This window comes from Pinus tabuliformis, chromosome 1_1 (genome assembly GCF_031772625.1).
Source record: "Pinus tabuliformis cultivar Carrire ecotype Pingquan chromosome 1_1, CPIR1, whole genome shotgun sequence".
In the NCBI taxonomy this organism is placed as follows: Eukaryota; Viridiplantae; Streptophyta; class Pinopsida; order Pinales; family Pinaceae; genus Pinus; species Pinus tabuliformis.
The window spans coordinates 875,199,161-875,343,339 of NC_142297.1; the positions used below are offsets into that span (position 1 = coordinate 875,199,161).

General features: G+C 37.4%; 1 pseudogene; it reads left to right on the forward strand.

The window, feature by feature from the left end:
• The first annotated feature begins 59,625 nt into the window (after positions 1 to 59,625).
• Positions 59,626 to 102,093, forward strand: LOC149217112 (uncharacterized; annotated as a pseudogene).
• Positions 102,094 to 144,179: the final 42,086 nt, after the last annotated feature.

Consider the following 144,179-nt stretch of genomic DNA (forward strand, 5'->3'; position numbering starts at 1 on the left):
ATGTAGAATTAACAGACACAACTGAAGCCAATTTTGCTAATTTTGATGTAAATGATTCTAGCCATGCAAGCCAGGTTATATAATGGAAAGTACCCGTTTCATTTAAAAAAAGGAGGAGAGGTAGTGATATGGACTTGTCCTTCATGGCCATTTAAATCCCAGAACAATTTGAGAGTTTAATTGAAAAAATCTATATAATTGCAATGATGCATGCATCTTTTACTTAGAAGCATGTATATGTGGTCTGTTATGTATTTTTAAAAATCGATTTTCTTTTGACATTTGTTAAAAACACATTGTGTATTCTCATTATCTTTGGGACTGCATGGCAAAGTTATTGTAATGCCTTCCCTAATCCTTGACTATGTTCACATAAATTTTTTGTTCAAGTACATTCTTCTGAACTCATGCAATTTCCCAGTGATCCCTGTACCCTTATAAAATTTCTTAGTCTTTAAATAATAACTCACAAGAAAGAAAGATGAAACTTGAAATGCAATTGCAACCTGAATCAATTATACTTTTGCGAAATCAAACAAATTTGTAAATAATTTAAAAACATAAGAAAACACCCTAATGAGAGAAAGTAGGTCAAATCTTCATCAATCAACGGGAGAAAAAACAAAGGTAAAATTGCAACAATTGATTGGAGGAGGCTGAGAAACATTTGTGACTAAAGATGAATGTTCTCCAAAAAGAATACTCTTTGTGAATATGAGAACAAAGATTTGTAGTTTTCTTTAAAAAAAATATAATCCCTTTTTTAAGCGGTAGTATTTTTTCATCCCCAAGTAGGGTTCTCTCCTCATCTATATATATATATATATATGAATTATTTATTTATTTGTTTTATTATATGCATGTTTGAAGCTCTGTTTATTGCTCGCTACAACATGGCATTTCTTTTATCTATATCAAAGAGAAGCAACCAACTCTAAAGGAATGGATACCAAGTCATAGAATCACATCATAGCATATTGCATAAGATACCTTGACATTCTATGAAAATGGGCAAAAAGGAACAAATTGATTTATGCAAGGTTTGAAGGAAATCCTACCATCTTCCATTTGGCTTACCTGTAGAAGGTATTTCCTCTGCTACACCTAATATTGCGAAAAACAAAAGATCAAAATCCTTTTTTTCTCTAGTAATATCACAAGATAGATTTTCAAAAAGCTACATTCCTTGTACCTTTTACCTTAGTGATGCAATGAAACTGCATAGAACACAAATCCCAAAAATTAAATTAATTAAACCCCTGTTTAATTAAATATCAAACCTCGAGCTCTTTTGTGGACCCCAAATTAAGTTATTCTGCTAAAATAGCAGAACTATTTAAATTTCCCGATATATGGCAAACCTTTACTTTTACCCACGGAACCGTAAGGAAATAAAATGCCAGTTCATAAATTTCTCGGGTCCGAATTCTAAATCAACCAGTGCACATCTTCCGAAGCGATATCCGCCGAATCTCGTCTATTCACAATAAATGATTATGATTGATCAGAAACTCAATGGATTAAACCACAGTTCATAACATATCACGTCCAAAATCTGGATTAAACTCTGTGCATTTTTTGACGCGATTACCGTATGATCTGAGATTTTAAAGCAGACGGTCATGATTAACTGAGTTATTAACTCAATTTTATAAATGATCGCGTCCGTGTTTGGAATTAGCCTCTGCGCTTATTGGCATGCGATGACTGTAGATCTGTTGGATTTGTCGATCAGACGATCTTGATCTTCTTCTGGATTTCTCCACGAATTTATCAATCAACTCGATCTTATAATGTTTCAGGTCTGCTTCTTGTGTTAAGGTGCGTGCGCATTCACCAGTGAACACCGTCGATCTTCAAACAAAGACTCTACTAAAGTTTTAATTTCACACACAATTTCCTAGATTTAACAGAGATTCAGCCTATGATTAAAGAATCAAATCAAATAATAAAAACCACGCAGAAACCACTTTTAAACACAAAAATCCTTTCTTCATTCATAACAGTATTTACATATATCTTCAGAACATTTCGTGCTTTGATCTATTCACTCCACTACTTAGCTCTCTCTAACTCTCTAACACTGTAACCTTTGTCTTTTCACACTCTCCTCGCAAGCTTACATTTATAACATAATTACATAATTATGGATTATAATAAATCCATGATATTTTCCATAATTAACTCAACTAATTCCTATTTGAGGATCTCGTAATCCCTAAGATCTCTACGAGATTAGCCATATCAATTATCCCTGATATTCCCACATAGTTGAGAATATTTCACAACTCAAAACCTCACACATAGATTTCTCACTCAATCTCTGCAAGATTCCTAAAATACATAAAAACATCACCCCCTAAATCAACCAAATGAGCAATAATACTCTGAGTAGGATGCTCCTGCATCAGACTCCCGATGTAGAAAAAAATAATAGACTCCTGTCTATGAGGTCTGTCACTTTTTTGTAGTAATGTGAGAGCTACAAGTCTAAATGACTTGCTACCTCCAGGATTCCAAACTCTATTTTGTTGATGGTCCTTCAATGGAATAACTTCATCATGTAGTCTGGCATTAAATTCGCAGAATAATATCTTCAGAGAATTACTAAACATGATTCTCGACTTTCCATACCTCATCATCCTCTGTTATGGAAATATAGACCTGTGAACTGCATGTGGAAACTTGAATACCCATTTTCCTAGTTTCCAAATTTTGAATGTCTCGAGCTGGTTCACCGTCTACACCTATAGCTTTTCCAGGTAACTTTGTCGTGCTGAAATTAATAAGAGCTAAATCTGAAAGTTCTCTATCATCATCACTCGAATTGTCAACCAAATTTTGTATATCTGTAAAGCAATTTTCTCCACCATGCTCTAGGAGTAATTCCTCTTTGTTAATCACATCAACACAGTTGATGTTCTCTATGGTGTCCTTTCCTTAGTTTGTTACAGTTTCTCTGGTTTCAACTTCTTCGGCCTCTGTCTCTTTAGCCACTGTTTCCTACTATAATAGCTTCAAACTCAAATTCATGGAATGAAAAACAATCATCCCAATTTCCTTCAGGTTCACAAAAGAATTCTTGATCATAATAATAGTCATTAGCTGTCTCTATAGCAACAAATTCCTTATTTAGTACCATACCTGCATTCACAGACAAACTATCAATTTTTAAAATATCAGACCTTTTGGTCTCTTTTGATGCTTCAAGCACCAAATTCCCACCATGGAATTTCTGGGTTTCAGCAAATCCTCTTTGTTGTGACTCAATTCCTATGAGTCTCTCCTTCTCCAACAAAGAAATATGTATTTTTTCAAGTTTGTTCATCAACATAGCATTCCATTTCTGTTGCAATAGATTCCACTTGACCCATTTCCTTATTATCCATCCATGTCTTCTGTCTTCATTCTCTTTATCTTGAAACCATTCCTGTAGTATATTCAACTCTGCTCTCATCACTGCAATACTTATCCTATGCTCTTCATGACTCATCTGACATTTATTTGAACCTTTCCTATGTTTCTCCATGTTCATTTCCACTAATTCTTCAAACTCAAACCAATATTCGAAATTCAATAAAAGAAAATATTTACCTCAATCAAATTCTAAAACCGACTCCTCTTCTTTTCCCTTTGCTTCCGCTACGCCTCTGATTTTTCTTGTCATATGCTTTCTTGTCTTTCTAACAGCTTTAACTTGTGAGCTGCAATCAACCTCTACAATAACAATTCTCCCTGCTACATGATACCTCACTAAGCTTTCCTCCTCTAAGCTTAGTCTTTTGGCATCTCTCTGGTTCTCTTCTCTAGAACCATATGAGCACTCCTTGCTCTAGGCCGTTGCAAATCTTCTCACCTTCCTCTGTTGTTACTCTACACAAAAATTATAAAGACTAACGCTGACAAGTCTACAATATAATCATACTTCACGCAGAATCTTCTTCTGCTCTGATACCACTTTGATGCAGCGAAACTGCATCGAACACAAATCCCAGAAATTAAATTAATTAAACCCCTGTTTAATTAACTATCAAACCCTGATCTCTTTTGTGGACTCCAAATTAAGCTATTCTGCTAAAATAGCAGAACTATTTAAATTTCCTGATATATGGCAAACTTTAACTTTTACCCACGGAACCAAAAGGAAATAAAATGCCAGTTCATAACTTTCTCAGGTCCGAATTCTAAATTAACCAGCGCACATCTTCCGGAGCGATATCCGTCGGATCTCGTCCATTCACAATGAACGGTTATGATCGATCTGAAACTCAATGGATTAAACCACAGTTCATAACATATCACGTTTGAAATCTGGATTAAACTCCGTGCATTTTTCGATGCGATTACCGTCCGATCTGAGCTTTTCAAGCAGACGATCATGATTAACAGAGTTATTAACTCAGTTTTATAAATGATTGTGTCCATTTTTGGAATCACCCTGTGCGCTTATTGGCACGCGATGACTGTAGATCTGTTGGATCTGTCGATCGGACGATCTTGGTCTTCTTCCGGGTTTCTTCACGAATGTATCAATCAACTCGATATTATAATATTTCGGGTTTGTTTCTTGTGTTAAGGTGCATGCGCATTCACCAGCGAACACCGTCGATCTTCAAACAAAGACTCCACTAAAGGTTTAATTTCACACACAATTTCCTGGATTTAACAAAGTTTCAGCCTACGATTAAAGAATCAAATCACATAATAAAAACCATGCAGAAACCACTTTTAAACACAAAACTCCTTTCTTCATTCATAACAATGTTTACATATATGTTCAGAACATCTCGTGCTCTGATCTATTCACTCCACTACTTGGCTCTCTCTAACTCTCTAACACCGTAACCTTTGTCTTTTCACACTCTCCTCACAGGCTTACATTTATAGCGTAATTACATAATTATGGATTATACTAAATCCATGATATTTTCCATAATTCACTCAACTAATTCCTATTCGAGGATCTCGTAATCCCTAAGATCTCTACGAGATTACCCATATAAATTATCCCTGATATTCCCACATAGTTGAGGATATTTCACAACTGAAAATCTCACACATAGATTTCTCACTCAATCTGTTCAAGATTCCTAAAATACATAAAAACATCACCCCCTAATCAACCAAATGAACAATAATACTTTGAGCAGGATGCGCGTGCATCACTTAGACAATTAATATCCGCAAACATGCAACAAAATAAAAATTATTGCTTAAAAACATTAACCACAATCTACTAAGGTTGTGAAGGTACAAGCCAACCACAGTCAAATAAGTTAATACCACTAAACTGGACTACACTCCCACATGGTTTTGTTATTGTTGTTGTGGTATTGAAGGGTGAAAACGATGGGGCAAGTTATGAGATTTGAGACAAATTCAACTCTATGGCTAGATCACTTGTTCCACATTTCTTATGGGCACTCTGATTTTGAGTGTGATTATTGCCTCAAGGTTGAAATCAACAATGTTTGGGATATTGTTATCGACTATTGTACTCCTTTTTTGTTTAATAGAAAAGGATGAATTTCTTGCCTCTGGAAAAAGTATTCATTATAAAATTCTAAGAAATGATCATGTCTAGACAAAAGTTTATTCATTAGACGTCAATGATATTGTCATTGATAAATAAATTTAAATAATTTGATTAAAGGGAGAGGTAGTGATGGGGGTGGCAGGAGAGAGGGAGGGGAGATTCTTTTCCCTATGGAATAAGAGAACATCATATTTGCATGGGGAATAGGAGAAGGCACCAATAATAAGTCAGAATTCCTTTCACTTTGGAAAGGATTGGATATTGCAATTAGTAAAGGCATAAGAAATCTCATCATCCTTGGAGACTCATTATTGGTACAAGAATGATTGTAAAAATGCAGTCTTCTTTCAACCAAGCGAGCCCCTTTATAGCAAATAGAATATTGATGCAAATGAAAAAATTGGAGGTTGTCACCTTTTACCATGTCATGTGACACCTCAACAGAGAGGTAGACAGGTTGGCGAATCGTGGATCAGAGTTGGAGGTTGGGACGTTAGAATTAAATGAAGTTGGCTTTGGTTTCACTCCTCTACTGTAAGTAGATGTGCATAACCATGAAAAGACGAGGAAACATTAATATTGCTAGCAAAAAGCCCAATCCAAGGCAAAGAATCCAAAGAATGCAGGACAAGTGGGCTAATCTGACAAGGAAGAGCCCAACTCCAGATATTAATTTAGAGCATGGCGACACATGGAGATTTATCTGGGCATCCAAGTGTGATGAGAACATAATGCCAGGTAATTGGAAGTTGTGCTTCATAAGCTCAGTGGTACATTTGAAACAAGTCAACATTCATATCCTCCATCGACATTTGGAAGCCCATATGTTGTAGATTTTTACTTGTAGATTCAAACTGCTTATATAACATGCTAAAACAAAAGACTTGAATCTACTCTACTCATCAGCGAAAACAAAAATTGATCGATGAAAACACTTTGTAGAAAAGGAAGAATTTCTATCGCACATAACACAATACTTTTCTGGGGAAAGCAACAGCTAAAAACCCTAATTATCTGTATATTTCATTAACCATAAGATCTAAGAAGAAAATAAAATGCTTGTTCAACTCAAACAATCCCTGCACAAGTACACTCTGTCTCACTGCTTCACAAATTAGCTCAAGCCAATACTTAGCCAAATCTACTGCTTGCTAAGCCCCTACTTCCTTGCACTCACAAGCTCCATGCACAAACATGTGCTTCCTATTTCTTGGTCTCACCAACTCGTGCTCATCAAAACAATAATTAAACTTGTGCCTTCGTTCCTCCTTTTAAAGGCCTTCTTCTGACTGCATGCACCACCTGCATAATTTGATGATTATACAACTGATAGTACACTTCCCTTTAACTCCAATCTCAACTGTGTCTTCCTCATAACTGACATGCAACAACTATTTGTAGCGAATTATCAGTTGTATGATTGATCACTGCATGTGAATTAAATCTAATATAATTCACTGGACCTCTCACTAGTTCCTCCATCACTTAGAACTAGTTAAATTAATTTTAACTCAAATAATTAAGTTAAATAATTACAACTCAAAATAAATTGCAATTGGACCCCCTAAAACTTAGGGAGATCTCTACATGCCTCTAGTTTGACCCTCAACTCGAATTAACTGAACTAACTAAGTCTTCCTGACTTAGTTAACTCGTACAATCTCTCATGAGATGTGGAATTACAATTTACTTCTAATTTAATTAAAGGAAAATTAAATTAGAAGTGCAATTTTCAATATTTCTTGTTGCAAATTTCGACATCTCCAAGGGGAATTAAAATTCCATCTTGGGAAGGAGAACAGAATGAAATGCAAAATCATCAGCGAGGAAGTGAATTTAATGGAGAAATGTGGGGGTAGATTGCGAGGTATGGCAAAATAAAATTTAATCGCCCTTCGTTGAGAAATTGAGCAAACCTTTTGTATTTCGGGTGAATTCATGCTCCCATTCCCTGTCAAAGTGTTTGGTAATGGCTCCACCAGGTGAACATACACAAAAATCAATGGAGGAAAATAATAGAGTTCCCGTTTAAATTACTCATAGGTATGCTCGACTTGTTGACATGCTGAATTGAGATGTTGGAGGAATACAAGGCAACAAATTCAGAGTGAATGGAGGCTCATCTAAAGAGTCTGGAAGCAAGGGTGGATAGGAAGATAATTAAAATGGAAGATGACTTCATGAAGATTGGCTTGGAATTGGTGATGTACGACAATTTGTTTGAGGGAATCAACGAAATATTGGTCAGGTTGTCAACCACCGGTCCCTGAGAGTAGCAAAGGAAGCTAGCCATAGGCGCAGAGGAAACAAAGGCAAGCAACGGGAAGTGAGCCTGCAATAAGGAAGTTAGACCATCCATCGCAACCTAAACATGTTATTCTATGTACTGCAAATATTTTTTTTTTTCTTGGGCAATTTTGTAAAGATTATGGGAAATTTCAATGTAGGATTATAGCCCATAGGAATAGTAGAGACAAGTAAGTTTTACTTTGGATATATTGGCATGTAGAATTAGCATACACAACTGAAGCCAATTTTTCTCATTGTGATGTAAATGATTCTAGCCATGCAAGCCAGGTTATATATGTAGATTTTTCTGTAGATTCAACAACTCATGTGATATACTAAAACATAAGACAAGAATTTACTCTACTCTTCTTAGTAGAAACCAAAAATGATCGACGAAAACAATAAGCAGAAAGAGGAAAAATATCAATCACACATAATACAATATTTCTCTGGGGAGGAAACTACTCAAAACCCTAACTATCTATATTGCATTAACTAGAAGATCTCAGAAGAAAATGCAATGCTTGTTCACACTAGAACAATTCCTGCACAAGTATAATCTCTCTCCTTCCTAGGCTGACTCTCACCAACACTTAGCCAATTTACTAGCCTTCCAAGCCCCTACTTCCTTGTGCAATTCCTGAGATAATTATCCCTTATTTAATTGGGAAATCCACTCTACATGACTGCGCAATCCAAACATAGGTCCTCAACTGATTGTATGCACCATCTGTACAACTCAGAAATTTATACAACCAATAGTACACTATCCCTACACTCTAATATCAACTGGGTCTTCATTTGAACTGACATGCATGAGTTATTTATGAGTGAATCTTTAGTTAGCTGGTGTGGTACTGGGAATGCACTAGTGCACTACTCCACTACTAGACCTTTACTAGTTCCTCCAACAATTGGAACTAGTTTAACTGACTATAACTCAGTTAGACTGACTTATCTAATTACAACTCCAAAGAACTCACTCTGGACCTTGTTGTGTTATTCAACAACCCCCATTTTTCTATTTTATAAATTTCTTATGAAATTTATTTGATTAAAATGGGGACCCTTTATAATTTTTAAAACATAAAAATTAAAGTTATTTTCTTTGTCTTAAATAAAACATTTTTGTTGTTGTTGTTGTTGTAGCCCCCTTTCATACCAAGAATCACCCCTTTTTAGGCCAAAATCGCAAAATCCATGAAAAAAGAATCATCCTCAAAGCCAAAACACAACCTCCGCAATCAGAAGTTAAAGTTTAAGGTCAAATCGGAGAAATACAAAGGAAATGGGTTGTAGTTCTAAATATTTTTAACAAAGGAATGATGCACAAAACACATGAATCCAAGGTTGTCGGGACCCACAAGGTCACGTCACTATATCACATCGCAAACTGCAAAAAGAACTAGCTCATAGCCCGCCGCACGACTCCTTTGTGATTGCGATTTGTAGAATCACACATATCGTTGATTGCCCCTCGCAAATTGCAAAGGTTTTAACTCCATCATCCCTCCACCGAGACGTCGATTGTGATATTGCGATATCGCTTCCCCGTTACCTTCGCCGATTTACGATTGTGATCAAGCTTGGACCCGATGGCATGATTAACTCCATCCTATAAAAATCTGCATTCACATCAATCACAATATTCATAAGGCTTAACCTGATCCCTTCACATCACTGATTGTGATCTGCAATCCAGTCCGGACCCGATGCCAGACTTAAATGGTTATTCATAACATTTCGTGTCCATGACAATCGCAATTCCATAATTCCTATGCCATACCATAACCTTTGCTGAAAGCGATTTGCGATTGCATTTAAGAGCCATCTCTACCACATCATCCGTGATGTCATACTCCACATAATGTGCCACGTCACCCACCACGTCACATCATCATGTCATTCGTGATGTCACTGCCATGTCACCCTTGGAATTCGCAATTGCAAGTTTCAAAAGGACACGACTTATAACAAATCCTTCACCCCAACCGATTTGCAATTGTGATTACCCTCATGACATCATCATGATGTCACCCCGCATATCACAATCACAAAAAATCAAAAGGCCCATTTCATAATGCTTCATAGAAAGTAGCAATTTGCGATTATTACACTTCTATATGTTGTTGCGATTGCGATTTAATTAAATAGCCACAGGACTGACACCGCTTTCCACTTCACGCCCGTTCCTTTGTCTCTGTTTTGATAGTCGATTGCGATATAACTCCACCATTTCCCTCTTCCATCTGCTCTGCCGCAATTGCGATATTTCAAGTAAAATTAAAGGCTTACTCTTGTTTCTCCTTCACAGTGTCTACAATTGCAATTGTTATGCTCCAAGTTTTAAGCCTGATTTTCTGCAAATGTCATTTGTTTCAAATGAAACTCGCTTATCAGTCTCATTTATTTTTAGCTTATCAATTCCTGTTTTCCGTGTTCAGATTCATGACAGAGGAGGACAACTATGTTGATAAGTGGCAGTTCAGTTTAGATAAACTGACAAACACCCATAGAATCCGATCAAGAAATAAGGCCGATTTGACAGAACAACAAAGTCAAGATATTATGATGAAAATTTTGTTTTTCAGATATGTGATTGAAAGGAATTGTTCAACTCCCTTAATGCTTGAAGCAAAAGAATTTGTTTTCAATAGCGACTATTTAAACAGATTGTTGGCATTGAACCAAAGGCTAGAATTCGAAAGAGAAAGCCTTGGAGGCTTGCACTATTGTACCTCTTAGTCTTTTTAATAGAATGATAGGTCTCGAATCTTGGGAGAGAAGCTTGTAATACTGTAACTATGGATTATATCTGTTGGTGGAGAAGATCTTGTTTATCATGCACTATTGCTGAAAGGAGGAGACATTTTCTGCAGGCAGAGATCAATTACAGACTCCAAAGGATTGTGCACTACTGTCGTTCTGTGAGGATATGTAATTTGATTTTATTTATTAATAAAGGATCATTTTAGTTAATGATGTTTAACACTATTGTTTACAGGATTTAACTGACAAAAAAATAAAAATTAGATAGGTCTCGAATCTTGGTAGAGAAGCTCTTGTTTATCATGCACTACTACTGAAATTGTGGATTATATCTATTGGTGGAGAAGCTCTTGTTTATCATGCACTATTGCTGAAAGGAGGAGACATTTTCTGCAAGCAGAGATTGATTACAGACTCCAAAGGATTGTGCACTACTGTCGTTCTGTGAGGATATGTAATTTGATTTTATTTATTAATAAAGGATCATTTTAGTTTAAAAAAAAAAAATAAAAAGTCTCAAATCTTGGGAGAGAAGCTCTTGTTTATCATGCACTACTGCTGAAAGGAGGAGACATTTTCTACAAGTAGAGATCGATTACAAACTCCAAAGGATTGTGCACTACTGTCGTTCTGTGAGGATATGTAATTTGATTTTATTTATTAATAAAGGATCATTTTAGTTAATGATGTTTAACACTATTGTTTAGAGGATTTAACTGATAAAAAAAAAAAACAAAAAAAACATAAACAAACAAACTGTTGGAAATAATACTGAGAGGGGGGGGGGGGGGTGAATCAGTATTATTAATTTCTTTTCAATAAATTATCCAGATTTATGCTTTAAATTATTCTTCTGAAATTGATAATTAACTTGTATGTTAGTACCATAAAATGATGAACAAGAACAGTTAAAAACAAATTGTCACACAACGGAACACCAGATATAAGGTGGAAACCCAATGTGGGTGAAAACCACCTGCTGCAATATGTCTCTATCTTCTTTCAAATAGAATTTCTTTTACAATGAATTTGTACTGGTGCAGACCTTTACCAATACGCATGCTGCAACCTGCAGAGGGCTACAACCCTCTCTCGTTTTCCAGTCTCTCCTGGAAGGGAGCTACAACCCCCCTACTTCGTTCAAGGACCACGTTTCATTAATTTTCAGACTGGATCCAAGAAGATCAAATGGTCATCAAGTATAAACAAATCTTCAGAATTACCCAGGCATCAGACCAATATATATTTTATTTATACAGCAGATCTTTCGAAATCACCCAAGCGCCAACCCAAGCACTAGATCAAAATATAAATAAATGCTCAATCTGGTCACCCATTAAAACAAAGGTTGTTTATGCCAAAATCAGAACACAATGCAGAAGATATACATATAACAGTGCACCCGGAGGCTAGGCACAAGACAAACCCAATATGCGCACCCAGAACCTGAACTGCAATACACCTGAAGCAATGCGATTTCTCTCGAAGAAATGTCTGAACTTCAAGCCTGCGATCCTTTGCTCTGTTCTACGCGCATTCTCCTTGATCAGTAATTGCTCCTTAACCGATCACAAGAATTCCAATCAATTCTCCCTTAAGATCTTCAATTCATAATCGATAACTTGCCAAAGGATCTCTTTTCTTCTTATATAGTCATGCTTTTGACAAAACCATGAGTCAAAACCAGAGGATCCGAAATCCTGAGGCTCGCTTGCTTTGACCGATGATAGCGGGAAAACAAGTCCAAACAAAAAAAGGCGGACTTTAAACATTATGCACCCATAACAATAATATATTGGGTTCACTCCTTCTTATCGCAATCGGAGGATTGGGGTGGGCGACCCTTTATGCATTGTGGATGCGATATTGTTATACACCAAGTTTTAATGCCACCATCGGGTCCGATCGCAATCAGAGGTTTCAACAGAGTCACATAGCCAAACCCCCGACGCGCATATGCCGAACTGCGGATGCGATATTATTATAAGCCAAATTTGATATGCCATCGGGTCCGCTCGCAATCGGAGGTTTCAACGGTGTTACATACCCAAACCCCCGATGCACATATATGCCGATATATATGTATTAACACATATAACTATGTTTATCCGCCGAAAGGGGGAAATGCTATTGTTTATTATATAATACATATATATATGGGTTTTAAGCGCCCAAACACCTCCCGATAATATTAATGCATGCATATATGGGTTTTAATAAGCCCGATACCTCCCGATAAGCATATATATGAGAAAGAGCCTCTATTGCTCCGATAAGCTCCCAATGGCTCAATGGTTCCGATAAACATATGTAAATGGCCCCTCTTCTCTCCTCTTGGCTCTTCTTGTCCCCATCAAGATGTATATAAGAGAAATGTCCGTCTGTGAGAGGGTTGCCATCAAGTTCAACACATGTCCATAATGCCATAATGCCAACAATCTCCCCCTTTGGACTTGATGGCAACAACACCGACCAAAAAGCACAAAAAGCACTCTCCCCCTTTGACATCAAGGGCAAAGGGCGGATATCTGCTTCTCCTGACTATGTCTCCCCCTGAGAGCTTTCTCCTCCTGATTTCTCCCCCTAAGGACCGGTTCCGCCTGATTATGAATCGAATTCTGAAAGTGACATCAACTTCAGAGTTTTCTAGAAACCATTTTATTCCACAGCAGTTGGCGACACCATGTTCTTTATGACAGAAAGTCGAGCTATTCTGGCTATGAATAAAACAGAGACCGCCCTGTTTTTCCCTTCAGCTGGTGCCGTTAATTGAACTTGGCACCTTTATTGCCATGGATATTGAGACAACGCCCTATTCGCTCCTACTGAAATCAAATATGGTGCACGCCTTATTTACAGTTCATCTACCAACATATTACTCCTTCTGTAATACTATAATGCCAACAATGAATTATGCTCCCCCTGAACCTTGTACGCGTATACCCCATAAGAACCTCGCATACAAGCACCAATCTGAGAATTAACAGCAGGATGATGTGTCGACAACCCCCAGCTTTTGCCTGAGGTATTCAAAAGTCTCCCTGGGCAATGGTTTGGTAAATATATCAGCCACTTGTTCCTTAGAAGAAACATATTCCAACTTGACCTTTTGTTCAAGCACTTGTTCCCTGAGAAAATGATACTTGATCGGTATGTGCTTGGTTTTTGAATGCATGACTGGGTTCTTTGAAATGCTGATTGCACTTGTATTATCACATAAGATGGAGATAGGTGGAGTACAAGTGATTTGGAAATCCTGTAAGGTCTGCATCATCCAAAGAAGTTGGGTGCAACAAGATGCAACAACTACATATTCTGCTTCAGCTGTAGATAAGGCAATTGAACTCTGTTTCTTGCTGAACCATGATACTAATCTGGAACCCATAAAGAAAGCACCACCACTTGTGCTTTTCCTGTCATCCACACTTCCAACCCAATCTGCATCTGTGTAAGCATGAAGTGTGAGATCTGTGTCTCTAGGATACCATAAGCCATAGTTTTGAGTTCCTTGAAGATATTTGAAGATTCTGTTTACTGCCTGAAGATGAGTTTCCTTTGGATTTGCCTGAAATCTTCCAACTATTCCAACTGCATGCATGATGTCTGGTCGGGTACCTGTCAAATAAAGTAGACTTCCAATCATAGATCTGTAGGTTGGTTGATGAACTGCTGCTAATTCATCATTCGCACTAAGACTGCATCCTGTAACCATGAGGGTACATACTGGTTTTGAATCTTCCATGCCATACTTCTTCAAAATCTGCTTGAGGTACTTTGTTTGAGACAAGAAGATACCGTCTTCATTTTGTTGGATTTGCAATCCAAGGAAGTATGTCAGTTCTGCTAGCAGGGACATTTTGAATTCTTTCTGCATTACCAAGGCAAAGCTTTGACTCATAGCTTCTTCATTGCTGCCAAAGATAATATCATCTACATACAGAAGAAGTATTAGCAACTTGTCATTTTCAATTTTTATATAAAGATTGCTATCTGTTGATCCTTTTGAAAAACCTTGTTGATGAAGATATTTGTCCAAACGGTAGTACCAAGCCCTTGGAGCCTGTTTAAGACCATAGAGAGCCTTTTTCAATCTGCATAAAAGATTTGGATCATTCCCAAGAATGAAACCATCTGGCTGCTCAATGTATACTTCTTCTTCTAAGTCTCCATTTAGAAAAGCTGATTTCACATCCGTTTGAAATACTTTGAACTTTTGAAAGCTTGAGAGAGCAAGGAACATTCAGATGGCCTCAAGTCTTGCAACAGGAGCAAAAGTTTCTTCAAAATCTATTCCTTCTTGTTGGGCATACCCTTTACACACCAATCTTGCCTTGTTTCTAATTACCTCCCCATTTTCGTTCAACTTATTTTTGAAAATCCATTTTGTTCCTATGACATTCTTATCCTTTGGTCTAGGAACCAATTCCCAAGTGTTGTTCTTTTCGATCTGTTCAAGTTCTTCATCCATTGCCTTGACCCAACATTCATCCTTGCATGCCTCTCTTACATTTTGCGGTTCAGTGGAGGAGAGTAATGCCAAATAGCTTGAAGCTTCTGCAGTTGATCTTCTTGTTTGTATGCCTGCCTCTTTTTGTCCCAAAATTTGAGATTCTGGATGATTCTTCTGTACATACCTGGATGGAGTCTTCTCTTCTATCATTATCTGTTCTTCGGGTGCCTCTTGAGGTTCTTTTTCTTCATCATTGGTCTGATTTGGAGGGTAGTCTTCATCTTCTTCGATATTTTCATACCTTACTTGCCTAGGAATGTATCCCTTTTCATCAACCACTACATCAATGCTGTCAACAATTCTTCCAAGTCTTTTATTGTAACACTTATATGCTTTGCTGTGAGGAGAATAACCAAGGAGAATGCCTTCGTCTGCTCTAGGCTCAAGTTTGCCAAGCTGTTCATCAGTATTCTTAATATAGCATTTGCTCCCAAAAATTTTGAAGTGCTTTACCGAAGGAGTTTCACCATACTAGAGCTCATGCGGAGTTTGAGTGCTGTTCACTCAGACATTTGTTTTGTTGAGAATAACAACCGCAGCAAATGCAACTTCACCCCAGAAGGTTGCGGGAGTTCCAGACTCATCAAGCATAGCACGAGCCATTTTTTGGATTGTTCTGTTCATCCTTTCCACAACTCCATTCTGTTGAGGAGTCCTAGCTGTAGAGAATTCCCTTCTTATTCTATGTTCTTCACAAAAATCGAAAAACTCATTTGAGGTAAATTCCCCTCCTCTGTCAGACCTGAGGCACTTAATTTTGTAATCTGATTCATTTTCAACCAAGGCTTTGAAAGACTTGAACTTTTCGAATGCTTCGTCTTTGTGCTTCATAAGTCCTAACCAAACCATCCTAGAGAAGTCATCAATGAATAATATAAAATATTCTTCTCCTCGAGGTGACCTTGTCCTAAATGGACCACATACATCTGTATGTACCAGCTCAAGAGGCCTGCTAGCTGATCCTTCCTTTTCAGGAAAGTTAGTTCTGGTTTGCTTACCAAACTGACATGATTTGCATATTGTGTTGTCTGGAATTTTGATGTCTGGAAGACCACGGACTGCCTGGTATTTGCATGCTTTCCTTATTTGTGAAAAGCTTAGGTGCCCCAACCTCCGGTGCCATAACCAATGTTCATCGTCCTTGCTCAAATAGCATTGTTGTTGTCCTTCTTCAAATATGTATAAATTATTTGGAGTTCTTCTGCCTTTGATCACTGTTTTTCCTGTATCGAGATCACGAACACTACATCCATTTGATCGAAATATTACCTCTGTTCCTTGATCACACATCTGACTGACACTTAGTAGATTATGCTTCAAGCCATCAACATACAAAACATTTCCATCCTTGACCTTTTCTTTCAACTGAGCAGTGCCTTTTCCTTTTATGACCGCAGGAGTATCATTTCCAAAAGAAACCTTCTTTCCCTTTTCTAGAGTAGTATATGATTCAAGTTTTTCTTTATCGCCTGTCATGTGCTTCGAACATCCGCTGTCGATAAACCATAAATTTTCCTGTCCTTCTGCATAAAAAACTATTCCACATCTTTCTGGTTGTGATTCCTTCATTCTCCAAGTTCTAGCATTCGGGCTTTGTTCCTTCTGAGTTGTCTTCCGAAACCTGCTCCTGCATTCAGATTCTTCATGACCAAAGTTATTACAAATAGAACATTCAATTTCACTTTCAAGGGTAGAAAACTTGTTATAGGTCCTTTTCTTGATTCTAGACATACTTCTTTGTTTATGAGCTTCTCTAGTCATGATTGTCTTATAGGCAACACATTGAGCTGCTTTGTGACCAAAGTTATGGCAAGAGAAACATTGCCCATTGAAGAAACTTCTACGATTATCAAATCTGTCATCCAACCGATTGTAGTTTCTACCAACATCCATTCTTGAGGCAAATTGGGAAGATTTTACCTGTGGCTGGTTGTAGCTTCTGTTTGTAGCTTGCCTCCGATCTTCTTGATAGTTTTTGTTCGTTCTTGAGATAAACTGTCCCTGATTTACTTGATGATTTCTATTAGGCCTTTGCTCGCTCCTTCTTGCTGCATCAAGATAACTTTTGGAGGTGGATGCTTGAGATGCTTCTCCATTATATCCCAAACCTGTCTTGATTAATGGAGAACGCTGCACATTGATGATCTCATCCAGAGTTTCAGATCCTTTAACAAATTTAAGATTAAGAGCTTTTGTCTTCTCAATCTCTTTTCTAAGGCCAACAATTTCACATTCCAATTTTTCAAGATGTTTTTCTCTTTCAGCTAGTTGACATTGCAGAGATTCAATAATCACATTTTTCTCTTCTAAGCAAATTTTGAGATTAGACCTTTCTTCATAAAAACCCTCTTCATCTATAGCATCCATGTAGTCATCATCATCAAAATCCATTAAGAGTTTATAGTCATTACCTCGTTCATCTTCGTCACTATTTGAGAGTCCATCACTATCTTCATGAGTGTAATAGCTTTTCCTGTTGGCATTCTGTTTCTTGTTCCATCTAACAGGTTCCTTTCCCTTGTCATTCTTTTCTTTATGAGGACATTTGGCAGCATAGTGACCCACTCTTCCACATGCAAAGCATTTGAAAGGTAACTTACCTCGGAATCATCCAGCGCCCCGTTGGAGATTTTTGACAAAATTTGGTTCTTCTTCTTCTTTTGACACGTGTCCTGATTCATAGTATTCTCTTTTGCCTGAAGCTTTGAAGGTGGCTTCTCTCCTGTCTGATGGACCTCCTTTCCTCATTTCATAAGCAGTAAGAATTCCGTGTAGCTGTGACATTTTAAGACTTTGTAGATTCTCCTTTTCTTCTATTGCAGAAACTTTAGATTCAAACCTAGGTGACAAAGATCTTAGAACTTTTTCAACCACAACAGCCTCTTTTATTTCTTCTCCCAAGTTTTTCATATAATTAACAATCTCATCTACACGAAGAAAATAGTTAGCCACACTTTCATCATTATACATCTTGAGATTTTCATACTGAATCCTGAGGGTTTGAAGTTTTGCTCGTTTTACCTGATCATCTCCTTCATAGCTTAGGACAATCTTGTCCCATATTTCTTTTGCTGATTTTAACTGCATAACTTTCACGAATTCTGATTGAGATAGACATCCTAGAAGAGTATTGACCGCCTTTGCATTTGTTTCATATTTCTTCTTCTCAGCTGGATCTGTAGGAGTAGCTGATGGAAAAGTATACCCTGTTTCTATGATGTCCCAGACTTCTGTACCCAGAGATTGAAGATAGGCTGTAACTCTTACCTTCCAATATACGAAGTTTGTCCCATCAAAAATAGGTGGCCTGATTGATGCTTCCCTCTCGTAGTTGCTCATGATGAACGATCTCCTTCAAGCGATCAAGCTTCTTCAGAAGGACCTGCTCTGATACCAATTGTTGGAAATAATACTGAGAGGGGGGGGGTGAATCAGTATTATTAATTTCTTTTCAATAAATTATCCAGATTTATGCTTTAAATTATTCTTCCGAAATTGATAATTAAGTTGTATGTCAGTATCATAAAATGATGAACAAGAACAGTTAAAAACAGATTGTCACACAATGGAACACCAGATATAAGGTGGAAACCCAATGTGGGTGAAAACCACCTGCTGCAATATGTCTCTATCTTCTTTCAAATAGAATTTCTTTTACAATGAATTTGTACTGGTGCAGACCTTTACCAGTACGCAGGCTGCAACCTGTAGAGGGCTACAACCCTCTCTCGTTTTCCAGTCTCTCCTAGAAGGGAGCTACAACCCCCCTACTTCGTTCAAGGACCACGTTTCATTAATTTTCAGACTGGATCCAAGAAGATCAAATGGTCATCAAGTATAAACAAATCTTTAGAATTACCCAGGCATCAGATCAATATATATTTTGTTTATACAACAGATCTTTCGAAATCACCCAAGCGCTAACCCAAGCACTAGATCAAAATATAAATAAATGCTCAATCTGGTCACCCATTAAAACAGAGGTTGTTTATGCCAAAATCAGAACACAATGCAGAAGATATACATATAACAGTGCACCTGGAGGCTAGGCACAAGACAAACCCAATATGCGCACCCAGAACCTGAACTGCAATACACCTGAAGCAATGCGATTTCTCTCGAAGAAATGTCTGAACTTCAAGCCTGTGATCCTTTGCTCTGTTCTACGCGCGTTCTCCTTGATCAATAATTTCTCCTTAACCGATCACAAGAATGCCAATCAATTCTCCCTTAAGATCTTCAATTCGTAATCGATAACTTGCCAAAGGATCTCTTTTCTTCTTATATAGTCATGCTTTTGACAAAACCATGAGTCAAAACCAGAGGATCCGAAATCCTGAGGCTCGCTTGCTTTGACCGATGATAGCAGGAAAACAAGTCCAAACAACAAAAGGCGGACTTTAAACATTATGCACCCATAACAATAATATATCGGGTCCGCACCTTCTTATCGCAATCGGAGGATTGGGGTGGGCGACCCTTTATGCATTGCGAATGCGATATTGTTATACACCAAGTTTTAATGCCACCATCGGGTCCGATCGCAATCGGAGGTTTCAGCAGAGTCACATAGCCAAACCCCCGACGCGCATATATGCCGAACTGCGGATGCGATATTATTATAAGCCAAATTTGATATGCCATCGGGTCCGCTCGCAATCGGAGGTTTCAACGGTGTTACATACCCGAACCCCAGATGTGCATATATGCCGATATATATGTATTAACACATATAACTATGTTTATCCGTCGAAAGGGGGAAATGCTATTGTTTATTATATAATACATATATATATATATATATATATATATATATATATATATATATAGATAGATATATAGATATGGGTTTTAATAAGCCCGATACCTCCCGATAAGCATATATATGAGAAAGAGCCTCTATTGCTCCGATAAGCTCCCAATGGCTCAATGGTTCCGATAAACATATGTAAATGGCCCCTCTTCTCTCCTCTTGGCTCTTCTTGTCCCCATCAAGATGTATATAAGAGAAATGTCCGTCTGTGAGAGGGTTGCCATCAAGTTCAACACATGTCCATAATGCCATAATGCCAACACAAACAAACAAACTTATTTCAGTATGTATGAGTTAATAATTGGATTCATGCACTATTGTTGAATCTTGAGTGTTAATTCATTTAAAAGTCTAATTTTATTTCAGTCTTTCAATTTATATTTTGAATGTATGATTTAATAATTGGATTCATGCACTATTAGTGAATCTTGAGTGTTAATTCATTTAAAAGTCTACTTAGACTATTCTATAGGCTTAATTTTAGATATAATATGAGAGTTGAAGTTTGCATAGGAATAGATAGTTATAATCTTAGATCGGCAAGCTATCTTCCGATTTAGGATAATAATTGTTTGCTTGCATACATGATGTCTTATTTGAACTAATTCAGTAATTCATCATGAACCTTTGTAGTTCTTATGCATATGATAAATAAGGAATTTGAAATATTTTCAGTGGGCACTTATGTAACTATTTACTAAGTGTTTAATTGTTAGTATTTATGTTAATGAGGAATCAGATCTTGTGAATTATCTCCTTGATCTAATTTCTCCATCTTAATTCTAATTCTTTAAAGCTTCTTTTCCCATTAAGTTAAGTTGGCTCTTGATTGAGAGAAGGGTTACCCTTTCCTTCAATCGAGATAGGTTAGATCAATTGCATTGTAGGCTTAGTCTTACATGTGTTATCATAGATCTTACATTTTAGAAGCCCTCTTTTTAAAGAGGCAAAACTTTATATGGGTTTGGTTGTTCCACAAAAACAACTTAAGGATCATTCTTCTTGCCTGATCAACTAGAAGAATTGATCTGATGGCCTTAGCTATTATCAATTAAAGACATATTTAAAGCTGATAACGATTGAGAGAAGGTAACTGGACCTAATTGAACCAGTTAGAACCACTATTCCAAACGAAAAAGGAGCTGCTTTAAGGTTCAGACCGGGTGGTTTTCCCCAATGTTGTTGCAACGATTTTTGAGGCCTCAACATTTTTGGCGCTAGAAGGAGGGTCTTGAATTAGTTATTCATTTAAATTTGTTATATCATTTTTTTAACTAATCATGGCTCCCATATGCATTCCTACTCTTTGGTCATGCATTCAGTTCACCTAAGACTACACGAGGCATGCCCAAGAAGTAGATCAAGTCTTTGTCACAGTTAAAGTTCGATGGTGAGAGTAATATTTCCGCATTAAATCATATTGCTTGTTTTGTTAATATATGTAAATCTTTTAATATAATCGTTGATAATGAGATCTGCAGGATTTTCACTCTCATATTCAGAGGACGGATCCGCAAATGGTTCTTAGTGCTCCCTGAGAAGTCGATTAATTCATGGAAACATTTTTGCCAGGTATTTCTCAAAGCACATCAAAATTACAGTTACAATAGTTTGTGTTTAGAATTAGACAATCTTTACATGTGTGATAGTGTATCTTTAAATGATTTTTATAATAGATTTTGGTCATTTTGTTATAGATTTCATTTAGATGATTTTCCTTCAGCTGAAGAATTAATTGATAATCTCACTTCTCTTGTTTCTTCCCATTCTGAAGATAATAAATCAATTAATAAAGAACAAGACACATCTAATTCATTAACTAGTCTTGAATCACTAAACGGTTTTATGGAACCCAAACCTGAAACTGTAATTGAATCACAACGTTCTTCTTTAGAAAATTTCAATTCTCATTTTCTCTTTGAAGATGCAATTGAAACAAATTTTAATAACGCATGTGATCAATCAATAGGTCCAATAAAATCCAATCTACAACAAGACTTGAATAATGAACACATCAGTTTATCTTCTTTGAAGGCAACTTTAAAAAATTCAGAACATGTAACTACAATTGAAAGAATGTCCTTAAACCAGGATTATAATACGACAAGTTGTATAGATGAATCATTTCAACCATCATTATATTCTGGCATACATTATTTTCTTTATCCTGATGTCTTTTCAAATCAAAGTATAGTTAATGATGATCACATTAATATTTCAATTGATAATTTTCCTAGTTATTGTTATGAAAATTCTACATCTAACAATCATTTGAATGTTTAATTGCAATTTTTTTTTTTTTTTTTTGTATTTTCTGATTTTGTTATTTCATATCAGTCATTTAATTTTCATAAGAAGGTAATTTATGACGATTATCATGATGATGATGACGAAGAATCACGTCTTGTACAAAATGTGCCAATTTTGAAAATTATTTATTTTGTGAAAATTCACATGCTTTAATTTTGTCCTGAACACAAACTTAGTTTTGAGAATTTTGATGAGTTAATTTTGCGAGTTTCTAATGTATTTCATTATGATTCTCTTATAGAAATTCACATTTTTAAAATTTTCAGGGAATGTACTTTTAGTGACAATTCATGGACTGAAATCAATGATAGGTTCGAGAATTACCTTGTAAAACTATTTTGTAGTTTTAGCTTTCCTAACAATTTAATTGTTTTTTCATCCTTTCATTTCATTTTATTTTCTTTTTGCTAGCATGTTAAGTCTTTCAATATTGAATATCACCGAGTTAAGTGAAAATGAGTAATTGGTTTTTCATAATCCTGAATATCAAAAGTTATTTCATTTCCAATTTAATTCGACATTCAGAAATCCATTCCAATCATTTCATCATCAGTCAAATTTAAATCTTGAGAGTGTTCTTCCTTCACAACATGATTTGCCATCATCTCCTTTGGAAAGTTTTCATTCTCTAACAAATATTCATCCATTCTTTGATGATCCCATTGATATTTGTTTAGAGCATGCTTTCCAAAAAAGATGGTTTACTAATAGGTTAATTGTAAATAAACTTGTTTTTGTACATAATTTTACATTAGATGTAAATAATAAATTTTGTTTCATTTTGATTATTTTCGTTATCTTGTTACTAACGTTTGACTTGTACATACAGGTAGGTAATAAAATGAGAGAATGGTTACATTGGAAGTATGATTATACATAGTCATGTTTCCTTCATTAAGTTAGAATTAGGAGTAGATTAGTTTAGATTAGATTCAATAAATAATGATTTTGAGTTAATTTCCTTGCATTGGAGAAAGTCATATCTTTCTGGTAATATTAAATGAAATTCTTCAATGGTAAGTCTCTTATACTCACTTTCATTCACTTATTTACTTCTGAGATTTACTTTTGTTTTCTACTTATATGTAACTCTCTTTTGCAGCTCTTCACACACATTTTTACACCATCACCATATCAAAATTGCGAGCTTAAAGAAGCAGTAATGATTTTTCATTGAATCAGCCAAAATGGGGAATTTCTAAACCTTAATATTTTTCTTTAAAAAGCATTACTTTAATTTGAAAATGGTTAAAAGTTTTTTGTCAAGTTTTTCTTTTGAAAAAGATAAATAAATAGCAAATTTCCTCATTCAAACATAATTATTACTAAATGCTTTTAACTTTTCAAATTTGATTTATCTAGATTTCGACACAAGAAATAATGTTTTCTTCATTATCTTTTTCCTCTTTTGATAAGAAATTTATATAAACAATTTTGTAAAGTTTTCCATTTAGATTTGTTTTGAGTGGTTTTATAATCATAGTTGTGAATGGTCATATCTTGAGAATTCAGTTATCATATCACATTTACTTTTCTTTTAGATAATAATGTTAAATGACATACTCTTGGCCTTTCATCAATATCTCTTAAAATCAGTTTGTGATTTTTCAATTTGAAAGTAGGTATTTTTCAGGAAGTGGTTATGAAAATTGAAAGTAGATAAAAATTATAGAAATTTGAAAATCTTTTCCATTAAATTGTAAAATCTTTTAAACCTCAAAATCATAATATCCTTTTATTTTAATATCTTTTTTGATAATTAAGAGACGATCCTTCTATTAATCTAACCAAATTACATAGTTTACAAAGTATCCCATTTAGCAGGGACGAAAGAAAAACATAGACCGAGGCCCATAAAAACCTTACATGCATCCCACCTGGGGTCCACTATACAAAGTCGGGTATGGAACCCTCAAGCAACAAGCTCGAGTCAATCCCCGTCGTTGAAGACCTAACCCCGATTCAACGGTCCTCGTGGATATCGCGCGGAGGTTAACCGCCTGATGAGGGCGGTTTTCTCTCACCTCTCGTGGCCGCGTGTCACACCATGAGTGGAATCAGAGGCAACTTCCCAAAAACCAGAAACCATGTAAGTCCCGTGTGATATACCAATTATGGTTTTGAGTTCGTGGTTTCGCAGAAAAACCAAAAGGGACCCACAATGGACCCCACAGTGCCCAGAAAACGGACCCCATGACAACTATAGAATGGGTCAATTAAACAAATTCAGGTCTGGACCCTCCAGCAACCAGCTCGAACCAATCCCCACCGTTGAATACCTAACCCCGATCCAATGACCCTCGTAGATATCACGCGAGCGAGAAGCGTCATCAGGCGGTTTTCTCTCACCTCTCGTTGCCGCGTGTCACACAATGAGTGGATCGGAGGCAACTTGCAAAAAATCAGATACCGTTGTTGGCCCGCGCGATATACCATTTGTGGTTTTGTGTTCATGGTTTCTCGGAAGAACCAGAACCCTCAGTCGCCATGCGAAGACCATCCGACCACTCCTGCTGACAATATTGAGCTTTCCTCCTAGAGTCTCCATCAATAACCCACTGATCGCAATGCACACAGGCAACCAGTTCTGAGGTGCTGCCCAATTCATAGCCTTCATCATTCAACCAAAAGAGAACAGAGGTGTGGAGAGCAGCCAAAACCAAAATTTGTGGACGAATTAGGTGATACCATCCTCACACCTGTCTCCTAAATCCCTTCGATCAGTACTGTTCATCCACAGTTCCAAATCTTTGGTTGCCAAGAATAAACAGTCCTCTCGCAGTTTTCCGGCAGGAAGCAACTCCCATGCCTGTCGATAATCCCTGTCCTTATTGGCCACTCCTTCGTTAGCCAACCGATCCGCTAGCATATTTGCCTTTCTTCTGACATGGACAAAACTTATTGTTTTAAGGGTCTACAAGTGAGATTGGATATGGTAAAAAACCTGCAGTAGCTTCCAGTGCTTAGACACTTTGTCTAGTGAAGTTCCATTGTGAATCTTCTTGGCTACTCTAATGATCAATTCCAAATCAGCTTCAATGATAGCATTCTGTACATTCTGAATCAAGAAAGGTTATCTTTAAAAAGTAAAGGCTCTCTTACAACCTAGCAACTTCAATTCTAATTTGTCATCCAAAACAATGATTCTCCCCATCCATTAAAACATAAATTTTAGAGCATAATTCAAAAAATATAATAAATCTAAAAGATAAGAGGTCTCATCATGAACCTCCTTACCATGATCATAGGGAAATAATAAAACTGACATTACTAATACTGAACACCTAATGAGGATAATGGCTTATGATTGTTTCAATACTATGACAAGGGTCTCATCACGAGCCAACTTGTTTAGTTTAATTACTTCCAGTGGAATTGTCATTATCTGGCCACCAAACCAGGAGAATGGCTTTTATTGTTATATATATATATATATATATATTATGAATTTACCTCTAACTTTTGCACTCTTAATTGGATGGGATATTGAATCATTAATGGTTAAAAGGCTCTACCTGTGACAAATGAGTACATCAAAAAGCTAAGTTGTAAAAGACCCCCTACTTTATCTTTATAACTGATTAATGACTGATATAGATAAATAGGTATTTTCATTCAGGAGAGATTTTTAAGAAATTGACATTTAATGAGTTGTTATGATCAGAGTAATTTTATTTATTTAATGTTTCCAAAAGTTGTTTCCCCTTCCTGAATTATTTCTACTTAATTTTTGAAACTTCATTTTCATTCATAAGAGATAGTTGGTTCTTCCAGTGAATCACCAATTGTTGTGCTATTCAACAACCTCCATTTTTCTATTTTATAAATTTCCTATGAAATTTATTTTATTAAAATGGGGACCCTTAATAAATTTTAAAACATAAAAATTAAAAATATTTTCTTTGTCTTGAATAAAACATTTTTTTATATAGCCCCTTTTCATACCAAGAATCACCCCTTTTTAGGCCAAAATCGCAAAATCCATGAAAAAGAATCACCCCCGAAGCCAAAACCCAACCTCTGCAATCGGAAGTTAAAGTTTAAGGTCAAAGCGCAAAAATACAAAGGAAATGGGCTATAGTTCTAAATATTTTTAACAAAGGAATGATGCGCAAAACACATGAATCCAAGGTTGCCGGGACCCACAAGGTCACGTCACTATATCGCATCGCAAACCGCAAAAAGGACCAGCTCATACCCCACCGCACAACACCATTGTGATTTGCTCAATTGCACATATCGTTGATCACTCCTCGCAAATTGAAAAGGTTTTCAACTCCATCATCCCTCCACCAAGATGTCGACTACGATATTACGATATTGCTTCCCCGTTACCTTCACCAATTTATGATTGCGATCAAGCCCAGACCCGACAACATGATTAACTCCATTCTATAAAAACCCGTGTCGATGGCAATCACAATATTCGCAAGGCTTAACCCGATCCCTTCACATCACCAATTGCGATCTGCGATCAGGTCCGGACACGACGCTAGGCTTAAACGGTTATTTATAATGTTTCACATCCGCGACAATCGCAATTCCATAAGTCCTGCGCCATACCATAACCTTTGTTGAAAGTGATTTGCAATTAAGAGCCATCTCTTCCACGTCATCCCTGACATCATCAATGACATCATACTCCACGTCATTTGACACATCCTCTGCCACGTCACATCATCACGTCATTCGTGATGTCATTGCCACGTCACTCAGGGACTTTACAATTGCAAATTTAAAAGGGACATGACTTATAACAAATCCTTCACCCCAGCCAATTTGTGATTGCGATTACCCTCATGACATCATCATGACGTCACCCCGCATATCGCAATCGCAAAGAATCAAAAGGCCCATTTCATAACGCTTCATAGAAAATTGCGATTTCTCGCGTCACGTCATCACTCAAGATTTGCGATTGCGATTTGTTTACGACTGTAATTATTACGCTTCTATATGTTGTTGTGATTGCGATTTAATTAAAAAACCACAAACCTTACGCCACTTTCCACTTCACATCTGTTCCTTTGTCTTCACTCTGATAGCCAATTGCGATATAACTCCACCATATCCCTCTTCCGTTTTCTTTGCCGCAATTGCGATATTTCAAATAAAAATAAAGGCTTATTCCTGTTTTTCCTCCACGGTGTATATGATTGCGATTGTTGTGCTCCAAGTTTTAAGCCTAATTTTTTGCAAATGTCATTTGTTTCAAATGAAACTCGCTTATCAATCTCATTTATTTTTAGCTTATCAATTCTTGTTTTCCATATTAAGATTCATGACAGAGGAGGACAACTATGCTGATAAGTGACAGTTTAGTTCATGGTAAATTTTAGGGGTGACTTTTAGCCCAAGGGCGAAACTTAAGGGGTTTTGCATTTTAGAGGGGTGAATTTTTTTATAAAACACCCATTTCATATAGTTAGCCCAGCTTTGATTTTAAAAAATTTATTTATTTATTTTTTTTTTAGCCCAAAAAAAGGGGCGGATAAACCATGCAAAGGCTCATTTTGCCCGATTCGCCTAGTTTGGGAGATTATATTCCTTTACAATCGCTCGATTTTCTGATTTGCAATGTTAAATTCATTTGCAATTGCCCATTTTCTGGTTTGGGAGGTTCGATTTGGTCCCGATCACCCTAATTTTTTGGTTTTCAAATGGAGGGCAAGGGTGAAGGGGTCCCTTCTTTCAATTTGGTTTTCATCGATGGCAAGGGTGTATAAATTTGATAGTTTCGGATTCCTCAGTTCACAAATCCTCCATTTCTGATTTCTGAATTGGTGACTCTTTCCAGCAACGCCAGGGACCAGGGTATACATTTTGTGAATCAGAATCCTCCATTTCTTGGTGACTCGTTGCAAGCAGCGCCAGGGTATCAATTTGTGAATCAGAATCCTCCATTTGGACCATTTCTGAAGGGGTTTGGCATTCCAGGTAAGCCACAACCATCAAACCAACTACTCTGGTAGAATATTTCTTTCTTACAATTCTGGAAGTAGGGGAAAATATAAAATGTATACAATATGACCCATGTTTTAAGTTATGGGCTCTGCCTTCGCTAGCTTAGTCCGAGCAACTATAAAATTTATACCCTTGTTGGGGCCTTCCGTGTGTGTGTCCTTCTGGTTGGGCCAATTAGTTGTCGGTAGTTGCTGCAGGTTGCGTTTTCGATTTCTTTGATTGACAAAATCACTGTGAGAAATAATTGTGGCTTATGGAAGGATTTCAGTTCTGTTGTTCATTTTTCAAAAGTTGCTACTGAGTTATATTTGCTAAGTTATTTTTTCATAGTCTTTCAAGTCTTGCAATATTTGCTACAGATATTTTTGAATATAAAGGGCTTCTGAACTAGTTTTAATGTTGTTTAAGCTATAGTCTTATTGTAATATAGTCCCTCAGTTAATAGCTGCATGTTTCAAATAGGCCGCCAAATCTTATGGTTATATCTTTTTTTCATGCAGCTCATTAATGTTTTTGCTAAGAATTTCTTCCATCGTGTTGCTTTGTACTTCTTTTTATTCCACATAATAACAAAAAGTATGTTTTTAATAACTTACTTAAAATAAAAATAAGCATTGAAGGGTCCTCTTGTGCTTGAACACTGCAACAGAACATTATTTTACTTCTAGTTCTCAGTTTATTCATACTGAAAAGCATTTGAGGGGTTCCACTTTGAAGTCAGATTTTGGATCTATAGTTTTTGTACTTGATTGCTGTATAATTTTCCATATTTTCCCTAATTCTATGTTTATGGGATATTTTTGGGATGGTGAATATCAAAAGCCTATTTCCGTGTTTGTGGGGTATTTTTGTTATGATGAATCGCTTATTTCTAGGATAATTGTATGTGAGATAAATATTTTGTTATGAAACTAGCTCACAAAAAGATAGAAAAGATAGATGCACGCCTTAGAAATCAGCCTCTTCAAGGGGGAAACCTCCTTTACATTACACAAATGAACAATTCTTGGATGATACAAATGGCAAGACCTCCTTTCTATATATAGGAGTTTAAGGGGTCATAATATAATCAGAGTTGACATAACAATAATAATATAAGGGCACAACAATAATAGTGGGCTTCTATGGGGCACAATAATAACAATATGGGACTACATGGGCACAACAATATAATAAGGGGGTTGCACTAATAACAATAAGGGGTTACACTAGTAGTATAGGGACCTAACATGCCCCTCTCCTTCAAGAAGTGTTGTCCTCAATGCTTGAGTAATTCTGGATGTTTCTGTATAAAATTCTTGTCCTCCCATGTGGAATCTTCAGCGAGTAAGTTCTTCCACTTGATGAGATACTCTGAAATTGATCGATTTCGTAGCTGTCAGGTTCTTTGTTTTATGACCGCTTCAGGTTCCAATACGATTTTTCCTTCCTTGACAAGTTCCGACAATATTGTTTGAACTGGGAGCTTCTCACCTATAACCTTCTTTAAGCATGAAACATGGAAATATGGGTGCACTCGAGAAGATGCAGGGAGCTCCAATTGGTATTCCATAGTACCAATCTTTTGTAACACCTTATATAGACCATAATACTTTGGTAATAATTTATTATCCTTCTTAGCTTCCTTGAGGGACATTTGTTTGTATGGTTGTAGTCTTAGAAATACTCAGTCACCTACATCAAAACTTCTTTCGCTGCGATATTGATCTGCCTATTGTTTCATTCGATTCTACGCCAAAATGAGGTTATCCCTTAAAAGTTGGAGAACTTATTGTTTGTTAGTGTCGGTATCTTCATCCCTCCATCAGTGATCAAATTTTCTCTTTTTGCATGCATGTTAGGTGTCCCATCTGATCAGCTGCATTCCATTAGGTCATGGATCAACTGATGGTAGTGGTTTTATGTCAATTTCCCTCATGTCATTCATCTGCTGACCTGTTGTCACATTTTTCAGGTTATTTACTGTCATCCAGTTTCATTTCATTCATAAAAATTAGTTTTAGGGTTTTGTCTCACTAGGTCTAGGGTTTGTCATCATAGTCATCCAAAATTGAATAAAAGGTCAATAGGCACATGAGGAGGATAAATAAACTCATAAAATCATAAATTTTACTTTTGTTAGGCTCCATAAATTTGTTTCACCTCAAAACTCTGTTTTGAGGTGAAAACAGGGTTTTTTCCATTTCATGTAATTTCAAATGTTTCTATATGTAATAAGTTCAACAGCTGCTCTTTGTCACCTTGCCAACTCCAGCCACTGCAAAAAACAAAAGCACCTATGCATCAGTCCATCAATTGATCAAGAAAAGTCAAACTTCAAATGAAAAACAGAGTTTTTAAAGAGAAATGACTAAGACTTTAGAAAAGTGGGTTTGGTAAATGAAAAAATTAAAGCCAAGGGGATATAAAGCTCTTTTATGTGTTTTAAGTCTTCATTTTTTGCAAGTGAGTGAGCTAAAAGCAAAAAATCGCGTTTTTGGGAGAAAGAGGCAAAACTGAGCAAAAAACTCGAAATTTCACTGGCGCTGCACACCTACCAGGTGCTACGCACCTGGCGCAAGTTTTACACTAAGATTTGTTCGGGCGCTATGCATACAAAGTGCGTTGCGCACCTGAGAGGCAGCGCTACGCACCTGTCTGTTGAGCTTCAAAATGATTTTCATCACCTTCCTCTACTTCAAATTTCACAATTGACCTCTTATCAAGTAAGTGAAGCTTCTCATCTTGTCTAGCAAGAAGTTTTTCATCAATTGTGGTGATTTGTATGTCTCTAAAACTAAAACCCTAGCTATCCTCCAAATTGTCTTGTAAATTTGCATAGGGTATTGTCTTCTGCTATTTTTATTCCCTTACATTATTTTCCTACACCCCATTCCCTTAAACTAAATTTCCCTAAATCCCTTTCCCTTTCCCTTTCCCAAAATCATTAGCACTCACTACCCAAACCCCATTCCCATTTACCAAACCCTAACCCTTTACTCTATTCCCAAACCCTAACCCTTTATTCTATCCCCAAAACCCTAACTCCCATTTCCCATTCCCTCATCTACATTCATAATATCAACCATTCCCTCATTTCCCAAAAGAAAACAACAATCACTTCCTACATACATTATTCACCCTCATACTTTAAAAATCTCTTCATACTCATCAGTTTTCACTCCAAATTCGTAAGTATGGAGACAGATTCAGACTATGGGAGGGAAGATGAAACTTTCAGTGATTCCTCCCGAGAAGTTCATGTGCCAAGAAAACCACATAAAGGAGGGAAAGTCATCCGGGAGGAGCCCACCACTCTCACAGAATTACTTGCTTGCCCTCTTGCTGTAACTTGTTTTCAACACCAGTCTTGTTATCAGTTTTGTGAAATGGTAGAGAGGGTGAAATATCATCATGAGCTTGCTAGGTTATTTGTTCTTCATCTTCACAATGGCCAGGTGAACCTTGCTGGTGTCTCTTTCACCTTGACACCTGAAACCATTGCAGCAGCAACAGGCATCCCTAATGTAGGTGAATAGTGGAATAAGGGGCAACTTGTGGGCAGAGAGCATTATGAGCCTTACATTAAGGCTGGTTATCATAGGCAAATCAGCAGGGTTTTTCCTTTTAAATACTTGCAAAACACTTATGCTCCTCTCATGAAACTCATCATCAAGTATTTTACCTGTGAAGGGAGGTTTTCCCGTCTATATACATACCATGTCAGATTGTTGATGCATTTCACAAGAGTGAGGATGATGAACCTCCCATACTTTATATGTAGGAATATTGAGAAGATGGCTCTATATGTGCAAAGGAAACCTTTTCCTCAGTAGTTCAACAGCATTTACCATTTCTCATTGATTAAAATTGTTGTTTTGCATCAGCTAAGCTTGCTGAACATACCATGGGATACCTTCATTGCACATGAGATTTTCAAAGGCCCTCAGGTGACTCCATCGGTGCTTCAAGAGGAAGGAGGGCCTTCAAACCAGCCAGATGTTCATGAGACTGAAACTACAGGTGTGCCAGTGTTTGTCACTTATGAGAAAGGCACCAGGAGACTTTTTGCTGCTGCCAAACGAGTACTATCTCCACCAGGGGTGGAAGGGGTCTCGTTTTCTTCACCGGATCATAGGCAAATGCTATCTTCACTAGGGGTGAAAGGGGCTTTGCCTTCTTCTTCAGTTGAACAGGTACAAGGTAGAGACAAAGGAAAGCAACAGGTGCATGAAGAGGGCCCTACTGAAGGGCAAGACAGGGATTTTGTCTTGATTGAGGAGGCAGACACTGATTTGAGCTCTCAAAGCTCACGACTCAAGGATATAATCATCAAAGAGAAGGAAGCTAAAATCCAAGCCTTATCACTTGACCTTGAGAGGGAAAAATGGATCATTAACTTTCTTGAGTAGGAGAACAAACAACTGGAGGACAAACAAACTATTATGGAGCTGCAAACAATTAGAGAAAATAGGCAAGTGGCAAAAAGAAGAAAAATCAAGATGACATCTCTTGAGCAAGAAATTGAGGCTAACCGGGAATCATGGTTAGAGAGGGCAAACATTCATCTGGAGAAATTGCTTGAGAAAGCCAACAAAGAAAAGAAAATGTTGCGCCATATGGCCTATCACTACTTAACTCGGAACAAAATTTGCAAAACAAGGGTGAAGAGGTTAAAGGCCAAGCTAAGAAGAGTTTTGAGGAGAAAAAAAGAACAAGATAAGCTCAAGATCTTGGTTGAAGCATCATTGGCCCAGCAAAGCACCTAAAAAGGATCACTCATGCCAAATTTCAAGGAATTTGGAGCATTTTTTGTCATTTTTTAAATTTTTAATGCAAAAAACAGGTTTTTTCAGCAGGTGGCACTATGCTTTTGTTGGGGGCATCCATTTGAAAAAAGGTTTGCATTTTTGGAATCAGCATGAAAAAATATGCATGCTCAGGAATGGCTGAGATTTTTGGACAAGTTCTGGGTCTCCAAAAGGGCAAAAAACACTCAAAAAGTGCCCTCTCTGCCACTTTTTTTCCACACAGGAAGCAGTCTTGGGAGATTCCATTTTTGGAGGGGCAAATGAACTCCAAATCCAAAAATTCAAGTTGTTCCAGAAAGTAGACTCACCAAGCTTTCCAACGAGCTATCCTGCACCTAATTTGGACTTTGGGAAGCCTTCCAAAAGTGGCATGGAAAAATTGCTACGCATAGGATCAGTGGCGCTGCGCATAGGAGAAATTTTGCCAGTTTTGCCTGTTTGTTCAGAATTTCGCCCAGTTTAGCTGTCAGTTGACTTTTTATTCTCTCTTTGGTAAATTAATGATGTAATATGATGTAAATATGATGAAAAATGACTTGAGGTAGTAGATACATCAGTTAGAATTGGTTGGAGAATGAATGAATCAGTTTCCATAATTTTAGAGGCAAGCTGTTCCACTGCCTATTTTGTAGTTCCTAGTTTAGATGTTGTTGAAACAGCTCATTGACTTATGGATTCGACCCTTGATGGCTAGCATAGGTGGTTTGATGCCTATATCTTGTACTTTCTTAGTCATTTGTCAAGGTTGGACTCTTGTGGATGCATTGAGCACTATTGTAAATCACTTATGCAGTTTGGCAAGGAAATGAACCAGGGTTTTGCAGCATTTTGTGGGATTCTTATGGTAATGTGTCTTGGCATTGTTTTCTCTTCTGTAATTTAGTTTCTCTTATGTGTATGTGTTCCACCATCTATTTCTTTCTTCATAACTAAATGAATCAAGAGAATTAGGTAGAATCCATTGATATTCAGTGCTCTGCCTAGAGGATACATTTAGTTTTTAATGTTTTCTACTATTTGAAGAGGACTCATGAACCTTGCATGCCCTCTCCAACTCCTCACCAGTCTTTAGACTCACCATCACATTCATTTCAAAGTGCTAAAACACTTGCCTACCTCGCCCCACAGAAATCTCTGCAAATCTGAGTTGATTTCCCAGACCCAAAGCTGCCTTCTGCATTTGATCCAGCAGCCAACCATCAAAATCAAACAAAATCCTCTGACCTAGTATACCTAGCCTAAAATCAACATTTATTTTCAGTCATCTCAAGCCCTATTTGCTATATTCTTATTGAGATTGACAAGGAGAGAGCCCTCTCCTGACCTGGTAGGGCTAGCTACTAGGTTAAGCGTGGTTTGATGTTACCTTAGACCTGCCTTCCTTCAGCCTGAGGTAGATTTAGGCACTAACATTGTTGATGCTCAATGTGATCTTTCACTTCTTGAACCTTTTTATTCTTGATATGTACTTCTATATTGAGAGTTTGATGAGTGGTAATTCCTACCAATGCATTACAAGATATGGTCAGGTTCATTTCTTCTTTTTCTGGGGTTGGTGCCTGGTGAGTATCCTATTCTTTTGACATTTCTTGACCCTTTTCTTCCTGATATCCAACTTCTTGAACCTTCTTCTTCTTGATATGTCCTTCTATCTTGAGAGTTTGAGGAGTGGTAATTCCTGCCAATGCAGTACAAGATATGGTCGAATTCATTTCTTCTTTCTCTAGGGTTGGTTCTCGGTGTATATCCTCTTCTTTTGACGTTCCTTGATCCTTTTCTTCCTCCTCTTCACAATCTATGTAAAATAATTTCTTCTCAACACACTTACGACCTTTAATGTATTTGCTATCACAATTGTAACAAACCCCTTTTGCTCTTTTTTCTTCCAATTGTTGTGGTGTCAACCTTGTAGGTTGTGGAAGGCTAGGAGAAAAAACACTTACATATTTACAGTTGTGAGTGGTAGACTTCCTTGTTTCCATAATTTTGCTTTCCACTTTTCTTGCCAACTTGTATGCCTTCTCCAATGAATCTGGTTCCCAAAGGCGAACCTCATGTTGAATGTTATCTTTTAAAGTCCCTATGAAAACATCAATCCTCTGCTTCTCTAGAATACCATTTACCCTTATATTCAATTTTTGGAATTCCTCAATGTGCTCTGCCATTAAATCCTTTTGTTTGAGATTTATCAATTGGCTTAAGCAGGTGTTGCTCTTTGTATCCTCATAATGTGCTATCATTTCCTCCATGAAAATTGACCAAGTGACAAGTGGTTTATGAGAACAAAGCCCTTTATACCATAAAAATTGATTCGGTTCTAAATATAAAGATGCAATATGTACCTTTTGCAACAGTTGTACACCATGTAGATCAAAATATTGCTCCATATGTAGTATCCAATTTACCGGATCCTTGCCATCAAACTTCCTCATATCGCCTTTTCTTCATTCTAGGAGCTCGATCTTGAAACAACTGTAACTCTATAACTTCAGATCTCCAAGGTCTCAAATTGCAACCTGATGTAGCCCTCTACATCCTCTTTCCAATGCCACCAATCTGATCAAAATTGGATTCTCCAAGAAAGAGTTACGCTCAATCTTCCAAGATGACCTCCTTATATACTTTTTCAGTAGAGCGAACTTGTACGAAGTGCCACGTGTTACTGTTTCGACCTTCAGACCTAAAAAAAATACACAGAAAAGTACAATCCATCCTCTTTCTGTAACTTCTTATGAAATTTCAATATGATGCTCAGAGAGAAAGTTATGACGATTTTTCCAAGGTCACCTGTTTGGGATGTAATTCGGGAGCCTGCAAAAACCCTAAATGTCTTGGACTGTATCTCCGAAAATATAGCGAAACAAGATCTGAAATTCGGGCCCAAGATTCACCAAGTTTTTGGCTCAAATGGGTTTTAATTTCAGAGTCTGAAACTTTGTAGAAAAACAATTATAGCGAAAATTCCACGATGACCTGTTTGAGATGGAATTCTAGAGCTTGCAAAAACCCTAACTTCCTCAGATCAGATCTCCGAAAATATAGTGAGAAAAGATCTGAAATTTGGTCACGAGGTTCAGCAAGATTTAGTCTCAAATGGTTTTTTTTTTTAGCTTCTGAAACATCACAGGAATAAAGTTATAGCGAAAATTCCACGATGGCCTGTTTGGAGTAGCGAAACCCTAGAATCCAAAGCTCTGATACCAATCGTTATGAAACCAGCTCACAAAAAGATAGAAAAGATAGATGAATGCCTTAGAAATCAGCCTCTTCGAGGGGCAAAACCTCCTTTACATTACACAAATGAATAATTCTTGGATAATTTAAATGACAAGACCTCCTTTCTATATATAGGAGTCTAAGGGGTCAAAATATAATCAGAGTTGACATAACAATAATAATGTAAGGGCACAACAATAATAATAGTGGGCTTCTATGGGGTATAATAATAACAATATGGGGACTACATGGGCACAACAATATAATAAGGGCGTTGCGCTAATAACAATAAGGGGTAACACTAGTAGTATAGGGACCTAACAGATTTCCGTGATTCCCTTGTTTGTTGGATATTCCCTCGTGGGATATTTGTGGGCATGGGTCCTAAACCACAAGAATAACACCTCATAATATCCCATATATAACAAAGTATTACTTTTAGTATTTTCATATAAGATTACATAGTCAACCCTTTAGTATTCTCATGTAAGATTACATAGTCAATCCATCACCACGCTACATTCAAGTTGATAGATAACTAAGCCCTTCAAGTTTATCAGATATTTAAGAATTTTGTAGGATTCCATCATGAGGAATTGGCTTATTTGGAGAAGGTGCTATCATTCGGTTGCATGATTGCCTTGGTTGGATGTGACTCATTTCTCCTTTCTGATGGATTCCTAATTTCCCATGTTTCCTCTATTGGTTCTCTTTTCTTGGTTACATTTCTTTGGTTGATGGATCAACATGCTAGTGGATGGTTAATGATGGCGCTTAGTACTTCATATGAATTATATTAGCATCATGGTATTACTCCTTACACATATATATGATGGTTCTGCCACCTTAAGGGGTTGGATGATGATGCTGTGGGATGTTATGGCTCTTATTGATGGATATGCTCATCATGATGGTATGGCCTGTTTCCAGTGGTGGAGTCTTTGGAGCAAGTTTAGATTCTAGACTATGGACTAGCAATTTGTATTGGAGCCATTAAATGAATGAATAAAGTGCCTTGCCGATGGGGATATCTTCTAAATTTAAAGTTGTCTCTTGTCCCTGGAATTGTCTTGGAATATGTTTGTGGAACATTGAATTGGGAGAGTAATAGCATGCATGTACTAATTACTCCTCCCCCTATTGTGGTTAGTGTCAAGGAGTCAGTGAGCCACCTCATCTAGAATTTTTGAGTCTGAATAAGCATGTTTGCCTTGACGAGCATGTCTCTCTAGTAGTTGGATCTCCTCTTGTGTACTAGGATAGGTTGCAGAGTGATATGCAGCTACTGCCACTTGAGTCTACCACTCAACACATGACCAGCTTGGCTGGCCACATCTCCATCTCCATGGTGATCACGCATTCGTTGACGTGACATTCTAACCCCAATAAATAATAAATCATCACAATACCAAAACTAGAAAATCCACCAATGCCATGGACACCAAATAGGAACAACCCCTCGGGAGCATGCAATATACTCAAAGGCTTGGTAGATTTTGCTCCCACAACACCTTTCACATACAAAAGAACCACTTTCCCCAGAAATATACAAGTAACTGAATCAAACAGGGATGAAGAAGGGCAAAAACACACTAGTTTGAACATAATATGGCCGACAAGTTAGCTGCATTGCTAAGAATGAACTGGACCAAGGAGAACAACGAAGTCCCAAAAAAATAAAGTCCCTAGGCATAGATGGTAAAAAATAACTATATTCCCCAACAAATACTCTAGCATAGAACCTAGATTAGACTAGTGGCAATCACAAACCAAGAAACTTAACACATGAAGTCAGGGGATAAATATTACCTGGTAATTGTCGTGAGGAAGAGCTATAGCGAATCAAGCCAGAGAGCCATAGCCTAAGTTCTTACCTAGAGATATTTTCTCTGCATCCAAAGGAGCAACCCAATTTCCAACTACAATCTTCAAACCAATAAGCATGTCAACCTTATCAGCTTCAGTGAGAGAGCCACCATCGTTTTCCTCCCATAGAAACATGGAACTAAAGCCACTGAGAAACACAGCCTTGGCATGGATTTCAGCATGCCAATTCAACACCGAAAGTTTCCATCTCACCACCTAATTCGTTAGCTACATAGCATCACATCTCAAGAAATCCAAAGGAGATACAATAATCCCACCTGCAACAAGGGGACTCTACTCGCAGGGAATAAGAGCCCTCTTCGCTGTAGAGAAATTGAAAGAGAACACTCCAGAATGTGTTAATCCATGAGTTCAAGGAAATTAACATTGCTTTGTGCATGGGGGGTAGGCGACACGACCCCCCTCTTTAATTGCATGTAGAGACGGTGGGGTGACGGGCGCCCCGCGACCCCCCCGATCCCCCGCGGATCTCATTTCCCAAATTTGCATCCACACCCATTAGGGAATTTCAATATATATATACACATAGAGAGAGAGAGAGAGAGAGAGAGAGAGAGAGAGAGAGAGAGAGAGAGAGAGAGAGTCCTTATTCCATTAACATGTTATTTCTAATTCGTGTAGAAATTAATGTGTAGGTTCTAAATTGCTCATGTAATTTTCTAAATCACAAGACTAGAAGCTACTCTACTGATACGAAAGTAAATTCACGATTGAGAACACAAATCATTAACATGCATCAAAATTCAACACACATACATAAAGATTTATCTAGGGGAAAGCAACTACTTGAAAACCCTTACTATCTGTATTGCATTAATCAAAGAATCTCAATGAATACAATATGCTCTTCTCAAGATTGAGCTCAACCTGCACCTGTATCTTCTATTCTCTGCTTGACTGACTGACCTTGGCCAATACTTAGCCAATTTTCCTGTCCTCCAAGCTCCTATTTCCTTGCATTGTTCCTCAAGGAATTAGCCCCTATTATTTAGCAAATTCCTCAACCTGGATTGTGCAATTCCTCTAGATCCTTCTCTGATTGTATGCATGACCTGTACAACTTGGAATAGTTTACAACTGATAGTACACCGCCCTTGAACTCCAATCTTAACTAGCTAACTCAAATTCTCTGCATGCAACAATTATTTTCGGTTGTTTGATCAGTTAACTCGATAATCACTCAATGTGAAAAAAATTTACATACCCTCAACGTGACCTCCTCTAGTTCCACTGACATTGGGAACTAGTTAAACTAACAATAACTCAAATTAACTTAAATAAATTGCTACAAATTAGCCATCAATCATGTAGAATTGAACTCAAGCGGCTTTTACTTGAATTCACTGAGTTAACTAAGTGACAAGAGTCATGTCACCTTAGTTAATTACCTCTAAGTACTCTGTTGAATTTTAAATTTGAATTTTAATATAGTTTGACCAAGGCAAAGTCAAAACAAGATTTTATTGCTGGATTTTCAACACTCCCTCTCAACAAGAAAGGGATTATCAGATACCCCAATCTTACTTATATGGAACTCGAATTTTCCTCTTGATAAGGCCTTTGTCAAAATATCTGCGTCTTGTTCCTCTGTCAGAATGTACTACAACAACATAATCTGCCTATGCACACAATCTCGTTGATGGTGATACTCGATGTCAATATGCTTGGATCGATCATGAAAGACTGGACTCTCAGAGAGTTTGATACAACTCTGATTTTCACAGTAAATCAATGTAGGATCCATCTTCTGACACCAACAAGAATATTTCTCATCCAGATAACCTCACATGTTGCTTGACTTTCAACCATGTACTTTGCTACTACTGAGATGAGTGCCATAGATCTATGCTTCTTGCTGTACAAAGAAACTACTGTTGACCCAACACTGAAAATTGTTCCTAAAGTGCTCTTCTTGTTTGATGGACTCCCCAACCAATCTGCATCTGTGAAGCCTTGCAACTTCACTCCCTTTGTCCATATGTACCAAACACCAAACTGAGTAGTGCCTTTGAGGTATCTCAACACATGGTTTGCTTCCTTCCAATATAGTTCGGTTGTCTTAACCATGGCTTTACTAAGTTGGTTAACTGCATAACACATGTATGGTCGTATGTTCACCAAATACATGAGTGAACCCACAAGCTGCCTGTAAATGGTAACCTCCACTTCCACACCTGAATGGAATTCTCTTTCCTCCAGTTACCTGCTAGAGGAGTGTCCATGGGTTTGATACTCTCCATGCAGAACTTCTTCAATATCTCGTTGGCATACTTTCCCTGGGAGGCACATAGTTCCGTATCTCCTTGCCATACTTCCAAACCAAGGAAATAATGCATCAGTCCCATGTCCTTCATCTCGAACTCTCTTGCAAGGTCCTCCTTGCAAGATCTAATTAGATGCTCATCACTAGTAAGGATCAAGTCATCGACATATAAAACAATAATCAGTAATTTACCTTCTACCATAGTGTGATAAAGGTTTGCATATGTTTCACTTTTGGTGAAGACCAAACCGATGAGATAATTGTCGATCCTTGTATACCAACTACAGGGTGCTTGATTAAGTCCATACAACGCTCGCTTGAGTCTACACACATGCAACTCTTTGTCAAAGGTCTCAAACCCCTTTGGCTGCTCAATATACACCTCTTCCTAAATAACTCCATTGAGGAATGTTGTGTTCACATCCATCTAGTGGATCTTCAATCCCATCTGCGCTGACAATGCTAGAATTGACCTGATGGATGAGTACCTTGCTACTGGAGCAATGGTCTACTCATAGTCAATTCCCTCCACCTAAGAGAAGCCCTTGGCCACAAATATGGCCTTGTATTTCTCTATGCTCCTGTTTGCTGCATGCTTTACCTTGTAAATCCATCTCGAACCAACCACTGATTTATCTGTTGGTCTTGGGACCACTTCCCAAACATTGTTTCTAACAATGGAATCATATTCCTCTACCATAGCATCAACCCATATTGGTTGCTCTACAACAACCTCAAATGAGGATGGCTATGTCTCTACAAGCTCACTCATCAAAACCATGTAGCCAATGTACCGATTTGGTGACCTCCTCTCCTTGCGCTTTGATGTGGGTGCACCCACATTCTCTCCAAAATCATGCAATAATCTCTCAGCTTCCCTGGTTCGCTTCATTCCTTCTCTGGATGTCTATGCTTGAGTGGATATCTCCACTCTCTTCTCCTCTGCTTGTGGCTGCTCCACAAGTTCCCAAGGTTCTTCCTTTGGAGCCAAAAGCTCCTGATTAGGATGTAACTGAAGCTCCCTCTCAAGAGAACACCTCATTGCCTTCTCCTCATCAAATTTCACATCCCTCCTGACCACTGTCATCCTGAGAGATGGAAAGTACACACGATAGTTTTGAGGTGTATCAATATACCCCACAAATATGCCCAACTCTGTTGTAAGCTCTAGGTTTTTCCTTGCTTCCTTGGAAATGTGGCAGTAAAATGATGATCCAAATATCCTGAATTGTGACACATCTGGTTTCTTCCCTGAAAAAGCTTCCTCTGGTATACTCATGCCAAGAATCCTGTGAGGACTCCTATTCTGTAAATAGATTGTTGTGTTGCATGCTTCATCCCACAAGTGTAGAGGTAGGCTTTGGTCATGCAACATCTCCCGTGCTGCTCCCACAATAATTATGTTCTTCCTCTCAGTCACCCCATTATGTTGTGGGTTATGAGGTGTTGTCAACTCTCGTCGAATGCCTTCCTTTGCACAACAATTTTTAAACTCATTCGACAAGTACTCACCATCGTTATCGCTCCTGAGAGCCTTCACTTTCCTGTTAATCTCTTTCTCAACAAGTGCTTTAAACTCAAAAAATTTGTCGAATGTATGGTCTTTCTTCTGCATGAAGTAGATCCAACACTTTCGTGAGAAATCATCTACAAATATAACATAATACTTGTACTTGGCAATGGAGGCTGTCAAGAAAGGTCCATAAACATTAGAGTGGATTCTTTCAAGGATTGCATGCACCCTGCTGTCCCGATCATTGAAGGTGGATTTTGTCTACTTCCCCAAGGTACACCCTTTGCACGTATCTCACTACTCTAGTGGCCCATTGGGGAATTGTGTAGAAATATTTTGCATGATATTCAAAGCACCATGATACAAATGGACAAGTCTTCTATGCCATAATTCGCTGACATCTCCGCTCTGCACCTTCTTTACTTTTGTGCTTAATGCTACACAATCTTCCACATCTAATCTATAGAGGTTCTTCACCCAAACCTCGATCTACATCACTTGTCCTGTGGCGACGTGTCTCAAGAAAGCCTTCTTTTTACTTAATATCACATCATAGCCACGGTCTTTCAACACCGTGATGGAAACCAGATTCTTCTTCAGACCCGTTACATATGTCACATCCTTGAGCCTTAGAGGGGAACCAGACTCCCTCTTAAAAGTAATTGTACCAATGTCAGTCACACTATACCTTCTGTTGGGTCCCTATAATACTAGTGATTACCCCATTACTATTGTAGTTATACCCCTTATTTATATTGTTGTGCCCCTATTACCCCCATATGGTTATTTCTGTGTCCTTTAGAATCCCTCTATTGTTATTTTTGTGGCTTTATATTATTATTGTTAGGTCGGCTGGAATATATTGTGACTCCATAGACTCCTATATATAGAAAGGAGGTTTTGTCATTTGTATCATCCAATAATTGTTCATTTATGTAATGTAAAGGAGGTTTCCCCCTCGAAGAGGTTGAATTCTAAGGCGTTGATCTATCTTTTCTATCTTTTCTTGAGTTGGTTTCATAACATTTGGTATCGGAGCTTTGGATTCTAGGGTTTCGCTGCTCCAAACAGGTCATCGTGGAATTTTCGCTATAATTTTTATTTTTATTTTTATTTTTTATTTATTTATTTATTTTATTTTATTTTATTATATTTTATTATTATTATTATTATTATTATTTTTTTTTTTTTTTAATTTATTTATTTATTTATTTATTATTTATTATTTTTTTTTTTTTTTTTTTTTTTCTGTGACGTTTCAGAAGTCACAAAAAAAACCCATTTGAGAAGAGATCGCGTTGAACCTTGGGTTCGAATTTCAGAGCTTTTCGCGCGATATTTGCGGAGATATGATCTGAGGAAGTTGGTCTTTTTGCAGACTCCTGAATTACATTCAAAACAGGTGACCTGGGGAAAATCGTCATAACTTTCTCGCTGGGAATCAGATTGAAATTTCGTAAGAAGGTACAGAAAGAGGACGAACTGTAGTTTCTTTTATATCTTTTTCAGAACCAAAGATCGAAAATTTGTACACGTGGCACTTCATACAATTTTGCTCTTCTAGAAAGGTCTATAATCAGGTCATCTTGGGAGATTGTGCATAACTCTTTCTTGGAGAATCCAATTTGGATCAGACTGGTGGCATTGGAAAGAGGACACGGAGAGATAACACAGGTCACAAATTCAGAACTAGATGATTGGAAAGTACAAAGATACATCAGAGGCAATATCAAGCTCCTACAAAGTGAAAAAAGGTGTGTAGATTTTTTTAAATTTTTGCTTAAGCTTGGTTTGAAAATTTATTTTGAAGGAATTCAAAGGCCATAGTAGAGCATTATTATCGGTAACTGATGCCCCGAGGAAAGAAAATGCAAACACCTAGTAAGGAACCTGAAAGCTCTAGCATGACTCATGAAGAAGAGGAAGAAATGCTACATGATATATCAAAATTACAAGAACAAGTGCAACAAATGTCACGCTCACAAAAGTTAACAAAAGCTAAGATAAATGGCGTGGAAGCTAAGATGAATGGCATGGAAGCTAAGATGGACAATTTGAAGATAGATTTGAACACAAATTTGAAGACAGGCATGACAGATTTGACAAATTTTCTACAAGAAATACTTACTAATGGTGAAGAGGTAGTAAAGGAAACTCATGATGAGAACAAAAGAAATGTTAATCATGATTCCATAGACGCTAATGTTGGATCGAAGAATCACCATATTCCAAAAATCGATATGATGAAGTTTGATGGCAAGGATCCCACCACATGGATATTACAGATGGAGCAATTCTTCGATCTCAATAATGTGCAAAACGCACAAAAGGTACGTATGGCAACTGTATATTTGGAACCAAATCAGTTTGTATGGTATCAATGGCTTTGTTCTCGTAAACAATTTATCACTTGGGCAATTTTTACGGAAGAATTGATAGCACATTATGAGGATACAAAAAGCAACACTTTTTTTAGCCAATTGATAAGTCTCAAACAAAAGGGTTCAATAATGGAGCACATTGAGGAGTTCCAAAAATTGAACATAAGGGTAAAAGATATTCCAGAGGAGCATAGGATTGATGTGTTCATAGGGTCTTTAAAGGATAATATCCAACATGATGTTCGCCTTTGGGAACCTGATTCATTAGAGAAGGCATTCAGGTTAGCAAGAAAAATGGAAAGCAAAATTATGGCAACTAGGAAGCATACCATTCACAACTATAAAGACGGAAGTGTTGTTGCCACTAGTCTTTCACAGCCTACAAGGTTGACACCACAAAAATTGGAAGAAAAAAGAGCAAAAGGGCTTTGTTACATTGTGATAGCAAATACACAAAAGGTCATAAGTGTGCTGAGAAGAAATTATTCTACATAGATTGTGAAGAGGAAGAAGAAAAGGAGCAAGAAAGGTCAAAAGAAGAGGATATACTCCAGGAACAAAGCCTAGATGAAGAACAAATAAATCCGACCATATCTTGTAATGCATTGGCGGGAATTACCACTCCCCAAACCATCAAGATAGAAGGACAAATCAAGAAGAAAAAGGTAATAGTGTTGATTGATTCAGGAAGCACCCACAATTTTATTCATTGTAGGGTAGCAAAAGAATTGAATTGCTTCCTATATCCAGCACCAGAGTGTCAAGTGATGATTGCAAATGGAGGAACAATAAATTGCTCTGGAAAGTGCCATAATATCAAGCTATCCATGGGAGAATATGTATTGACTAGCCCAATGCTTTCCATTCCAATGGGAGGTGCTGATGTTGTACTAGGAGTCCAATGGCTACAATCCTTGGGTACAATAGCTTTTAATTTTCAAGAACTTTTCATCAAATTTTCTACGGAAGGAAAGGAAGTTGAATTAAGGGGTATTGCAGGGAAACCAGGAAAGATAATCAGCTCTAATGGCATGACAAAGCTTCTAAAAAAGGAGCAAAGACGTGTAATTGCACAATTATGTTCGCTAGATGTTTCCACATTGGAATCATCTATTTCTCCAGATCTCCAAAAAGTCCTCGACAATCATTCCAAGGTATTTGAGACTCCCAAAGGTCTCCCACCTATGCGTGATCATGATCATGCTATTCATCTGATTCCCGGAAGTGTTCCTCCAAACATCAGGCCGTACAGATATCCCTATGTCCAAAAAAGTGAAATTGAACATATGGTTGCAGAAATGCTAGAGGCTGGTATAATTCAACCGAGTCAAAGTTCTTTCTCAGCTCCAGTAGTATTGGTGCATAAGAAGGATGGATCATGGCGCATGTGTTCGGATTATAGGGAGCTCAACAAGCTCACTATTAAAGATAAGTTCCCCATTCCTTTCATTGATGAATTACTGGATGAATTGCATGGATCAATTTACTTCACCAAGTTGGATCTTCGTTCGGGATATCATCAAATCAGAATGAAGATTGAAGACATTCCGAAAACGACATTTAGAACTCATGAGGGTCATTATGAATTTTTGGTCATGCCTTTTGGCCTTACCAATGCACCTTCAACATTTCAAGATTTGATGAATTCAATTTTCAAACCATTCCTTAGAAAATTTGTGTTAGTATTTTTTGATGATATACTAATCTACAGCAAGTCTTGGAAGGATCATGTTGAACATGTTGACAGGGTGCTACAACTATTGGAGGAGAAACAATTATATGCAAAAAGATCCAAATGTTTCTTTGGAGTCCAGGAGGTGGAATATTTGGGTCATATTGTGTCTCATGAAGGAGTTAAGGTAGACCCTATCAAAATTAAAGCCATTAAGGAATGGAAAATCCCCACATTCGTAAAGCATCTGCGAGGATTTCTTGGGTTAACAGGGTATTATCGCAAGTTTGTTAAGAATTATGGGAGAATAGCAGCACCTCTAACAACATTATTGAAGAAAGATTCATTTTCATGGACTCCGGAAGCAACAAAGGCCTTTGAACATCTTAAAGAGGAAATGTGCCAAGCACTGGTCTTAGCCACACCGGACTTCACAAAAACCTTTATTGTGGAATGTGATGCTTCAGGAAATGGAATTGGTGCTGTTCTAATGCAAGATGAAAGACCCATTGCTTTTGAAAGTCATCCAATCAAGGGAAAGTTTTTAAGCAAAGCTATTTATGAGAAGGAAATGTTGGCAATACTCCATGCACTTAAGAAATGGCGACCCTACCTAATGGGAAGACACTTCAAGGTAAAAACGAATCATGATAGCCTTAAATACTTTTTAGAACAAAGATTATCCTCTGAAAAGCAACAAAAGTGGGTCACAAAGATGTTGGGTTATGACTTTGAAATCATCTACAAAAAAGGGAAGCAAAATGTAGTGGCAGATGCACTCTCAAGAAAGGATGAGGATGTGGAAGCATTGTTGTGTGCCATTTCTATTATCCAACCAGATTGGATAAACGAAGCAAGGGAGGAATGGAAGAATGACGAAGAAGTGTGGGCACTTATTCGAAAGCTACAACAAGATTCCAGTACTTCTGATACATTTAGCTGGCAAAATGATTCGTTATGGTACAAAGATCGCTTATACCTCTGTAAGAATTCCCAGCTAAAACAAAAGATTCTTATGGAATTGCACACTTCTCCCTTAGGAGGGCACTCAGGATTTTTAAAAACTTACCACAGGGTTAAGAAGGAATTTTTTTGGGATGGCCTTAAATCAGATATTCAAAAGTTTGTGGCGGAATGTTTGGTTTTCCAACAAAATAAAGTTGAAACAATTAAGACACCGAGTCTATTACAACCTTTATCCATTCCAAGCCAATGTTGGGAGGAGGTTTCAATGGATTTTATCACAGGTTTACCCAAGTATGAGGGAAAGAGTGTCATCATGGTGGTAGTTGACAGACTTACCAAGTATGCACACTTTTGTGCATTATCACATCCATTTAAAGCCAGTACAGTTTCTACTGCATTTATGGAAACAGTACAAAAGCTACATGGAAACCCAAAGATTATTGTAAGTGACAGAGATCCCATTTTCACTGGAAATTTTTGGACAGAATTATTTTCTTGTCTTGGTACTCAGTTAGCTCATAGCTCATCTTATCATCCTCAATCTGATGGGCAAACTGAGATAGTAAACAAATGTTTGGAAGGATATCTTCGTTGCTTTGTATCTGATAAACAAACACAATGGGTCAAATGGTTGCCTCTGGCTGAATGGTGGTATAACACTTCCTTCCATACAACAACAAAAATGACCCCATTTATGGCACTTTATGGGTATCAACCACCATCCATCACATCATATTTAAGAGAAAATTCTAAGGTTCAGGCAGTGGAACATCACATCGAACATCAACAACAAGTCCTCCAACTCTTAAAGGATAACCTTGTGTTGGCACAAAATAGAATGAAACAACAGGCAGATCAACATCACAGTGAAAGAAGTTTTGATGTAGGTGATTGGGTATTCCTACGGCTACAACCATATAAGCAAATGTCCCTAAAGCAAGCTAAGAAGGATAATAAATTATCACCAAAGTATTATGGTCCGTACAAGGTGTTGCAAAAGATTAGTACTATGGCATACAAATTGGAGCTTCCTGCAGCTTCTCGATTGCACCCAGTTTTCCATGTTTCATGTTTAAAGAAGGTTATAGGCGACAAGCTCCCAATTCAAACAATATTGCTAGAACTTGACGAGGAAGGAAAAATTATATTGGAACCGGAAGCAGTCACAGAAACAAGAACTCGACAGCTACGAAATCGATCAATTTCAGAGTATCTTATCAAGTGGAAGAACTTATCCGCTGAAGATTCCACATGGGAGGATGAGAATTTTATGCAGAAGTATCCAGAACTACTCAAGCGTTGAGGACAACACTTTTTTGAAGGAGAGGGGCATGTTGGGTCCCTATAATACTAGTGATTACCCCATTACTATTGTAGTTATACCCCTTATTTATATTGTTGTGCCCCTATTACCCCCATATTTTTACTTCTGTGCCCCTTAGAATCCCTCTATTGTTATTTTTGTGGCTTTATATTATTATTGTTAGGTCGGCTGGATTATATTGTGACTCCATAGACTCCTATATATAGAAAGGAGGTTTTGTCATTTGTATCATCCAATAATTGTTCATTTATGTAATGTAAAGGAGGTTGCCCCCTCGAAGAGGCTGAATTCTAAGGCGTTGATCTATCTTTTCTATCTTTTCTTGAGCTGGTTTCATAACATCTTCCATCATCTCCCATCTCGATGTGCATCTATAGATCCTTCTCCTCCAAGTCACTGAAAAATTCTTTGTTGCCTGTCATGTGGAATGAGGCATCGCTGTCGAGATACCACACACTACCCATCACTGTGATTTCCATGCATGAACTAAGGGTAAAATCAAGTTTGAACTGTGAAGCCAATGATTCACCTACTACTCCTCTTGCAATATTCTTGCTTACTTTCTTCTCAGACATTTCGTGGCATAGTGTCCCAGTTCATGACAATGAAACCACTTGATTTTGGACAAGTCTTTCTTCTTGACCCCTTGACCATATTTTGCTTTGGATTGGGATTTTTCCCTTTCCCTTTCTTTTCCTTTCTAGCCAAGACAAAATTCTCCTCATCCTCACCCTTGGATGAAGTCCCATCTCTTTTGCTTTGCCTTATTTCTTCCTGCACTGGATCAAACCATAACCACTCCCAACTTGGTAGTTTCTCTCTACCATTTACTGAATCTTGATAACTATGCCAACTCTTGGGAAGGCCCAAGAGGGATAAAGCTACCAGATATTCTTCACGGACAGTAACATCGACCCTGCCAAGTTCATCATGACACTATGTAAACCTGCTCAGGTTCTGCGAAATTTCTTTATTCTTTTGCATCTTAATACTTCGAAGATTGTCCTTGAGTGCCGACTCCTTATGATCACTATTATTCTCAAACAACTCTATTAATTTTTTCCACACCACAAATGGATTCTCTTTCCCATGAAGATTCCAGACAATATGATCCCGAACTCCCTCCAATATGAACCTCCTCTCTTTAGCCACATCCGTCTTCCACTGAGCAAGATCCTCGACATTAGATGCTGGGGGTTTTGCTACATTTGTCTTGATGTTTTCTAGCAACCCATTATCATCCAATAATTCGACCATGTAGATCTTCCATTCCACAAAATTTGTGGTTCCTTCCAAAGCGTACTTGAGCCTGAGTCCATTAAGAGTCATCTTCCCAGTCTTGGAAAAAACCTGTAACATTGATCTTCAAATTCGAACCTCCTACAGTGACAACTTCGAAATATCTTCTCTACTATGAATCTAGCTTTGATACCATGTAGAAATTAATGTGTAGGTTCTAAACTGCTCATGAAATTTTCTAAATCACAAGACTAGAAGCTACTCTACTGATCCGCGGAAGTAAATCTTTAAGACTACTAAGTCACAAGTGACTATAGTGACAGCATTACTCTACTGATCCGCGGAAGTAAATTAATGATTGAGAACACAAATCATTAACATGCATCAAGCTTCAACACATATACATAGAAAATTATCTAGGGGAAAACAACTAATCAAAACCCCTTACTATCTGTATTGCATTAATCAAAGAATCTAGATGAATACAATATGCTCTGCTCAAGCTTGAGCTCAACCTGCACCTATATCTTCTATCCTCTGCTTGGTTGTCTGACCTTGGCCAATACTTAGCCATTTTTTTTCCTCCAAGCTCATATTTCCTTGCGTCATTCCTCAAGGAATTAACCCCTGTTATTTAGGAAATTCCTCAATCTGGATTGCGCAATTCCTCTAGGTCCTTCTCTGACTGCATGCATGACTTGTACAACTTGAAATAGTTTACAACTCACAATAAATTGCCCTTGAACTCCAATCTCAACTAGGTAGCTCAAATTTTATATACGCAACAATTATTTTGAGCTGATTGATCAGTTAATTGGATGATCACTTAGTGTGAAAAATAGTTACACACCCTAAACTTGACCTCTATTAGTTCTGTTGACAGTGAGAACTAGTTAAACTAACAATTAATCAAATTAACTAAAAAAGATCGCTACAAATCGACAATCAATCATGTAGAACTGAACTCAAGTGTGTCCAACTTGAATTAGTAAGTTAACTAAGTGACAAGAGTCATGTCACCTCAGTTAACTACCTCCAAGTATTCTGCTGAAATTGAAATTTGAATTTTAATCTAGTTTGACCAAGGAAAGTCAAACCTAGATTTTCTTGCTACATTTTCAACAATTCGATCTATGAGGGAGATTTGTAATTCCTTTAACATCTAACATGGAGTTGATATGTAACACTTTGAGTGTATATATATATATATATATATATATATATATAGAGAGAGAGAGAGAGAGAGAGAGTCCTATGGATATCTGTTTTCTCTTTCTGAATTTGAGGGGCATGTATTAACATTTTAGTGTGGAGAATGTGAATCATAAATAAAATATTTCAATCTCAACTACCTATATATTATTAAAAAGAAATCACAACTTATATTAAAACATTTCATTAATGTGTTTCTCAAAACTAACAAACATCCATCTTAAATTTGGATCTACCAAGAGATGAGAGGAATCAAATCTCTCGAGAGGTGCAAACATTTCGTCAAATTTTGCACTCAGAAATAAGTTTGCATCTCGAGGGATTTGATCCCTGTAGATGCTTGGTGGATCTAGAATTAAAAGAGATCTATGATGATATATTTTATTTCACATGGTTATTAATTATTTGTATCATTTTTAAAATGTATATATTATAATAATGTATTTTTAGTATACCATGCTTAAATCAACTTGCACAAGAATATGGGCTACTTGTATATTTTATTTCATATGGTTAATGTTGGAATTATGGTGTGCATGGATCCAACTAACTAATGTTGGCATTATGATATGCATGGATCCAACTAGTTGATGTTGGCATTGGTTCATGATGGCAACTAGCTCATGTTGGCAATGATGTCAACCCGTTGTAGATTATCTGATGTTTGGATGCCTTCATTGTAGCAAGGTTGCAACTAGTTGAGTTGGAATTGAGATGGTTATGTTGGCATTGATGTCAACTCTTGATGTCATCCTTTTTGATGATGGTCCGTGATGGCATTGGTGTGGCTGATGGTTTCTCATGTGTTACTGGTGTCCATGATATTGGGTTGCCACACTTGATAAGTTGGTAACTAGGTATTCATGTTTATGCTCATGGAGATGACTTGTTGCAGTGATGCTTTGGCCTCATGGTAGTGATGATGTTTCAAAGGTGCTATAGAGGACTGCCAGAGGTGTTGCAACTTGTGTAGATGTTTGTTGGAGATTCGAGGATTTGTTGGCACTCTTGCCAATCTTGTTTGTTGGCCTTTAATGTCAACTTGGCAGCGAAACTTGGGAGACTTGTTTTATCTACTTACAGAGGTGTTACTTAGCTTAACATAGGTTTGGAGGCTTTTATAGGAGCTGAAGAAGAGGATCCAATATGTGGCAGAGGTTTTGAGCTGAGGGGTTGTGGTTTTTCCTTGTGCTCTGCTCTAGTCACTCCCATGGAGGCTTATCCATGTGGTTGAAAGGCTCCAGTCGCTGGGAGATAGGCTTATGCAAGAAATTAAAAGGCTCCAGTTGCTGGGGGATAGGCTTGTGCAAGCGACTGAAGGTTCTAGTCGAGTTTAGTCAGTGTTATGCATGCGAGTGAGGTTTTTTCACGAAAAAATTTCCTTATTCCTCGCGCAAACGAGATGGAAATTGGAATGGAAATTCTTAGAGGCTTTTAGAATAAGTTGAAAAGGTCGAGAATGGTTTGAAAAGGTCATCCAATGATGTGAACACCTTTAGTGCACAAGTAGCGATGTTAGTGGATTGATTTGGTCCAATTTGTGCATCCTTGATCCTAGCCCAAAGGTCAATTTCACTCTTCATGTTTTCTATATTCAATTTTGGAGTTGGTGATGGTTGATGGTGAGTGTAAGTGAGTTAGAGAAGGTGACATCATGTGCATATTCTTCAGAGCCATAGTGAGCTTGATTTCTTTAGTGTATGAGCTCTAGTGGCAAAAATATGAGTATATCTATTTCTTGAAGCATAGTATTGATTTGGATCTCCAAATTTTAGATGCGTGATGCAGAGGGTTGTATCAGAGTTTGGTATTGATGGAGAGCTTGGTATAGCTCCATATTAGTGACTCTCATATTTTTTTTTGCATGAGTTGCTAATGCATTTAGCACATAGCCATAATGTCTTATGTTGTTGATTGTATTATGCAACATTCATATTTTGGTGTGAGGGTTTGTTATGAGTTTTTTTTAGCTGTTGGTGATATATTCAATTATTTTGTTGAATGGATTATGGCCACTATTTTCTTGTGTGAGAGAATATGATTTTGGTGATTTATGATTTGATGAGATTGTCTTGTTGTTAGAGTTCGTATTGTAGAGATAAATCGAGTTGATCAGAAATTCTTCGGATCCAGTATGAAAATAGATGAAAGGAGGTCCGCATAGAGTAGAGGAGCAGTGACTTCATGGATGTGTAGCAGTGATTGCAAAGTTTAAGCGAAAGGAATAATTTTTCAATCCAATGGTAGTTGGATAGTCCAATTAGAGTTGGGAAAGGATCTATTGATCGTGATGGCTTTCAGCGAATGGTATTCTATAGATCTATGGAGAACATAGTGTTTCAAGATTATAAGTAGAATCGAGTCTCCAGGTTGATCAGAGTCAGCTGATTATATATGAGGTCGAGTCTCCTAACTGATGGGAGTCAGTCATCTATGTAAAAGATATATTTTGCTTAATAGAAGACTCAGAGCAACACAACAAAAACAAGGGTTATCTTTTTCTTGATGAAGGTTTTTCCACCAGATATCTTGTATCTCTTGTGTGGATGTGTTTTTGATGTGATAATTATTATTTCTCTCATGTTTATATTTTTTTAGCTATTTATAAGGTTGATATGAATAATATCATCTAATGTGTTTATGGCTATATGCATGATTCAATAAGTGAAGTTCTAATTGGTAAAATTGTTAGGAATATCACACTGTTGATTCACCCCCCCTCTTAGTAATGCTCAAAGGTTTCCAACAATTGGTATTAGAGTGGGGCTCTTAGTTGCAACTTGATTGTTGGAGAGTAGATCTGTGGTTTATTGGTGAATTTTTATTTTTATTTTTATTTATTTATTTATTTTTATTTTTATTTATTTCTTTATTTTATTTTTTTATGGCAAGGGTCCAATTGCAGATAAAGTTTTGCAGCATCATGCACAGGGTAGATGCATAATATACAAGAATCTTCATGATGATGATTTGAATAGGCTAGTAGGTTTGAAATATGCCAGAGATATGTGGGACAAGCTAGAATCCGTATTTGGAGATTGTTGGATTCTTTGTTTTGGAGAATTAAGGAACTTAGATGACGAGCTAGAAGGTTGACAACTTTTTGTGAAGATAACTATTGGGAAGTTGTGGGGTAGACAACCGGAAAGGGGAAGAAACCCACTAAGAACTAATAGTTGCGAAGGAACAACGAAAGAAGGCAACCACAACCGAGCGGAGCAGAATACTAACAGTCGAGCAATAGAAGAAACTTAATCAGGAAGAAGGCAGAGCCTCCAAGAGAGAACTGACAATCCAAGCAGTTGCAAAAATATAAAGAAGGACGAGCATTGTAGAGTTTCCCACTGTAGATCACCTGATAATGCAATATACTAAAGCAAAATACTTGATCTACTTCTACAAACAAACTTGCTGAAGCTTAATCGATTTTGAGCAAGATCAAATAGAACACATATAATAGAGAATGAGAAATCAATCACACATGAAAACAGAAGAAAACTCTAGGGAAAGCCTCAGCTAAAAACCTCGATCTCTGTATTATCATACAAGTGGAAATATGTCTGAATTACACAAAGCTTTAGCTCACAAGCTATCCAACTCTCAGTACAATCCCTCAATACAGCTCACAGACTGAATAGACACAACATATGTCTTCCTCCAATCCTCCAAGCCTCCTATTTCCTTGCACAATTTCTCCTGGGGTCCAATGCTGCCACCTGTGTGAATTGGCCTCATCACACACTCATCAAACTCAGAAGTAACTGCGCAATCTCCAAGGAATGAATTCCTTCTGCATGCAAGAGATATCCTCAATGGAATATTCCTGCAACTGATAGTACACTATCCCATCATCTGATCTCAACTGGGTCTCTGACTGAACTGACATGCATGAGTTATTTATGAGAGAATATTCAGTTATCTGAAGTGCAGTAGTTACATGCATGCATGCATTAACTAACTGAACTCACAATCAGTTCAACAAACTATTGGAACTAATCTAACTGGACTTAACTCAGTTAACTGAGCTAACTAATTACAACTCAAAGTACAACTCATCCTGATCTCCTTTAATCAAGGGATAACTTCCTCAATCAAAGGGGAAACTGTTGCATGTCTTCACATAGACTTCATGTTTGATTTTCTACAACTAATTAACTCAAGATGAATTAATTAATTATTTTACAAACAACTGCTAAGATCAAATTCGAATTTTAATTCTCAATTTTAGTTTAGGGACTAACTAAAATTGGAATGTATCCCGAAATGCTATTTATAGCAGTGCTATTTTTAGCACTTCTATTTTTAGCATTTCTTGTTGCTATTTTCAACACTCCCTCTCAACAAGAAAGGGATTATTAATCACCCCAATCCTGTCTCTGTGGAACTCGAACTTGCATTTTGACAATGCCTTAGTCAAAATATCTGCATCCTGTTCCTCGGTCGAAACATACAACAACAACATGATCCTCTTCACCACACAGTCTCGAAGATGATGATACTAGATATCAATGTGCTTGGACCTGTCATGAAATATTGGATTCTCAAAGAGTTTGATACAACTTTGATTATCACAATAGATCACAGTTGGATCCATCCTCTGACCAAACAATCCCACTAGAATCTTCCGCATCCAAATGGTCTTGCATATCCAAATGGCCTTGCATGCTGCCTGATTGGTAGCCATGTATTCAACCTCTGCTGAGCTAAGTGCAACTAACCTCTGTTTCCTATTGTACCAGGAAACTGCAGCTGAACCAAGGTTGAAGATTCCTCTAGAAGTGCTCTTCCGGTTTGATGGACTCCCTACCCAATCTGCATCTGTGAAGCCCTGAAGCTTCACTCCCTCTGTCTCTGTGTATCACAATCCATACTGAGATGTGCCTCTAAGGTATCTCAGCACATGCTTCGCTTCCTTCCAAAACAACGTGGTAGGTTGAACAATAGCTTGACTCAGCTGGTTCACCACAAAGCACAGATCTGGTCGTGTGTTCACTAGATATATCAATGAACCCACAAGCTGCCGATAAACAGTAGCAACTACTACCTCACCTGAAGTAGCATCCTCCTTCCTCCAGTTACCAGCTAGAGGAGTTTGCATGGGCTTGCACTTATCCATGTGGAATCGCCTGAGTATCTCATTGGCATACTTGCCTTGAGACACAAACACTTCCCCATCCTTCTGCCACACTTCCATGCCTAGAAAGTAGTGCATGAGACCCATGTCTTTCATCTTGAACTCTCTTGCAAGGTCCTCCTTGCAAGACTTGATCAACTGATCATCACCTGTCAAAATCAGATCATCCACATAAAGAACAATGATCAATGGCTTACCTTCTACCATGATGTGGTAAAGGTTCACATCTGCTTCACTCTTGGTGAAGCCCAACCCGGTGAAATAGTTGTCGATCCTGGTGTACCAAGCACAAGGTGCTTACTTCAGCCCATACAAAGCCCTCTTGAGTTGGCACACATGCGACTCATGATCGAAGGTCTCAAAACCTTCTGGCTGCTCAATGTACACCTCTTCCTCAATCTTCCCATTGAGGAACACAGTCTTCACATCCATTTGATGGATCTTCCTGTTGGCATTATGAGACAATTGTTGTCCTTGATGGCAAATCACACAAATGATAAATTATAGTGCAACAAATTTATTTGATAAATTATAGTGCAACAAAGTTTCCTTCATGTAGAGAAAAGTTCACGCACTTTTATGCAGAGAAAAGTTTATTCCATGTAGAAAAAAGTTCACGCACTTTTATGCAGAGAAAAGTTTATTCCATGTAGAGAAAAGTTCATGCACTTTTATGCAGAGAAAAGTTTATTCCATGTAGAGAAAAGTTCACGCACTTTTATGCAGAGAAAAGTTTATTCCATGTAGAGAAAAGTTCACGCACTTTTATGCAGAGAAGAGTTTATTTCATGTAGAGAAATGTTCACGCACTTTCATGCAGAGAAAAGTTCCCTTCATGCAAGAGAAAAGTTCACGCACTTTCATGGTTGGTTCATGGTATTAGTCCGATAGTTTTTGATCCTATGGTTTTGGTCCATGGTATTGCATCCAAAATTGTTGATCTCACGCACTTTCATGGTTGGTTCATGGTATTATTCCGACAGTTTTTGATCCTATGGTTTTGGTCCGTGGTATTGCATCCAAAATTGTTGATCCCAAGTATTGGGTCCGTGGTATTGTGTTATTATGGTTTTGGACCGTGGTATTGTGAAAGGCCTAAGACTATAAAAGAGGAAGGAGATCATTTGGCAAAGGATCATCTGAATTATTGAATATCTAGATCTGAAATACTGTGATTGGGTTATGGTGCAGATCTGGATCTGAGCTAAAGAGGGATCTCACCGGTTGATGGAGAACAAGATCTAAGGATAGATCGGGATCAAATGGTGTATCCATTCTGAAAATGTATGAAACGTGGTACCCAGAGGAGAGAAGATTGTAGGCCGGCGCCTACGTACTAGTATCTTAGCTAGTACAAGAGCTACGGGGGTGGTAGCTCCCTTCCAGTAGCAGTTGAAAACTTTGGAGCATTGTAGCAGGTAGCAGCCTGCGTACTAGTAAATGGATTGGCTAGTACAAGAACTATGGGGGTTGTAGCTCTCTGCAGGTAGAAGCCTGCGTACTGGTATAAGACTGCACCAGTACAAAAATATTGTAAAAGGATTTTCTTATTAAGAAGAAGATTGAGATGACTTGCAGCAGGTGGTTTTCTCCCACATTGGGTTTCCACCTTATATCATGGTGTTCATGTGTGTGGCTTATGTGTGATGATTTGTTCTATTTTACTGCACCTGTTTACTGTTAATATGGTTGATAATGTTCTAATGCACTCATTAAGGAACAACTAACTGAATCATAAGAAGTTATGGAAGTAGCATATATGAATCTGAATATGGAAATGAAAAAGTTTTATTGATGTGATAATACTGATTCACCCCCCCCCCTCTCAGTATTATTTCCAACAATTGCTATCAGAGCAGGTTCTTTGGTAGAAGCTTGATCGCTTGAAGGAGATCCGTGGAACAATGGGAAAGAAGCTTAAGAAGAAAGCTCACAAGAAGAAGAAGACATCTCATAAGAACTATGACAATGGGAGAATCGATTGGGGATTAGGTATAAGAAGCTCTTCAGATTCAGATTTAGATTCGGAATCATTTCAGAATGAAGATGAACTATCAGGTATGAATTTGCTATCCTCTGATGTTCCAGCTATCTATCCATTTGGAAAAGATGGAAGTGATAACGAAACAACTGAATGTGCTCTTATGGGTGAGGAAGAAGGATATCAAATAGAAGCAGAATTTAACAGGCTGACAAACAAAATTAGTGAACAAGAAAGACTTCTGAACATAAAGAGTGGTGCCCTCAAAGAAGCTGTTACTAGACAAAAGGCTCAACGAGAGTTATTCAAGGAGAAATATCAAAAGTTGCAGGTTGAAGCAACGTCTCTAAGAAATGAAGTCAATGAAAAAAACACAACCATCAAGAAACTCAGAGATAGATCCAGTTACTATGAAAGTCTTGAAGCCACGATCCGCTCTCTAAAGGAAGATCTTGAAGAATCAAAGAAGCAGAATAAAGATCTAGTCCAAGATATTGAAAAACAGGGAATCGAAGTTATCATCTTAAAATCTCAGCTAGAATGTGCCTTCAGAATTCTTCAAATGCAACAGGATCTGAATGAAGAACAAGAAAAGGAGATTCTCAAGCTAAAGCATCAGTTGGAAGAAGAAAGGAAAGCTGAAGAAGACATGAAGAAGTAATATCTAGAAAAAGATGAACAACTTTAGGTTGAGGTAAATATCTTGAAAAGTAAATTAGAAGAAAAGGATAAGCTCTTACGTTTTCAAGATAGTGCTAAAGTCTTGGATGATATTCTTAATAGTCAAAGATCTACTGCTATCAAAACTGGTCTTGGCTTTCATGAATCTGTTGAAGGTGAATCTAGTTCACAAGGTGAGGCAAGGAACTCTAAAGAGAAATCTAAAATGATCAACAAGGAGATAAGAGAGATGAAAGGTCAATCTCATCATCAACCAAGGAAAGAAATTCTTCAAAGAAAATATTTTACTCCTCCTATGAATAATGTTGAATGTTATGTATGTCATATCCTTGGACATGTTGCAGCCAGATGTAGAAGAAGAAGGGTTCAAGATCATCAAACAAACAGATCATCTCAGTCAAGGTACTTTAATGGATATTGCTTTGCTTGCAATATGTTTGGTCACAAAGCTGCTGATTGCTACAAAAGGAATATGAAAGATGTAAGATGTTATGCTTGTAACAAGCTTGGACATATAGCAAAGGAATGCAGGAACAAAGCACGGACATCACACCAAAAGGAGAAAACATCATCACACTTGAAGATATGGAAGAAAAAGGAAGTTCAGTCAGAAAGTGGCGGCACAACACATTATACAGACATAACAGAGGGAGCCGGAAGTGTAAAACTTCAATCTCCTATGCAAGCTTGATAAAGGGAAGTTTCATATATACGCGAATTTGTTACTGCACAGTCGCGTATATGATTGTTTGAAGAAAGGCAGTAGGGACAGATTCAAGAAAAGGATCGGTTTTGCTCTAATTGATAATGGTTGCATTTTGCTAATGATGTGTGGATATGATGGTTAGAAGTATTTTGGTTCTAACTTGATATTGCTAATGTCTTGATACTTCTTATTAATATGCATGATCAGATCTGACAGATGGCACAGGTTTAGGGGGAGCATATGCTCTTAATGCATTGTTGGCATTATGGTTAATAGTCCTTGGTGATGATGCTTATATGGATAAATGATTCATCTTGCTATGATATGGTTATGAGTTGTTTAGATGATTCTTGGGGTTACATAGTTGATGTTCAGACCATATTAGTGGATTGATTCTTAGATGGTGCCTAATACGCGCTATAAATGGGCCGGCACAGGAGGAGGATGATATAAAGGACGTCGCCCTATTTGGCTAAATCAGGCAGGCGAAGATATAAACAGGGAAAACCCATCTCTGCATTTGGAATAAACAACGAGGATAACAGAAATCATGGTTCCCTTGAGCATAGAATCACCTTTCCGCTAAGCTTTCGGGGTCTTTCTGTTACAAATACAGTGCAAAATAATTTACAGGATTCGTAGTTAAACCGTACCCGTTTCAGCCCATTCAAAGATCTCTTTACGAAATTCTAGGGCATTTTTTTTGTTTTCTTAAGATCGGAGATTGGAGTTCCGGCGAGTGAAGTTTGCGAGGGTTTTGATTTGGATCCGAGGAAGGATCACGGATTGAAGGGTTTTTTTTGAAAAGCGGGTGCTTGGTTGGTCTTGTAATGGAGTCATCACAGGCCACGCACAGGGAAGGCTCTCCGGAAGACGAAGGTCATTTACCTGTAACTGCAACCCTAGCCAAGGAGGCTGCCGCCATGTTTCAAGCAAGGCGTTATCAAGAATGTTTGGATATCCTGTGTCAGCTATCGCAGAAGAAGGAAGATGATCCCAAGGTCCTTCATAATATTGCTGTGGCATAATACTTTCATGATGGTTGTACAGATCCAAAAAAAAAAGGCTTCTAGAGGTACTTGACAAGGTTAAGAAGAAGAGTGAGGAACTTGTTCGTGCAGCTGGAGACCAGCTTGAAGGCATAATCAGGCCTTCAAATGCTAGCAGTACATTGGTACCTAAAGGAAGTGGTGTTGCTGGTGGACAACAAGCATCTGCATCTTCTAATTCTGAAGGTGTTGCTTTTGTGGATGAATATGATACATCTATTGCTACACTTAATACTGCAGTTATCTTATATCATCTTCAGCATTATGCAAGTGCAATGTCTCTACTAGAACCCTTGTACCAAAACATAGAGCCGATAGATGAGACCGCAGCTTTACGCATTTGTCTTCTTATGCTGGATATTGCTTTAGCTTCCCATGAAGCAGCGAAAGCCGCGAATGTGGTGCAATACATGGAGAAGGCTTTTGGATTTGGGCATATGGCCCAATCAGTTGATGGTGGCAGTAATTCAACAAATCAAGCGCCAAAGTCGATTCCAACAACACAAGTGAATTTGGCAGCAACTGAGGGTACTAGCAGTGTAATGACTTCTAATTCCACCAGTTCGCCTAGTGCTACAGCCAATGCTGACATCAGTCTTACAAGGACATTATCAGATGAGGCCCTTGACTATGAGACTTTCTTGTCAACCTTAGGCAGTGAAAATCAAAATATTGGAAGGTCTTCTGCTAATTTATCAATGTCGGGTGACTTAACAAGAATTGCAGTTGAAAAACCACCACCGAAAAGTGACTTGAAGCTTATATTACATCTTTACAAGGTCCGTCTTCTCCTCCTCACAGGGAATCCTAAGGCAACAAAGCGTGAAGTTAAAATGGCTGTGAACATTGCTCGTGGTAGGGATTCTTCAACAGCATTGCTTCTGAAGGCTCAGCTGGAATATTCTCGTGGTAATTATCGCAAAGCTATTAAACTTCTGACAACGTGCAGTAACAGATCAGAGCAAGGGATGCCATGCATGCTATGGAACAATCTTGGTTGTATACATCATCAATTGAGAAAAGACCGTTTAGCGGCTTTATATTTCAAGAAGGCTATCAGAATAGTGTTTCAATCTGTGCAGAACAGCCACTTAAGCTGGCAAAATTTTCTCAAGATAAATCTCAATCTATCATGAATAACTGTGGTATGCTGCATTTGATTTGTGGAAATCCAAATGTAGCAGCTAAATGCTTTCAACAAGCTTGCAGCCTTTACTACATGAAACCTCTTATATGGATCCGTCTAGCAGAGTGCTGCATTTCGGCCTATGAAAAGGGACTCTTAGAAACACCCGACTCAGATTCATCTATTCGGGAAGATCGATTGAGGGTACAAGTTGTTGGTAATGGGAAATGGCGCCATATTATATTGCAAGATAGGATGTGTAAACCTACTTCAGAACATACTAAATCAGACATGGAACAAGGAGCCCTTGAATTGAATAATCTTTTGTCTCCAGACGATGGGGTATTCTTTCAGCTTGGTCAACCAGTTAAACTTTCTATGCTATTTGCACGACAGTGCTTGCAAGTTGGTTTGTGGCTTCTAAATCGAAATGACGGCAAGGCTGCTAGGCTTGCAGTATCTGGCTTTTCAAGTGAAAAGGGAGATGAAGATTCTAGCCAGACAACTGTAGGAAATAAAAATCTGAATCAAAAGAGTACAGCAGCAGGAGAGTCAAAGGGAGTATCAAACACAACTCCAGGTTTCACAACTTCAGCATGTACTCAAGGGGAGCATGGACAGATTGGTACACCTTGGCATATACAAAGGGGGAGCTCATTCAGAAATTTCAGCAGGCACTCAGGGGGAGTATGGACAGCAAAGGAAGGGAATATCTTGGTCCGCCCTTTGCCCTTGATGTCAAAGGGGGAGAGTGATTTGGTATTGTTGCCATCAAGTCCAAAGGGGGAGATTGTTGGCATTATGAGACAAGTGTTGTCCTTGATGGAAAATCACACAAATGATAAATTATAGTGCAGCAAATTTATTTGATAAATTATAGTGCAACAAAGTTTCCTTCATGTAGAGAAAAGTTCATGCAATTTTATGCAGAGAAAAGTTTATTCCATGTAGAGAAAAGTTCACGCACTTTTATGCAGAGAAAAGTTTATTCCATGTAGAGAAAAGTTCACGCACTTTTATGCAGAGAAAATTTTATTCCATGTAGAGAAAAGTTCACGCACTTTTATGCAGAGAAAAGTTTATTTCATGTAGAGAAAAGTTCACGCACTTTCATGTAGAGAAGAGTTTATTTCATGTAGAGAAATGTTCACGCACTTTCTTGCAGAGAAAAGTTCCCTTCATGCAAGAGAAAAGTTCACGCACTTTCATGGTTGGTTCATGGTATTAGTCCGACAGTTTTTGATCCTATGGTTTTGGTCCGTGGTATTGCATCCAAAAGTGTTGATCTCACGCACTTTCATGGTTGGTTCATGGTATTATTCCGACAGTTTTTGATCCTATGGTTTTGGTCCGTGGTATTGCATCCAAAATTGTTGATCCCAAGTATTGGGTCCGTGGTATTGTGTTATTATGGTTTTGGACCGTGGTATTGTGAAAGGCCTAAGACTATAAAAGAGGAAGGAGATCATTTGGCAAAGCATCATCTGAATTATTGAATATCTAGATCTGGAATACTGTGATTGGGTTATGGTGCAGATCTGGATCTGAGCTAAAGAGGGATCTCACCGGTTGATGGAGAACAAGATCTAAGGATAGATCGGGATCAAATGGTGTATCCAGTCTGAAAATGTATGAAACGTGGTACCCGGAGGAGAGAAGATTGTAGGCCGGCGCCTACGTACTAGTATCTTAGCTAGTACAAGAGCTACGGGGGTGGTAGCTCCCTTCCAGTAGCAGTTGAAAACTTTGGAGCATTGTAGCAGGTAGCAGCCTGCGTACTAGTAAATGGATCGGCTAGTACAAGAACTATGGGGGTTGTAGCTCTCTGCAGGTAGAAGCCTGCATACTGGTATAAGACTGCACCAGTACAAAAATATTGTAAAATGATTTTCTTATTAAGAAGAAGATTGAGATGACTTGCAGTAGGTGGTTTTCTCCCACATTGGGTTTCCACCTTATATCATGGTGTTCATGTGTGTGGCTTATGTGTGATGATTTGTTCTATTTTACTGCACCTGTTTAGTGTTAATATGGTTGATAATGTTCTAATGGACTCATTAAGGATCAACTAACTGAATCATAAGAAGTTGTGGAAGTAGCATATATGAATCTGAATATGGAAATGAAAAAGTTTTATTGATGTGATAATACTGATTCACCCCCCCCTCTCAGTATTATTTCCAACACTTCCAACCCATCTGAGCTAATAGTGCCAACATCGATTTGATAGATGAGTACCTTGCTACAGGAGCAAAAGTCTCATTGTAGTCAATCCCATCGACCTGTGAGAAACCACGGGCAACAAACCTTGCCTTTCTCAACACTGCCATTAGCTACCTGGTTTACCTTGTAAAGCCATTGAGAACTCACGACTGACTTGTCCTGAGGTCTTGGGACAACATCCCACACACTGTTCCAAATGATAGAGTCGTACTCCTTTACCATAGCATCAACCCAGACTGGTTGCTGCATTGCTTCCTCAAAATAAGAAGGTTCAGTCTCTGCACACTCCCCAACCAGGGCCATGTAACCAGTGTACCGCTCAGGTGACCTCCTCTATCTGCGTTGAGAAGATGGTTGCCCCACATTCTCTCGCGCATGCATCATCAACCTATCAGATTCCCTTGAGCGTTTCCATCCATATCTAGAAGACTTAGCATGAGTGGATGTATCCACTCCCGGATCCTCTGCATGCAGTTGCTCCGCATCAGTAAGAGGCTCCTCCTCCTTAGGAACTAAAAGTTCCTCCTATGCATGCAATTTGAGCTCCCTCTCAAGTGATACTCGCATGGCTTTCTGCTCATCTAAATTCATATCTCTATGTACCATTGTCCTCTGACTGGTAGGCAGGAACACCCGATAGTTGTGGGGTGTATCAGTGTACCCCACAAGTATCCCCAACTCAGCTATTGGATCTAGCTTCTTCTGGGCATCTTTGGTCACATGGCAATAAACCGATGATCCAAAGATCCTGAAGTGACTCACATCTGGTTGCTTCCCAGAAAAGGCTTCCATTGGTGTCTTCATCCCTAGTATACGATGCAGGCTTCTGTTCTGCAAGTATACTGCTGTATTGCATGCCTTAGCCCACAAATGAAGTGGTAGGCTTTGGTCATGCAACATCGCTCGAGCTGCTCCCACAATCGATCTATTCTTCCTTTCGGCCACCCCATTCTGCTGTGGGTTATGGGGTGTCGTCAACTCCCGTTTAATTCCTTCTGTTGCACAGAAGTCCTTAAACTATTGGGAGACATACTCTCCACCATTGTCACTACACAAGGCCCTTATTTTCTTTCCAGATTCTTTCTCTGCCAAGGCTTTAAACTCACAAAGCCTTAAGAAGGTCAAATCCTTCTTTTCATAAAGTAGATCCAACATCTACGAGAAAAATCATCAATAAAAATAACATAGTACCTTTGTTTAGCAGTGGAGGCTGTAGAGAATGGTCCACACACATCTGTGTGAACTCGCTCCAAGATTGCTCCAGCTCTAATGTCTCGATCCTGAAAGGAATATTTCGCATACTTACCCAAGGTACAACCTTTGCATGTATCCGCCCGCTCCAGTTTTCCCTTGGGAAGTCCGGTAGAAATCTGCTGCATGATCTTCAAGGCCCCATGGTGCAAGTGGCCCAATCTTCTATGCCATAGCTCACCAACATCTTGGCTCTGCACCAATTCAGCTTTTGAACTCAATGCATCACAGTCGTCTACCTCTAGCTTGTAGAGATTCTTTACTCGAATCCCAATCCTCTTGGTCTGTCCAGTACCGATGTGCCTCAGGAATACCTTTCCTTTACTAAAGACTACATCATAGCCTTTGTGTTCTAGCATAGCGACATACACAAGATTCTTCTTCAGACCCAGTACATACTTTACATCAGTCAGGGTGAGAGGAGCTCCATGCTCCCTCTGAAACACAACCGTACCTTCACCTGAAACACGGTACTTTCCATCATCGCCCATCTCGATCCGCATCTGGAGATCCTTCTCCTCTAAGGTACTGAAAAGATTCTTGTCGTCGGTCATGTGGAATGAAGCTCCACTATCCAGATACCAAACACATCCCACCATGGATGAAACCATGCATGCGATGAGAGAGAAATCCAATTCGCACTGTGAGGCCAATGCCTCACCATCTGATGCCTTTGAGGATCCCTTCTTGGATTTCTTATGTGGAAAATTCGTAGCATAATGGCCCAACTCATGATAATGAAAGCATCACACTTTCAATTTGTCAAAATTCTTCCCACCATGGGAAGAACTGGATTTGGGATGGGATGCCTTCCCTTTCCCTTTCCTCGCCTTACTCACTAAGGCTAGATTTTATTCATCTTCTTGCTTTGATGAAGATCTATCTCTGGTGCTTCTTCTTATCTGCTCCTGCACCAGATCCGACCAAAGTCGTTCCCAATATGGCAGTTTCTCTCTTCCATTAACTGAGTCTTGGTAGCTATTCCAGCTCTTAGGAAGATCGAGGAGAGAAAGACTCACCATGTCATCATGAGCTGTCGTGATCCCTACACTTCCAAGCTCATCCCTGCAGGTGGAGAGCTTGTTCAGATATGTAGAGATCGTGTTGCCGTTTTCACACTTGATTTTCTGAAGCTTGTCTTTCATCGCCAACTTCCTCTGATCGATGCTGTTCTGATATAGATCTTTCAATGTTTTCCACATTGAAAACGCCGTCTCCTTCCCATGGAGACTCGAGATTATGTGGTCTCGAGCTCCCTCTAGAAGGATTCTCCTTGCTCTAGCCACACATTTCTTCCATTCCGCCAATTCTATATCATTAGCTACTACTGGCTTGGGGACTTGTTGATCAATGAAGTCCTTCAAATCGTTGTCCTCTAATACTGCTTCCATGTGATCCTTCCAGGCTATATAATTCGAGCTGCCATCAAGGGCATACTCGAGTCTTAAACCGTTGAACGCCATTGGTGAAATTTGAGATGTGATAAGAATTCGAATTCTATAATCAGGAACTTGAAACTTCAAACTTTGAACTTCTTTGTATACTGTTCTTCACTTTGATCACCTTTGCTCTAATACCATGTAGAATTTCCCACTGTAGATCACCTGATAATGCAATAGACTAAAGCAAAATACTTGATCTACTTCTACACACAAACTTGCGGAAGCTTAATCGATTTTGAGCAAGATCAAATAGAACACATATAACAAAGAATGAGAAATCAATCAAACATGAACATAGAAGAATACTCTGGGGAAAGCCTCAGCTAAAAACCCCAATCTCTGTATTATCATACAAGTGGAAATATGTCTGGATTACAAAAAGCTTTAGCTCACAAGCTATCCAGATCTCAGTACAATCCCTCAATACAACTCACAGATTAAATAGACACAACATATGTCCTCCTCCAATCCTCCAAGCCTCCTATTTCCTTGTGTAGTTTCTCCTGGGGTCCAATGCTGCCACCTGTGTGAATTGGCCTCATCACACACTCATCAAACTCATAAGTAACTATGCAATCTCCAAGGAATGAATTCCTTCTGCATGTAAGAGATATCCTCAATGGAATATTCTTGCAACTGATAGTACACTATCCCATCATCTGATCTCAACTGGGTCTCTGACTGAACTAACATGCATCAGTTATTGATGAGAGAACATTAAGTTATCTGAAGTGCGGTATTTACATGCATGCATGCATTAACTAACTGAACTCAGAATCAATTCAAAAAACTGTTGGAACCAATCTAACTGGACTTAACCTAGTTAACTGAGCTAACTAATTACAACTCAAAGTACAACTCATCCTAATCTCCTTTAATCAAGGGATAACTTCCTCAATCAGAGGGGAAACTATTGCATGTCTTCACATAGACTTCATGTTTGATTTTCTACAACTAATTAACTCAAGATGAATTAATTAATTATTTTACAAACAACTGCTAAAAGATCAAATTCGAATTTTAATTCTCAATTTTAATTTAGGGACTAACTAAAATTGGAATGTATCTCAAAATTCTATTTATAGTAGTTCTATTTTTAGCATTTCTTGTTGCTATTTTCAACAAGCATAACAGGAAGAGGAGGAGGAGAGTACTGAAATGTTATTGCGGAGCTGTTCAATCCGCACTGTGTCTGTTGTCTTGGATAATTTGGTTATGTATTGATCTCTCATGGTAGTTTTGTGATGTTGAGATGAGGCTCTCGAGCTGGATGTAATACTGTATTTCCACATGGATTAATAGAAAAGGGAGGATTTTGGGATATTTGCATAGTGTGTGGATGGTTACATGGTTTGTTAAAATTAATATGATCATATTTTTATTGTATTTCTCCTATGTATATTCATGATCTGTTGTGATTAGATGTCTAATTCATATAGTCCAGGGCTATTTGACTCCTGCATCCCTCATGTGACTCCACCCTGATATCAAACTCCCACCCCCCATCTAACTAGGGTCACGACACACCTCGGGTGAGACTCCTTATCCATCTTGGATAAGGTGAAAATTATAGTATTGTGCTAGACTACAACGGAGCTTTGTTGGCCCCTGTTCCCAAACTTGGGGTTTCAACCTTATTAATATTTTTGTGCCAACAAATGGTTTCATTTCAGGGACATGAAATTTCAAAAAGGGGTTTGGAATATATCGAGGATCTTTAAGGAACTGCAAGACTGGTGGCAAGAACAACCAGAACAATTCATCTCTCAACAAGCTCAACTTCGTCGACAAGGTGTGGAGAATTTGAAGGAAGAGATCCTATATGTGAAACCAGCTAGCGATCAATACAAGATTTTATGGTGCAAATTCCCAGAGGAGCTCTACAATTGGTTGCAAAGAGTTCAAGTAAAAGGAAAGAACCGATCTTGCCATACTTGGACTCAAGCGGATCTTATTGAGCTACATCGACTTGACACAAATCTAACGCAAGTTGTGGATTTCTGGGTATAGACCACGCTAGAGGGATACATTATTGAGTTTTCCATGGAGAGTCATCAGTCCTTTTATAAAGATGAGGCCATGTTCAAGTTAGGATTGAGAGGAAGACTACTAAAGGAAACCCAATTATGGGTTAAGGCTCTAATGGCAGAGGAGAACTTATTGGTGTTCAAGAACCTGAACATGGCAGCTTAACCACCTAGTACTAGGGGAAGGACTTAAGGGGAGGGATGCTACCAAGTAGGGAACTATGAGAATATCGAAGAAATGGACACATATGACTTTCGAAAGGCCAAGGATCTGAGGGTGCAAAGGAGGGTGTGGATAGCTGAGAAATGGATGGAGAGGAATCTACGGAAATTAATAGACAACACAAGAGTTACACCAAGCAAGAGCAATGTTAGGATGTCCATAAGAGGAATAAAGAGTGAAAGTTAGTCCATTGGGAAGAGCAGAGACAACTGTAACAACTATGGGTCAGGAGGGTGACAAGGACCCAGCCCCTCTAATGGAAATAGAAACTTCAGATGGAATGGGCTACACAGGCTCTAAGGAAGGCCTGGATGATGACATGCACTTTGCCATAAGGAGACTATTTGTAGAAAATGATGTGTCCACTATATGCAATGACTCGCCTCCCCATAACTTAGGTAGTATCTTCCCTAACCTTCCCCTAGTAACATAATCCTAATAAATTTATTTCTAAGTTAATCAAAGTCATAAGAGTTTACAATGTGCATGCTACCTACAAAGCTAGTGCGGGTGGTAGTAGAACTAGTAATAGTAGTGCGAACCTACAAGGATCATTGTAGCCTAGGTCGCAGGGATTTATACTCTTCTCACAAGTTCAGTCAAATATGGTGGGATCATTCAACAGATAGCCTGAATTATCTGGTAAAGGGAATGATGATGTAGATCAACATTGGTATCTGTGTGAAGCCATCTGGAGGGCATGCCAAACACCTGATGTAATAAAGTTAATTGAATTCCAAACCACTCTTAGAGAAATATCATTAAGATGGTTCATTAAGTGGTCGGAACTGTACTAGAATCCAATAGTAGATGATGTTAAGCAGGAATTTGTGCAGGAATTTAAGCTTCCTCAGACCACCCAGTAGGGGCTATCTGAGCTATGGGAAATCAAGTTGTGGGAAGGAGAGACTACCTGGGAGCTAATGCAGATATTCAAGGATGCGATTGGTAAGTTGAGCTAGCCGATATACCCAAATAATCAATGGCATTGGTCCATTAAAACATTATTGCCCCTTACCTGCACACTATTGACTCAACAAAAAATTGATTCGCTGCAAGATGCCCTAGTGCAGGCGACTCAAATTGAGGTTATATCGGGATACACACATGAGTACCTAGGGGGAGAAATGCCTAATGATCCGTCCATATTGGGTTTTCAACATCAAATTGCGAACCTGACAGAGAAGCCAAGGGATCTACAACTAGCACGACTGACACAACTGAATATATGGTGTACTAATTGTCTGGTAGAGGTTCATCTTAATACAGAGTGCCCAAGGTTGCAGGGCCCAAAAAATACACCTACATTGGTGGGACCATCCATATCTACACCTAGTACAAGAGTTGCGTTGATAGGGATGCAAGGATTATACATAGGGCCCAACCAATTTCAGGTGTTTCGAAGTTAGCGAAATTCAGCACCAACTAAGTACTGCGAGATAGGCAGAGCATATGGGCATCTCCCTCATATCTGTCTAATTCTACAGAAGCATTCCTATGTTTCAAACAATGCCTTTTGAAAATTCTACACTTCACCAACTCACCATAATAATAAGTGTAGAGTACTGGATGCCCTAGCTGATCAGTTGGACTGATCAACCTACCGAATCAATGAGTCTCCTCGAGGACGAGGAGGAGGAGGAGCATGGGGAGGCAGGACAAGAGGCATAGGCCCAGTTCATTGTTATAATTGTGATCAAGAAGGGCAAGTTGCACGAGACTTACCACTACCCAAAATACCATAGTGCTCTCATGAAAGGTTAACACACATGCACCAAAGGACTTCAAAAAGTTGATTGCTAGATGGGAAGAACGCAACTGCCAAAGGGGAGAAAACTTAAATCAATGTAGAGCCAAGGTTACCAAAGACAAATCCCATCTCAAGAATTAACATAGTCACCCATGGTGGGAAGAAGACTGGAGCTGATATGGGAGCCACTGAATAGCCCAAGATTATAAGGCTGGCTTCATCGAAGTGCTCAACCTGAACAACAAAATCTACTACAAGGAAACAATAGAAACTTGTAACAAATTAACACTAGGAGGGGGGATGCAAGAAGAACAATCAAAATTCCTAAAATCTAGGAGTCTGAACCCATCGCAATCCAATGCTTGACCCATAGAAGAATGGTTAAGAATATTCCTGCAAATTGTGAACGATGATCACTTACTTGGATAGTTGCAGGAAAGTTTGAAATATGTTATCAAGGATGAAGCGGCCGAGGGAGGAATAATTTCTGCCAACCTACCTGAAAGACACTCTAGGAGGGTGTGGAGGAACAAGAAGAGAATGAGAAGGGAGTTCTTGATTTATGCTCAGATTGCGGGTTTCCAAATTAAGGGTACAATGTTAGACTTAGGCTTAGATGTCAATATTTTGCCGAGGAATACTTAGGAAGGCCTAAGCTGGAATTTTCGCCAATTCAACAGCATATGGAAAATCAATATTGCATCCTTTCATTTAGATGGCTGGAGGATGTAGAAGTCGATATAAGAGGGGTGAAGACTTATGTGGACTTTGAAGTGATAGACACTATGGGGGACACAGACCCCTACCCGACACTGCTTGGGATAGACTGGGCTTTTTAGAACTACACGATAATTGATTTAAATAAGGAAATAATGACATTTGAAGTATAAGGGGTTAGAGTGATCCAATCCCTAGACCCATATTAAGGACCAAGGTTCACAAAGCCAAGAGATGACAAGGAAGAATCATAACTGTTGGATCAACTATATCGATTGACAACAGGAAGAAGGAAGGAGTATATCAACCCGACCGTAGAAGGGTCTATCAACTGGCGGAGTATTCAAAGTTCTGAGGTTGGCTCGAAGGCCATTGGGATGATTGACAACAGGGTGGATACAGAATCAACACCGGGTTCTGCACCACAATCCTTTGGATAAACTAGATCGACACTAAGGTACGAGAATTCCCTATTTTTAATCAGTTAATACTTTTATCAATAGAGTTGGTGCAATTGTTCCTGAAGAACACAAGGTGCCCCTATTGAATTTCGCCTTACAAGCGACACTAATAAGGTGGTGGGGAGTTCACTGCAACCATCTCAGAGAATGAGAGGAGATCAAGACGACGATGAAAGTTAGATTTAGACATTCAGGGGAGTACTTGTAGGATTTTGTGAAGCATAGGGGGGACTGTGGCCCTCAGCAACACTTGCAAGAATGTGAGGCCAAATGGAACAGGGAAGGAATTTCAAAGGAGTTGTGGGTGCATGGCTTTGTACACACCTGGGGGACCTTTCCGAAAGCATGGTATGTAAAGGATGAAACAAGGAGACAGACTAGTAAATGGGATTTCATGGCAGATCAATTTGTTAGAAACTTTTCCTTCTCAGATAACGATGAAGGATAACCAATGATTTGTAGGTCGTTAAGCGAGTTCTACTTACAATTGGGCAGCTAATGGAAGGATGCATAGATTAGAGCACTCTAGAGCATATATATGAATCAAGATATCACGAGGTTGTAGCCTATGGAAGGGTAGATAGAGAACCGAATGAGGATGATCTAGAGGAACTATGACATCAGACATTTAATGAAAATGAAGGGAACATGGCATTAAGGATGGGCCTGTGGTTGATGCTCCGTAACAACTTCCCTTGAAGTTGTAGAAACACAACATCAGGGCTGATGAAAAGCCGAAGTTAGCTTTGATTGGAGACTACTGGGACGAGAAAACTACCAAATAGATCTTTGATCTCTTAAAATAATATGAATACTTGTTCCCTTCATTTTTTGCGGAACTGAAGGATTAAGGAGGATTTAGGGGAAATGAAGATCATTATTAAGCTAGATGCAAAGCCAATGAAGCATCGACCATACCAACTGAACCGAGGGTTAACGAGAAGGTGAAGAAATAAATAGATAAGATGTTAGCAACATGGCTTATATTCCCACTTGATGAAGCGGAGTGGTTTAATCCAATTGTTATACATGATAAGAAGGATGCTACTAAAATACGAGTCTGTGTGGACTACCGTAGTCTGAATAATGCTTGTGTTCACGATCGTTTCCCCACCCTTTTCAGTGACGAAGTTTTAGACAATGTGGTGGGAAATGAAGCTTATTATTTTACAAATGGATTCTCTGATTATCATCAAGTCAGGATTGCAGAGGAGGATAAGAAGAAAACCACATTTACCACAAAAAGGGGATCTTATGCATACCACATTATGCCATTTGGACTCAAGAATGCCCCAATGGTGTTTTTAAGGATTATGATTGCTACTTTTAGATATTATATCCACAGGTTCCTAGAGGTATACATGGATGATTGGAATGTTTATTTGTTACTAAAGAAACACTCCGGACTACTCAGAGTCATGTTTGACCGATGTAGACAGTTACCGATCTCACTAAACTTGAAGAAGTGCATATTTGTTGTCCACTTTGGAACACTTTTGGGCCATATCGTATATAAGGAAGGGGTGTGTGTAGACCTTGCTAAGGTTGCGACGATCATGAACATGGACCCGCCAACAAGTGTTAAACAACTTAGATCCACCTTGGGCCACACAGGGCATTACAGGAGGTTCATCTGAAACTATGCCTTGATTACTACACCAATGGAGAAGCTGTTAAAGAAATTTGAATGATTCACGTGGTTAGAAGAATGTGATGCTGCTCTTAATATACTGAAGGAGAAATTGGCAAGTGCATCGATCTTGGTTTATCCAGATTGGAACAAACAATTTCATGTTCACATTGACCCCTCAGGTATTGCTTTAGAATTTATCCTGACTCAGCATGGGGAGGGAAACCTCGATCACCCAATTTACTTCACTAGAAAAAATTTATCTACAACAGAGAAAAATTATACCAAAATCGAGTGTGAGGCACTTGCGATGGTGTATTCTTCAAAATTTCCGACATTACCTTCTGGGAGGTCCATTCAAGTTTTTCACTGATCATTCTGCTTTGAAGTATTTAGTGAACAAACCTGTACTTGAAGGTAGGATTTGCAGATGGCTTATGTTATTCCAAGAATTCACATTTGAAGTAATTGTCAAGCCAGATTGACTGAATGTGGGGCCCGATCACCTCTCTTGGCTGGAGTCAGATGAAAGTGGAGGATCCGTTGATAATCAGTTGGCCTAACGTCGATCTGCTTTGAGTTGAAGATGTACCAGACTACTTGGAGGATAAAACAACCTTTCTAGCTACAGGTAAATGCCGGAGGAATACACAACAACACAATGGAGGCACATGGTCATCCATACTGCAAACTATCAGTTGATTACGGGACAACTGTACAAATTGGGATTTGATCAAGTATTACGTAGATCTGTCCTAGATCATGAGAGACATTATGTATTATGGGACTGTCATTTAGGGGTTACGAGAGGTCATGTTGGAGGAAAGGCCACCGCAAGGAAAGTATTGCAGGCGGGGCTCTGGTGGCCCACAGTTTTTAGAGATGCAAAGGAATATGCTAGAAGGTGTGACATTTGCCAAAGGGTTGGAAAGCCATCACACTGGGACGAACTGCCTCTGCAGCCAGTACGAGCGCTACATGTTTTTGAGAAATGGACAATTTACTTTATAGGACCTATCAATCCACCAACACGCCACTCCTAAGCCATATATATCATCACCGCCATAAAGTACCTTACCAGATGGGTGAAGGCCGCACCAACTAAAGATTGTATTGCAAATACCGCCGCTAGATTTATTTTTGATAATATCATCACCTGATTTGGGTGCTCCCAGGGCCTCACTAGTGATTAGGCAACCCATTTCATTAATGAAACAATTGCTTCATTACTCTAGAACTTCATGATACAACACCATAAGAGCATCCCATATCACACTCAAGAAAATGGTACTGTGGAGGATTTCAACATGATCTTAGAAAGGGGACTGACCAAGATATGCTCAGCCAACATGGATGATTGGGATGAGTGGGTGCCAACTACTCTATGGACCTATCGCACAACTATTAAAATCTTACACAAACATACGCCTTTCCATCTAGTATATTGATAAGAGGCTGTAGTACCGACGAGTTCACAATTCCTAGCCTTTTCATTGCACGGGCCACTCATATGATGGAGGAAGAGTCGATTCCGAAGTAGTTGGAAGAACTCTGGGAAGTGGATGAAGCTAGGTTCATGGCAGATTTCCATCAAATAGTTGAAAATTAGAGGCACAATGCATGGCACGACATGCATATTAAGAATATATCATTTACGGTAGGAGGACATGTTCTACTATATGATAGAAAATTATTGAAGTTTCCTGGAAAGTTGCAGATGCATTGGTTGGGATATTTTATTATTGTGGAAGTGAAGGAATCAAGAGTTGTCAAGCTTGCACAACTAGATGGTGTCTTACTACCAGGATGGGTGAATGGTGCATGGTTGAAACCCTTCCAAGGATTAAACAATTCCACTCAAAATTGATGCATCTCCGAAAGGAGACCATAAGTAGGATTAGGTAGAGTCAGTTAATTATTTATCATGTATTAGTTGTGTCTGTTAAATTGGTTGGTCAATCATTTCAGTTGAAGTTGGTCTAAAATAAATCTCTTGTCAGGTCTCTTTCAGTTGCATAGGTATTGCCTCCCCACCTCAACTGCTTGTGGTCTGGGAGCCACACGTGTCAGGGATTGTATTCATAATAATTAGGCAATAACTCTTGGTGGTAGTTTGAATTTGTGTTAAATGTTTCCCATAATACCCATAATCAACTCCTAAGCGCTTCCCATCACAACCCCATACTTACCCATCAACTCCACCCTCCTTTTTCAGTTTTGCATCATTCAAGTCAGGTCCAAATCAACCGTCGTTAGTGTTAACATGATTGAGACCAAGTGGTGAATGTTTCCGTAGTAATTAGTTAAGCGGTCTAGTCAGAAACATTGTGTCGAGATTTTCTACTTAATCTGCATGGCAACGATAAGTTTTTCCGAACCTAGAACCGAGGTGGTAGAATTTCCAAGTATGGAGTCCGTTTCCAATTTCCATTGTCTCAAGCCCAAGTTAAAGCCCCCTATGTTTTCTATATATCAACATCATTCTATAAAAATGAAAAAGACTGTGATCTCTATTTCAGAGGTCGAATTCGAGGAAAGAATCATGAAGAGAGATACTCTCTACGACAAATATGATAAGGCATTGCATGTTGACAATGAACTCTTAGACTCCTTTCAATTTACAACACTTAAGCGAGAGGTTTACACTGAACTAGTAGTCAAGGCTGATGGAAGTCAATCCATCAAGGTTGCAGAGGACTTTAGCGGAATTCAAAGGTCAATGTTGCTGAACTTTAGGAATCTTCCCATGTTCAGGACTACAAGAGCCGCCATGCAGTTGTTACAGGTCTATTTGGGCACATCACTCCCATCATTCAGATCAATACTTTTAGAGCTCATCAAACCCTAATTATGTTGCTACATGCCCTAGACAAGTCATCACATTGAATGCCATCATTCCTGAGAGTTTCCTGGCATGAAGACATCCTGAAATGACTCCTTGGGGGACCAATGCAGCCTTGGTCAGGGGTAAGTGCTCTGCAGAGCACTTAGGCCCATTCAAGGTTGCTCTGCAGAGCACATAGGCCCACTTTGACCTGTGCTAGGCGAGATTGAGCGAAATATTCATAGGGTTCTGGGAATATTCTTTCATTCTAGATCATTCTAGAAAATTCCCACCTCTTATCCTCTCTTATGAGCTAAAAATTGGATAGGGAATGAATCAAATAACCTCTTATCCTCTCATCCCTTCCTCCATGGAAACTAACTCCCAAATTGGAAAGCCATTCAATGCCCAATTTATGACAAAACCACCTCCATTTCCCTATAAATTGAGCACTCATCATAGTGATCAGGGGCTGGACTTTGAGAATTTGTAAGGATATATTGTTGGTTTGCGGTTTGAGATCATAAGCAAGTATTATTATGCTGCCAGAGTGTTGTGCTTTTGGTGTGATGAAGGATGGAACTCAAGCTAGATGAGTGACATGGGATCAGACTTCTTTGGTTGTAACTCTTCCTTCTATTTAATAAAGCTGTTTACACTTTTTCCCATATTCTTGTCTTTATGTATAATGATTATATGTGTAAATGCTTTCGATTCCATTTGCTTATAGTAGATAGATCTTTTTCTTTGATTGGTTTTTGTCCTCTGTTTATGATTTCAGGTACTTATCGAGCGGATTCAGTTCGAGAAGGAGCGAAGAGAGCTATTCAAAGGAGACAAAGGGAAGCAAAATATAACAAGTAGGTTCGTTGGCTTATTTATCTTCTATATGAAAAGGCTAAACTATTTAAATCTAATGTTCTAGGTGTAGTTACCCACCTAGGGTAGTTGTGTTTATCCGTAGATGCAAAATTCCACATAAAAAATTGGCGACCATACTGGGGAACAATCATCATTCTGGGTAGTTTATCTTCATCATAGTACACCCTAGTAGACTTTATTTGCTTTCATTGATCTTATTTCAGTCTTTTTGAAGTGTTTTTGGTCAAAAAATTGAGGTTAGATGTATTTTGATTGGCCTCTCTGGCACCAACGCAAGCTTGGTCAAGGGACAGTGCTATGCAGAGCACCCTTGGCTTAGAGACAGTGCTCTGTAGCGTAGTTACTCCCACTCTGACTTGCGTTGATCCTCCTTAAGCTTAAAAATCCATGTTTGGCTTAGATTTTTTCCAATTTTGCTTCTGAAGTTGTTTGTTTAACAATTTTCTTTATCATTATCAATTCATTGTCAAAGTTAGTTTATATCGATTAGTCTTTTCTAAAAAGGAAGTGTCGTAAAGTCTTCATTTCTCCGAAAAGGAACTGTTGCAAAGTCTTTGTTCTTGCAAAAAGATTGATTGATTATATGTGCATCTAGTTCCTTTTTGTTCATCTAAACACTAAAGGGACTGAAAATAAAAACTTGCATTTTTCATATTGTAGTTTGTGAATGCTTGATAGGAATATCTAGGGAAATTGCATTAGGTGTGTTGTTTGCTCTTTGTCAAAGATTTGATTGCTCTATCCCTTACTAGATACAGTTTTCATTGTTAATTGAATGAAAGAATGTTTCTCATGTTAGTTGCATTCTAGGAATTGCAAACATACATCATGTGGTGAACCTTGAAAGGCAAATTCTTAAGAAGATCAACTTAAAAGTTATCTCAATTAACCTAATGGAGCATTGTAACTTAACGCATAACATTTAGAGGTCTAGGCTAGAGATGTGTTCCGACGTCGTTAAACATAGCAGCTGTCGCTAACTTGTCTGCGATACATTCCGAGTGTGATACCTCATTCCACGTACGTAAGTATATCGTAGCTCATCCATGTACCTTCGGGTATATAGGGTGGTGTTACAGTACGTAAAGTATAAAGGAATGCTCTCACTGTGCGGTTTCACATTAGATAGCGCTAACACGGATTGGGCCTCCATGTACTTTCGGGTATATATGGGAGGACTACATTAGGTTGCTATCCATCCTTAGGTAACCGAGTCAGTCGCCTTGTACACTGTGATACACTGAACACAACATTCAGGGAGATTGCCTGCATGTATGTTAAGTCCTTGGTTTACTGAGGCAGTATATTGCAGTTCACAGTTGCTTGGTAATTATTTTACCTAGATTGTTCCTCTTTTGTTTTATTATGTTATTTTGATTAAATAAAATTAATTGGCCGCGGATAACATCCTCCACACTCACTCCTTAGTTGATCTTAGGTTGAGAGATATGACAACAACTCTGGAGTCCACCGATCAAGGAATTCCTTTTGATGGGAATCCTAGTCCTTTCCTCCTTTCGGAAATTTTGGTGCTCCTGATATGGCTACATTGTCCCTTCCAGGATTTACCATTGGCTTTCCAGTATGGTTGTTTTCAACCTCCTTGGTTCAAAATGTCGTGATTTCTCCACAATCGAGTACTCCTCCAATAGGACAAAATCAACCTCCAGTTGATCCTAAAGTTGACCCTTTGCCTTCATCCTCGATTTTTTCTTCCTCCCCTTCTTCCTCTTCGCCTAGTGAAAGTATTGACACTAGTAACCAGGTGGCTAAGAAGAAGAAGAAATTTTAGCAGGGTGGCAACCAAGAAACCATTGCTTTGAATGCAACTTCTGATGAGAAACCATTCAATAAGCCTCACAAAGTTCGATATCCATGCAAAATTTGTATGGGAGACCATCTTCTTCAAAATTGTCCTGATATTCCTCAAATCTTAGAAGAATGGTCTTCTCATTCACATCGTCTTTTGTCATCAACTTCTGGAGATCATGCTGGTGACACACCATCAACTAGTGGTAGTAAAATTCATGGAAAGAAAGGTAAAGTTAAGTTTCCCTGTAGTTTATGTGAAGGGAATCACCCCATTCACCTTTGTCCCTATCTGGATGAAGCCAAAAAAGTGTTGGATAACCATCCTGCTTCTCTGCAATGACTTCCATCTGGTTACAGGAGAATTTCCCTTAATCTTGTTGGCATTATGATGTATGTGTTGTACTTGATGGCAACCCACTTGTAGCAAAACAACTCTCTTGTATATGGTAACTAGATGAATCTATAGAAGAGATATTATATGTGATAGAACGCATGATAGGAGTGTTTACAAGTGTGATGAAATGCAGGGTAGCTTCAAGGAATCAGTTTAGAAAGTAACTCACTCAGATGACATATCACAGTACTACAGGTTAACAACACAGAGTTACAGACCAGACTACACAGAATGAAGAAAGAGAGGTATACACAGGTTCACCATTGACCAAGCCGCGTATACACGTGGGTTCATTGTATACAAGTCGCGTATACGTACACACACACTTTCACAAAAGGAAAAGCATGTATACCTTGGAAAACTAAATGTTTGGTCCGAAGTATTTGGTCCATGGTATTTTGATCCATGGTATTGGTCCAAGGTATCGAGTCCAAAGTATTGACCCCAGGTATTTGGTCCAAGGTATTGGTCCTAAGTGGTTTTGGTCCATGGTATTGAGAAAGGCCTAAAACTATAAAAGGAGGAGAAGATCATTAGGCCAAGGTGTGCAAGTATCGAATATCTGATATAGTGTGAGATCTAATATGCAGGTTATTGGCTTATGGTGTCGTGCTTGATTTGAACAAAGGAAGAACCTTAGCACTTGATGAAGGACAAGATCTAATAATGTTTCAGGATCTTAAGGCTTAAAGTGAATTGTCTTTATGTGGTTTGATCATGTATCTGAATAATTGGGCATGTTGTAGTCTGTAAACATGATGTTCTGGGTATGATTGAAGTTTGGAATAGTTGTTATGTTTAAATCATCTTTTATAGATCTGTACGCAGGTTCACTTTAGAAAAGGAGCGTATACGCGCTGGTTCTGTATATCAAAACAACATATACATCATAAATTTGATTTGCAGATCTGTACGCTGGTTTGCTTTGAGGAAAGCACGTATACACGCAGGTTCGACACATTGAAGTAGCGTATACCTTATAAAATATGTTTTAGTTGCTTTTGTTTGCTGTTGTAGTGTTTTGGGTTATTGCTTGGGTTCTGGTTACTGTATTCTGGTGACAACATTATGAATGATCAGATTGATGGAGTGATTGATTGATTTGGTTGTGGTTGGTTCAAAGGAGATTGGTTGATGCAGACATATTTGATGATTGAATGATGTTGTTGATGGATCTAGTGTGAAAATTTATGAAACGTGGTCCCTAGAAGAAAAGAGAAGGTTGTAGCCTTCTGTAGGCCGGCACCTACGTACTAGTAAACATATCAGCTAGTACAAGAGCTAGGGGGTTGTAGCTCCCTTCAAGTAGAAGCTGGAGAACGAGAGAAGGTTGTAGCCTTCTGCAGGTAGAAGCTTGCGTACTGGTATAAGATTGCACCAGTACAAAAATTGTAAACATAATTCTCTTATTATTAAAAGAAGACAGAGATGATTGCAATAGGTGGTTTTCACCCACATTGGGTTTCCACCTTATATCTCGGTGTTCTTGTGTGTTTCTTATGTGTGATGATCTGTTGTGTTTCATTGCACCTGGTTACTATTTATGCACTGATTAAAGATCAATATATGATGAATTAATTGAATCACAAGTTTGCTGGATATACGCTAGTTGCACTAAACACAATTGCGTGTACATGCGAGTTCCATTAACTGAAGTAGCTTATATGAATCTGATTATGGGAGTGAAAAATTATTAGTTTGATAATACTGATTCACCCCCCCTCTCAGTATTATTTCCAACAAATCCTTCACTAGTTGATGAAATGACTGACCCAAATCAACTGTCGTTCAAACCCACTCTCTTTGAATGTGAATCCCATGAATCTATACCTGACCCATCACCGGTCGAGGAAATAGTTGACCCGATTTCACCTTCAGTTAATCGTACCTTTCCCGTAGAGAGTGAATGTGATACCACTCAGGTTCTTTTTGTTTGTTCATATTCCAATGAGCTTGGAGGAAACCTTCCTGTTCCATCAAGACAGGAGGAAAATCCTCCCATTCTTGTAACTCAAAGGGGTAATTATCCCGTTCTTATGGTACCCCCTCCAAGTATTCTGGTCACTTCCTTTGATTGGAATCGACTGGTAGGATGTTGTCTTCCTTCTTATGTGCCTTTCCAAATCATAGTACAAGTTTGTAATATGATTGTACTTGGAACTATTATAGATGAAGATGCATCTGTGAGTATCCTTTCCTCTACTGCTTGGCAAGCACTCGGTTTGCCGCCACTTGTGCCTGTTACCCAGAATCTGTTGGCTTTTAACAAAGGAACCAATTAACCATTAGGGATACTCCCTCAGTTTCCTATTACTTTGGGAGGAAAAAATGTTTAGCTCAATGTGATGGTAGTCCCAAGCCCTTTAGATTACAATTTACTTCTTGGGCGTGACTATGTTTATGACATGGGAGCTATTGCTTCAACACTCTTTCGAGTGATGTGTTTCTCGCATGAAGGTAGGATTGTCAACGTTGACCAGCTTTCATTTCCTGGTTCGAATATGGCTTCTAGTCAACCATCTTCCCTAAATGGTCCTTTTGTCCCAATGGTATCTTCCCCGCCACAGGTCAATTATGTGGCAACCCATTCCATGCCCACATTAATTGGCGATCAATTCGGTTATGTATTGGGGGCATTGAAACCAGATATCTCCTTCTAGAGCATTGTTCTCCCATCTGATGAGAACCTCTTGGAAGTCATGACCTCTCATGGGTCATGATCAAGGAATATGAGCATAGTTCCTTGTCTTGTGTCAACCTCGTTAAAAAATGAAACGAGGAATACGAGGATAGTTCCTAGTCTTGTGTCAACCTCGTTAAAAAATGCAACAAGGAATATGAGGATAGTTCCTTGTCTTGTGTCAACCTTGTTAAAAAATGAAACAAAGGGTATGAGTAGAGTTCCTTGTCTTGTGTCAAGCTTGTTAAAAAATGAAACAAGGAATTTGAGCATAGTTCCTTGTCTTGTGTCAAGCTCGTTAAAAAATGAAACAAGGAATCTGAGCATAGTTCCTTGTCTTGTGTCAAGCTCGTTAAAAAATGAAACAAGGAATATGAGGATAATTCTTTTACTGTGTCAACCTCATTAAAAAAATGAAACAGGTCCTAGAGCATAGTTCCTTGTCTTGTGTCAAGTTCGTTAAAAAATGAAACAAGGAATCTGAGCATAGTTCCTTGTCTTGTGTCAAGCTCATTAAAAAATGAAACAAGGAATATGAGGATAGTTCTTTTATTGTGTCAACCTCATTAAAAAAATGAAACAGGTCCCAGAGCATAGTTCCTTGTCTTGTGTCAAGCTCGTTAAAAAATGAAACAAGGAATCTGAGCAGAGTTCCTTGTCTTGTGTCAAGCTCATTAAAAAATGAAACAAGGTCCCCTGGAGCAAAGTTCCAATTTGAGTCTTTGATTAGATCTCATAAAATCCCAGTCGAGTCTTTCACTTGATCTCGTAAATGAACCTTCATTCCATCCACCTGATAGCCACGAGTAGTCTACTTAGGTGAATGTAATGAAGCTTGGGGGGCATGCACCTAGAATCGAGTCATCATGCTGGGGGCATGTAAACCAATCTCAAGCATAGTTTTTCATTTCAAGCTTGTGTAAAAATGAAACTGAATCCAAGAATAGTTTTTCGTTTCAAGCTTGTGTAAAACTGAAAGTGAATCCAAGCATAGTTTTTTGTTTCAAGCTTGTGTAAAAATGAAATTGAATTCAAAGCATAGTTCCCTATGGTTAAAGCTTGTGTAAAAATGAACTCGTCTCCATTTTAACCCTCGTGATTGCCATTCTATCAAACTCTTCCGTCAATGAGCCTTGGTTTTTCTCCTTCCATTGTCACTATCTGCTTGGTCGATCATACACTCACTTGGTTGTTTTACCCTTTTTGAGGAACAGTTGCAATGAGTGGTCTTATTAGCCAACCTCTTCACATAAATCAACATGTTTTGAGAAGTTCCAATATCACCAGAACCAGTTGCTATCCTAGACACTACTCGTTCCTCTAAGTGGAGTCCTCTTTAAGCTCTTTTCAAACTCTTGAAATATGAAAAGATTGTCGAGCGCTTGTCCTTTTCAGCTCGTTAATGGATTGGAAACGACATCTACCCAGTATAAGTTTAACCCTTTTCCGGACTAAGATAGATTAATTACGAAAAAGGAATACGTTGATCGAACATGATCAATAGGTTCTCTCTTGTATTATTTTATGCTTTTTCGGACTTGAGAGACAAATCTACGAAAAAGAACTTGTGAAATTTTCTTTTTGTCCCTTTTCAAACTCTCTAAACATGAAAAGGACTGAGTTATCATTGTCGTTAAACTCGTTAAAACATCAAATAGCAACAAACTTGTCCATCATGACAAGATCGAGTTTCACCTTCGCTAGACTCGTTAAAACATCACATAGCGATGGATTCACCTGAAGGGTGGAATTATACAACAAGCATATGTTATCCTCCTCAAGCTTGATAAAAAATAAAGAGGTACTGGTTAGCAATGACTGGGGAAAATGGGAAAAGGGGTAAACCACTTTATGGTAGCAGGTCGCTCTTGAACATGACACTTTCACTTCATCCTTGTGACTATTTGGGTTGGGTTATTCGCTTGATGGTTATCATACCTATGGTCTATCATACCATCCATTACTTTGGTTTTAGGTCAATGTTGGCAATTCATTCAGTGTCGCCGCCATGTTCAAGAGAAGTCACTCAGTTAAAATTCATCCTTTGCAATACTCCTAAACCTACATTTTCATGACCGCCATTCCTGAACCTTGTGTCGGCAGTCACATTCTGTCTCCAAAAATCATTACACTCGTTTCATGTTGTTGATGTGGGATACATCAAGGCCCTCCTGCAACAAGTCACTTCTTGTCGACATTAGCACATTATCCAAGAAGTTGACTTAGAAACACCATTTTGGTACCTTAGGGCTTGCATACATCAATGGAAAGTTTCTCACTTTCGGCGATAGGTTGACATCACTGGCCTTCGACCGAAAGACTTTGTATGGTGTTCGACATCAAAACATTCATTCACACCATGCAGAATGTATTGCAGTACCTTGATTATCATTATCGATGATTTCTCTCGCGTCTGTTAACGGCTTACATCATTTGTTAGTAATCAGACGATGTCTTCCCATGTTCGACTTCAGATCACATATTCACATGGTTAGACTCGTACTTGAGCGAACGATTGAACGAGATAGAAGACCCCGGATCTAGTTTCATCCATCCGGGCTGTGATTTCAGGAAAGTACTAAATCATCTATACAATGGCTTTACACTGATGGTCATCACATCATGGGTCTATATCTATAGACAACTATATATGTACATGTAATGAAAGTTTATATGCTGAGCATGGGTATGCCTTCCCTCAGCAATTCATGAAAAATCCAAAGTAGCTTGATATTATGTATTGTAATTGATGTAGGTCACCATCCGCTTCAGAACCTCCTCATCACATCGTAAAGCATATCACTCGACATTATCATTTTCGACTTCATGCTTTAGGGGGAAACTGTTACAGATCTATTTGGGCACATCACTCCCATCATTCAGATCAGTACTTTTAGGGCTCATCAAACCCTAATTCTGTTGCTACATGCCCTAGACAAGTCATCACATTGAATGCCATCATTCCTGAGAGTTTCCTGGCCTGAAGACATCCTGAAATGACTCCTTGAGGGACCAACGCAACCTTGGTCAGGGGTAAGTGCGCTGCAAAGCACTTAGGCCCATTCAAGCCTGCTCTGCAGAGCACCTAGGCCCACTTTGACCTGCGCTGGGCGAGATTGAGTGAAATCTTCATAAGGTTCTAGGAATATTCTTTCATTCTAGATCATTCTAGAAGATTCCCACCTCTTATCCTCTCCTATGAGCTCGAAATTGGATAGGGAATGAATCAAATAACCTCATATCCTCTCATCCCTTCCTCCATGGAAACTAACTCCCAAATTGGAAATCCATTCAATGCCCAATTTATGACAAAACCACCTCCATTTCCCTATAAATTGAGCACTCATCATAGTGATCAGGGGTTGGAATTTGAGAATTTGTAAGGAGATACTGTTGGTTTGAGGTTTGAGATCATAAGAAAGTATTGTTATGCTACCGGAGTGTTGTGCTTTTGGTGTGATGAAGGATGGAACTCAAGCTGGATGAGTGACATGGGATCAGACTTCTTTGGTTGTAACTCTTCATTCTATTTAATAAAGCTATTTACACTTTTTCCCATATTCTTGTCTTTATGTATGATGATTATATGTGTAAATGCTTTCGATTCCATTTGCTTATAGTAGATAGATCTTTTTCTTTGATTGGTTTTTATCCTCTGTTTATGATTTCAGGTACTTATTGAGCGGATTCAGTTCGAGAAGGAGCGACGGGAGCTATTCAAAGGAGACAAAGGGAAGCAAAAGATAACAAGCAGGTCCCTTGTATTATTTATCTTCTATAGGAAAAGGCTAAACTCTTTAAATATGTTTTTCTAGGTGTAGCTACCCACCTAGGGAAGTTGTGTTTATCCATAGATGCAAAATTCCACATAACAACAGTGTACAAAGCTTCTTATCATCCAGATGCATGGAGGATCATTATAGCTCGACAAGGAGTATCCAATACACACGTTTGACCTTCAGAGGCTCACATGCTTTTCTGCTGCTAGGACAACTATATCCCTTGCATTCCAAACAACTTCTAAGCGGGCGAGGAAGACGGGGAATGATAACTACTATAACAGGTACAATACCCAGAGAGGGGGAAGGGTGCACTAATAGAACCAATCAACATGCCCAATGCCAAATTTCCCTGTTATATTATTGTTAGGAATATCATGTGGCATTTCTCGAGGAATGACTGCACATTGGATACTATTTCAGTCACAAAGAACTATGTACAGGGTCCACAATTGAACTGGTGCAATTTTCTACTTCAAGAGTTGTTTAAGGCTTGCGAGGATGTATATAAGAGAGCCGATCAATTCACTTATGGATATATTGTTGTTACACTGACCATGTGGAAACGGTGCCCACAAGAGGGTTAAGAACTGGCTTTAATTGCGGAAGACCAACCACTCTCTCCATTATAAACCTTGGTGAACCTCAGGGTACCCAAGCAACAAAGAAATCAATGAGGCCTCCTTTACTGGATGGTACAAGAATATGCTGGAGCTTGTTAAGGCCATAGAAAGGGTCCCAAAGATGTTATTAGATTATTACTCATTAGAAATATAGTTCGACATCAGTCCTGGAAATATCTGGATATGACCAAAAGGTATCCATCCTGAAACGTTTCAAATGAGGGCCCAAAAGTTCATACTGACTAAAGAAGCTTTCCACACAGAGGTCAGTTCTTAGTCGGGCATCACTAGAGATGTTTGAGAGGGGAAGAATATATATTTGTTTGGAGGGATGGTGCCATAGCCACTATCGGGAGAGATATATACAACATCAAGGAAGAGAATGGTTGAGGAAACACTAGAACCATTCATCAAGATGTTTGAAACACAAATGCACTATATTCAGGAAACCATGGTGAACATCAAAGTCTCGGTAGGTTCGTTCCCCACTTTCTCTAAATTTCAAAGTTCAAGATTGTATGATTATGTGATTGTTACTCCCCTTGTTGCTTCGCTCCCTATATTGGGCCCCCATTCCCAGTCAGAGCCTGTAATCTCAAAACCTCAACGAACGAAACCTGCAAAATCTACAACCAGGTCCAAGAGAAAGAACACGACCACCTCCACCCAAATTGTTGATCTTATAGATGAGTAACCCCAGTCATATACTGTGTCACCCATTCGAAGAACATCCACCTTCTAATTCTGTTGCATCACCCCAATAACACAATCCATCACCTCGTACAACCTCTACATCTGCCACCATCTCATACACCACACCCTCCAAAACATTTCTAGGAACAGAAACGAAAATGGAGGTCAACTCCGTTGTCCAGTCCATTACCGCAATTACTGGTTTTAGCACTCCGTAAAATCCCTTTAGGCTAAGAAAAGGGCTACAGAGGTAATCACAAACCTCTTTGGACTAGAAACTGGTCCTTTCTAGCCTGAGGGGGTCTCCCTCACTCAAGAATATAAAGACTTTAAAGCACAAGTTTATCGCAGAGATCAGTTCTGACAAAGGAATTCTGCAAGTATTTGGTTGAAGTGTTAATGGTTGGATAAGTAATAACACATGATCAATTTAACCTTTTGTTATCACTCAGGTTGTTCCCAAAAATTGTAAGAAAGGGAATACAGTCGAGGTAACCACAGGCCAATCTTTTAGATACAGATTCTAGCCAATCTGCATCCAGAGAGGGCTCTCTCTTTATGATTTAGCTTCGTTTTTGAAGGTTTTAGGCTATTTATGAAGTTCAAAGGTTTGTTTTGAGTTTGGGTGGTGAGATTCAATAGAACAGAGAGGTAAAATTGAAGAGTTCAGTCCATTGGGCATGATGGAGTCAAAGAAGATGGCTTTCTGGATTTGGTTTCTTACAGAGGATGGCATCACAGAGCAAGGTAGTCAAACATGGAACAATTTAAAGGCTGGAATCAGATGGAATGGACTCAAATGGGTGAAGGGCAGTTAAGAATCCTTCAACATATTGAAAGAGGGAAAATGGATGCTTATCGACAAAGAGCAGTTAAGAATTCTTTATCAAATAATCAATATGAGAGAATCAAGAAACATGAGCAATTAAGAATTCATTGTTTATACTAATTCTTGAAGAAAACACAGAGAATAATAAAGACTAAAAACAAAGTGCAGTCAAGCAAATTCTGAATTATCCTTTTTCTTTATCATTCAGATTATGAAACACAGATGATATAATAGACAAGAAAACTGTAAAACACAAGATATAAGGGTACTTATTGATCCATAGGTTGATTCAAGAATTCAGTGACAGGCTTTTTGCATCAATTCTTCATCCAGTAAGCCAGACAACAGTTTGATTCCAACAACTTTTTATTCCAAAAGTTAAGTATTATAGCAAAGTCTAGAAAATCTACACAGACCCAACCTCTTCAAAACTCTGATGAAGGGGGTATTTATACAACAAAAATATGTACAACAAATATCTCATCAAAGCTGTGAGATAATATCTAGTTTTTAACCTAACGTAATTTACAAGCAACATAGAAGTGGCTAACTTATGCTGTGCTGGAGGCTGTATTTTAGGGTTCAGCCTGCAGCTGTCTTTTGCAATAACTGTGCGCATATGATAGTCTTTAATGTTGATCTGCTTTCTTTAATGATGATCTGGCAATCTTCAATTCTGATCTGATACACTTTGACTTTGATATGATACTCTTTAATGCTCCTCTGATACTCTTTGACTGTGTTTTGCCCTGTTTATCTTTGTACATCGCTGTCTGGTAAAACAAAGCTGCTTACGTGTCCTTTCACCGCCTTTCTCTGGCAATCCATGTTTCTGCAGGTTTCCACTAGCTAGAGTAGCAAAAATATCCTTGTTTATCCTTGTTTCTCTCTTTTGCGAGCTTGAGAATTGCTCTGTTTGATTTCAACTGTTTTAAAGAGAAAGACTGCACTGCGTAGGTTGAGCGGCTGGTCGTGGAGCTGGCACTGGAGCCTTTTCTAGTCGGAGGCGGTCGAAACACCTAAACTGTGAACTCAGTGATCTTACTTTGCAGGAGAGCGCGGAGCGCTATATGCTGAAGAACATAACAAAAATGGTCTTTTTCCCTTCTTTTTGACAAAAATGAAGCTTGGCGGGAAAATTTGATTCGAAGGACGGATGACGTTAGCATGACGTCAGCGGGGGGTACGGGACAGATGACGTGGCAGTATGGATGGTGACATGGCAAGTGACGTCAGCAAAGGACAGCTGACGTCAGCAGATGACGTCAACGGGGGGAGGGCGGTAAGCGGTTTTGCCCGCACCGCTTTTGGGCTTGGGCGGTTTCGGGTGGAGGGGCAACGAACAACCCAGGCGGTCGACACGTGGCAGCAGTACGGGAGAAATATTGCCAGTTCCCTGGGAGGTAAAGTTCAGCAGCGGAGGGGGTCGCGAAATGGATGCGGATCGTCGGATGTGGCAATGGAGATCTGACGGTGGGCGCTCTGTGGAGATGGTGGGAGGTTAACGCACGCGAGACGGGGGGGTCGCGAAAGGATATCTGATCGGATGAGAGGGCGCTGATTGGATGGTGGGCGCTCACGAAAAATGGCAGAGGGTTAACCACTGTGGGCCCGACACAATAAAATGTGTTTTTTAATCCATTGGGTCGTAATTTCAATGTTTGGGGGCTAGGTTATTAATTAACGTGAGGTTAATTAATCCCTTTATTTGCGTAGTGGGAAAGCTATTAAAAGGTTCCAAATGAACCATTAATCCCTTTTTCAAACAGTGATATGGTTGTATTCAACCAGGGTGGGAATATTAAAATATAGGGGTTTTTGTTATATATATTCATACTACGGGATTGGGAAATAATGTAAAAGGGAGTTATATAATAATGGTTAATCGTTAATATGGCTTATGAAAAAGCGTTAAGTAATAATGTTAAAAACACTTAGGCAAAGGGAAAACAGGGGTTTATGTGATATTTGCTAAGTAAAATGGGGTTTTTACTTTAGGCAATGATATGGAATGGAGTGAGTAGCTTATGAGGGATATTAAGAACAGGTTCTTAATATTTTGAGGGGGAGTTAGTAAATGATTTAGGGAAAAATATGAATGAGAGATTAGTCATGGCTCGCTTGAGCTGCTATATCTGCCATGGCACTTGTGATAGAAGTGGGCCCGACACAATAAAATGTGTTTTTTAATGCATTGGGTCGTAATTTCAATGGTTTGGGGGCTAGGTTATTAATTAACGTGAGGTTAATTAATCCCTTTATTTGCGCAGTGGGAAAGCTATTAAAAGGTTCCAAATGAACCATTAATCCCTTTTTCAAACAGTGATATGGTTGTATTCAACCGGGGTGGGAATATTAAAATATAGGGGTTTTTGTTATATATATTCATACTACGGGATTGGGAAATAATGTAAAAGGGAGTTATATAATAATGGTTAATCGTTAATATGGCTTATGAAAAAGCGTTAAGTAATAATGTTAAAAACACTTAGGCAAAGAAAAGGGAAAACAGGGGTTTATGTGATATTTGAAAATTTTCCTAAGTAAAATGGGGTTTTTACTTTAGGCAATGATATGGAATGGAGTGAGTAGCTTATGAGGGATATTAAGAACAGGTTCTTAATATTTTGAGGGGGAGTTAGTAAATGATTTAGGGAAAAATATGAATGAGAGATTAGTCATGCCTCGCTTGAGCTGCTCCAAAAAATATCTGCCATGGCACTTGTGATAGAAGTGTAAGTTAACACACGTTTTGAGAAACATAATCCATCACAAGTCTCATTCTGCAACAGCAATCTACCTACCCAGCCTACTTTGCCTAGCATTTTTTCTTCTCTTTCTTTGGGTGCACTTAGACTGGCAAACCCTTTTCAACTTTTCTTTTCTTTACATGGTAAGCCTACCTAAGTCTGCACTTATTTCTTCCAAGGGCTCAGATTAAACAGTTGAGCTCCTTTGCTTCTCTACCTATCTACTTATCTGCCAAGATTAAACAGTTTGGACAGATTTTTATTCTCTATCTCTAAAACATGAAATTCAAACATGAACTGGCCAAGATTAAGCTGTTTGGCCATTCATCAATTGTGGCAAAAATTCAACAAGCTGTACATGATGCTTATTTACAAAAAATGAAATAGTAGTGGCATTTGGACTTGCACACTTTCCTGGTCTTTTTTATTTGGGGTTCATTTCTTTTCATTTTTTCTTTTGACCATTTTTTTTTTTTACCCTTTGATTTTTCTTTTAGGGTATACCCTCTTTACATTTTTTAATTTTTTTGATTTTTTTGATAATATGGAAACCTTTACAGCAAGGAAAGGTATGAACATATTACAGAGCTCAACCAGTCAATCATGAAATATGAAACCTATAACTATAGGAGTATAACACTGGCTCCAATTGGGGATGGCTTTCCCTCGTGGAAAGTCAAGAACAGCAGGTCAAATGGCCTTCTGCATAACTTTTGCTCTGCTCTGAAATTTTCCTTTTGCTGGTTCCTTTATTTGTATATATGACATCACACTTTTTGAAGCTTGGGGCCTTCTCTTCGGGCTTCAACTACAACAGGTTACTATCCAATCCACATTTAAACACATTTTTTCATTTTTTCTTCCTCCTTGAATCCTACTTGCGCACCTTGTCACTTGGGTAGGAACTTGCAGCCTTGGTCTTTTCATCAAAATCTCTCAACTTTCTCCTGCACAACTTTGAGATCTGACTTGAAACCAAAAAAGGTGCAGCAACTTTCAAACCAAATTAGTAAATCATCAAGATCCTGAATTCAAACATTTAAGGATTTATTTCCTAACTTACTAAAAACTGAATTAAAACAAACTAAAATCCTAGCTACTTTACTCTAATCATCTTTTTGACTACTGGTTAGGTAAAATGAAACAACCAATGCAACCACTTAAGCAATATATACATCAGTGACCTTTGTTGCTTGTGTTTGTTGGTGTTTAAAATTGAGATCTTGCAATCAAATATAGCTGTGTTAACTTGTGAGAAGATAAGGAAATTCCTGATCTCCTTTGCTGAATCTAGAAACTGTACAAAAGGATCTTGCAAATTATATACACTATTCTTGAGCTGATTCAAGCAATTGTACAAATGTTCTCGGTAGCTTTCCTGCCTTGGAATTGAGAAATCACTTTTGTCTTTATCACCATGTATGTTTTCAACTATTCTTTGTGGTGATATTTTTACTGATTGTAATGCCTGTCTTGTAAAATCATTATCATCTTGATTTTGACTCTCACAGTCTGTTAATGGAGAAAAATTATGATCTCTTTCATCATTCAACCTGTCAGCTGATGGATCATAAAGAAATTGGAAGGAATGTTGCAACTTATTACATACAGGTTCAAATGGAACTTGACAGATTTCTACAAGCTACTCTTCATTTTCTTTAAAAATTTCACATGATTCAAAACAGAGAGGCAGGGAATCAACTTGGATTTTTTGATCATATGATTCTGGTTCCAGGTTTTCTTCTACAACCTGACATTCAATGGCATTTTGGGGCTGCAAATCTAGATATGATAAATTTTGAACAAAGATTTGATTTCCCTCTAGATGGTTAATATAAAGACTTGTTGACATTTGATTTCTTATTGCCTGATAGTTATCTCTGATAAACTGAAATGAATCAAAACAAAATGGTAAAGTTCCTTCACTGATTTCAAAATTTTCTGCGTTTTCCTCCTCATTCTCACAGCTGAAATGAACAAGTTGATCACTTCTTTCAAGCTGTTGAACCTACATTTCCTTATTCCCCAAATTAACATCTGATTCCTCTACAAGGTTAATTTGGATTTGAGAAACATAATCATCATCATATTGATCATATCTGGGCGAATCATTAAAATAAGAAATGTTATCAAATGCACACATTAGATCAGGGGATTGCTCCACATATTGCTCTATGAATCCATTTTCTGATCTATGGTAGATTGAGTTGGTAGAAATTTGTTCATGAATATCAACCTTTTCCTTTTGTGAAACAAATGTGTCATGATGATTTTGAACAAAGAATTCCACTTTCATTGTGATCTTCTGCATAATTTCCTCTGCTTTCTTGATCAAAATGTTAAGTTTTTCCTCTTTCTATATTTTCAGCTTTTCTTCTCTGATTTTCAGATTAACCTCTACATCCACTGCCATGTTCTGCATCTGTACCATAGTGGAGGGGTTTCTTTCTCTCGGATGAAATTCTATCTCTGAATCAAATGCTCTTGGGTAATGCAATAAAGCTGAATTAGGGGGAGGTTTTATATTCAATGGTATTGAGTGATAGATTTGATTGAATTTGTCTGAAAATTGTTGTACTGTTTCATCTGGATGTCTTTTTAACTGATTATATTCTTCTATGATCATGAGGAGATTGACTTTGATTATCCATCTATCAAGGAAGAGTTTGAGAAACTGCTCAAGATTTGAGATGCTTGCCTCAGGCAGGGTTTTGAACCAACTCCTGACTTTGCCTTGCAAAGAAAGAGCAAAAAGCCTAATACTAACATCCTCTTCATCCACTTCAAATAAGTTAAGATAATCTTCAAAAACTTGGATATGTTTTTGGGCAGTGACACCATTCTCTCCATCAAACCTAGGGAGATACTTGGGATAATCGTTAGGGAAAGCATGGAGTGTAGGAGGCAAAATGAGTGGTTTATACCTATCAGGAACTTTATGAGGTAGCGGAATATGTTCAGGGATTGGATGATTGGTCTTGATTTTTGGATTCTCCTTAACTGAAAAATGATCTTCATAAGAATTAGAAGACTGTTGTTCAAATGTGTAGGGAGACTCTGCATCTATATTTCTCAAAGGAAAATAATAAAAATTTAATCTGAAGTCATCTCTAAAATACAATACACATTGAAAAATCTTATCAATGAGAAAGAACATAATGTCTTGGATAACAATCCAAATCAAAACCATGATCTTTTCATACAATTCTTTCAGGTTCATTTCACCAGTGGAGTCTTAATTATGAAATTGATGTGGAGTCGCCAGGTGGATGATTTTAACCTTTGTGTGTCTGATCCTTGTCCACCATCACAGATCAGATCTAAACCTGTAAAATAGTTCTGAAGAAAAGGTTCAATTTCTCCAGGAAACAAAATTTCTGAGTTTTTTTATGATTATTCCGATTTTTTGTGATTTTTCAAAACAACTTTTATGATTTCTTTAAGAGGCTTTTAGATATGAGATTTAAACTTTCTTAAAGACTTTATTTGACAAGAAGAACTGATCAAGCATTTGAAACCAACTGTTCAAACCATAAGCTAGACCAGAGATAGACTGAAGTAGCATTTATTTACTTCTGCAATTGCAAAGCAAAAGTAGTTTCAAAGGCTACCTGGCTAACTTCAGGCTCCATCTGTAGCTTATGAAATAAACAACAGTAACAAACAATTATTCAGGTCCCTATTGGAGTTGCCAATGATGTTATCACTCAGGTTGTTCCCAAAAGTTGTAAGAAAGGGAATACAGTCGAGGTAACCACAGACCAATTTTTTAGATACAGATTCTAGCCAATCTGCATCCAGAGAGGGCTCTCTCTTTATGATTTAGCTTTGTTTTTTAAGGTTTTAGACTAGTTATGAAGTTCAAAGGTTTTTTTTGAGTTTGGGTGGTGAGATTCAATAGAACAGAGAGGTAAAACTAAAGAGTTCAGTCCATTGGGCATGATGGAGTCAAAGAAGATGGCTTTCTGGATTTGGTTTCTTACAGAGGATGGCATCACAGAGCAAGGTAGTCAAACATGGAACAATTTAAAGGTTGGAATCAGATGGAATGGACTCAAATGTGTGAAGGGCATTTAAGAATCCTTCAACATATTGAAAGAGGGAAAATGGATGCTTACCGACAAAGAGCAGTTAAGAATTCTTTATCAAATAATCAATATGAGAGAATCAGGAAACATGAGCAATTAAGAATTCACTGTTTATACTAATTCTTGAAGAAAACACAGAGAATAACAAAGACTGAAAACATAGTGCAATCAAGAAAATTCTGAATTATCCTTTTTCTTTATCATTCAGATTATGAAACACAGATGATATAATAGACAAGAAAACTGTAAAACACAAGATATAAGGGTACTTATTGATCCATAGGTTGATTCAAGAATTCTGTGACAGGTCTTCTGCATCAATTCTTCATCCAGTAAGCCAGACAACAGTTTGATTCCAACAGCTTTTTATTCCAAAAGTTCAGTATCACAACAAAGTCTAGAAAATCTACACAGACCCAACCTCTTCAAAACTCTGATGAAGGGGGTATTTATACAACAAAAATATGTACTAAAAATATCTCATCAAAGCCGTGAGATAATATCTAGTTTTTAACCTAACGTAATTTACAAGCAACATAGAAGCGGCTAACTTATGCAGTGCTGGAGGCTGGCTTTTAGGGTTCGGCCTGCAGCTGTCTTTTGCAATAACTATGCGCATCTGCTAGTCTTTAATGTTGATCTTCTTTCTTTAATGCTGATCTGACAGTCTTCAATTCTGATTTGATACACTTTGACTTTTATCTGATACTCTTTAATGCTCCTCTGATACTCTTTGACTGTGTTTTGCCCTGTTTATCTCTATACATCGCTGTCTGGTAAAACAAAGCTGCTTGCGTGTCCTTTCACCGCCTTTCTCTGGAAATCCATGTTTCTGCAGGTTTCCACTGGTTAGAGTAGCAAAAATATCTCTGTTTATCCTTGTTTCTCTCTTCTGCGAGCTTGAGAATCGCTCTGTTTGATTTCAACTGTTTTAAAGAGAAATACTGCACTGCGTAGGTTGAGCGGCTGGTCGCGGAGCTAGCGCTGGAGCCTTTTCTGGTCGAAGGCGGTCGAAACACCTAAATTGTGAACTCAGTGATCTTACTTTGCAGGAGAGCGTGGAGCGCTATATGCTGAAGAACATAACAAAAATGGTCTTTTTCCCTTCTTTTTGACAAAAATGAAGCTTGGCGGGAAAATTTGATTCGAAGGACAGATGACATCAGCATGACGTCAGCAAGGGGTATGGGACAGATGATGTGGCAGTGACGTGGCAGTACGGATGGTGACATGGCAAGTGACGTCAGCAAAGGATAGCTGACGTCAATAGATGACGTCAGCAAAGGACAGCTGACGTCAATAGATGACGTTAATTGGGGGGGGGGAGGGCGGTAAGCGGTTTTGCCCGCACCGCTTTTGGGCTTGGGCGGTTTCAGGTGGAGGGGCAGCGAACAACCTGGGCGGTCGACACGTGGCAGCAGTACGGGAGCAATACCACCAGTTCCCTGGGAGGTAAAGTTCAGCAGCGGAGGGGGTCGCGAAATGGATGCTGACCGTTGGATGTGGCGATGGAGATCTGACGGTGGGTGCTCTACGAAGATGGTAGGAGGTTAATGCACGGGAGACGAGGGGGTCGCGAAAGGATATCCGCCGTCAGATGCGAGGGCATCGATCGGACGGTGGGAACTCACGAAAAATGGCAGAGGGTTAACCACTGCGGGCCCGACACAATAAAATGTGTTTTTTAATGCATCGGGGCGTAATTTCAATGGTTCGGGGGCTAGGTTATCAATTAACGTGAGGTTAGTTAATCCCTTTATTTGCGCGGCAAGAAGGCTATTAAAAGTTTCCAAATGAACCATTAATCCCTTTTTCAAACAGTGATATGGCTGTATTCAACCGAGGTGGGAATATTAAAATATAGGGGTTTTTGTTATATATATACATACTACGGGATTGGGAAATAATGTAAAAGGGAGTTATATAATAATGGTTAATCATTAATATGGCTTATGAAAAAATAAAAAGCGATAAGTAATAATGTTAAAAACACTTAGGCAAGGAAAAGGGAAAACAGGGGTTTATGTGATATTTGTACAAATTTCCTAAGTAAAATGGGGTTTTTACTTTAGGCAATGATATGGAATGGAGTGAGTAGCTTATGAGGGATATTAAGAACAGGTTCTTAATATTTTGATGGGGAGTTAGTAAATGATTTAGGGAAAAATATGAATGGGAGATTAGTCATGCCTCGCTTGAGCTGCTCCAAAAAATATCTGCCATGGCACTTGTGATAGAAGTGTAAGTTAACACACATTTTGAGAAACAGAATCCATCACAAGTCTCATTCTGCAACAACAATCTACCTACCCAGCCTACTTTGCCTAGCATTTTTTCTTCTCTTTCTTTGGGTGCACTTAGACTGGCAAACCCTTTTCAACTTTTCTTTTCTTTACATGGTAAGCCTACCTAAGTCTGCACTTATTTCTTCCAAGGGCTCAGATTAAACAGTTGAGCTCCTTTGCTTCTCTACCTATCTACTTATCTGCCAATATTAAACAGTTTGGATAGATTTTTATTCTCTATCTCTAAAACATGAAATTCAAACATGAACTGGCCAAGATTAAGCTGTTTGGCCATTCATCAATTGTGGCAAAAATTCAACAAGATGTACATGATGCTTATTTACAGAAAATGAAATAGTAGTGGCATTTGGACTTGCACACTTTCCTGGTCTTTTTTATTTGGGGTTCATTTCTTTTCATTTTTTCTTTTGACCATTTTTTTTTTTTACCCTTTGATTTTTCTTTTAGGGTATACCCTCTTTACATTTTTTTTTTTTTTGATTTTTTTGATAATATGGAAACCTTTACAGCAAGGAAAGGTATGAACATATTACAGAGCTCAACCAGTCAATCATGAAATATGACACCTATAATTATAGGAGTATAACACCTTTTACTCATTTACTTATGCAAGTAAACCAAAAACTATTACAAGGGCTTGAAAGCATGACTCTGGGATACAATGATAGGTTGTAGCATAGGGGAGATAAATTGAAACAAAATGATATCTTCCTCAGCAATAAGACAATGTTGCTTATATAGTAGAAAGAGAGACTACACATAGAAGACAACATGAATGAGTATAATAGCATTTCATTTGAAACTGTCTTGCATCTAAACTGAATTCTAGATCAACTGACATAAAATACTCTTAAAACACAGAGAATAAATAAATATAATTGAACAGTAAACAGAACAAATCTCATACACCATACCGTAAGAATCCTTGTACAGTGAAATCGATAACCCTTAATACATAAGCAACATGCACCAAGAATTGATCACACAAGCAAGAATTTCGGAGAATTAACATGAACACATCACTGAACCATCAACAACCTTTTCCATATGCATTAATAAGTTTAAATAGAAATACAATAACCAATCCATAATGTCTAGATGCATCACATCTTTGATCCAATAGAGGATCGAATCAAAGTAAAATTAGGAAACCTTTTTGTTGTTTCAAGTATTTTTCTTCTAAAAAAAAAACATAAAGCATTCTTATCTTAATAAAAACACTAAATCACTGTAAAAGCACTTGTCTTCGAAGCATATCTTCCTGGAATGAAAATGACAAAAATCACAAAAGTTGTCCGCTGACTATGTAGCGCCTACGCAATGGATTTTCAATGGGCCATATCTTCCAAACAATAATACCTGTATAAAACCTGAAGGAATTTATTGTTGCTTATAGTTTTTTGAAGATAAACCTCTCATTTTTTCTGAATTCTTCCCCAGCTTCCCAGAAAACGCTTTTCAAAACCATTACTAAAAGAGAGTATTTGTGCAGTCCGAAAAATAGGCTTTAAAGATGCAATCAAATCTCCCGATCCGTGACACTTGTGCAAAATCTGGGAGAGATTATTATTCTTTGCCCTGTCTTTGAGAAAAACCTCTTTCATTTTTCAAAAACTCTCCTTCATGTGGTCAGAAACTGTTCTGCAAAATGGTGGCTAAGACAGAGTGTTTTTGCAGTAAATTCCCACAGTGATGAGTATAGGGGAGTGGTAGTGGTGTCACGAGGATAGGTTTAGAACAAAGGGAAGGAAAGGAAATGTAATTTGAATAAGATGTAAATGATATGTGAAAAGTGGATAGGATGTAGATGATATATGAAGTTATGTATAAAGGGAAATAAGGAATTAGGGTAGGGAATAGGGAAACATGGGGTAAATAGGAATAAGGGATAAGAATTTAGAACACATTTAATGAATATACCTCATGACCATCAGAACTTTAGACTGAATCAACTTCATTTTGGATGGTTCTGATCAATGAACAACTAACACATAACCCCTTTTGACTTAACTGTATAAACATGTGTGTGACCTCATGATTCCCACCGACTTGACTCTCTTTCGTGCTTTCGACGAACTATTTATGGAATAAATTCAAGGATGTTGGAAAATAACTATGAGGTTATGAAACAGTGGTCATAGGCTCAACTTATTCAAAAACTGAAAATTAAAGGACATGGAAGATACATCTGACAATGAAACTAGTGACCCTAACATTGGCTCCAATGGGGATGACAGTCTCCTAGCGAGGTGCCAAGAACAAAAACACATACTATTAGCCTAATAAGACCATTGGGCAATGGATTCAACCATAAACTCTGAAAAATTAAATATATGGCTGACTGAAATACATATGGCAGTGAAAAGTTAAGATCTTATGGCCTTCACCTCGGGCTTTAGATCTCAACTTGACTACCCACACCTGCAACATTTCAAAGGTAAAGTGGTATGTATATTGGAATCTTGCATATGTTGAAAGTATGTACACTAGGTAATCACCTCCATTTAATGTAGCCCGTCAAGTAGAAGGCTACTTGATTGAGTGCCACTCATTATTTCGTTGAACAGGTAGAAAAAATGTAAGACTGATAACCCAAATTGCCACTAAAACTGATATTTTTGGTGTAGAAACACTGCAAAATCTAACTTCATTGATGACTGTGACAAATTAGCAAGAGGAACTTGAAAATAATGAAAGATTGCATGTTCTTGATGATCAACAAAAATAAAGGAGTTGTCTTAAAAAATAATGGCTAATTATTCTTCTTCATTAGACTCCTCATTTTCTGAACCGTGAGTGACTTTTCTTGTGTTTTCACTCTTCTCATCTACAAGAAAAAACTTTGAATTTTATTTCGAGTTCCACTGTTGGAAATCCAAGTTGGTTTCTTCTTGATTGGAGTCGCCAAGTGAATGGTTTAGCCTTCCTTTGTCTAACTGTTGTCCACCATCAGCAATCAGATCTAAACTATGATGATCTTTCCCGGGGAATATGAAACTATTTCCCCCCTGGAAACGACGCCAATATGTTATCACTCTGTAAAATCCCTTCATGTTGAGAAAAGGGCTACAAAGGTAACCCACAAACCTCTTTGGACTAAAAATTGGTCCTTTCTAGTCGGATGGGGTTCCCTCCCTCAAGAATATATATACTTTAAAGTACATATTTATAGCAGAGACCAGTTCTACAAAGGAATTATGAAAGTATTTGGTTGAAGTATGAATGGATGGATAATTAATAACATGATCAATTTAGAATTTTACTCATTTACTTATGCAAGTAAACCGACAACTATCACAAAGGATTGTAAGCATGACTCTTGGATACAATGATAGGTTGTAGCATAAGGGAGATAAACTGAAACAAAACGAATTCTCCCTTGGCAATAAGACAATTTTGTTTATATAGGAGAAAGAGAGACTAAACATAGAAGAAAACATGAATGAGTATAATAACATTTCATTTGAAACTGAAATGTGAAGATAGTTAAAAAAAAGCAGCTAAACTGAATTCTAGATCAACTGACATCAAATACTCATAAAACACAAAGAGGAAATAAATATAACTGAACAGTGAACAAAACAAATCCCATACACCATACCGTAAGAATCCTTGTACAATGAAATCAATAACCCTCAATACATAAGCAACATGCACCATGAATTGATCGCACAAGCATGAATTTCAGAAAATTGACACTAACACATCACTGAACCATTAACAACCTTTTTCCATATGCATTAATCAGTTTAAATAGAATTACAATAGCCAATACATAATGTCTAGATGCATTGCATCTTTAATCCAACAAAGGATCGAATCAAAGTAAAATTAGGAAACCTTTTCGTTGTTTCAAGTATTTTTCTTATTAAAAAAAAAAAAACATAAATAATTCTTATTGTAAGAAAAACACTAAATCACTATAAAAGCACTTGTCTTCAAAGCATATCTTCCTGGAATGAAAATGACAAAAACCACAAAAGCTGACTGCTGACTTTGTAATGCCTGCACTGCAGATTTTCAACGGGCCATATCTTCCCAATAGTAATACATGTGTAAAAATTGAAGGATTTTATTGTAGATTATAGTTTTTTGAAGATGAACCTCTCTCAGTTTTTCTAAATTCTTCCCCAGCTTCCCAGAAATCACTCTGCAAAACTATGACTAAAACAGAGTATTTGCGAAGTTCAAAAAATAGGCTTTGAAGATGCAATCAAATCTCATAATCCATAACACCAGTGAAAAATATGGAAGAGGTTATTGTTATTTGCCCTATCCTTTAGAAAAACCTCTTTCTCTTCATGTGGTCGGAAACCATTCTGCAAAATGGTGGCTAAAGCAAAGTGTTTTTTCTGAAAATTCCCATATTGATGAGTATAGGGGAGTGGTAGTGGTGTCATGGGGATAGGTTTAGAACGAAGGGAGGGAAAGGAAATGTAATGTGAATACAATGTAAATGATATGTGAAAAGCGGATAGGATGTAGATGATATATGAAGGTATGTATAAAGGGAAATAGGGAATTAGGGTAGGGAATAGGGACACATGGGGTAGATAGGAATATGGGATAAGAATTAATGACCAGACCTCATGACCATCAGAACTTCAACTTCATTTCAGATGGTTCTGATCAATGAACAACTAACACATAACCCCCTTTGACTTAACTGTATAAACATGAGTGACCTCATGAATCCCATTGACTTGACACTCTTTCGTACTTTGGATGAACTCTCTATGGAATAAATTAAAGGATGTCGGAAAAGAACTTTGAGGTTATGACAATAGTAGTGGTCATAGGCTCAACTTAGTAAAAAGCAGAAAATTAAATGACATGGAAGATGCACCTGACAATGAAACTAGTGACCCTAACATTGGCTCCAATGGGGATGGCATCCTCCTAGCGAGGTGCCAAGAACAAAAATGCAGACTAATAGTCTAATAAGACCATTGGGCAATGGAGTCAACCATAGACACTGAAAAATTAACTAAATGACTGACTGAAATACATATGGCAGCGACAAGTTAAGATCTTATGGCCTTCACCTCGAGCTTTAAATCTCAACTCTGACTACCCACACTTGCAATATTTCAAAGGTAAAGTAGTATGTACAATGGAATCTTACATATGTTGAAAGTATGTACACTAGGTAATCACCTCCTTCCAATGTAGCCAATCAAGCGGAAGGCTATTTGACTGAGTGCCACTCACTGTTGCCTTGAACAGGCAGAAAAAACGTAAGACTGGCAACCCAAACTACCGTTGAAATTGATATTTTTGGTGTAGGAACGCTGCAAAATCTAACTTCGTTGATGACTGTGATAAATTGGCAAGAGGAACTTGAAAATAATGAAAGATTGCATGTTCTTGATGACTGATATTTTTGGTGTAGGAATTCTTCAAAATCTAACTTATTTGATGACTGTGATAAATTGGCAAGAGGAACTTGAAAATAATGAAAGATTGCATGTTCTTGATGATCAAAAAAAATAAATGAGTTGTCTTAAAAATAATGGCTATTTGTTCTTCTTAATTAGACTCCTCATTTTCTGAACCTTGAGTGATTTTCCTATGTTTTCACTCTTCTCTTCTACAAGAAAAAACTTTGAATTTTTTTGAGAGATTGAAAATAGAACAACTGCATCATGTATAATGGTTGTGTCAAGAGCTAACCTTTCATGTATATCAACAAAAGTATCATCTTGCCTTTTTAAAAATTTTGAAAATGTCAAATCAAGAGGTGTATAATCATGAATAAATTTTGCACTACCTAAGGAATCTAAAACAATCCACTCTTCATTATCCTCTTGTAAATGTGGAATTCTGCCGACATGAACTAGTTCACTACTTGCCTCTTGATCATACAACAACTGACAAACTGGCTGCAAATCTTCACCTATCTTAGGAGAAAGGACATGAACATCTACATCAAGTTGATTGATTTCATCTTCAGCTAAAAGAGAAACTGTTGTCTGCCGTAAATTTTCTTGAATGTGATGGAAAATAGTTTCTATTATTCCATCCTGATGAAAAGATAACTCAAACAAAGCTTCTTCAATTTCACTACACATTAAATCTTGATCATAAATGTCAATTCCCATGTGCTGAATAAGATCATCAAGCTTTCCACAGAAGCTTTCTATAAACACTATAGAAGGGTAATTTTGCTTATAATTTTTACAAATTTCTGCATAAAAATCCTTAAGTGAAGATAAAATAGTAGCATGTAATCCTTCATACCATGATCTTGTGATGTTCTCCAAAGTAGCCAAGAACATTTTCATTAGGCAATCCTCATGAAAATCAACCCCAAGTCTACATACATACGTGTGAAATTTGATAAGATGTAAAGCAGCATCATCACCATTCTCATCTCTAAACTTTGGAAAATATGATTGCCAATCTATAAAGGGCTTGCGATTTGGAAATCCTGGAATACTAGATTTGTCCATAGGAGCATACCTACATTCCATTATTGAACTCGTCTTGAAAATGTGGAGACACCTGGAACTTGAAAAGTTGGTTTCTGCTTGATTGGAGTCACCAGGTGAATGGTTCAGCCTTCCTGTGTTTGATTGTTGTCCACCATTAACAACCAGATCTGAACTGGGATGATCTTTCCCAGGGAATATGAAACTATTCGCTCCCCGGCAACGTCGCCAATATGTTATCACTTCGTAAAATCCCTTCATGCTGAGTAAAGGGCTACAGAGGTAACCACAAATCCTCTTTGGACTAGAAACTGGTCCTTTCTAGCCGGAGGGGGCTCCCTCACTCAAAAATATAAAGACTTTAAAGCACAAATTTATAGTAGAGACTAGTTCTGACAAAGGAATTCTAAAAGTATTTGGTTGAAGTGTGAATGGCCGGATAAGTAATAACACATGATCAATTTATCCTTTTACTCATTTACTTATGCAAGTAAACCGACAACTATTACAAGGGCTTGTAAGCGTGACTCTGGGATACAATGATAGGTTGTAGCATAAGGGAGATAAACTAAAACAAAACGAATTCTTCCTTATCAATAAGACAATGTTGTTTATATAGGAGAAAGAGAGACTAAGCATAGAAGATAACATGAATGAGTATAATAGCATTTCATTTGAAACTGAAATGTGAAGACAGTTGAAAAAGAGAAGCTAAACTGAATTCTAGATCAATTGACATCAAATAATCATAAAACACAGAGAGGAAATAAATATAACTGAATAGTAAACAGAGCAAATCCCATAGACCATACCATAAGAATCCTTGTACAGTGAAATCGATAACCCTCAATACATAAGCAACATGCACCATGAATTGATCACACAAGCATGAGTTTCGGAAAATTAACACTAACACATCACTGAAACATCAACAACCTTTTCCATATGCATTAATCAATTTAAATCCAATCCATAATGTCTAGATGCATCACATCTTTGATCCAACACATGATTAAATCAAAGTAAAATTAGGAAACCTTTTTGTCCTTTCAAGTCTTTTTTCTTCTAAAAAAAAACATAAATCATTCTTATCTTAATAAAAACACTAAATCACTGTAAAAGCACTTGTCTTCGAAGCATATCTTCTTGGAATGAAAATGAAAAAAAGCACAAAAGCTGACTGCTGACTGTGTAATGCCTGCGCAACAAATTTTCAACGGGCCATATATTCCAAAAATTAATACATATGAAAAAACAAAAGGAGGTTATTGTAGATTATAGTTTTTTGAAGATAAACCTCTCTCAGTTTTTCTGGATTCTTCCCCGACTTCCGAGGAAACGCTATGCAAAACCATGGATAAAAGAGAGTATTTGTATAGTCCCAAAAATAGGGTTTGAAGATGCAATCAAATCTTCCGATCCGTGATACCTGTTCAAAATATGGAAGAGGTTATTGTTATTTACCCTGTTCTTGAGAAAAACTACTTTTAGTTTCTAAAAACTCTCCTTCATGTGGTCCAAAACCATTCTGTAAAATGGTGGCTAAATCAAAGTGTTTTTGCAACAAATTCCCATAGTGATGAGTATAGGGAGTGGTAGTGGTGTCATGTGGATAGGTTTAGAAAGGAGGGAGGGAAAGGAAATTTAATGTGAATAAGATGTAAATGATATGTCAAAAGTGTATAAGATGTAGATGATATATGAAGATAGGTATAAAGGAAAAAATGGAACTAGGGAGGGAATAAGGAAACATGGGGTAGATAGGAATAGGGGATAAGAATTTAAAACACATTTAATGACCAGACCCCTTGACCATGAGAACTTTAGGCTGACACAACTTCATTGCGGATGATTCCGATCAATGAACAATTGCCACATAATCCCTTTTGACTTAACTGTATAAACATGTGTGATCTCATGAATCCCACCGAATTGACACTCTTTCGTGCTTTGGATGAACTCTCTATGGAATAAATTCAAGGATATTAGACAATAAAATTGAGGTTATGACAACATCAATGGTCATAGGCTAAACTTATTCAAAAATTAAAAATTAAAGGACATGGAAAATACACCTGACAATGAAAGTAGTGACCCTAACAACTGGCATGAAAGTCACTCCAACGTTCATGTTATCTTGATTGCTTGAGTTGGGTCCACCCTTGGTCACAGGATAGATAATTACCCCTCCGCTTAACAATGCAGTCCATATAGTATCATTTCCCTTTCACTTTAGTACAATCCCACCTCTCTCCCATCCATACAAATCCACCAACAATCGAACCCTCGTAGTAGGCCACATCATCCTAAGGGTATTCTGAGAAGTCTGTTGCCAGTGAACAACCATTGTAGAGTTGGTTACCCAAACTATCAATAATGAGCCACAATGATCTCCAGGGCTGGTCTTCAACCCAACTATTTAATTTTATTCAACTAGTTGCACACCGAGCAGAGGCGTTGCACATCGTCCTAGAAACTGAAAATGAGAAGCAACAACAACAAATCCTTACCCTCACCGTAGAACATGATCAAATGCTCCAAGAAAAGCAACATCTCTAGGGTCAGCTTGATTAGATAACAAAAAAATTCTAGGTAATATGGCCCTCAGTCTCAAAAGTAGTGCCTAATGCCCCATAATTTTTTTTTCTTTTTTCTTTTTTTTTCTTTTTTTCTTCTGCATGTACCCTTGTCGAATGTTGCAATCACATCCAAGCAACATGCGCTGATCTAATTTTGAAAAATCATGAGCTCAAGTGAAACCTTGCTGACACCCAAATAGGACTACCATACCCTACCACCCATTACATAGTCGAGATTGAGCAGAAACTAACAAATGTAATGAACCTCAAAGATTCACTCGTCAATGCCACAGAAGAAGATCACACCCTTCTACAACAAGTTCACAACTGGTCTGATTGTCTAGCAAAGAAGAACCAACATGTCTAGCCTTTGCATAGCATTGTAAATCACCTGCTTAATGAAGCCAGGGGTACCAGGGAAAAGAGCTAACGAAAGGAGATTCTAGCATAGGTGAATGATCTCGAGACCCAAATACAATGGATCGAAGATTAGTCAGCCAAGACCAAGAGATACTCTAAGACCTCCAGCCATTAGCACAGACTCATTTGAAAACACTGGAGCAACTCAGCGAAGGAACATATGTGCAATGGAATTCTCTATTGATGACACACTCAACCCAACCTACTTCTGAAATTTCAATCGAGTTCCTTGCAAAAACAACTACTCTCATAGGCACATGGCAGGAAGCACTGAAAGCATACACTTAGTTCATAAGGGTGTCCATCGAATATGTTCCTGATTGGGATCCCTTGTTTGAAGGAGTCAGCCAAGGGGAAGCAATGCAGGAAGGAGCACTAGAAGCGTTAGTAGCACCAGAAGCATCAACAACACCAAGAACATCAACAACATTAAGAGTGTCAGTAAGAGATTGACTCGGGGACGAGTCAATGAATAGTGGTCGGGGCCTATTGGATCCTTTGTTTCGGGGAACTAAGGAACTTAGATGACAAGCTGGAAGGTTGATGACATTTTGTGAAGATAACCATTGGAAAGTTGTGGAGGAGACAACCAGAAAGGAGAAGGAACCCATTGAGAACTAACAATTGCAGAGGAACGATGGAAGAAGGCAGCGACAACCGAGCACAAAAGAATACTGACAACTGAGCAATAGAAGTAGCCAAACGAGGAAGAAGGCATATCCTCCAAGAGAGAACTAACAGTCAAGCAAGTGTGGAAATATAAAGAAGGACGAGTGGAACAGGAAAAGAAGGAGGAGAGTACTGAAACACTATTGTTGAGCTGTTCGAGTAGCATTGTGTTTGTTTTATTGGTTAATGTGGTTATGTATTGATCTATCATGGTATTTTTGTGATGTTGAGATGAGGTTCTCAAGCCGTATCTAATACTGTATTGCTGCATATATTAATAGAAAACTGAACTTGTTGGGATATTTGTATAATGTATGGATGGTTACATGGTTTCTTAAATATTTTAATATGATCATATATGTATTTTATTTCTCCTCTGTATGTTCATGATCTGTTGCGATTAAATGTCTAATTGATATAGTTAGGGGCTCTTTGAATCCTGCATCCCTCATGTGACTCCACCCTGATATCGGACTCCCACCCCCCATCTGACTAGGGTCACGACATGCCTTAGGTGAGACTTCTCATCCACCTTAGATAAGGTGAAAATGTTGGCGTTGTGCTAGACTACAATGGAGCTTTGTTGGCCCCTGTGCTCGAACCCGGGGTCTCAACCTTGTTAATATATTTGCACCAACATAGATGGTACCAACAACAATAAGGAGAATGAGAAAAAGAGCAACAAGAAGAAGGGCCTACAAAGTCAAGAATCTCAGTCAGAAGTGTCCCATTTTTTTGGTGCACATGATTCAACGGATGATGAGAAGAGACCAGAAAATCATGAACCTAAAGGTATACATATTAATGATTTTCTTTTGAGTTACAATTTTGATGATTCAAATTTTGATCATGCTGAAGCACGCAATGAAGATATAATGTTATTAAGGGTCTTAAAACTGAGATTTCTAGACTAACAACTACATGCAACGATCAAGAAAAAATATTATAGATTTGTGATGATAAGGAGGCCAAGCTCAATGAAGATATTGTCAACTTAAAGATTAAGTTTGCTGAACCAAAAAGAGTTGAAGAAGGTATGAGGAAGAAGTATAAAGAGAAGGAAGATGAGTGTGAGATACTAGAAGTTGAAGTGGTGTCTTTGAGAAAGCAATGGAAGATGGAATGGGCACTGTAGCCTTGGATAGTTTGCTTGAAATCCAAAGATCACCATTGGATAAATATGGTCTTAGATTTCAAAAGGGTGAGTCTAGTTAGCATGTAGGTAAAAACAACAAAGAAGAATCCAAGAAACCTATAGAAAACAATACTAGCAGCGAGAGTGAGAACCAAGGAAACAAGAAGCAAAACCGGCAATAGATCCAGCAACAAAACCAACAACAAAGAAGAAAATCTCAAGGAGCTCCTACGTTCAAAAAATAATTTTCTCCAAGAGATAATCATGGCAAACCTGTAAGGTTTCAAAGAAACCAAAGTCCTTTGTTCCTTTGACGTATGAGGTACAATGTTACAACTGTCACAAGTATGGACATGTTGCAGCTAACTGCAGGAGCAGAATGTATAGATCAAATCAACAGAGCTTGCAACAATTTTAGTAGCCAAGGAGATTGGCCAACAAGTATAATCATGGTTTTTATGGTTATTGTTACTCATGTCACCTATTTGGCCATAAGGCAATAGATTGTAGGTCTAACCAATGGAGGAGAAGCACATTGCAAGAAAGGTATAGATATGGCATGACCAGTAGGAGTTTTGATCCTCTTGTTTCATATCTTGGTCATGTGGAATGTTATAAATGCCATAATTTTGGCCATATGGCAAGAGACTGTTTGTTGCCCCATTATTCAAGGAAAAATCGACCAAAGCAGCAAAAACAAATAGGACCTACTAGAAAACTAGTGAAGGAAGAAAAGAAGCAACCAAAGTTTGTGTGGAGAAAGAAGGATCAATAGAAAGAAAGATAAAATTTGTTTCTAGTTAAGAGCATCCCCTTTTGTAGTCCATGATGATTTCCTGCATATTTATATAAGGCATCAAAGTTCATGAGAGGTGCACAACCTTAGGGGGAGCGTTTGGTAGAGTAATGAGTATGATGTTACAACATCATATGATGAGTGCATTTGAGCCACATGCAATTTCAGGGCCATAGGATCAACCTTTCTATTGGAGGTATATTGAGCTCAGAGGGAGTTATGCATGATGTTAGGCTGCTAGGGTCTAGGGATCAAAGTGTCTTTGTCTCTTTTATTCATTTTGGGATTTTGTATGTCAATTTAGCCTATGAACTACCATTGTCATCATCTAAAGAGTTATTTCCTGAGGTCACTACAAATTTTTCATAGAGGGTCCTTAAAGACAAGAGTAAATTTGAGAGGGTCTGAGTCTATTAGAAGGTCATAAGGTCATTTTCTCATATAAAGTCATTTAGAGTTCAAGGTTTATGTATCACTGGTCAGAACCATGAATAAACAAGTCTTGTTCATTTATTAAGGTTTTGTTGAGTATGTTGTTAGTATTGTTCATCATGCTTTATTCCACCATTCAAAACTCATGATCCCCTTTTATTTACCCCTACCATATAATTTTTCCATTCCTATATTCCTTTCATGTACCCCATTTCATGTACTCCCTTCCATACACCCCTTACATTTACATTTTAACATCATATACACACCCCCTCCTCAACTCACCTCTCATCATTATTGATACTACATCCCTCCACAACTCATTACCATCATTTATATTTCATGATCACAATAATCCTTTATCCTAAGTTCATACCTATGACCAAGAAAAACATGAGGCGCACATTTTCAAACTTCTTTCATACTGCCTTCATTCTCTCTCCACTCTATAGTTCACGCTCTTCTCTTAGAAAAATTGATAGTTACACAACACAAGACCGAGAGCGGTCTAATAGGGGTTCTACACCATCATAGTGCCATTCCAAAGATACCCATTTTCTTTGTTTTTCTAGGAAAGTTCTGCAACCATATCAACCATGGAGGTCTGCCACACTCTACTACGAATTTGTTGTGCAAAGTAATTGTTTTAGTCATCATTTTAAAAGCTTCTTCTGGCCAAATGGAGCTGAATTTCAAAACACTAAAAGAGGTTTTTCTAAAGCACGGGTCAAAGAACAAAAACCACCTTCAGTTTCTTCACAGGGGTCATATATTGGGAGATTCAAATGCATATTTAAAGCCTTATCTTCAAACTATGTAATTTACTATTTTAGCATGATTTTTGCAAATAGATTTTTAGGATATGGGGCAGAATTGAGGAAACTGATGGAGGTTTTTTTCAAAAACAAGTTAATTTACAAAAACCTATCTCAGTTTTTACACAGGTGGTATATTTTGGGAATTATAGGTGTCACTTGGAGACCCATTTTCACAATTCCTTGCTAACAGAATTCTGAAATTTTTGAAATTCAATTTGTAAATGTGAAGATTTTTGGAGTTTTGATGCTTGTTGGGAGTCATAAGGTATAGGTGATGAATTTTTGGACTTTGCTTTGTTTTGGAGTGGGAAATGACAGTCAAACTCAAAAATTTAAATTTTGTTGTGTAACTGTTGCACAAGTGTTGATTGGGTAGTTCTGAGGTTTGCATGCATGGAAAGGAGCATCTAGTGGGTCCTATTCCAACTCAGCAACATTGTCATCATACATTTCAACTTTGTTTCACTCAGTGCATCTCGTCTCTATGCTGAGCTAGAGCCTATTGTGCAACTCATCATTATGTTTTTTTGGTCTTTTTAGTCAGTTTTGGACCTTGCTATTGTGATGTTGGTGATATGGATAGAAAAGAATGGATAGGGATCAAATAAGTAGATAAGATAAGGCTGATTTTATCAAAAATGATGTTGCATTTTTATTCTTAGATTTATCTTAGTTTTAGCTTTTAAAACTTGATGTTTCTAAGTTGAGATGATTCGATCCTCTTAGTGGATGAAAGATACATTGTATCTAATTTGTGATTTTTCATTCTGCCTAAATGTATTTAAACTGAACAAAACATGAGAGGAGGGTTCAGATTTGGGGGAAGCCCTATGTATGTGTTTTTTGTCTTGAAATAAAATATCAATGCAGAGTTTTTCCACTTGACCAAAGATTCATGTGGTATGGATTTCAAGTTTTGTGCCCCTTCTTATGTGTAATGTTAGTATCCATGTCTTTGTTAAATTTTCATTTCTAATTGGCGCTAAAACAATTTTTAGAATTCATCTATGTTGATGCTCTAGATGATTGTTTTTCTTTTTGAATTATGATGGAATTCACCCTCAGTTAGGTGCTCCATTACTATATTCTTCTCGATATTTGGTCAAAAATATATGTTGCAGAATTCATTAGATGCTCTGTTACATGTGATTGGATATCATTGTGTATTTTCAAGTTACCTTTAAAAATCACTCACTATGCTACAACTGATGTTATGACTTGAAATATATACCTGCCTTGCCTCTATTTTTATAAGTGTCTCATGCAAGCACTGATATTTTTGTGTAAAATTTGAATTATGGTTTCATGCCTAGTGGCCCTCCCTCTCAAGTCTATTAACCACCATCATTAAATTCCATTTACCTTTACAGATATGGCATCTATCTAATTCCATTAAGCTTTATTATTTCTTACATTTGGACATTTTTCGAGTGAGGGAGCCCCCTTCAGTTAGAAAAGGCCAATTTCTAGCCCAAAGAGGTTTGTGGTTACCCCTGTAAACCTTTTCTTAGCCTAGAGGTTCAATTACAGGGTGCTAACACATGGTATGGAATTTACATGTGATATTTAGGATTTTCCTCATTGTTTTTTACTTAGTCATTTGTGGCATATTTATATGTTTTCTGAGCGAAAGTAGTATAATTTTTAGCCACATATATGCTTTTGGTTTCCACTAATAGTTGGTTGAAAATATGTGTAGCCATGCATAGATTGTGATCATAGTTTCAACAATGTATAGAGATAACATGAGACATGGACTAGATATGTATGAGCTATCTTATGATGATTATTACAACCATGTAATCATTATTGGTTCATCATTCTATGTTGATAGAGGGTCCAATCATTTGTAGAGTGAGTCATTATGGTGATAGGCTTATTATGGAGGAGTAACATGAGTCTATTTTGCAGTGACATGTATGGGCTAACGATGATGTAATAGTCATGATGTATCATGTTTTTGAGACATTGGTCCATAGGAGGTGGTCATAGAAACAATGTAATTCATTGAAAATCTATGTAAAATGCTCATGAAGCCATGTACTCGTATTGTATGTAACATTGGGTCAGTTATTCATGAGTCACGAGGTCATATATTGGTCATTTATGAGGTCTTATGACATTGATACAACCATGTATTTTCATTGTCATATGTCATGGTCATGTGGAGTCTATGTCCATATGGTGCTTCTAATGTTGGGAAGAAAGCATTGTTTGTAGCGAAAATGTTTCATTGTAGGTCAGAGTTGATCTTGGAGATGGCATATGTTCAGGGGGAGCATTACTTGTTCCTATTAACTTTAGCCATACATGGTTGGCATTATGATCCGCTTGGAGGTGTTTATGGTATGCCTCATGTTATGATTATGACAGTTGGGGTTCTTGGCCTCATGTTATGTTCAAAGATATTTGGTAGTTGCTACTATGTAGTTTTAGAGGAGATTTATGTTTTTTTGTATATTATATGATGATACTCATTGATGCTTGTATGGTTACCTCATATTGGAAAATTTCTGCTTGTTGCTAGAGGTTGTTAATTGGTATGCTGCTCTGGATGATGATTGGTATATTTGCTGCTACTGATGTGGAGAGACATGGATGTTTATTGATGTGCATTAATTTTCACCCATTTAGTGATCATATGCTCCAGTATTTGTGCTTCAGTTTTTGTTGCCTTGTCAGATGGAGTTGACCCTTTTCCATTGATGTGAAAGGGGGAGTGATAGAGGATGATGGTTTGGAGAGTTTGTGTGGTTGCCATCAATGCCAAAGGGGGGTATTGTTGGCATTATGGTGTGCATGGATCCAACTAGTTAATGTTGGCATTGGTTCATGATGGTAGCTAGCTCATGTTGGCATTGATTTCAACCCCTTGTAGACTAGTTGATGTTTGGATGCCTTCATTGTAGCATGGTTGCAACTAGTTGAGTTGGCATTGAGATGGTTATGTTGGCATTGATGTCAACTCTTGATGTCAGCCTTTTTGATGATGGTTCGTGATGGAATTGGTGTGGTTGATGGTTTCTCATGTGTTAGTGGTGTCCATGAGTACTTGAGTACATGAGTACATAGGTTCTCTATTTGCAGATGGGATATATCTTGAAAGCCTATGTAAATGACATTTAGATGAGATATATATCTTGAGATACATGTAAATATCAATGAAGATGCCTCGTGGAACAATGTCCAATAGTGGGAAGAACACTCCACTTCTTTATTAATAGGGCCCACAAAAGATGGGAGAAATAATTTCCAAATGCAACATGGTAAGGATTATTCCAAAACACTGGAAAAAGGGTTATGGCACAATATTGAAAAAATTTGGCCACTCACAAAATAGATTCTATCTTGTTAAATTGTCACCTTATAGGTATTGAAATTTTATAACCTTGATTTTTTGTTAAAGAAACAAATATTCATTGCATTATAAAAGCTTGGTTTGAAGGCCATGACCTTGTGCAACATATTCTAGGCAGTCTGCTTTTGTTATCCAAAAACTCCATAAAAAATTGTCATATTTTATCCCAGAGCTACAAAATAATATTATGAACCGATTACTTCTATACACTCTCCAAAACACACCTACATGACATAAAAAAAAACAAAAGACTTAATGAGACTATATTTCCTCCATGACAGGAGCAACCTGGGCTCCAGTTGCTCCCAAATCGTGCCGAGATGGGATGACTTACTGATCATTAACAACATCATTGTTTCCCTTCTCAATTTGTTTTGCAATCTCGAGCTGCTCTAGGTTGACCTCAATTGCTTTGTTATGTACCTTAGCTCCATTCCTTTGTGCGACCCTCGCCATATTTTCAATTTGAAACTCAATAATTTCGTTCGACAACTAAAGGCAATCCAAGTTAAGCTCTAGCAAACCCACACGTTGAGAGAGTAATTCATTTGTGCCCTAGATTCTGCCATACTCATCTCAACATTGCAAGATATCAAAATAATTACAATTACTTTCATTTAAATCTATTAATTCTTCTTGTAGAAGAGAACTAAAGAACTAGTTGTGTCCACTAACCCTTAAAAGTAGACACATAAATCACAAAATCATTAATAAGCAAACAAACCAAGATTAAAACAAAATTGAAGAAATTCTCATTTAAATATTTGGTAGTCTTAATAGGTTTTTCCTAAATAAATGTCAATTGAAGAAACTAAGATAACTTTATTAATGTCCAACATGTGACTTCAAATAGATCAATGGGACTACTAAGTACAATAGTATAACACACTGTGGGAGTGCAAGGACCACTCTTAGATAAAGACTAATAACAGATCTAATCTAAAGATCTGAGCTCTGATATCTAGGAAAAAAGGTGTTGTTGGAAAATATGTAGTACATGAAATTTTGAAGGGTGAAAGGCCAAAAACACCGAAATTCTCTCAAGGGATGCTCTAGAGGAGGGGAAACCTCAATGCTCCTCTACTTTTCACTTGAAAAGAAGGTAAACAGTCTTCCACCTCCATAGTTGTGTCTTTTCTAGCATCCAAAGCCAAAAATGAAAAACTCATGATAGAGCACTGTTAAGGAGAAATGGAAAAGAGTTGATTTGTGGTTTGTCTCATGTCCCACGATCAAAATTTGCAACTCCACCTAGTTCTTATTGATAGGGGGGAAAAGTCTTCGTGGGTTCTACTTAATCTGGATCCTAGTGTCCCACATTGCTAGAAGCATTTAAAAAAAGGATGCATTCACCCAAATTATATCTAGTTGAGAGGGTGGTTTGAGCATGGAGGATCAAAGACACAATGCCTCTTGCATAGTAAAAAAAGCTAAACAATGTTGATTCTCCACTATGGTCTTTGATGAACTAGTATTCTCTTTAAAATAGTTTACCTTCCTTTTAAAATACATTGCAAGGTGTTGTTAGCTTTAAAGCAACAATGGATGAAAGAGAGAGCACATGCCCTAAATATTTTGAAAAAAGTATTTTCTTTATCTTTGTATTGCCCAATATTGCATATTTATAATATGACAAAGCTTGAGATTTAAGATGAAGAAAATATTCAAATTTTATGTAAATAACATATAATATACTAAATAAATATAACTTGTCTTGCATAAGGAGCAACAAAAATTAGATAATATATTTATTGCTCATTATGATCTTATATAATGTTATCTAGGCTTATCTAATATTTTAATTTTAGTACATGTGCATGTTCTTTTAACTAATTTTGGGCAAACACCATCTTGCAATCATTCTTCTCGTCCTGTCTAAAATGGGTTGCCACACTTCATTTCCAATCCCACCAAAGTAACAATGGGATGTCGAATAAATAATACAATTGGAATTAGATTCCACTAAAAGGTCCAATATTTAAAAAAACCAATTCGGAGTTGTTAACATCCAAATTGGATTTATTCAAAATCCAACTTGAGTGCCATCTTATTTTGTTCATGACTACATTGCATGATAGATTGATTATTAAGTCCTATATAAGCCCCATGTTAACCCTAAAACCCCTTCTAAAACCATAGATATTGATTTATTACATTTCTATTGTTACATTGTCATGTCGGCTATAACCTTCCATTGTACCCTTTGTCACACACACACACACACCAAGGAGACCTAGTTTTAAGACCATCAAATATTATATTATACATATTATTCACTGTAAAAGAAGGTTTCCTCTTTAAGTGGACTATAATTATTGATTTCTTATCATTTTTAAAGCACAATATTCATAAAATTTGTTATCAAAGCTATGATCCTAGGGTTTTTTTTACTTCAATCAAGTCATCTTGGTAATTTTGCTAAAACTTTTTTTGGGGACATTTCAAATGGTGAAATTTGACCCTATTAACGAGAGATATTAGGGAATATTTTCTTAAAAAAATAGACTATGGTTTTCTGTAGTTTCAGAGATATACCCTATGGATATTAGGGTTTGCAAATGGTCCTGAAATCGGTTTCAAATGAGTGATCATGGAATTTTAGCTATAATTTTTTTTTCTTGGACACTTCGGATTGTGAAATTTTCATAGGCCTAAGGAAACATAATAGATTACCTCAAGTAAAAATTTTAAAATAAGACTTGAAGAATTGGACACATGGAACGCTATACATGAGCACTATGCAATGGAGTGGGTTTGATTTGGCTTTGAGTGCTTCTGTGGCCTAGAAGATGGCTCCAAAATTCACTACTCTTTAGCGACTTTGATCAACTAAAAACTCATAATGCAGTGAGTGACAACACTGGCTCCAACCTGGGACAATGCCTTGCTGGCAACGTGCTAAGAACCTGTAGACTAGTAGCCTTCCTTCCATTGGGCATGTAGTCATTTCTAAACAAACAATAATTATGTGAAAGTGAAATTTTCAGCATAAGCTAGAAGTTTCGTATAACAATTACAATACACACACCGATATTTACAATGAGTGCAAGATAGGTACCTCTAGTTTTGGAAATAAATCTTGAGGAACTGCATTTACTGGCAGTTCTAGAGATTCACCATCCATATTTTCAAGCATGTATGTGTTATTTCCTCTTTCTTCTGCAATCTTGAAAGGGCCGAACCATAGCAGATCAATTTTTTTGTGTTTTCCTTTGTCTTCCTGCCGGATGTCCCAGCGAAGAACTAAATCTCTTGGTTGAAGAGGTCGTTCCTTGGTCGTCTTGTCAAACAAGGATTTCATCCTCTGTTGATAATTTTATACTTTGGCCCCCACTTGTTATCTGTTTCCATGAAGCTCGACCAACTGATTTATCCTTCGTATCAAAGAACTTGGCTCTTCCTCAGATTCTTATAGTAACTTCACCACTGACATCGCTAATTGGACCGGGAAGACTACAACCTTACCATACACTAGCTCAAAAGGTGATTTCCCCGTGGATCGTTTAGGAGCTACCCGATTTGCCAATAAGTAAAACTTCAGTTGGGAGTCCCAGTTCCTCTGATTTTCAACGATGGTCTTTTTTAGCGCCCTCACCACAATTTTGTTGGAGGACTCAGCCAAGCCATTACCTTGAGGATAGTAGGTAGTGGAGTTCCCAATGATGATATTGAACTTATCGCAGAAGCTTGTGAACTTGGTAGATTTGAAGGCCTAATCATTATCAGTGATAATTTTGAAGGGACAACCAAAGCGAGATAATATGTTCTCCTCCAGAAATTTGATTACCACTGAGTCTGTAGCATTTTTGGCTAGGATGGCCTTTACCCACTTGGCGAAATAATCCATGGCCATCAATATCCACTTGTGTTGGCCACTGGACGGTGGGTTTATTTCTCCTATGAAATCTAGTCCCCATTGTCTGAAAGGTTCTTCCACATGTACTAGAATTAGGGGGAGAGGAGAAATATTTTGCCTCTCAACAAACACTTGGCACTTCTGACATGACCTTACCTGGGAATGAACATTCCCAAACAATGTAGGCTAGTAGAATCTTGCCTTGAGGATTTTATGTGTTGTGATCTTCCAGCTATAGTGTCCCCCACAAACTTCTCAGTGAAAATCCTCAATCACCTTATGGGTTTCACCCTCTACCAAACATAACAGCAATACTCCCACTGGGTCCTTCCAGTAGAGTAGACCATTGGATATGATGTATTTTTGTGCTTGCAATCTCAGACTTCAGTATTTGGATTTATCCAGCCCCAACGGGAACCTCAGGAATAAGAGATAATGAACGATGTTCTTATACCAAGGTGATCCCTCATATTTGGCATAGATTTTCTGCTCAGATGTTTTAATCCCATTCTGATGATCCTTTGGTCTGCCTTCCTCTGTGATCAAGTTTATCCCTAAAGCTTGGAAATTAGATTCAGATAAAACCTTAGCGAACCCCTAGCATTTTATGAGCTTGGTAGGATTTATTTCTAGCTCATATTCTTGTATCTTAGCTATCCACCTACCCCTTTTTCCTTCACTGTCTCCTTGCACCAGGATGTCCTTGACTGTTGTTGTTGGGACAAACACTGTGATTTCCGATTGTAGCACATACCTACTAAATGCCTTCAAATCCTTGACTAGAGCATAGGCTTGTTTCTTCAATATGTTATATTTCAACTCAGCATACCTTAGGACTTGGCTAAATAAGGAGGTGGGACCATCTTTATTTTTCTGTAGCAGCACTGCAACAATAGTATGTGGAGAGGCGAAATAAAAGATGTAGAAAGGCACTGAATAGTCAGGGCTGACTAGTACCGGGGCTTCAACCAAAGCTTCTTTAATTCTAATGAAATAATATTAGGGGGCAAGGCTCCACTTGACTTCATTTTCCTTCTTAAGCACATCCGTAATACCCTTACAATTTCTGTGTAGTTAGGTATGAACCTCCTCAAGAAATTTATTCTCCTAAAAAAGGCTTGAACCTATTTCTTATTCATGGGCAAAAGAATATGGCTGATGGCTTCGACTAGTTTAGGATTGATCTTCACACCCTCCTATGCTACTATGTGTCCTAGTAGCTTCCCCTCACTCAGGGTGAACTGAGATTTCTTAGGATTCAGAGAAAGACCATACCTCCTGCATTTCTCAAAGGTGAGCTTTAAGTGGAGGATGTGCTCTTCATCAGTCTTAGAAAATACTGTGATATCATCTAAATAAACCACCACAAATTTGTCTTGCTCACCTACGAAAGCTATGTCCATGGCTCTTTGAAATGTGGCCCCTGCATTAATAAGACCGAAGGGCATGCGAGCGTACATGAACGTTCCCCACGGGGTGGTGAAAGCAATTTTCTTTTGATCATCAGGGTGGACTGCCACCTGGTTGTAACCAGAAAACCCATCCATCATGGACATTTTGGTTGATCCAACCACCTTCTGCAATATATGATCCATCTTAGGCAACATATAGTTGTCTTCTAGCGATACCCTGTTTAGATTCCGAAAATCTACACATAACCTTATTTCTCCGCTCTTTTTCTGGGCAGGGACTAGGTTGGTCACCCATTCATAGTACCTTAAAGGCACTATGATCTTTTCCTGTAGCAACTTCCTCACCTCTTTTTCAATGGAGGAGAGCAAGAGTGGATTTATCTACCAGAGTTTTTGTTTACATGGGTTTACTCCACTCTTCAAAGGAATCTTATGTTGAATGATGTTAGTATCAATGCTTTCAAAGCCTCATAAGACCAAGCAAATACATCCTTGTAAATTTTGAATAGATTTAAATACCTTTGTCTATATTGCAAGGGGATTCATCTTGATAGCCTGATCATTTGGTGTTCCTCCTCTTAGTCAATGTTGCAATCTTCTACTTAATCGCTTATCTTTGGGGCTATTGGTTTGGAGACTATGTCATCCTTATTGAAAAGTCTTTCCAGTGGGACCAGTCCATGAGGGATGGTATTCCTTTTTAGTTGCAAAATTTTGTGCCCAACCACTATGTCTTTCCATGAAGTGGCTTCTTGATTTGCTTCTTCTTCTTCTTGATCGATGGTGAAGTGGGTGAACTCCCCAATGACTTCTATGAATCATTTCACTTGCTAGTCATCCTTGAATACCTGCTAGTGCTTTACATTATCAGGTATTGAGGGTCTGTATATGACTTCTACCTCTTACCTGAGGAGCAGATTTGAGGGGGCATGAAACTGCTTGCAGCTACAGCAAGGGAGTCAGCCATTATATTTCCTTCTCTGGGAAAAAAATTGATATTAAAGGCCAGGATGAAGTTATCAATGAGATCCCACACTTCGTTCCAGTAAGTCCTCAGCCTGGGTTGTTTGGCCTGCCACTGATTTCTGATATGACTTACGACTAGCTCATAATCTCCATAGACTGTTAGGCATTCAATATTCATATTCTTTTTCATTTGCAACCCAAGGAGAAATGCTTCATACTCCGCCACATTGTTGGTTGCCTCAAATTCCAGCTTGACTGAGAGGGGTATCAAGCTGCCCTCCGGAGATACCAACAATACTCCAGCTCCATTTCCTTCCTGAGTTTGGTCCGTCAAAGTATAATTTCCATACTTTGTTTTCATTTGCGTGCTGGTGTTCTAACTGCCTTGTTAGGTGTATTGATGTTTCCTCTAAGACGGTCTCATCTTCTTCTAGGAACAAGCAAGAGAGGTCACTTTCTTTCCTGTGCACTGGGGATTTTTCTAAGCCTTTAGTTGGCATCACAATTTTTACAAACCTGGACTCTCTGTACAAGCTCCTTTGCTCGCCTCCAAAAGTGGCGATAGTGGCATAAGTCAGAGCTAACTTGATAGAGCCCTCCACCTTGGAACCCCAAGATCTAGATAAGAGCATGTCGAAACGAGGGGGAATGTCTGCCACTACTATGTCCATTACCACGCTCTTCACAGGGATCTGAGCTAGGTTTACCACCAGATCCTTTATCATTCCCAAGCATTTGACCCTCTTAGAGTCAAAGGAGTATAGGTCCTTGTAGGGCCTGGTGATCTGCAAGCCCAACTGTTCCATCACTGCTAATGGCATGAGGTTGTGTGAGGCCCCAGAATCCAACATGCAATTATGCAATAAGAGGTCATGGATTACCAGGGTCACGTAGAAGGGTGCAGTATAAGGATCAAGTTCTTCCACATGCGACCCAAAAAAAACCATTGGCCTCTCCTCTTGGAGGTTTAAACTGTCATGGTTTGGTGCTGAGGTGGATGGATGCATGAATTGAGAAACTTCAACTTTATAAGTAGGCTACTTTAGAATCTCAATCAGAGGAACATAAACTTTTACCTTTTCAAGCACTTTCTGAAGATTTAACGCAGGTTGTACTTTTTCTATACCTCCTCGCTCTGCTCCTTCTTCCTTACCACTGACAATTTTCAGCAGAACAGGTGCCTCCTTTTCTATATGTCCCTCGGAACTATTGCTTTCCTTATTAGAGGAGACCTTTATCTTGGAAGGGTCAGGATTTATCTTACCTTTACCTTTTTCTAGACTGGGAGAATAACTTGGGGAGCAGTTCCCTCTAGTTGTTATGGTTCCCTTGACCTCTTCTTTGAAGATCTTAGATCATACTTACGACGTGGTTGTGCTTGCATGAAATCCACAATTTGTTTACAATAATAATAAATATCCTCCTCATTTTCTACTACTTCTCTATCATGATTGGTCTCCTAGCGAGGCATGTTTTCTTGTTCTGCTCCAGGGAATGTGGAATACAAGTTTCCCTGCATCTCATGTGTATCCGACGATTGTTCATCGGGATCATCTTCTGAATATAGAGGATGAGGGATTTGATTGAGATGTTCCTTTCTTTCCGTTGGAAGTATTTTCAATGGAGGCCTCCTATATTGTGGGTTATAACCCCGGTTGTTGACTTGAACATTCTGCTTGGGGAGATTCTTGTTCTCAAGTTCAAGCTTTCCAACCTTATGTGATAAACTCCTGATGAGTTTATCCAATTCATCTCACTTCAGGTCTGGTGATTCTCTAGCTTGACTAGAGGAGGATGCCTCTTCTTTCCCTATTTTATTTTTAGTAGCTTCCTGCTTTCCTCTTGACTTCCCGACTAAGGTGAGATTTTCTTCCACCTCAAGAGCATCTATTTGTAGTTCATCTAAAGTGAGGGACTTCCTTTCCCTTAGAGTAAAGCCAAATTCGGGTTCAAAGGCTCCCAAAAAAGCTACTCGAGCAGCAGCTGGAGGAGGCTTTATCTCACCGACAGGTTATTGTACTGCTTATTGAACCTTTTGATAAATTCTGAGATATCCTCTTTGGGATTCTTCCTTATGGCGTTAAACTCTGTGAGGAGGTACTCATGATTTCTCTTTTCACCCCATTTTTGTGTGAAAGAATTTTTGAGTTCCTCTCAGGTAGTGATGGAGGAATTGGGTAGGGCTTTAAACCATTTTTTGGCTTCTCCATCTAGGAATTGTACAAAAATGTCTCATGACCACATCCAGTTGTTCCACATTAAGATTTTCAGCAAAAGCACAAAAGATTTCAATATGTCTTTATGCAATGTTATCATCCTCCCCATTGAACCTAGGCAGAAGATTTAGGTAGTCTTGGGGCATAGAACTTAGGGGCTGAGGTAAATTAAGAGGGGCATATTTATTTAGCAAAAAACCTGGAAGAGCCATTTGGATTAATGGAGGGGGACTGAGATTTTCCTGAGGAACTTGGGCCACAACCACAGTGGTTGGAGTGACTAGACTGAAAGCAGGGTATGTAAGGGTTTTAGGAGTAATTCCTGAGTAGTGAGTAACAACAACTTGAGAGCAGGATGAGGAGGCTTCAAAGACTGATGAGATGATAGTGTAGGTAGTAGAAGTCTTCTCTTTCCAGACTTTCCTAAAAATTATTTTCTCTGGGTCAGATACAAATGGGGCTTTCTGCTGAGAGGTATCTGAGCGAGTGTGGGGCTTCTTAAAAGCTAGGATGATAAATGATAATGGGGGGTTTTGGAGTTGCCAAGGTGATGTGGATGCAATCAGAACATATTTTCTCACCTACACAAAGGGTGTTCAATTTGTCGTATCCCAGGGGAAAATACATTAATAAGTTCCCCGGCAACGATGCCAGAAGATGTTGTCACTCCAAGAGACAACCTTGGATTGCTTACAAGATCAGTGCCTGGGCACATCTAGACTGGTGTCTCTCAAATTATTCTCGGGCAAGAAGAGACATTACATTCTCTTATATATATATATATATATATATATATATATATATACACACACACACACACACACACACACAAGAGGAGTGGATTGGTTCATTCATACAAAGGTACAAGTCATGTATTTCTGGTACATCTTTACATACATAATTCCTAGAAATATACACATAAAATATAGGAGGCCGAGTAGTTTTAGGACTTACGTTTTAATAAGCTTTTGCAGGGTAAATGAGAGAGGATAAGGAGAAAGAATAACTCATCACATAGAATCCAAAGCATCAAGAATTCTATATTTAACACATAGATCTTGAAACAATAAGAAATTCTACACTTATTTGAGTTACAGGTAGATATAATGGTCAAAGGGAGGTTGGGTGCTATGATTCATGTAGCGTAGTTTTAAAGATATAATTTCAACCCTTCATACAGGCATATGCATTAACAAATCAATACAAATGAATCTGTAGGAAGTATGAAATATTTCTAGCAGCTATTGTTGCATGAATTCAGAGAAGAAACATGAACATAATGGATTTTAATAGGAGGATAACATATTGTAATACTCGAAGGGGGAATCACCACCATTTCTTCGATATTCTGAAAGATTTGTATTATTAAGTTATACAGTCTGAAAATACACGTAGCCTTTTCTTACGGATTTGTGAACCTTTGTTAAGCGTTACTTCCTCCTTTTTATCTGGAGAGGAGGAGCATTGAACATTCATTACAACAAAATATCTTCGGCCGAGTCTTAGCTGTTAGGTTGGCTAGCTGTCTTGGCCAGGATGGCTCTATGGCCCAAAAACATTACAAAACATTGATTGCCTCATTGAACAGCCGCACACTACAGGAATACAAAACAAGTCAATCAATCATATGAGAATGTTAACAAAAATATCTTCATGCCCATCCCTGTGGTCGCTACAGCTTTAGGTCGTGGTTTTCTTATGGTATGGCCTCTTGTGTTGCTTAGCTGACTAGCGTTGCTTCTGCCTTTACTGCTTGAACCATTCATCCTTTAAAGTTGGGAATGGGCGTTATCAGTTTCATGTTGCAATAATGAAACAAAGGACCCTTGGGCGGTACTTCACATTCCCTCTGTATGGAACACCATGTCGGATAATTAAATCCTCCCAAGCTATTACGTCCTATTTTACTCATGTATGCGCCGAACCTAGTTTTGTGTCACAATGGGCCTTTTTGGATCAGCCCATGCCGAGTTTGAATGCACCACCTATTTTCTTAAAATCTACAATTGTCGACCCATCACACCTTTAAAGTCCTGCACTGCACTATCGGTGCCCTGATATGCCTGGTGATGCGCTGATGGTTTAATATGGAGGACTTTCCGGTGTTGGCCCCTATCACTAAAACATTGCGCAACATGCGAGTCTTGATCCCATTTAGGCCTCTTTGCTTCGACCCCTTTCTATGATATTCTTCATATGACCGGGGTCTTGACCTAGGTGCTTAGCCCGAAGGCGCTAGAGCCTTTAAAAGCTTGTCTGGGGGCCTTTTTCCTTTAATACATGAAATCCCGCACTTCGACGATTTTTGATGTTTGTCATTAACATTTCCTCTATACCCTTGTGATCGTCGATTTGCAGAGTTGGGCCCACCAAAGGTATCGCAATCGCCATATGGGAGAGAGAGCTGAGGACGAGTGGTTTTCGGAGGGGAGCATGAGCTGTTAGTTGTAAGTGAGGGGGGGGGGTGTGATTTGAAATGATATGAGAGGGACACGTAGAGGAGGAGCTTGGCGGGGAAATTGTTTTTTGGACCCCCCCGCTGATAAAGGGAAACATGGCGGGCGGGTGGGGCCAAAAAGGCCTTCAAGCTGTTGATATGTGCAGAGTCAATCTTGGTCGTTCAGAGAAGGGGGGTGTTAAATGAGCATGCAGATTTTGAAAGGGACGTACCCGTCAGTGTTTAAACTCCATTGTATAAAATATCGCATCTGGGGAGTTCCCGCATATCACAATCAAAAGCTGGGAGGGACTTCGATGAGGAGGAACCTTTGCTTTGTGCTATTGTTGATCGTTGATTTACGATGGGTGACATCATCACTGCCACGTGTCACCTTGTGAGTGGTGACACGTGTCACCTAGAAATGCCCCCTTAGGACCCCTGAAAATGCCAAATTTGCGTGCCACGTGTCCTCCATACTGCCACATCATCTCTGTATTGCCACGTCATGATGATGTCAGCTGCCATGTCATTTATAAGGACCAATGGTATTCTGCCACATGGCCCCCTGGAGGAGAGAGAGAAAAAGGCTCACCTGTCCCTGTTTTTGCGTCGATTTCCTTTGTTAAATGTTTTCGGCCTTCCCCAACGATTTAACACTATTATCGCAACATAATGATATCACAAGGTTTTTAGAGTTGTATCCCCATTGTCATGCTGATTGCAATGCCCTGGACCCTAAAACCCCCCAATATGCCCAATACGCCGATAGACCAGACCCACCGATATGTGATTTGCAATATTGAGGATCAGCTGATCATAACTTCAGGTGTCTTACTCTTTGTAGCTAGTTCAGTAAGCCCTGATCTGCGATTTGCAATGAGCTCGACCCTTAGACATTTTTCCTTTGTTCAGTGACCTTGAAAGGGTATCTTTAATTTGCTCTAACTTCTGATCTAGGAGTCCGTTTTTTTATTTCCACCCACTGCTAGAAAGATCGTTCCGAGCACTATGCAATGGAGTGGGTCCGATTTGGATTTGAGTGCTTCTGTGGCCTAGAAGATAGCTCCAAAATTCACTGCTCTTTAGCGAATTTGATCAACTAAAAGGTCATAATGCAGTGAATGAAAACACATATGGCACACCCTCATAATTTCTACAAGGGAATGACATAAATAAAATGATGCAATATAAATATGTCAAAGTACATCCACATTCAATGATGATGGCATTCAAGGGGGAAGCATTTAAGAATAATAATGTTGTTATTATGTTGGATTCATGTGGAATATGGGCGATGGCATATGAATTGATGTTGCAACAACATGAACAATCATTGTGGATTACCTTTTCGAGAGGAATGCAGGGACAAAAAGCGAAGGGAAATGAAGGAGAATTCAGCAAGTTTCGTGGAGCATACCTAGAGGCCAACCTAGTGACATCTTCATTGGTTGCGACAACTTAATTACGGGTTGGTCTATGCTTTTGTTTTTAGTTCTGTATAAATTGTATGAATAATTATGACTTTGTCATAGCTTATAGTCGACTTGAATTATGGATATGTTGAGGGGGAGAAAATCATTAGGATTATGGTATGTCTGCAACCCAAAGGAGAGTCTTGGAAATTTGGGTATGGATTCGGCCTTTGAAGGGTTGTCTTAGAACAAACCTATTTCGTATTGGTCACAGAGCTCAAGAAAACTTGGGAAGCAAAGTGTGACTCATGGCTGGCCCTGTTGGGTTTATTTATGTGAACTTCGCCTATGTGTTGGTTCGAGGACCTCCTCTATAATAGAATTAGGTCTGAAATTATTAGTTATAGAACTTAATTTGAGAACATACACTGAACTCCTAAGAGGATGAAAATCTAATTCGAAGTGGCATAAAAAATAGAGATTGGGGGAGGAGAAGGAGTTTTATGCCTCTGGGTTGAGTGCCTTTGAGAGTAGTAAATCAAATTGGGAATTAAGTAATTTCATTAAGTCAGACTTGAGGGGAGAAGTGATTGTGGGTATCCCAAGTTGTAGTTCAACCTGGCTCTTGGAGGTGGGGACATTGTGGGAAATTGCGAGTTGTATCTACCTTCTCTAGAAAGATTGGATCAAGATGTAGCAAGTCAACGAGGGTGGTTTTTGGCACTAGCAGCCGAGATAGGCACACTAGCTGCAAATGCAATGAAAGGGTCAATAAATTAGCGAAGAAAATGGAAGAACTCCAACTTGATTTGATGGTGATGAACATGAAAATGAAGGAGCACTTGGAGGCAAATGTTAATGTGTTGGGGGAGTTACAAAATCTGAAAGAAAAGTCAGCCAGACAAGAGGATGAGTCAAAGGCTCTCCATATACATATTGTTGGTTTGCATAAATAAGTTCAACTTCTGTTCACCAACCTCAGTGAATCCAAATTTGTTATTTGGAGGGAAGTGTAAAAGTGTCTAGACCTTGACAAGCCACTGGTGGAGGTAGATGATGATCTCAACTGATATATGCATTGCTGCAAATTTTGTCTTTTATTAGGAAGTTTTCGTAGGTTGTATCCCTACAAGAATGTAATGGATTTTGAGAAACAATGTAGACTCTCAAAAGTGTTAGTAGTCAATATCAAGCAAAGAGTAAGATGGAGAAGGAACAAGAATGTAATACACTTCCTGCATACTTGTTGTGACCAAGAACATATTTAATAATATACATATACTCATTCCCATTAAAAATAAGAATAATAATATCTACTCTAAAAAAATATGTGTTGTTTAAAACCCTTGTCCACTGATATTTTCCTCACAAAGCTTGCTCTTGCTCTGATACCATGTTCATTTTTCAAGTGCTAGTTTCAGATTTAATCTCTTGTAGTTATTTTATCCTTACAAATTATTTTACCTGGTAAATTAATTTTTCCACAGTAAATAAAATATCAAAATTAGAAATTGAAAATTCTATGGAATTTTAACTTAGCAAATAGGAGTGAAAAATATTTCAAAAAAATAACATAGGAAAACTAGACAAGAACATCAATTATGTTAACACTCTAACCTTTCTTCATCAAATTTTCTCAGAGAAATTATAGGCTCCCTTACTACGGAAAATGACCCTCTAAAAATAAATAGAAAATATAGTTAATGGAACCTGGTAAAATTAGTCCTACACTTCATTGGTTGCCTTTCCAAAGTTTGGACCTCCTAAAGTTACTAAGCCCCTCCACTAGTGTAGCCTAAACCCTCTCGAATTCTTCATAGTTATGAAACCACTCCACAAGCTCAGCCTCAACATATCAACCTCTCCAAGCTAGCAGTGCACCTTGCTCTTGCCCTCAAGAAAATATTGGCCCTCCTTTTGTGCACTCCACCTGCAAAATTGTGCTCACTCAAACTCCCAAGTGCACACTTTTCTGATTTCTTAAGCTTATGAATCTCTCACTTACCAAATTTGCTCTATGAATCATGCAAATTATTTAGAAAATAAATCTCTGAATTTCTCTTGTGTTATGTCTTCATCCTCTCCCTTAGGCCAAATCCATAATCTCCAAAGTGATCAAGGGCTAGGATCAAATCTTAGTTTTTTTTAAACAAAGTTATCAACTTAATGAGAACTGTAACCTCAAAATGAGAACTCTAGCCCAAAAAAGCTGCTATTTTTGTGCAAAATACATGAAAAAACACCTTGAAAACAAAAAGTGTTTATGCTACATCAAACATTTTATTTTTATTTTTTTTCCTTTAAAATTCCAACAACAAAAAATCATCAATGATATTAAAAACCAAATTTTTTGTGCATCAACTTTTTTTTTTTAATTTCATTTCTTTTAAACCATGGCATTAAAATTTAAAATTTGTGTGCAATAAACAGGAAAAAACACGCCAAAATCGAGTTGATGTTGCGTCAACCTTTTTTTGGTTAAAATTCCTACAATTTTCAACCAGGGCGTTAAAGATAAATATCATGGCTCCAGTTTTTTTTTTTTTCAATCATGACATTAAATATAAAATATCATGACTTGGAAAACCTTAAAATTTCGATATTTTTTAGCCATGGAATTAAAACCAAATATCATGACTATAAAAAACCTTAAATTTTCAACATATTTCAAAACCAAATATCATGACTAAAAAAACCTTTAAAATGAATACATAAATTAAAGAGTCATTATACCAAAAGTACTTTATTTTTAAACGCTAAAAGTATAGCTCTTTTAAAATCTTAGCCAAAGACAACTTGACACATTGCAACAAAAACTTAAAAATCAACCAAAAAATTGACATGCAGTGGGGGCGGACTTGACCCATTGCAATGAAAGCTTAAAAATCAACCATCAAATTGAGACACAGTGAGGACAAACTCAATCTGTTGTAACAAAAACTTAAAAAATAAACTACCAATTTGAAACATAGTAGGGTCAACTTACTAGTCGACCATTAACACAGCAAAAAAAAAGAGTAAAAAAAAATACATAAAAAAAAATAGCAAACAAAACAAAATAAAAATTAAAAGAGTTCAAAAAAATTAATAATAAAAAATTAAAGCATTAAAAAATTAAAATTAAAATCAACAAAAAAAATTTCAAACATAAAATCATTATTGTACTAGTAGACATGGTATAACACATTCAATTTTGCCTTTGACCGCGTATTAGTTTCTCTTTGACCAAAAATTTATGATGTTTATCCATAGTTTAACATTGGGAATTCATTTTTGGTTATTTATTATTATTATTTATATTTATTTATTTGTAAGGTGATTGGTTGAGGTCTTATTATGGGTTATTTAGTAACTTCCATTTCTATTAATTACTATTTTTTTTTGGTGTTTTATTTCATTTTTATTTTTATTTTTATTTTCCTTTTTTTCATGAATTATAAGTTTTCACCACATTTTTAATTTAAAATGAGTTATTATATTAAAAACATATTTTAATGAATTTAATTATAAACAATTATATATATATATATATATATAAATATTAGTAAAAAAACATATTAAAATATAAATTAAAAATAATACAAATTAAAAAAATAAAAAATAAAAAATAAAAATATTAAAAAAAAGCGGGGGTGTCCCCCACCTTGGCCATGGTGCCAAAGGACCACCCTTTCGGCGTTGCAACCAGGGCGTGGTGTCGATTCCTGGAATCAACCCCCACCCATACAGTAGACAGTCGAAAGGGCGACTCAAGTGGGCAGTGCTTTGGCACCGTGGCCAATGAGACTGGCTCGATTTTATTTATTTATAATTAATTTATGGTTTGTTTTATTTGTTCTTAATTTTTTAACATATATTTTTATTATTTAAAAAAAAATTAAATCCTTTTTAAATTTTGTGTAATCTTTTTTTGTTATTTTTTTCTAATTTGTTTAGTATTTTGTTTCTTTTTCAATTTGTTTTGTCTTTCTATTTTCCTCTTCTTCTTTTTTAATTTTATTCTTAAAATTTTCTAAAAGTTTTAATTTTTCTTAATATTTTTTTTTTCAATTTTTGAAACATTTTAGTTTGTTTTTAATTGATTTTATTTATTTATTTATTTATTTGTGGATCTTTAAAAAAAAATTGTCGGTATATATATATATGTATGTATGTATGTTAACTAGCTTATAATATTTGTCAAGTCCCACTAGCACAACCAGTTGAGGATGGGCCTCATTAGCAAGGCGACCCAAGATCAAACCTCATGTGGGGTAGTTGTGCCATGTGTTAGGGGGAGGAGACATGCTAAAAATTCTAGTCAACTTAGGGCTGGTGTGGCCTGGGCCAGGTGCGATCCCTGGGTGATTTTGATGGATTAGATGCCCCTGGGTCTCGTCTCCTCAAGCCATAGGTCAAGCCTGCTTGGAGGATCACAAACAACTTGACAAACAAACAAAAAACTAGTTTATAATATTTTAATTTTTTTCTTTTTTAAAATTTTTTCTTTTCAAACTTTTGTTTTAAATGTTTTTTATTTTTATTTTTTTGTAATTTATTTTTCATTTTATTTTAAAGAATTTATTTTTGTTTTGTTATTTTGAATTTTTTGTTTTTTGTTTTTTTGTTTTGTTTTGTTTTTTTTAAATGTGAATCCTCTATAAGCATTTTTCATTTTTGTCTTTGTTTATTACAAAAAGGAAAATCAAAGCTATGTAACACTTGCTTTTTGGTGGTTAGGGTTCTCCTAGCTGCAATAGATTTCTTGTTTGCAAGTTCGAGTGCAAATGATTCATGCCTGCCCCAAAGGTTTCCATCACAAATTTGGTGAATAAGTTGTATGAACTCTTGAACGCTAGCTCCCCATTCCATGAATCGTTGGTTAGCTTGTTGAAGTTGTATGTGGTTGTCATTCCCTTGCTTTAGTCAATCATGATCCCACAGAAGTCGCCACAGTCGGTTCAGAGAAGGTCGTCGCTATGTAATTTTTGTTGCGGGAGTTATCATTAAGGTTTTTGTTTACAATTTTACTGTGTTTCTATTTGTGGAATCCGTCATTATTTGGTAGAAATTGAATCTCTCCTCTCTTTCTGTGGATCTTCAGCTTGCTCATGGTCGATATGGATTTAGGGATATTTGGGAATAATTTTTTCGTCTTCATGGGGCTGAAACCCTAGATTTATTTGAGATGAATGCTCAAGAGGGGGTTGTCCCCCCTTTGCTAGATGAAGTTGCAGCCTTCCATGCCCTCATAACTTCACTCTCCAAAAAACCTAGATCTAAGGAAGTGCAAGCAAAATCTGTGAAGAAGGCAAAGGTTACCCCATCAATGGTACTTCCATTAGAGTTTCGAAGAACTACCTTAGCATTTTTGGATTGGGATTTAGTGGGTAAATTCATAGGAATGTGGTCATCCCCAAGATCCATGGAATTATGGTTGAAGAAATCTTGAAAGTCGTTGATAAAAGAAAATATTAGAATATGTGCATGCGGAAATGGGTTTTTTGCCTTCTTGTTTGAATTTAAGGAAGATAAAAAGAAAAACATATTTTTTTTGAAATGGACCATATTTTTTTGGGGTTAGAGGTATGTAACTAAACAAATGTTGACTAGACTTTGATCCAAATGAAGACATACCAAATGTAGTTCCTGTTTGAGTCAAGCTCCATCGACTTCCACTTTCATGTTGGAGCGATGATTGTCTACGTGCAATCTGAAATGGGTTGGGGAAATATTTGGATAGGGCTGAACCTAAAGGAATTCAGTTTGTGTGAGCAAAAAATTATGTTGAAGTAGATTCAGAGTAAGGATTGCCTTCAAAAATAAATCTTATGCAAGGAGAATGGAAACATTGTCAGACTCTTGACTATGAGCAATTACCCTTCAAATGCAGATACTGCCATGAATATGGCCATTTTACAAGAGATTGCAAGAAGTCGCATGTAGGAAAAGGGGCGTATTCGACAATAGGTCAAGAAAAACAATGGAAAACACAAAAAAAAACAGTGGGAGTAAAGGAAAATTAGTGGCAACCAAACCCCAGTCCACACTCGACAGAAACACAACCTCGATATCGAAAAATCCTTTTGAGGTCTTGCAAACTTAAGAAGGAAGTAACAATAAAGGGGCTCTAGAAGAAGAGGTCATGAACCCTGATATAAAATAAGGGGAAATCAAAAATCCAGAGAATGAAGTAGAAATGGAGACCCTACAAGAAGAAATCATATCAGAAGCATCGTAGAACAACAAGCAAAAATAGGTTTCAGAGGAGGAAGAAGTAACCCCAAAAGCAGAGGAGGAAATCTAGGAAAAAGAACCTACAGAAGAAACAATTTCAAAGGAAAAGGAGCAACCCCTATCTAGGGCTCAGATTAACAATCAATATTCTCTAGTTTCAGAACAAGTTGACAACTCCATAAGGAATAAGCATTAGAAAATGGGAAGCACACCTACAATTCCAAAGGATTCAGAGGGAGGCACTAAGAAAGTATTGACTAGACATGCAAAAAAAATCATGAATTGCGGAGATGAACAAAGTAGCCAAGAAACGAGAAGTTTCAAAAGAGGACAAGGGCAATATTCTAAGAAGGAAATCAGAGCTCGGCGGAAGCAGAATTAGCCAAGAAACTGGAATTTGATCTCAAATTGATTATATCTTCCAATTATTGCATAGTAAACCCCTCTGGTAAATAACTCAAATAGATTGTAAATGCATTTTGATTTGGGGAGTATTGTGGAAAATTTTCAGCTATAACGGGAATGAAATTTTTGTATCATGGGATAATTGTTTGAGAGACTAGATTGAACCTTCATGCTCAATCCAACAAGGATTATTGGTAATTATAAATAAATGTAATGGTTCTGGGTCATATCCCAACTTTCTTTCTTAATAAAAAAACTCATAATTGTTTCTTTGAGAATTATGTGAAACATTGTTTTTGGGAAAAAAAACTTCAAATATTATCATCTTTGAGTATAAAATTCATAAAATAATCATAAAATTTACTATTTTTTCAACTTTTTCGATTCAAAATTTTATTTATTTATTATTATTACTATTATTTTATTTTTTGACATGTCATTTTAACAAAAATATCTTGAAATGTGTATTTTTTGTCAAGTGTTTAAAATTATTATTTGTTTAGTGACAATTATTTTACGTATACTAAAGTATTAATTAAGAATACATAAATATATATAAAAAAATCATAACTTCAAAATATTAATTTTATTATTTTTTTGAACTTTGCAAAAAAATGAAAATTTCATTGCAAAGAATGGGGTGGCAGGAGCGAGAGGGGTTATCTTTCACCCTGATGAAGAAAGGGAGATTCATTTTGCTTAGGGATTAGGGGCATCAACTAATAACCAGATGGAATACTTAACCTTATGGGAAGGATTAGATTTGGCATTGTCCAGGCATATCCGCTATTTAATTGTCTTTGGGGATTCAATGATTGTCATCCAGTAAGTGAATAAAATCAATGAGATTCTTGATCTGTTCCAAGCTCCCATTCTGCACAGAATTAAACTTTAGATTTTAAGATTTGAAAAAAATGAATTTTATCATGTGAAACGCTACCTAACTTTGAGGTGGATTCTTTGGCTAACAAAGGTGCTAATTTGGATCAAGGAGTAATGGTTTTGGATGAAAAGAATCATAGCATAAAACCTTTGCCATGAAATCCAAAAATAAAGCTCAAATGATGGTGATAATTAAAGGATCAATTTCTCGAATAGATAAATGGGATGTCATTGGTCCCATTGTCAAATCACATTATGGTCATTCATTTAATGATATTACACCTCCCTTGCTTCAATATATACTTTCTAAGTTGAAGCATGGGTTCAAGCCTCCACCTGGACTGCTCTCATAAAGCTTATCACACCAGAGGATGGACGGAGGATATGGAGTACCATTATAAATCACATCTGAGTGCATAGAAATCTCACCACTTCACTCGATTTGCAGTTTGCATGCTCACTACCTCTACTTTCCTTGAAGATTGTTTCCAATCTTAACTTGTTTGGGCTCACATCTCAGAATCTTAACTTGTTGGAGATGAAGGGAGAGTAGTGGCAATTAACGATTGAGATGATGAGTTTCGACTGGAAAATCCAGTGTTGAATGCAGTAAAAAGGAGAATTGGGTCCGAAGTGAATTTGAAGAATTTAAAGTGTAAGGGAGGCAACTTCAGGCTCAAAAAATTTGTCAGGGGATGATGGGGACACTGGCTCGAAAGCACAATCTCTCAAGAACAGTGCTAAACACTCAATATTTGAGGAAATGATTACGCCTAAGAACAATGTTGAAGGCTAGTTATGCAATATTTAGTTTCCATGTTTGTTGATATATAGTTATATTAGGTGTATTTTGGAAGTTGTATAAGGGAAATTTACATAAAATAGTTTAATATGGATAGGTTGTAAATACACTCATTCCATGTTGGATCTTTTTGAATGATATAGTAGAAGCTATGGATGTTGATGTACAAGGTTTTGGCCCTCAAACTAGGAAAATTTTAATATAAATGCATAGCCCCTCCTTAAAAAAAATGTGCATTGCAAAAAAAAAAAAAACAAAAAACACAAATTTGAAAACCCTTAAAACATTTCAATAAGAAAAGAAGAAGAAGAAAACAACTTGAAAAATGGTTAAATAACCAACATATATATATATATATATATATATATATATATATATATTTATGTATAAGAAAATTTAAAGTGTCAAAAATAAGTCGTCAAAGAGGGGGTTGATGTTGCATCAACACTTTTCAAAATCTGCATTAAAATCGTGATTTTTTGCAACCTCTAAAAAAACGAGAACTTAGTAAAATTATCGTTAAGTTGATAACTTTGTTTAATCAATGGTGGAGAGTAGATCTAAGTCACTTAAATAATTAATTAATTACCTTTAGAAAAACATTATCTCAAAGTCTACATTGATGAAATAATTAATCAATGTACTTTTCCTAAGTTATAAACTTAGGAAGGAGATCATATTAGTTGCTTCTCTCGAACAAACGCCTAAAAATGACTTCTCTCCTACATTCCAAGATGTCAAACCTATGCAAAAGACCTTCTAAAGCTTTTAATCAACAGATCCTCGATGAACATGTTGGCTACAGTTCAGGAGAGGGTGGATATCATAGAAACCCTAAGTTTGTTCATATATATTACCTTGGAAACTGAAAATTGTGGATTTCAAGCATACCTCTATTAGCTTAGCGATCCTTTCATTGTTGATCCTCTTTATGACTTCCATAGCTCCATCAATAGGAATCTTCCTGGAGAGGGAAACAACATTGAAACTTTCTAGAATCTCCTGGGAATCAAGCTTGAGATATTTAATATTGTTGACAAAGAAGATACATTCCCTAAAAAAGGAGTTGGTATTTCCAACCAAGGGTTTGAGCTTACAAGCTAGGTGCTTTACAAATTGATAAGTAGGGGTTCTTATTGTGCTTCCTATTATGTTTACAATAGGGCTAAGTAAGGAACCTTCATTAGGATTTTAGGTAGGGCACATATTTTTGGTGTTTAATAACAATTAATGATTAGCCTCTTCTCATCATCTTCACCACGAATTGATCACATTAGAGACATATCTTGAGGCCTTGTTAGGGAGGTTTCGTTGAGTTTCTTATAAGTCCCATTGTTATTCAGATGGTCCAACATTTTCTCAATACAATCACCTTTATTCATAATGACCACAACTCCTCCTTTGACAACCTAAAGGGGAACTATGTAAAGGTCATTATTCAGGGCCTTAACAGGAAAATATTCTCGCTTAAGGATGTTACTTCTTGGTGGTTTTTCTCTTCAAAGAATTATTAGGCAATCTTGTTTAATTTCTTCTTTTATGTCTTCACACAAGTTTTTTATTCCACTCTCAATACTATAAATAATCTCTCCAATGGGAATTTTGTGAGGGGTTATGGAAAAATTAAACCCTCTTTTCAAAATCCTCCTACTGTAGTCATCAATGGGATGGTTTCAAACGTTGACGATTAATTTTTTGTAGTCCTGAAATATTAATGGTGTGAGGTTATTTTGTCCCACTTGAATGCCAATGTTGGAGGAAGTTGCATCACCCACTATATTTAATGTATTTTCTATGTTATTTTCGGGACTTATAACTTTATCACAACACAATGTATATTGTGTTTCGTTTAAAGTATTTAGCTTAGGGTTTTTGCAAACAATAAGCATATTATGTAATGACTTTGCAACTTCTATAGAGGGCAATGGTACTATTATGTTTGGTTTCTCCTTCCTTTTACCATCCTTGATCCTAACATTTGCATAAATACTTTGAATAACACCATGAGTAGAATCAATGTGATTCATCATTATAATTTAAAAAGGAAGGTTTTATTGTCCAAAAATTGGTATCTAAAAAACTTAATATAAACATTGTTAAATGTTTTGAAAACATGTCTTATATTAGTTGAGTAGAATCAGTGTGATTCATCATCATAATTTAAAAAGGAAAGTTTTATTGTCCAAAAATTGATATCTAAAAAATTAATATAAACATTGTTAAATGTTTTGATAACATGTCTTGTATTAATTTTTGACTTGTAGTGATTATCTATATAATATAACAGACCATCTTATTACAATAATATATCTCTATCATAAAATTATATTTTACATTATTCTTCTTCTTTTTCTTTAAATAAAAAGTAATAATTATAACCTCTCATATTGACATCTTATAATAATAAATTCATATTCCTCAGTTAGTCACTATAACATCCCATATTAACATATTTTAATACTAAAAAAAGATACACCGTATCTAACTGTAAATGACAAGTCTTCTCCATCACAATAAAACACATTTATCATCTTTTAAAAAAATATTAAAAACTATATTCTCAACATATCCTCATCCAATTTCCAATTGTTACATATTAACAACCACTCCAAATATTGTTAAATTGACCCACATATTAAAGTCACTCATCCCAGAGATTCTTTTAGTTGTGAGAGAAACCTTTCAACCTTATCCTCTAAAAAAAAATATACAAAAACCACATTATCATTATCCATTTTCCAATTGTCTCCATCTAACCACTTTATAAACTAACAACCACTTGTTCAAGTCACTAATCATACACCTATTTTTAATTGTCAATGTAAACCTTTCAACCTCATATACTAACATTTTATTTATTAATTTCAATATTTTTCATTGTCAAGATAAACTTTTCAACCTCACATATCAACATTTTATTTTTTATTTTCAATATTTTTCCGTATTTTTAAAAGAAAAGTAGCTTTAATAATTCATATTTAAAAAAAAAATTAACTTTAATAATTAAAATAATGCATATTATATAAATCAACACATCTATTTATAACCTAGAGTCTAATACACTTATTTGACCTTAATAAAATATAAACGTAAAATACATGCATCTTACTCATCCGCCTATGTCACATGCCACTACAAACTTTGTGACATGCTACCATGAAAAGTAGCCATCAATATATTGTGCCTACTACTTTGGCTTTTAAAATCCTGAAAATATATTGCGTGACAAGCATAATGACGTAAGACAACAAGCTTTTCCATAGAACAAACTTTCACATAAAGATAAAGAGCATACAACATTGGTTTCGAGATAATAAAGAAATTATTATTATACCATTATTAATATTAATATATTTTTAATGTCTTTGTGGATAAATAGCATAATTATTGCGGCTTGACCACTCAGTTATGATAGTTTTCTAATGGTTAAATTAGTATAAATAACACTAATGAAGAGAAGTGATAATAATAATTATTATACAATTACTATGAATATTAATATTTTTTTAATGTGTTTGTCGAAGTGGTTAAGTGTGTATATTGTTTAGGTGGTAGGACATGAGGGTTGGTGTGTAACTTGGATTGTAATTTGGAGTGTTAAGGTGATTTGTATATAATTGTCTATTTTTGCTTTGAGATATTTTAAATTTATTTTATTTTCCAATTTGTTTAATTATATTTTAGAGTTAATTATTTTTAATGTAATAATGATTTTAATGATGATTGTGATTTTTTGGTGTGGATATGTGCAAGTAATGTTTGAGTGACAGAGTGTTGGGCTAAAATTTGGCACTTAAGTTCAAAAGTTATTTATTTATGGTGTTGTCTACACCAAATGCTATAGAGTTTTAGATATACTAGTCCTTGATTTTGCTAGTTAATGATAATGAGAGATTATCTAGGCATTATTGTTACAGCGCAAGGTTAAAAGTTCATGTAATAAAATAGGCAAAATAAGACCAAGGTCATGGGACACTTATTCCAAGTTGAATGTTGGGTGAAGTATCCTAGTGGGCACCACTTGTTGTTTATTATGGCTAAGGGGGGAATTGGCAAAGGCTTTGAAAAGGAAAAAAGACATTATTGGCATTTATTTTATGAAAATAAAGGAAAATATAAGAAAAGGGAGGTGGAAGGTCATAGGTTGCATGTGAGGAGGAAATTAAAGGAAAATTAAGAAAAATGAAGAAATCAGAGGCATAAATAATTTAAAAGACATCAGAGCATCAATTTGGGGCCCTTTTTCGGTTGAGTTTTGGAATTAGTCTCAGAGAGGAGAAGAGCACCAAGAGGAGAAGGAAAGCAAGCAAGCAAAGGAAGGACAAGAAAAGCAAAGGAAAGCAAGGATTAAGAAAGGAAATGTTGGATCAAGTAGCTTCAGCGGGAATACTTGCAGGTAATAAGTTGCATGTATGATTTCCTAGTTGGTTTTGGCATGCATGGTATGTGCATGTGTGTATTTGGTTCATTTGTTGTCATTGGCATGGGTTTTGTCGGGTTTCAACAATGGTTTTAGCCTTGCCTTGCCATTTCTGGATAGCCATGGTGTGATGGGATTCTTTCTTGGTTGAGCTTTGGATTGCCGAAAGGTTTTGGATCCGGGTGAGGTGGTCTCAGGAAAATCCCAAGGGTTGGGGGTGGAGATGGTTTTCTCCGGGAAGCCCTCAATAGGTGGGTGGAGACAGGAAAATTCCTCAAGGGATGGTGAAGGAATTCTGAGGCATCTAAGCTCAGTTTGGTTTTGTGATCTCAGGACCAGTTTAGGTGAGATCACGATATGGTGAGGGTGGAGGTGTTTTAACCTTTGGATTCCCTTGGCTATTTATGATTGGTTTATCCCATGAGATCCCACATTCATGCTTAGAATATGGCACGGGGGTGATTGGCTGAAAGAAATATTTAGTTCAACCCAATCTATATTCAGGTGGTACGTGGAATTCCCTGGCTTGGTTGGCTATTTCATATGATTAATAAGAGCTAAGTTTCTCTTGTCTTTGATGAGTAATTATACTTGTTATTATGTGGCTTTAATGGTTATTCTATCATTGTTATATACCTGGTTATATGTTGGTTATAAGCACGGTTATATGAAATATCTAAGTATGGTTCTTATCACATTTTAATTAATGAATGTTTGGTTAATGAATGCATGACTTAATTGGTGTTATGACAACTATTGTGAGAAGGCATTGGCCCTTCTTATTAAACCTCAGATAAGTTTCAGATCCCTATGTTCATATATGCATTCATGACTTGTGGGTTGCATGTTTACCAAGCGTTTGAAGAACGTCTATCTTGGTTGGGAGGGGTCAGGTCAAGTCCTTGTTCAAGTTTGAATTTAGAAGTTTTGTTTCTATGTTATTTATCATTTCTAGAAGTTCCATTGAGTTTTGGGCAGAGGCCTGAGTTCTAGCCTTGAAAAAATGGCCCATAATTCGAGGTCATTAGCATAGATCTGACTGAAAAAGTCCACAGTCACTGAGAATTAGCCTTGTGGGAGCGACTAGATGCTTACAGTCACTTGGAGGACTTTTCAAGGGAGCGACTAAGGCTCTAAGTCAGTTAAAAAGAGAGTTAGCTCAGGGGTTGGACACCTGGAGGGGTTGGGTAGCTCTTGGAGGTCTTGTAACACCTTAGGGAAGTCAGTGAGGTCTTAAGTTGTTGACTCCATTTCCTTAAGGTCATATAGGAGGTTAAGCCTTATCATAGTGACCCTCAACTAATGTTTACCGGGTAAATCGGTTAAAGTGGGTAAATGTGGGAGGAGGTGGTTACAATTATCCCTTATTCCCCTGATGGGCATATCATGCATTGGTGTTGAGACATAAGGGTTGGTGAGTGTAACTAGAAAAATTCAAGTGGTCTATATGGAATTTTCCATCTTTGTACTTGGATTTCCTAACTTCAACCCGATCCTTACAATCTTTCTATTAAATCCAACTATGATGTTAAGTAACATCATGAGGACATTTAAGAGAAGGTTGACAAAGTTGAGATGCAATAGCAAGAGGAGAGGGAGGTGCATGACGGAATTGAAAATGGTCATGTCTAGTTTTTTCCTCTATTGAACTTAAATCCTCGTGTAGGAGGAGAAAACTATTCCATAGTCATCATTAGAGAGTGGGTCATTCATGATGTTTTTTCAACTTTGTTAAAATGTCCAAGTCTACTCTTAAAATCCATGAGTCAAGATTAACACCATGCTTAGCCAATGTAAGAATTTTGTACACTCTTACAATGTTGCAATGAGCCCCAATAAATTTAATAAACAACCTCACACTTTGTGCACAATCAAGTCTATGTGTTAGAAAATCTACCATGAACTTTGACAACTTAAGAAGAGTTTGCCATCATAAAGTTTTACTTATCTCAATTGTTAATTTCAATACTAAATATACGTTATCTCATAATTACTCAAAAACTCAAGATTATTGTACCAATCTCATCTATATTCTCCCAAAATTTAGCCTCAGGAATTAGGCCAAGATTCTCATGATAGAAACACACAAACAAAGATAACATCCCCTATTTAATTATACAACAATGGTCATTGTTGACAAATAACACTAAAGATGTGAAACAAATGTTTCATATCTTGTACTCTAAACTCCATTTTATCCTTCGAGTGAAAATTGAATACAATTCCAAACATGAAATGACTAATACATGAATCCTTCGTGAGACAATTGAACAAGAGAAACAAGAAGATAATACACACAATCCCAACCATGTCAATTTGATAATTATGATGGCCATTCTAAAATTAGATCAAGTTTCTTGGGAATCCAAATGCAATATTAAAAACATGAACCTTTAAAATTGTCATTTATCTATGTATAATCCATCAATGCAACATGCCATTAGTTCCAAGCACTATAATTGTATACTTTCAATTTCAAATGTCCTATTATGTTTATAACATTTGTGTTCTCCCTGTAACCAGAGGAATGATGCTTCTTAGTAATAAAAATCATAAATAATAGATATGGTTATCAACAATACTTTAATTGTGAGCATTATACCTCGTCGTGATTATCATATCAATTTTATTTCAAGTTAAGGATAAAATGGTAATTTGAGATCCTCACATCAAAGTAAAATGGTAACTTACTTTTATATTTTCTTTTTATATTTAATATAAAAGTAATATAATTTTACTTTTACTTATGAAAAATGTGTATTGCGAATAAAATTATGTACATAAATAACGAGGCAAAAGGAATTCATCTGACATTATTTATACCAAAATATTTACTAAGATATGTTTGACATGAATAACAAATATTTTCACCCTCACTTTTATGTTGATATCATTGATATCTTATCAACATTTTTTACTTTTTTTACCTTATAATTGTTACATATATGACATCCTACAAAATGTTACAATTATAAGCGTGTGTGATTGTTACATATGTGGCATACTACAAAATGTTACAATTATGATTATAAGTGTATGTTTAATATGTTAATGACATTGAGATTTATATGGGTTAAAAAAATAACATTAAAATACTATATAATTAATTTTATAATATAAAATAAAATAATCGATTCTACAATTTGGTTGAAGATTTATATTTAAAAAGAAAAAATTAGTGTGTTCCATTGAATTTTGAAGGTTATGTGTATATTTGAATGTTAATTTTGATAGATATTTGTAGTTTCAATAAATGAAAAGTATGTATTTCGCAGTGTCTAACAAAAAGTTGCATATAAAGGACGTAGTAGCAAAGAGGGTCATATATGCTCCCAAGGGATAAATGAATGTAGATTTTCTTGGTGATTGAGAGTTGGCACCAACAATGAAGAAGAAGTCGTGCCATCTTTAAAGTCTATGTGTGATTAAAGAAAATGAGCATCAATATTGTTATGATAATAGGGGAATCCTCTTTCATCTTTAGAACTTTATTTAAGTGAATTACACTTTGAAAAATAGCATGGCTTATCTCATCTCCATTCTCCCCAACCTAAAACTTGGAAATAGGATCAAAATTCTCATAAAATGGAAACACGAAAAAAAATAACATACCGTATTTGATTATATAGCAATGATCATTACTAAAATAATATTGAAATTTTGAAACAAATAATATATATCATACTCCAAACTTCAACATTTTAACTTTTAAACAACAACCCATAACAATTCCAAGCATTACAAATCTAATACATGCTTCCTTCCCAACACAATGAAGGAAAACAAGACAATATACATCATCTTAACCTTTTTTTTTCAGAAAGAAAATCACGATGTAAATTATATTAAGAAAATATAATAAGCTGTAACATGGGGGCCATAAACAGAGCAGCCAAAAATACTGTTCCTGATGACAAAGAAGGCGCTGCCTTTGAGCCTAAAAATGAAAAGGAAACTGAAACCAAAAGCGGTCACAGATCATAAACAAAATCACACTGTCCTTTCAGGATTATACCAAAAAGAAGAGATCCACATAGCTATGAGCGGGACCGGAATAGAAGAAAAAACATATCAGTCCGAAGCGACCAGTGCAGTTGTGTAGACCAGCACCGAATCAATAGGAGCGTTAGAGTCCTGGAAAATACGTGCATTTCTCCACTTCCAGAGAAACCAGCAGGTGAGGATAAAAATCGATCTCCAAGCTGGAACCTGATCACTCCACCACTTGAAAGCATCCTGTACAGAGGAGAAAAATTGATGAGGAAAACCATAAGATAATGAAAGTTCATACCATATTTTGGCCGATGCCGGACATTGAAAAAACATATGGATGTTTGTTTCCGGCGCTTGACAGCACATAACACATCTACCAGGACCCGACCAGCCTTTTCTGTGCAGAACCTTGTCAATCTAATAATTATGTTGACCATTCCAAGATGAGATCAAGTTTCTCAAAAATCCAATTGCAATATTGAAAAAACATAACCGTGGAAATTTTGTCATTTATCTATGCATAGTCTATAATGTAGTGTGCCACTAGTTCCTAGAACTACAATTTATTTATTTCATTTGCATATATTACACTATATTATGTTTATGGTGTATGTGTTGTCTCTCGGGCAAAGGATCGATGCTTCTTTGCAATAAAAATCACAACTAATAGATGTGGTTACCAACAACATTTTGATTGTGAGCGCGATGTGACGACCTGATATAATTATATTTCAAGTTATTGGATAAGCTTATAATTTGAGATCATCACACTAAAGTAAAAGCGTTGCAAAAAAAAAAAAAGCGTTGCCCATTCTCATATTTTTCATACATTTAGTAGTATAGTAATATATTTTTGTCTTTATTTACAAAAATTGTGTAAACTAAAAAAGAATTATGAAATGTTATTTATACTAAAACTTTTACTAATTTACAAGTTTGAAGTTTGATGTGGATGACAAATATTTTCGTTGTGATACTATTCACCCTCACTTCAATGTTAACAATGTTTATATCAATGTTATTTCTAATAACCATTTTGTATATTATAATTGCACCATTAAATATATTACACTATTAAATATATATCCATCATAGTGTAAGTCATTATAATATTTTATGATGTGTTATGTATTTAACAATTATTGGATAGGTCATATGAGATTATATATATATAACATTTTGGTTAAACATTCATATTTAAAAAAATAAATATTTAGTATATTTTGTTTTAGTTAGAAAGTCATATATATAGATAATTTTGGTTGAAGATTCATATTTAAAAAGGAAAATATTTACTTGAGTTAGAAATTTATATATATATAATTTTGGTTGAAGGTTCATATTTAAAAAGGAAAATATATAGTATATTTTGATTGAGTTTGAAAGTTAATGTTTGATAAAGATTTAAGCTTCATCAAATGAAAAGTGTGTATCTAATAATGTTTAATAAAGAGTTGAATAAAAGTGTAGGAAGAACGAGTTGATCATATATGATCTTAAAGGACAAAATGATTTAGAGTTTGCTTGGTGACTAGGGTTTCCACCAACAATGAAAGAGAGGTTATGGCCTCTTTCAAGGTTTGTGCATGCTTAAAGAAATAGATATCAATGTTATGATGATAATAGGGGATTCCCTTGTCATCCTCGGAGTTCTCTCTATGAGGATTATACCTTTTAATATTGGTATTGCTTGTCTCATAGAAATATTTATGGACTTAGCCAAAGACTTTGTAAACTTAGAAGATTTCCAAATGTTAAAATACAAAACAAAAAAGTGGATCACCAAGCCAATGTTGGTGTTTGCAT